Raw genomic sequence first — 144,179 nt, forward strand, 5'->3', positions numbered from 1 at the left:
ATCTTCTTGCAGTCCATGGGACTCTCAAGAGTCTCCTCCAGCGCCATAATTCAAAAGCACCAATTCTTCGGCGATCAGCCTTCTTTATGGTCCAGCTCTCACTTCCATACATCACAGCATGGCTGTTTAAAGTGTTATAAAAATGCCTTGAAGGTATGACGAGGATGTGGCTGTGCTTCAACGTTGATGAAGGGACAGCATCTACCTCTGAGGGCAGTGGGCTGGCCTAGGTGGTGCAAGGCAAGCTGAATGGAACACACAGCCCTGTCGGTCGCCTCCCTATCAGCACCCGCAACCTGAGGTGCCTGCCTCTGTCTGCCTAATGACAGGGCCAACCCCAGGAATCGGGCTGCCCATTCCACCACTGCCTGGGCAATTTGGGCAGGGCTTTAGAGGAAAAGACTCAGCCCTGGGAGGCATCGTGGCATCAGCTCTGTCCAGGATGTGTCCACTGCTGCTGCTGCTGCTGCTCACTTGCACACTGCCGACAAAACAGGCGGTTTTGCTAGACCCTTAGGCGATGTTATAGGGCAGCTCCGAGTCAAGGTGAAAATGCCATTCCTGTTTCTTTCATTAACCCTCCCAGGCCTGTCATTAAATATGGCAGGCTTAGCATTTTTCTCTTCAAATGAAAGCGCATCGCTTATTCCCAGGAGACTGGAAGGCTGGTTTTTCCCTTTCCTCGTTCTCCTTCCCCCTCACCCCCGCTTCTTTCTTTGCCGTCTCCTAAGTTGATGAACAAGACAAGGTCAGCAATTTTCAGCTTATTGACAGAACTCTATTTATCTTTAGAAGTATTAAAATGGTATTTCAAGAGTGCCCAGAGCGGAAAAGTAGACTAAACTACAATATATATCACACACAAGCCTGCCTTATCAGAAGAGCTCTTTGACTGGGAGGCAGGAGTGCTGTATGTGGGCGTCATAGAAACAAAGAATTGGAAGGGACCCTAAGGATCATCTAGTCCAACCCCCTGTAATGCAGAAATATGTAGCTGTTCCATATGGGGGTCGAACCTGCAACCTTGGCATTATCAGCACCATGCTCTAACCAACTGAGCTAAACTGGGTGTTGGGGTGTGCATGTTTTTGGAACATAAGTCAGATACTGTTCCATCTAGATCATGGTGTATTGTCTACACCAGGCTTCCTCAACCTCGGCCCTCCAGATGTTTTTGGCCTACAACTCCCATGATCCCTAGCTAGCAGGACCAGTGGTCAGGGATGATGGGAATTGTAGTCTCAAAACATCTGGAGGGCTGAGATTGAGGAAGCCTGGTCTACACAGTGGCTCTCCAAGACTTCAGGCAAGGAGTCCTCCCAGACCTACCAGGAGATTCTGGGGGATTGAACCAGGGACTTTCTGTATGCAAAGCAGTTGCATACAACTATGAGCTATGAGTTGCATGAGCTATGACCCTCCCGCCATTTTGCATGATTAGAGAAGATTCTCATAAGGGCGTTTATTCAGTGCAACAGGCAGAACTCTTAAGAGTGTTTCCATGGGTGATTTTATTATGGATTCAGCACTGCTTAGGCATGACAATTTATTTTAAGCATCCACATGACATCAGCCTCACTGAAATGCCATCCTATAGTCCTCCCCCCATTTGAATCCAGATTTGCCATTTCTATTGTTAGAAATTGTTAGCCACTTTGAGACTCCTTTGGGTAGTGAAAAGCGGGATATCAAATCCAAGCTCTTCTTCTCTTCTTCTTCTTGTTTTAATCCACTTATTTGATTTTCTATCGAAACCGTAACTCCAGATCCGAGCCCTATCTCAGAAGTACGGCCGAGACTAGAGTCAGCTCCCTTCCGTCATACACAGGGAAGGGAGAATCGTCCATTTTTGGTTTCTCTTCATTTCTCATCCTTCCAGTCTTAAACTCAGATCTCTATGCTTCCACATCAGTTTGAGATCTTTGACTTAAAAAAAAAAATCCAATGAAAATTCATCAGCACTTTAGTGTGAATTTCTCCTTATACGGAGGCATTTGCATGTCATTTTGCTGAACATAATACACATTTGGGCAATTATCCCAAATAGAATAAATTTGTGTGTGTTACATTCACTAACATATGCATTCTGTGCACAGCTTTCCCTGGTATATCCAGGGTGTTTTTTTTTACACTTTGCCTGGCTGGAGAGCTGCATTGCAAAATTCAGAAAAGTACAAATTTCAAAGGAAAGCTGTGTTTCAGTTCATGCATTGTTTTGGCAGGTGCAAATGGGGGGTAGGTTCACCTTTAAAAGTGACCTGAATATGCACTTTCTCTCCCATCAGTACTCATGCATTTTTTAAATGTTGAAATCAGGTTCTCAACTCCATACTTCACACATAAATGTGTGGTATATTGGATAGAGTGTCAGGCTGGGACTTAGAATAGAATCATAGAACCATAGAGTTGGAAGAGACCACAAGGGCCATCCAGTCCAACCCCCTGCCAAGCAGGAAACACCATCAAAGCATTCCTGACAGATGGCTGTCAAGCCTCCGCTTAAAGACCTCCAAAGAAGGAGACTCCACCACACTCCTTGGCAGCAAATCCCACCGTCCAACAGCTCTTACTGTCAGGAAGTTCTTCCTAATGTTTAGGTGGAATCTTCTTTCTTGTAGTTTGAATCCATTGCCCCGTGTCCGCTTCTCTGGAGCAGCAGAAAACAACCTTTCTCCCTCCTCTATATGACATCCTTTGATATATTTGAACATGGCTATCATATCACCCCTTAACCTTCTCTTCTCCAGGCTAAACATACCCAGCTCCCTAAGCCGTTCCTCATAAGGCATCGTTTCCAGGCCTTTGACCATTTTGGTTGCCCTCCTCTGGACACGTTCCAGTTTGTCAGTATCCTTCTTGAACTGTGGTGCCCAGAACTGGACACAGTATTCCAGGTGAGCTCTGACCAGAGCGGAATACAGTGGTACTATTACTTCCCTTGATCTATATGCAATACTCAGGACTTGGGAGACCCGAGTTCAAATCCCCACTTGGCCATGAAGCTCCCTGGTGGACCTTGGGCCAGCCACTGTCTCTCAACCTAATCTACCTCACAGGGTTGTTGTGAAAATAAAATGAGGAGGGGGGAACCATGTACAGTACATTGAGCTCCTTGGAGAAACAGGTGGGACGTAAATGCAATAGATATGTAATAAATTTGGGGCGTGCGTGCGCGCGCGCACACACACACACACAGGACAACCTTTAGCACAAATAGTCTGGCCCTCAGATTCACTTTTTCTTCTGTAAGACAGGCAGTAACAGTGAAGCAGCTCATCAGGTAGTTGGAGCGTATAATAAAGGGTTATGCAAATGATCGATAATGAGGAAAAAACATTCGGATTTAGAGTTCTTCCCCTCAGCCAAATTCTGGAAGGAGATTGCAGGTACTTAAAGTGCATCAAACTGTAATTTTGTTCTATAAAAAGAAGTTCTTACAATAAAGTACCTGGTAATAACCCTTCTCGAGTTTTCTGGTGCTGCTGTGGGTTATGGAGGCACAAATGCGCACACACAGAGCAGCATGCACAATATTGTTATAACCTTTTCTCGGCAGACGTGATCTGACATCAATTTACCATCCTCTTGACATCTTAAAGTTGTTTCTTTATAAGACTCGCATCCGTGTCAGTTTGTTTCCAGTTGATATTGTGAGGCTGTCTCCCTGCATTTGTTCTGACAATTTATTTTCAGGTTGACATAATGCCCATCTCTACAGACCTGAGCTGGCATCCGTCATAAGCCGGTTGATTCAAATCATAAGCGATGCGAGCCCATAAACTATATTAAGGCGCAAGGTTTGCTCGGTTACTGCCGTTCCTACGGTGGCATCCCGAGCCATTTGGCTTCTTATTGTATTATTCAAGCCTCCGTCTCCCCATTTCCGCCCCCGTCCCTTCCCTCCTCCTGGAACACAACCGCTCTTGCAAATAGCAGCCATTTCGCTCCAAAGCATTCCAGGAGAATTAACTGGGCATGCAGATGCAAAACTGATCCCATCAATATGGAGTACAAACTCATCATATGGTTGGAAGAAACAACCATACAGACAGCAGAAAAATTAAGGTGGCAATCCTAAGCACAAATGCTAGAGCGAAGAGGAACTTCCTTCCGAATAACACGTGCCACGCAAATGTAGTGGCATTATATCATTTATTGATTCCGTTTTGAAATCTTAATCCTTCCTTCAAGGACATTGGAGCAGGATAGTTCTCTCGCCTGCTCCCTATTTGGCAACAGCACTCTGGGTAGGTTAGGGTGAGAAATGTGGCTGACCCAAAGGGAAGGGCCGTAGCTCAGTGGTAGAGGATCTGCCTTGCATGTAGGAGGTCCCTAGTTTGATCCCTGACACCCCCAGGTTGTCTGCAAGTCAGTGTAGGGTGGGGAATCTTTTTAGCCTAAAGGGCCGCATTACCATCTGTGCAAACTTCCAAGGGCCACATGCCGGGGGGGGGAGCACCAGAGGCAAAAGAGAGGGGAGCAATAAAGGCACAGCTTGGATTCCAAGTTACAAGAAAGAACTTTCCAACTAAACATCAGGAAGAGCCATTTGACAGTGGAACAGGCTCCCACAGAAGTGATGGACTCTCCTTCCTTGGAGGTTTTTAAGCAGAGGTTGGATGGTTCTACAACAAAAAGAAAGTAGCTTAATTTTTCTACTCAATACACTTCATCCTTCAGGTTTAAGCACTGAATTAGATTATAGTTGCTTTCTTTAGTTAAATATTGGACAAACCGTTAACCAACATAAATATGTGTGTTGTAACAATTCTCTGTCTATAGTACGCTACTGAGCAATGTTCCTTTAAGAGTGAATGAACACGAATTATCTGCACCTGTCGCCTTAGCTAGTGTTGCCCCCTTATATAGTACTCAGACTTGCAGGTTTACCACAACTGAGAATCTATCACAAATAAGATCCATGTAGCTGTTATATACAGTAAAGGTATGTACATTTATTATATCCTTATGTTTCTTTGGAATTTGTGCAGCTAATATATTACAAAGTGTCTATGTTTATATGATTTAGAACCACGCACAGCTGATGAAGCCCCTTGGGGCAAAACAGGGGAATATCCAGGAATCCTTGTCTTGTCTACTTGTGCCAGCATCTACCAGTGCCAGTTTCTCACGTCTACCAACCTTATTATCTTCATTAGACACTTACAAGACTATTTCATGGTACGCTTGTAAGGGATACGTCAGATAGAAAAATAAGATGAAGAAATTAGAAATGAATGTACTACGGGACTGAAAAAATAGGAATTGCATTTTGTACATACTGGACTTGGTGGTTAACTGAATAAGCTACATTTTAATGTGTTATGTCACGATGTTGATTTTGACGTTATGAGAAGCTGTATCTAATTTTGAGAAGTAGTTTCTAGTAAATAACTTTACAATTTCTGTAAAGTTCTGGCGGTTCCCTCGCTGCGAGAAGCCAAGTTACAGGGAGCCAGGCAGAGGGCCTTCTCGGTAGTGGCACCCGTCCTATGGAACACCCTCCCACCAGATGTCAAAGAGAACAACAACTACCAGACTTTTAGAAGACATCTGAAGGCAGTCCTGTTTAGGGAAGCTTTTAGTGTCTGATTGATTATTGTGTTTTAATATTTTGTTGGAAACCGCCCAGAGGGAAACCCAGCCAGATGGGTGGGGTATAAATAAATTATTATTATTATTATTATTATTATTATTATTATTATTATTATTATTAATTATACAGCCTATTACATTTATGTGTATTTTCAAATGGATTTGCTTTATATAGGCATTCTAGTGGTTTTGATTTTAGTTAAGATTCCTGCATTGCAGGGGGTTGGATTAGATGACCCTCAGAGTCCCTTCCAAGTCTAAGATTATATGATTTTATGTTTGTGCTGTAGGCTAGTTTCTTCAGACTCCCATGTCCCTCTCCATCCATGGTCAGGATTCAATGACACTTCCTAGCCAGGCAGAAACACATTTGAGGTACCTTGTATATATAAAAATCTAATAGAGATTTTGCCATGCAAGTTGTTTCGTGACAGAAGGTTTTATTTGTTTGTTTATAAAAATGTTTGCATATGGCTAGTCATTTTAAAAAAATCAAAACAGTTTACAGCAAACATACATACGATCAAAACCATGTTAAAAAAAAACCAGAGAGCAACTATTACAGAGATATATTTTCTTAATTGCTTGCATAAGCTTGACAACTAAGCATACATTTTATTATCACTTCCCTAAGAAATAGGAAAATAAGCCCGTGATAAAGGCACTGTTGCCAAAATGTGTCAGGCATACTGAAAAATAAAATCATTTTTCTCCATAGCATCTTTGAGATATACAGGTATTTATCCTTTTTGTTTGTCAGCAATGATGCTCCCCTTCGATTACAGGGCAGCTTTACAGAGTTGTCTTTCTTGGGAAGGAAATGTACTAGAAACCATGGGCAGTATTCAATTCCTCACATAGCTTCTGAAATTAACCGATTGAAATTAATGGGCCAAACATGGTCATGCTCGTTAATTTCAGTGTGTCTATTCTGAATAAAACTTAGTCGGATCTCACCCCATGAATAAGATAAGCCAAGCAGGCTGGGCTGTATCAATTTTTAGTCCTTACTCAAAGCAGACCCACTGAAATGAATAAACACGACTAACTTAGGTCCATGCATTTCAATGGGTCTACTCTGAATGGGACCTGGTTGTATACAACCCAATGTTATGATGATCCAGGGCTCTGAATTCCCATTATCAGGGGAAGAGGCTGAGGAGGGGATACAGAAGACACCCTAGACCGGGGGGGCGGGGGCGGGGAGAGATTTGTCCAGCCCTCATCTCTTCAGAGGTTCCAGCACCAAAGGAAGAAGTAGAAGTAGAAGAAGAGTTTGGATTTGATATCCCGCTTTATCACTACCCAAAGGAGTCGCAAAGCATCTAACATTCTTCTTTCCCTTCCTCCCCCACAACAAACACTCTGTGAGGTGAGTGGGGCTGAGAGACTTCAGAGAAGTGTGACTAGCCAAAGGTCACCCAGCAGCTGCATGTGGAGGAGCAGAGACGCGAACCCGGTTCACCAGATTAAGAGTCTACTGCTCTTAACCACTACACCACACAAGAACTCATGATGCCAGTGTCTCTCTGGCTTGAAGAAGTTGCATTGCCTTAACATAACATATGAAAAGCCAGTGGGCCATCTAGTCCGCCATTGTGTTTCTCACAGCGTCCAACCATGTCTTTTGGACAACCCACAATAGCCTTCTCTCTACCTGCAGTTTCCAGCAAGTGGTATTCAGAAATATTTCTGCCTCCACATTTGGTGGAAGGGTAGGATACAAAAAGGGAATCTTTCACAAATGACAAGCATGGTGCATTGGTAGCATATGAAATGGACCTCTGATGATGCTTCCATGTCTTGAGCTGGGGTCAGGAAAAGACACACACCAAGCAACCCCGCAGCTTCTAAAATTAACCAATATAGGCATGTGATTAAAAACTGCAGTAGAGGGATGCATTTGTTTCCAGTGTGGTTTCTGGATTGTATCGGATCTCCCCTTCGTATATTTTATTAAATCTCCAGTGGCCCATTTAAGTCTGGAGGGGTGCTTGGCACTTCGCAAGTCCTCCCAGATTAAATCGAGATTCTCTTCCAGAGGCAGGCATGCTGCTGGACTCCGATTAAGAGAAAATTAAGCTCCTGGGGCCAGTGCAGGCAAGTGGAACCAACAGCATGTCAGTGAGTGCCAGAGATTCCTACATTTCCACCAAGCTCTGCTATATTTTCCTTGCGTCAGGCACTCACACCTGCTGTTCGCCACTGAGCTGGTTGAAGTCCAGGAGAGCTTAAGAGAAAGAGCAATTGCATCAGTTGAGCACAGTCCTGTGTGCAGGGCAAGCCAGGAGCTTAGAGTTTGATCCAGACCATATTTCCTTGGAAGCAAGTCCTTCCAATTTCCATGGGACTTTCACCCGAGAAAAATATGCTTGCTGTTTCCAGCTGGGTGGTATGGCAAGGGACAAGCAAGAAGGCTACCCCCAGGAACCAGAGGCAGCAAACATCTGAATTATCACTTTCTGGGGCACAACCAGAGGAGAGGGCTATCTTTCTTATGCCCTGCTTATGGGCTTCCCAAAGGCTGAGAGGTTTTCTGCAGACAAGGATTTAATGCCGTGTAGCATTCTGTGTACTAGTTGTTGTTTTTAATTACCTGAAGTTCAAGGATTAATGTATCAGGTATGGGGGTCCACAGAAGCAACTTGGGGTGGTATGATGTCAAGTTACGCCTTGTAAATACAGAAAGCTGATGGGTCTTTGTGGTCTTTACAGGACTGAGTCCTGTAAAGGGAGGGAGAAAGGTTGTTTTCTGCTGCTCCAGAGAAGCGGACACGGGGCAATGGATTCAAACTACAAGAAAGAAGATTCCACCTAAACATTAGGAAGAACTTCCTGACAGTAAGAGCTGTTCGACAGTGGAATTTGCTGCCAAGGAGTGTGGTGGAGTCTCCTTCTTTGGAGGACGTTAAGCGGTGGCTTGACAGCCATCTGTCAGGAATGCTTTGATGGTGTTTCCTGCTTGGCAGGGCGTTGGACTGGATGGCCCTTGTGGTCTCTTCCAACTCTAGGATTCTATGATTCTACCACTATATGGTGCTGACGAGAAGCAATTAAAAACAGAAGGGATGTGCCTGTCAGTGATTTTACTGTGTTGTATGGGGTTATAACTTTCAGAACTAGCTTCAGATTGTTTTGATTGTCCAGTTAACAGTAACAGAGCGAGGCATCAAGTCATACGGAGGACAATCCTAGCCAGTGCTATTTTCCTAGAAAAAAAGGGGCCAGAATGAATGCTTCCCTTGTTCTCTTATACAGTGGTACCTCTGGATGCAAACGTGATCCATTCCAGAGCTCCGTTTGCATCATGAGCAGTCCACAACCCACAGTGCAGCTTCTGCGCATGTGCGGGTCACGATTTGGCGCTTCTGCACATGAGTGGGTCACGATTTGGTGCCTCTGCGCATGCGTGTGATGTCATTTGACACGTCTGCGCATGCGTGAACCACCAAACCCGGAAGTAACCCGTTCCAGTACTTCCGGGTTCGGCGCGTTCATAACCCGCAGCAAACGCAACAAGAGGTATGACTGTAATGGCAATGACACCCACCTGAGAAGTGCTGGACTGAGTACTGGTGAGTTCTGGCTGAACTGTTTTGATCCAGAATCACAATTCAAACAGATTGCTGGAGAACAGCAATGCCTATTCCTCTACATGACATATTGTTGTGAACAGGGATTTTCAACTCTGACAAGTATGAAAGATCAGAATATGAAAGATCTTTGTGTTGACGAGACGATGAATCATAGAGTTTTAGAGTTGGAAGGGACCCCCAAGGGTCATCTAGTCCAACCCCTTGCAATGCAGGAAACTCAGCTAAAGCATCCATGACAGATGACCACCCTACCTCTGCTTAAAAATCTCCAAGGAAGGAGAGTCCACAACCTCCCGATCAGAATGTGTTTGTCTCAAATTAGACCTAATATCAACGAAATTACCTAGCAAAAGCAAGCTCACACCTCTCATTGAGTTTGTATACATAGTTAAGGTGAAAGATTTATATGATCTGAAGAGAAACCAGAAGCCATGTGTGTCACTAGTTCACGGACAGACATGGCAGAAGGAGATTCAACATTGCAAACACCAGGCTTACATACTGTCAGGGAGGATTCGGAGGGGCAATGGACAGAGGAGGTGGAAGAGGGGATCAGGGATGCTGTGGAGCCCTTCAACCACCCAGAGACAGAGGAAACGAAGAGAGGGCAAAGATTAGCCATGTGGAGGAAGGGCTCAGGGATGCTGCAGAGCCCTTCAACCGCCCAGAGGCTCTGGGGAAGGGAGCTCAGACTCTGGAAGGGAGGGGGCTTTCAAATCAGCACAGACAAGGAGGGAAATGAAACATAAGGATCAAAGATGTCTTACGCAATTCCCACACCTACTTTGTTCGCGCAGGAATTGTAGGAAGCCACTCCCCGAATCTGACTCAAAGGGTTCGGATACATAATTCTGAACTGTAGCTGTTCTTGTATATATGTAAGACTGTAAAAACCACTCTGATTGTGCCGGAGTGTTACTGGGAAGGGGAAACACCATCTTTACACATACATAAAGTACCTATGAAGCCTCGTAGTTAATTATATTTTGGGAATGACCCATGTTCTTACGAAGCTGCATTGCTTGTACTTTCTGGATGTCCCATGGTCACATTATAAAGTAGTTGTGTTTTGTGTTATAAATCAAGCACAGCTAAGAGTTCTTTCTTTTTGTTTTCCAATGTATTTCTTATCAATAATAATAATGAAAATTATTCCGAAAATGTGGCCCAGAGAAAAAAGTTTGAGAACCACTGCAGTAGAAGGGCACACAGTTGCACTTTGTCGATTGAGCAACAATAATGTAGGACTCCAAACCAAAATCTTAAAAAACTCTGAAGTTGAATTTCACACCTTTTGCACGCCTTTTCTCTCTGGACACTCAACAAACACAAGCCAGACAATCCATCTTCACTCATTGTCAAATGTAGCCATATCTTCACCCTGAACAAAGTGCTAAAGAATCGTTCCATTGTGCATGTTGTAAATGGGGAGGGGAAACTGCTGTAAGGGTGGCCATTTTAATAGCAGGGAACAGTTTGGTGCAGTCAAATAGTTCAGCAAGGCTCACGTTGAATATGTCACGCAATGATGGGTGTATTTCTTTGCTATGTCTTTTTGCCCACAAATCATACCAAGTACAGATTCATCCCTGAAGTTTTAGAATGGGTAAAGTTCCTGAATGGAATTGACAATGGCCTGGAAGTCTTCTTCTTCAGTGTGGTGCATCTTAGATAGATGTAGCTACAGCAAACTGTAAGCAGGTGGGTTTTCATGACCGAAATGAGTCCTCGGCGAGATAATAAATGAACCCAGGTCTTTGGTTTCCTGTGTGAGTGGGGTGGGTGAGTGTTTTTGATCAGGTTAGCCATATTGATTTGTATGCTGTTGGTAGATTTTTGTCATTGTCTTGTTGGGCTGTGTGTGTGATGAAGGGGAACCATACCGGGGTGAAGGTGTCTTCTTCCGTTTGTCCCCGTGTCAGTTTCAGGTTACTGGTTAGTTTTTCTAGTAGGGCTGTTTCCCATACTACTTGGTATCATTGATCCATGCTTACTCTTTTTTGTTTATATTATCATTGTATTTCTAGGTAGGGCGTGAAGTTTGGAGCTTTCAGGGTTAAATAAGCTCAACAGTATGCCCCTCCCACAGGGAAGAGAGTGTGCCACAACATCCAGGGTATCTGCTGTATGCAATGTCTTTGTGATTTATGTGATGCACCATTTATTTCTCTGTTCAGTCTTACTTTCACTTTTGACTGAACCGGAGCGGAGATGTCGTCCGAGTCTCCGGGAGAGTGTCTGTGATTTATATGCTTGTAATTGAAGCTTGCTTACTTTGAAACAACCCAGACATTGTGGTAGTTTATTTGCCGGCAAGAAAGGCACACATACTGTTGCGCAAGAAGAAGAAGTAAGAAGTTTGAAAAAAATCTGCAAAAGCAGTGGAGAAGCAGGAAAACACAGAGGAAGCGTAGCTGGACACCACTCCAAGTGCTAAACTGGTTTTGAGGCATTTTCCAGTTAAAACCAAAACCCCAACATAGGGCATTTCTTCAGCCAGAACCTGCTGGAAATCAGTTCTGGCACCTCTCAGGTGGGTGCCATTGCCTTTATAAGAGAACAAGGGAGGTGTTCATGGTGAGTTCTGGCACAACTTTTTTTTCTAGAAAAAAATGGCACTATTTCTAGGGTTCCCAAAGATTGAAACATTTTCAGAAACATCATCACCATTAAGTCATCTAAATTGCCTGCTGACCCAAGAAGACTCTCCTCCAGAAAAGTGCTGACTCTCAATAGCAGTAGTTTCAGAGATCACCCTGTGTCTCTTGTCAACTAGATGGATGTGCACATGCTAAAATGAGTATATGTGTTTAGTTTGGGGGGGGGACCTTGCCCTCCTCTCATGGACACTCATGGTATTAGGCACTCTAGGGGTGGGACTTGTTCCGGGCTGTTGCTATTGGATTCAAATTAAAAGAAATGAGGTTCTGACTAAACATCAGAGAGAACTTCATGAAAGTAAGAGCTGGTTAATTGTGGAATTGAGTAGCTAAGAAGGTGGTGACCCCTCCTTCATCGAGGTTTTGTAAAGAGTAGTTGGAAGGCCAATTGTCAGAGATTCTTTAGTGGTGATTCCTGCGTCACAGGTGTTTGGACAAAATGACCCTTGAGGTCCCTTCCAACTCTACAATTCTATGGTTCAAATTTGGGCTGGGACTCAGTCACATGCTGGCAAATTCCGACTTCACAGTTAAAGTTGATTTGGTTTTCATGTGCAACAAACCTGCTGCTTCCCTCCCCTCCAAAAAATATGGACCTTTTGCAATAAGGAAAGTGTGGAATAGCAATTGCTTGGTGCAGTATCGTCTAACCTCCCCTCCAGCAAATCAAAATAAATGCTCAGTAAAGAGCCAACATCATCTAACCTCTCTGCAAACAGATCAGGATGAGTGCTTAATAAACAGGTTGTCTGGAATCAAGCCTCGTCTGTGTATTGCATTACCATCTTCTTACAAAAGAGTTTATTATACATCATGTCATGTATGGTATAAATGCCAAGGGCTGCTATTTTGCTTGAATAATGGCGAACCCTACTTTTAACTATTTGTCAAGATTATTGTAAATCCTAACGATGACAGCTGCAGAAATGCAACTCCTGATCCATTTGGGCACCCGGGGAAATAAAAATGTACATCACTAGACCGGGGTAGGGAAGGAAGCCACTAATAACTCATAAAATGCTTGATATATATTTTCCTGGCCCTGCCAATATTATGGGAAATTAATTTCTACTCACAATGCAGATCAGATATAAAAAAGATGGAAGGGAAATAAATTAATTTGGCTGACTGTACTCTGTAGTCTAATCTCAACATTAATCTCTTTTGTAACAGGGAGTGCTAGAAATGGACTTGGGTTTCAAAATTAATGTTATGGAGAAGAGAAGTTTTGTGGGGTCGACATTATCCTCCCACTCCAAAATGAAATGCATTTTAAGACCAGTGGGAATTGAGGCCCTAATTTTAAAATCACAACACTGGTGTTCTATCAACACACCACTCAAGTCAAGGTGCTGGTAATCACCTGTAAAGCCTTAAATCAGGGATTACCAACCTTTTTTGGGCCACTGGGAACATTAGGAATTTTGAGAAAGTGCAGAGGAGTGGCGTAACACAAAATGGCTGCTACATCTGGAACAGACATGACCACAAAATGACACCACAAAATGAGAGCCAGTTTGGTGTGAGAGCCAGTTTGGTGTAGTGGTTAAGAGCAGCAGACTCGTAATCTGGGGAACCGGGTTCGTGTCTGCACTCCTCCACATGCAGCTGCTGGGTGACCTTGGGCTAGTCACACTTCTCTGAAGTCTCTCAGCCCCACTCACCTCACAGAGTGTTTGTTGTGGGGGAGGAAGGGAAAGGAGAATGTTAGCCGCTTTGAGACTCCTTCGGGTAGTGAAAAGCGGGATATCAAATCCAAACTCTTCTTCCTCTTCTTCTCCCCCTCTCCCACATCTTCTACCCAATTAATGGTGAAAAGGGCACTTTCATCAGTCACTACTGCACTTGATCATGAAAAGAAGTTCTTTGCACCTCTTGTACCTCTCCTCTGTTCAGAAAAGAAGGAGAGTGTCTGATCCTGGCATCCAATGGAATGTGGATATTTTTACAGAGGAGAGGTATTCGGTGCAGGAGAGGTTGAGCCATTGCAAATTGGAACTGAGCGGGGGAAACAAGTCCCTTTTACACTGTGGATTTTTGAATGGCTGTTTACTGAGACCTTTTGCTGACACCATAGGAAGAGTTGGCAAGCATACTGACACTCACAGATGCTTCATTGATTAAAAGGTAAAGGTACCCCTGACCGTAAGGTCCAGTCGCGGACGACTCTGGGGTTGTGGCGCTCATCTCGCCCTATAAGCTGAGGGAGCCGGTGTTTGTCTGCAGACAGCTTCCGGGTCATGTGGCCAGCATGACTAAGCCACTTCTGGAAGACCAGAGCAGTGCACGGAAATACCGTTTACCTTCCCGTCGGAGCGGTACCAATTTATCTACTTGCACTTTTTTGGCATGCTTTCGAACTGCTAGGTTGGCAGGAGCTGGGACCAAGCAATGGGAGCTCATGCCGTCACGGGGATTCGAACTGCTGACCTTCCGATCGGCAAGTCCAAGAGGCTCAGTGGTTTAGACCACAGTGCCACCTGTTGTGCTTCCTCCTCCCCCTCCTCCCACCTCCTCCTCTCATCTTCCTCTGAGCTGTGATTTTCCTCAAATCCCTGTTGTAATTCTGAACCGTCTTCTTCTTCTTTGGAAGGGTCAGGCTGGGTAGGAGGTTTCCACCATTTCTCATGTGCCCAGTCCCTGGCATCAAGCCGTGGACCCACTGCTTTTGAAAAAAAAATTGGTATCTCTATGGCAGTTTTTGTTATGTGAACGGTGCCACGGACCATCAATTGGGAACCACCAATCTAGAGGCAAAGCCCATTGTGAGAAGTTCAGTGTTTGCCATGGAGGGGAGTACAACACAGAGGAGGACATAGACATCTGTGTCCAGCTAGTGACCAGGCAAAACATCAACTTTGATTTGGAAATCGTTATCATTGGGTTGCCATACATCAGGGAAATTCCTGACATGTCCAGGTTTTCGGGTGTAAAAATTGCGTCGGGGGGGGGATGCGATGGAAAAAGCAGCGTAAACCGTTCCAAAATCACTATTTTGGAGGGAGGTTTGAAAGACAATTATCCTTCAAAATTCATGTTTCTCTGACATTTGCAATGGAGTTCTGCAACAGAATAGTGTCTTCAAAAATGCACACATTTAAGGGAGAATGTGTATTATAAATGCATATACTGATTTGTTGTTGTTTAGTCGTTTAGTCGTGTCCGACTCTTCGTGACCCCATGGACCAGAGCATGTCAGGCACTCCTGTCTTCCACTGCCTCCCGCAGTTTGGTCAGACTCATGTTGGTAGCTTCGAGAACACTGTCCAACCATCTCGTCCTCTGTTGTCCCCTTCTCCTTGTGCCCTTAATCTTTCCCAACATCAGGGTCTTTTCCAGGTGGCCAAAGTATTGGAGCCTCAGCTTCAGGATCTGTCCTTCCAGTGAGCACTCAGGGCTGATTTCCTTATAGCATACCAAAAGGCATGATATGGGGGTGGGGGGAGTGGAATGTGTAAATTAGTCAAAACTGCATTTGAAAATGTGTATTTTAGGAGAGATCCACATGCTTACAAATTTTCACACCGAAAAGTATTTTTTTAAAGAAAATGATGAGAAAATGGAAAACTGATTTGAAGACTTGAAACAAAATGAGAAACCAAAATTGACAGGTTCACCACCCCTGTCTTCTCTATCTGCTTCCAAAAATGCAAGGGGGTGAATTTGGGACTTCTTGGTTACAAATAACATGCCCTACCCCTGGGCTAAGGCCACTCTTTGGTCCAAGAATCTTTTCCCCCTTTGATTTTCAAATTAATTGGAGAAGTCACCCCTTTGTCCCTTTCAAAGGGTATCATCCTGTGCGCTGCAATGGAGGGTGTGGTGGGGTGGGGAACAGTTTTGTACTGTAAACGGAAAATCCCAGGTGTGGAACTGCCCAGGCACCTGGGGGATAAGCCCACTGGTTTCTGCGGAGTTAAATAAAAGAAGTCCAGCCACTGGAGCAAGGACAAGACAGGGTTCATTGCGCAATAGGTTACAGTTAAACTGCACACACCCAGAGCAGCATTACAAGAACTTTTAAAAACTCCTATCATATCCCAGAATACAGTTTGGAAACATCATCACTACGTCACAAAAGGGAAGGGTTATACATGATTAACATATAGGAAAAACAAGATTAGCATATGGGGGAAACAGAGCAATATCAGGGAGATAGCCCTGAGGAAATGTGAATTGGTGTTAAGTATTGGCAAGGATACCTTGAGCACTTATCTGGGAGAGAACAATGGGATTCCAGCTGAGGGATATTAGCCCAGTGGCTTCCTGAAGCACCCAGAGATTACCTGCTGAGGCATTTCCCTGTGCACGTGGTCTCTCACCTACTGGATCATGGCGGAGAGATGGGTTCCCTTAAGGGCATCACTCCATACCCCAATGAGTTTGCTCGGGAGGAGACTTTGCTTGGGTGACCCCCCCCCCATAATTTCCATAACAGTACTGTTGTATGCTGGGCAGTCCTACGGCAGATCTTAAAACAGCAGCCTCTGGTGCAGGAGGGAAAAAAATGCTTTGTTTGTGTGATTCCATTGGCTGATGAAAAAATAAACAAGGTTTGAAAGAATGCATCTCACTCAACCACTTCGTTCAGGCCGGAGTTAAGAGATCATCAGTATCTTTTATTATTGCTATTATTGTTATCGTTATCGCACGCCGGGCAATTTTTCCCCTTTCCGTTTGACAAAATAAAGCAATAATGCCTCCCCTATTATTGACTCAAGAGTATCCGCGGCTGACGGAGGGGATTCGTTATCGTGAAGAATTCCTCCGGAGCACAGCTGTTAAGGACCCAGTCTTAAATTATGAAAGCAATTCTCCCCAGCAAAATTCGTAAGTCACAAATATGCAGCCAATGCAAAATGAAATGGAGGCGGAGAAGCTGCAGGGGAGGAAGGGAAAGAAAGGGGGGGACCACACACAAGATTTTAATGGGCTTTTTTGTGTGGCAGGGCGGGGGGGGGAGAGAGAAAGAATCACAGATAGTTGCTGCTAATAGGCAGTGGGAGACTCTTTGCTTTCTGTTTGCCAGCTTCTTTGGTGATTTCTGTTGAAAAAGCAAAGGGAAGAGGGGAAGGAAGAGAAATGGGGAAGAATGAATGGTAATCTGGAACATGGCAGAGAAGGGGGATAATTTCTTGTGCAAGGGCTGTACTCTTTTTTTGGGACAACACGCCAGGAGTGGGGCCAATGGGAAAAGTGGGCAGCGCAATAGTCACGCCCTAAATGGGTTGCCATTTTTTGAAGAGAGAGAGAAAAGGACACTATGACGACTCTCATTTTAAATACCCCTACTATATGTAGGCTATAGAAGCTGTGATATATTGCTGGGGGGGGGGCAGGAGAAGAGGAGAGGAGAGCAAGTCTTCAACCACCAATTATGTCTATGTCTCATCCAGAAAGTATAGCCAGAGAAGTTTGGGCAAATTAAAAAATAAAAATAAAAATCCACCCCCGATAAAGAAATTCTACCCCCGATAAAGAGGATGTGTCCTGGAAAAAGAGGACACTTGACCACCCTATGATACCACTTTGATAATAGCTATGGCTTCCCCTAAATGTGAGTAAGTGTGAACTTTCTCTGTGGTTTATTATTGTAGATTATCTTCTGAGGCCCTTCTTTGTGTGCCTCTTCCCCTAGAGGTCCGGAGGGTGGCAATATGAGAACAGGCCTTTTCCACAGTGGCTCCCTATCTGTAGAATGCTCTCCCCAGAGAGGTTCGCCTGGCGCCTTCATTATACACTCTTAGGTGCCAGGCAAAAATGAGAGCCAGTGTGGTGTAGTGGTTAAGAGCGGTGGACTCGTAATCTGGGGAAGCGGGTTCGCGTCTCCGCTCCTCCACATGCAGCTGCTGGGTGACCTTGGGCCAGTCACACTTCTCTGAAGTCTCTCAGCCCCACTCACCTCACAGAGTGTTTGTTGTGGGTGAGGAAGGGAAAGGAGAATGTTAGGCGCTTTGAGACTCTTTCGGGTAGTGATAAAGCGGGATATCAAATCCAAACTCTTCTTCCTCATTAACCAGGCCTTTGGCTGAAAGACCTCCAATACCCTTTCAAGATGTGTTGGGGATGGGGATGGGGGGAGGTTCATTGGGTTGTGCTGGTCTTTACTTTTATTATGTATTTTGTTTTTCTATATTGTGATATTATGTTCTAAGTGCCTCGAGACCTGCGGGTATAGGGCGGTATACAAATTATTATTATTATTATTATTATTATTATTATTGAGTAAAGGTTGGCTGCTGGAGAGCATGTTCCACAGCATACAATTCACACAGGGTGGTAGTCAAGATAGGATGGTTGGGTTTCACTGGGGCCCTAAAGGGGTGGAAATATTCCATAGAATGCACTGCCCATTTCAGGGAGCAGCTGACAGTGGTGAGCAACCTCTGTTTAAAGGAATTGACCGTTGCCGTTGATTTCTCATTGAGGAACTCCTTGGAAGTTTCCAAGAACTCAGAGGGTCCTTTAGAACACAACTGAACAGCCACTCACACAGAGACTGGAGTTCTGTTTCGGAGAGCCAGTGTGGTGTAGTGGTTAAGAGCGGTGGACTTGTAATCTGGAGAACCGGGTTCGCGTCCCCGCTCCTCCACATGCAGCTGCTGGGTGACCTTGGGCTAGTCACACTTCTCTGAAGTCTCTCAGCCCCACTCACCTCACAGAGTGTTTGTTGTGGGGGAGGAAGGGAAAGGAGAATGTTAGCCGCTTTGAGACTCCTTCGGGTAGTGAAAAGCGGGATATCAAATCCAAACTCGTCTTCTTCTTCTTCCTCTTCTTTCTTTCTTTCTTTCTTTCTTTCTTTCTTTCTTTCTTTCTTTCTTTCTCTTCTTCTTCTTCTTCTGCTTCTTCTTCTTCTTCTTCTTCTTCTTCTTCTTCTTCTTCTTCTTCTTCTTCTTCTTCTTCTTCTTCTGCTTCTTCTGCTTCTGCTTCTTCTTCTTCTTCTTCTGCTTCTTCTTCTTCTGCTTCTTCTTCTTCTTCTTCTGCTTCTTCTTCTTCTGCTTCTTCTTCTTCTTCTTCTTCTTCTTCTTCTTCTTCTTCTTCTTCTTCTTCTTCTTCTTCTTCCTCTTGTTGTTTTTGTCAAGAACTGTCTTGTTTTCTGCTTCTGTGTAATCTGGCCATACGGGGTTGGGAATTTTCTTTTTCTGAAATCTTCTCAATTTCTCTTTGGTAAATGGAGAACAAGAGTCATTCCCTCTCTTCCAGAAGTGTTTTTGACGCTGACAAAGATGTCCAAATACCACTCTAATGGAGGTGACGCAGGAGTCAGAACTTAGGCAGTAATTGGCGTTGCTTGCCTGACTTGCTTGGGGGGGAGGACAAAAAAACAACAACAGCAGCACAGTATTAATCTTGGCACTTTCCGCTGGAAGCGGAGGTGGGAAGGAAAAAAGAAAGAGTTTACCGGAAGGAAGAAGACAAGTCCAAAACACAAATCCAAAATTGCACATCGGGTTGAGGTGATGGGTGGCCTTTGATTGTTGTTTGTGACAATGTTTGTCCTGACAGGAGCTCTGGGGTTGGATCAGCAAACCTGTATTCTGTGCACCTGCTGAGTCAAGTGGAGATTCAGCTAACTGAGCTATCATGAAACACAGGAAGCATTCTTATACTGAGTCAGACCCCTGGTTCAGATAACTCAGTCTTGTTGGGAAAATGCCCTGGGGGTGCCTACAAGCCCCTGAAACTCTGAGCGTCCTCCGGTACGTGCAACTCTGGAAAAGGCATTTCCCCTCTTCTCCAGTGCACTCAGCGACATATACCAGCTGGTATATGCACACTAATCTTCTGGCAGTACACAGCAAGAAGAGCGAGACATCATACAGTAGATCTAATCTACTATTTATTTACACACTATGTACAGACAAAGGCATAATGGCGTCCGTTCTCTCCAGCTCTGAGAAAACAAACAGAAAGAAATAAAAGCAAAAGTACAGTATATAGTACCCGCAGTGGAAGAGATAAGACATTCTTGCTTTCCCAGACTTGTCCCAAGCAGGCATGTGATTTACAACAATCTCATCTGCAGCATCGGAGAAGTGAAATTGCTAACCAGTCTATGCCAGGGAATGGGGAATCTCCAACCCATGAGCATCATTAGGGGGTCCTAATTTGGCCCATGACATTGTTTTTCTCAAACCAAGCCCCGCTTCCCCACATCTTCAATTGTCTCTGGCATCCGGTACGTGGCAGGTAAATACATGGCCGCAGAGAGGAGATTGAAGCGTGTCTCTGATTGTTAAGTGGGGGTTCCTCTCAGTGCCAAACAGCTGATCGGTGCTGAAAGGGAGCCTCACTGGGATTGGCTACAGTGGGGAACTCCCCGTCAGAAACTCCTTGATGGGGCTTTAGTGCTGATCAGCTGATAGGCACTGGACCATTTACTTTGCAGCCCACTTCCAAGAGGTTTGAATAAGAACAGCTTGCAAATTGACACAGACCCTCCAAGTGTCCCTATTTTCCAGGGGCAGTCCCAGATTTACAGAAGCCGTCCCTGTTTCTGCTTTGATCCCGAAATGTCCTGGTTTTCCTTAGGATGTCCCTATTTTCATTGGATAAATGTTGGAGCGTACGGAGTTATGCGACCCCCGAGTCATATGAAAGTAGTCCTGTATGGGGAAGGGTTTTTAAAAAAATGTTTAATGTTTTGTTATGTGACTGGTGCAACCCAGTCAGATGGGTGGGGTATAAATAGTAAAATGATGACGATGGAATAGGATATCCCTATTTCTGTTGGAGAAATGTTGGAGGATATGGGGTGGTTCTTAGTACCCAATTCTTAAGAGTGGTTTAGCAGTTGATCGCTCTTCTCAGGGATCTCTGGTAGGCAAGCAAGCCCCTGATAAGAAGCAATGACTCCCCGGCAGTTTTATGTACGTTTATTTACAAAAAGACAGATTCAGAGCATGGCTTCCCACCTGCTCACATTTACGATAGTTGGTCAGTCTGAATTTTCGCCCCTCCCACAACAGGATGGATGCCAAACTCCTGCCTTTCCCCTCTTGCCCTTCTGTTGCCATCTGATCTTATCCAGATGCCTAGAACGGGGACTGAGAGGGATGGCCTGCCTCCTCCCCACTTCTACTCGACACAGACTCATACCTCTGCTTATCTGATGATTGCCTAGCAATGCTCTAGTTGTCTCCCAACTCTTCCTCTTCTTGAGAGCTAACAGAGTCTTCCCCGGAAAGGAGGGTTGAACTGCCCTTTCTCGGCTCTGTCAGCCAGCTCTCATCTGCAGAGTCAGTCCCTCGTTCACTTTGTTCGATTTCTGAGTCTAACTCAGGGGTCAGCAAATTTTTTCAGCAGGGGGCTGGTCCACTGTCCCTCAGACCTTGTAGGGGGGCGGACTATATTTTGAAGGGGGAAAAAATGAACGAATTCCTATGCCCCACAAATAACCCAGAGATGCATTTTAAATAAAAACACACATTCTACTCATGTAAAAACACGCTGATTCCCGGACTGTCCGCGGGCCGGATTTAGAAGGCGATTGGGCCGCATCCGGCCCCCAGGCCTTAGTTTGGGGACCCCTGGTCTAACTCTTCCCCTGCACTCTGGGGGGCCACATTCCTGACACTCTGGGAACTGGGAACTCTGTGAGGGGGGTGAGAGGGGTCTCTTATCACCTCTTATCACCATTAGCAAACTACACTTCCCAGGATTCTTTGGAGGAAGCTATTACTGTTCAAAGTGGTATGATATGGCTTTATATGTATAATGCACCTGGAGCCTTATTTCATCACTCTTCCTTACCTTTTCTCGTTTCAGGTGGCAAAAGAATCTCTGAGTTCTGTGCAACGGTTTTCCCAGAAGCCGCCGCTATTGACTCTGCTGAAGGACGCAACCTTCAGACATTGGGCTTGTCTACGTGCGGATAAAATGCCGCAAAAGCTCTGGCTGTGTATCCAACTAAAATAAACAGAAATTAGGGATGCTGAAAGCCTTATTAAGTCCCTGTAATGCTCCTGGGCTCTCGAGCCAGAAGAAGGCAAACAGTATTGAGGGGCCACGGAGGATGCAGTCATCTGTGAGGCTGATGCCAGCAACAGTGGGTAAAACGAGGGAAACCTGGGCCAAAAGAGAAAGTGGAGGGAAGAGAAATGCAGCTAATTCAGCAGCCACATCTGTGTAGTCTCCTGACTGCCACTTGGCTTCTTGCAGAAGTGGCAGGAGCCAGCTGGGTCTAGCGTAGAGGGAAAATGACAGGTACTGTGTTGTTTCCCATCCCTCCATCCCATAAAGAGCTTGGAGTAGGAGCTGATCCCAGGGGGACTGCCCACAGATACTGCTTTAGGCAATATGAAAGGACCAATCATTTCTCCTGGGGCTTGCTGTGCTGCTCATCACTGTTGCCAGTATGTAGTGGTCTAGGTGTTGGACTCAGGCTTTGGAGATGGGGGCTCAAACCTCAACTCGGCAATGAAACTCATTGAGTGACCTTGGGCCAGTTATTGTGTCTCGTCCTATGTGGTGGATTTCTACAATAAACACACCATTGTGATGTTGGAGACGACGTCACTTCACCACTTCGAACAATAATAGCTCTTATTATTAATAATATTGCTTTTATTATTACTCCACCCATCTGGCAGGGTTTCCCCCGCCACTTTTGGGAGCCCACAAAGGTGGAGTCCACATGTTTACGAGTTATGAGTTATGCCTTAGCTTCACACATGTATAGAAATTAAGTCATGTTCTCAGAGGGAAGGCAAGATCACAGTTGGCTGCCTAATTCTGCGAGAACAGGAAGAACAGGGCCCCTACTCTCTATCAGACTAGCTTAAGGCTGGGATTTTCCTGCACAGACATTCCTAATACAGTCTGAGTAAGCAGATTCTCCTAATAATATCCTTTCACAGCTTCTCATTTACAGTTCTTACATATTTTCTCATGTAGGCTATCAAAGCATATACAGGTGTTCCTGCTACTTAAATGAGGGTTACATTCCACACACACCCCACATCCTCTCTGCTACTCTCTCTTTGTCACGGTCCAGGCTGGCAGCAAAGAACGTCAGGACCAGAGGCAAGTGGATAGGGCAGAGAGTCCGAGGAGCTGGAGTCCGGGGGCTGGGAAGCACGCGGTACATGTCTCAGTCTGAGGGTCGAGGCACAAAGTCGCAGTCCAAGAGGCAAGGTACATAGTCACGGTCCAAGGGTCAAGGCACAAGGTCACAACCAACGAACAAGGAGGCAAGCAGCAAGGCAGGGAGTGCGTTGCTGTGGCAAAGAGCTGAGGGGAAAAGCTGACCTTATATCCCTGCTGGCTCCTGCCACCAGGTGCAGTGAGTTACTAAGCAGCCTCACCTGTGCAGCCACAGTGAGTTATCAAGCAGCCTCACCTGTGCAGCCGTGCTCTGCCTCCCTAGAACAAGCCGAATAGGCCCTAGTCCTGCCAAGCCCTGCTGGTCCCAGGGCCTGGCTCTAGCACACACTCCTGACACTCTTCAATCTATACCAAAAAATACTGTATCCAGAAATATCCACAACTCGAACTGTGGCAGGAGGCTGGTGGGTGTGCAGGAAAGTGGCGGCAGCTGTTGTGCTGCCCCGCGAGTCAGCTGTTAGGCAGGGAGGCTGAGCAGCCTAAACAAAACCCCTCTGTGCCTCAAGTCTCTTCTCTGCCCTCAATGCTGTCCTCTTCAGGCTCCGAAGAGGGCCTCCTTGCAAGCCACGAGGACTCTTCTGGAGCCACACATATACGCGACTGTGCGAAAGTCAATCACACGTAAGCAGGGGGGGGGGGCTTCTGTACTAAGGTTGATGTGAGGGTACCACAACTATCTTGAGATGGAACCTGGTGCATGGATATCCCACAGGTGCCAATCCAAACTTTGAGGCAGAACTGTTGGCCAGAGACACAGGCTGAGTCAGTGCCCAGATAAGGCACATCTCTGGCTGTTAGTCATTGTGTGTGTGTGTGTGTGTGTGTGTGTGTTTAAATGGGGCATTTTAATTGCATTCCCACGATTAACATCTGATTTAATTCTCATCTACCTTCCTCCTGTCCAAAATGGCCGTGGTATTTCCAGCCAAAATTGGGCGAGAGCAAAACATGGAATAAATCTGAAGGTTTTTTTTTTCCTTCCCTAAGGTGAAAAATCTGAATGATTTTGAGGAAAACCAAAGAACGGCAAGCCAACTCTGGGGATTGTATGTTTACATGCCTCTTTAGGTTGTCACTGGAATTCTCCCATGTGCAAATTGCATAGCTTATTTGGTGGTTCCTCCTTGGCTGAAATGTCTGAGGAATTTTGATGTGAGCAAAGTAAGAAGTTCAACGAGACTAGAAAATAATTCTCAGAGGGGGCTTCACTCCTATGAATCTGGATTCCCAAGCCCTGAGAGATGTTAATTCAGAACAACAAACTCCATTGAGGCAGCCTATGAACTGAAGGGCCAAAGAGGGGCTTCCGGCTGCGGACGCCATTATGGGTGGTCGTGGGATGCTTCGGCTGCGAAGCACCCAGTTCATTCCGGGGGTTAGGAGCCCTGCAGCCGCATAGCGGGGCTCCGGTTGGGGAGCGGGAAGAGCGTCCCGCTCCCTGGGCTCCCCGGCTGTGCCCGTTGTGGCTCCGAACCCTTCCCCCGCACCCCCTGTAAAGGGGGAGTGGGGGTGAAGGGACGACGGAGCCGGGCTATAGGGGACATGCCCCAACCGGGATGGAATTGCGGCGGCTAAGCCTGTGATGAGCGTCTAAGTTCTACCTGTCATTAAGGAGCTGATAAGAACCCAGAGGCTGTGAGTAATTGATTGACTCTTTGTTTTCCTGGAATGCTCTGGGGGAAAGAAGAAAGGCAGCCCGCCTCCCTCCCTTCGGCTGGCGAAAGAAATTAACTCTTTAAGTGACTGCTGCCACAACAATCAATAGAAAGTATTTGGAATTTGAAAACTGAGTCTGTTGAGATCTCCCTTCGGGGGTTAACTGGGGGAAAAATATCTCCGCTTGAAGTCTTGGTCTTTATACTCCTGCTTCGGAGAAATGGCGGCGACTTGGTGTGTCGTAGGAAAAATTTGAAACAAAGGAAGGAAGAGACAGGAACTGAAATCTGACACTCACCCTCTCTCTTAAAATGCTGGACTTCGCGCTCACACTGGCATCGAACTCATATTTAAAGGATGAGGAAAAGCTCACTATTTTGCAGATGGAACTGCTTGATCGGAAACTACAAGTCTTGAGTGGAATTATTCATAAAAAAGATCTACTTTCCACAGAGGAGGCTTTTCAAAAGTTCTACACAATGGAATCATGCCTTGGCAAAGAGCTGGGAGGGGCGTTTGAAAGATGGTCTGAGATGGCTGGGCAAATCCGGGAAAAGCAACTGGAAATGGGAAAATTTACAATATCCAGACCCCGAGGTGGCAGCTCGGGGGCAAGGGACATGGAATCAGAATTTTTACAAGAAGAAGAAGCAAAAGAAACGGAGGAGCCCAGAATGCAGATGAGAAACGCCCTGAGGCTCGATGCGGGGTTTGCTGTGGATGCAGCCTGGATCTGTGGACACTTGGAGGAAGACAATGGGAGATTTGGCGCTGGAGAAAGACAGGAAAAGACAATGGACAGAGGGGGAGTGGGTTGAAGAATTAAATGTATAATCTAAATGGTCTGCCATGGTATCCGAAGTCGGAGTGTGAAGTCTGTTAATGATAAGTTTATTTTAAATAAGTAAGGAGATATTGAATTTTAAGTTAAAAGCAGCATGATAAAGGACAGAAGAAATAAGTTTAGCTATAAGAATATTTGGTTACGATTTAAGGTATAATGCAAAGATTGAGATAAGTATGTTTTCTTTTTCTTTTTTTAAGTAAAGTTAAATTTTTTACAGAGAAAAGTTGTTAAGGAAATAGTATATTGAATCAAAACCGAAGGTGAAAAGGCGGGGGAAGTCAAGTGTCAAGATTCAGAACTAGAAATTTTTTTTCTTTGTAAGGTTACAAATAAGAAGAAGAATCCTGACTTTATGTGTATTTGTATTTGTTTTTGTATTTGTAGGTGTGGGGTTGGGTTTGTGTTATATTATGAAAATGTTAATAAATTCTGTTTAAAAAAAAAAAAAAGAACTGAAGGGCCAAAGAGAAACATTTTCCATTCCCTTTGATTTCAGTGAGATTTACAAAGGGCCTCGTTGGATCAGACCTAAGGCTTATCGACTCCAGCATCCTCTTTCCCACAGTGGCCAATTAGATACTTAGGGCAACTGTGAAAGCAGAACATGAGGGAAATAACTGAGGTCCGGCATACCTTAGGGAGAATCTTAACCTGTACACCTCAAATCCATCACTGGGATCAACAGCGGGAGTATTATTAGTGGTTCCCTGTGGGTGAGAAGCACAGCTCATGTCAATGAAAAGTTGTCTCTTTGGTGGGGCCAACTCCATGGAACATCCTCCCTCAAGAAGTTAGACAGGCAACATCCCTCCTGAGTCTCAGATGCCTGGCCAAAACTTTTGTTTCAGGAGACCTTTGTACCCTGAATGCTTCTTCTCTGTTCCCCCCCCCCTGCCCTTTGTTTTCCTTTTTTCTTTTTCTTTTGAGATTTTTAAATTCTTGAGGTTTTAAATTTTGTACACTACACTGTTGTAAGTTGCTTTGAGACCTACATAGTGAAAATATCTCTCTCTCTCTCTCTCTCTCTCTCTCTCTCTCTCTCTCTCTCTCTCTCTCTCTGTGTGTGTGTGTGTGTGTGTAAATAAATAGACCTCTCAGTCTGTTGTTCAGAGGGATGCAGAGTTTAAAACACCATCTCTTGCAACATTTACGTGGAAAATTTGGGACTAGGCTGTGTAGCCTTATTTCAATATACGCAGGCAGTAGTAACAAACTGGATTTCCCTCTTTCCCTTCTTCATTAAAATAATAACACAACAGACTGTAGTTACAGGTAGATAGCCGTGTTGGTCTGCCATAGTCAAAACAAAATTAAAAATTAAAAAAATTCTTCCAGTAGCACCTTAGAGACCAACTAAGTTTGTTCTTGGTATGAGCTTTCGTGTGCATGCATACTTCTTCGTTTACTTACATAAAGTATTCCACTTGATTCCAGCAGTAACAGTAACAAAAACAAGGCAGGCAAATTCTACTTCCAGATTACAAAATACATAGGTAAGGTAAAGGGGACCCCTGACCATTAGGTCCAGTCGTGTCCGACTCTGGGGTTGTGGCGCTCATCTCACGTTACTGGCCAAGGGAGCTGGCATACAGCTTCCGGGTCATGTGGCCAGCATGATTAAGCCACTTCTGGCAAACCAGAGCAGTGCACGGAAACACCGTTTACCTTCCCGCCGGAGTGGTACCTATTTATCTACTTGCACCTTGATCATAAGGCCAAATATTACATACTATTTTATTTTTATTTTTGGAATAATTTTTATTGGTTTTACAAAATAACCCCCCCCCCCGTTTTTTATGCTTTGTTGTAAACACCAAAAAAAGAAAAGAAAAGAAAAACCATACATCTACAAAATAAATCTCACAATTAACACAATTAAATTTTAAAATAAAACGAGGTTCTTCCAAATCTTAGAACTCCCCTACTCCCCTCTGTGGGTCCTTTAAATACCTTAATCATCCCAATTGTAGTCCTTCAATATATCCAAAGTCTTTGTAACATTGCAAGAGTTATTTGAAGCCTGTCCGAGAGTTCAAGTGATTACAGTGTTCTGTTAAATACAGTGGTGCCCCGCTAGACGAAAATAATTCGTTCTGCGAATATTTTCGTCTAGCGGTTTTTTCATCTAGTGAAGCAGCAATGCAAACCACGGTTTTCGCTAGACGAAAAAAAAAATTGTCTTGTGAGGCAGCCCCATAGACAGATTCGTCTTGCGGGGAAGCCTTCCCCTAGACGAATGCCTTCGTCTAGCGAGTTTTTCGTCTAGCGAGGCATTCGTCTAGCGGGGCACCACTGTACAGCTGATCGCCGAAGAATTGATGCTTTTGAATTATGGTGCTGGAGGAGACTCTTGAGAGTCCGATGGACTGCAAGAAGATCAAACCTATCCATTCTGAAGGAAATCAGCCCTGAGTGCTCACTGGAAGGACAGGTCCTGAAGCTGAGGCTCCAGTACTTTGGCCACCTCATGAGAAGAGAAGACTCCCTGGAAAAGACCCTGATGTTGGGAAAGATGGAGGGCATAAGGAGAAGGGGACGACAGAGGACAAGATGGTTGGACAGTGTTCTCAAAGCTACCAACATGAGTCTGACCAAACTGCGGGAAGCAGTGGGAGACGGGAGTTCCTGGAGTGCTCTGGTCCATGGGGTCACGAAGAGTCGGACACAACTAAACGACTAAACAACAATATTTGCCCCATTCTCTATTGAAGTTTCGGGGGGGCATACTACTTTATCTTAATCTGCTTGGTGGCAGAGTCTTCAAAAGGGAAATAGTTGGGTGGCACATGTATAATATTTGATACATACTTTCCTTGCATTCTTGACTGAATTCCTTGCAATGGACTAGATGCTGGCTCTGTAACAGAAAAATAAAATTAGAAGAAGAAGAAGAAGAAGAAGAGTTTGGATTTGATATCCCGCTTTTCACTACCCGAAGGAGTCTCAAAGCGGCTAACATTCTCCTTTCCCTTCCTCCCCCACAACAAACACTCTGTGGGGTGAGTGGGGCTGAGAGACTTCAGAGAAGTGTGACTAGCCCAAGGTCACCCAGCAGCTGCATGTGGAGGAGCGGAGACGCGAACCCGGTTCACCAGATTACGAGTCTATCGCTCTTAACCACCACACCACACTGGCTCTATAATAAAAGTCGAAAGCTGTTTGAAAGCAACAGCACCACACAATGATTTTTTTTAAAGGTTACAGGTAGGTAGCCGTGTTGGTCTGCCATAGTCAAAACAGAATAAAATAAAAAAATTCCTTGGTCTCTAAGGTGCTACTGGAAGGAATTTTTTTTTAATTATTATTTTTAAAGGCGTTAGCGAAGACTATGAGAGAACAATCAGAATTGGGCTTAATTGTCTTCTGCCAACCTGTTGCTGAAGCTGCCTAAGCACAATTCGGCTGGGTAATCCTTGTGCAGCCTGTGGAGCAGCAAGGTAGCTTGCCAAAGCGCTCTCGAGCAAAGGGGGTCTGGGGTCATTTGTATATCTTCCCAATTATAGAAGGGATGTTAAACCCAGATAACGCACGTAATAAAGTTAGGTGGGGGTGGGGTGGATTTTGCCGGAATCATAATTAGGTGCAAAGACATTACATGGGGTTAATGGCTTAGAGTTATATTTAGCTTGCGGGGTAATAAATTGACCATCCTTAACTGGATCTCTCCCTCTCTCTTTTAAAAAGCTTAATTGGAAATTTTCTTCTCCAGCAATTAAGACTGAAACCTTTCACTGTCCCCCTGAGCTAAGTGCTTAAAACTGAGACTACACAAGGCAGCACATTTTGTGATACTATGCTCCCATCCAACAGCAACCAAAAAAAACCCCTAAAAGGTAAAGGACCCCTGACAGTTAAGTCCAGTCACAGACAACTCTGGGGTTGCAGTGCTCATCTCAATTTACAGGCTGAGGGAGCCGGCATTTGTCCACATCCAGTTTTTCCGGGTCATGTTTCCAGCATGACTAAGCCATTTATGGCGCAATGGAACACCAAAACCAGAGCAGTGCACGGAAACACCGTTTACCTTCCCGCCGGAGCGATACCTATTTATCTACTTGCACTTTTTTTTGGCATGCTTTCGAACTGCTAGGTGGGCTGGAGCTGGGACCGAGCAATGGGAGCTCACCCCGTTGCGGGGATTCGAACTGCCGACCTTCTGATCGGCAAGCCCATGAGACTCAGTGGTTTAGATAATGCCAGTATTTCTGTGCATCAGTGTAGGCAACAACCCGGGGCCGTATCCTGACGGCAGAACACTTGCTTTGCACAGAAAAGGTCTCACGTTCTGCCCTCGAGGTTCAGTATTGCCAGACGGAAGGAAGAAGCAGCTAGTGGAAGGCTGTACTGCCGGCAAACCTTGAGTAAAAAGAGGCAGCCTCGGTTTTGGAGCAGACCAAAGGCCCATCATCAGTTCCCGCATCCTGTTCCCACAATGGCCAACCAGATGCCAAGAGGAAAACCACAAGTAGAACCTGAACACAATGGCTTGTCTCATTGGTGTAGTCAGAGCGCTACATAGGTCTGGGTCAATACAACTGAGATTAAGACTTACCTGTGGCAATAATACTTAGAATATACTGGGCCCCATTATGTTTGTTTAAAAAAGGGCTATCTAAGGTGTCTAACTGTTGGAGATGCAATAGGGATAATGCTTCTCTAAAACATATGTTTTTTCATTGTCCTATATTGAAAGATTTTTGGCAGAAGGTAACGGAAACCATCAACAGAATTGTACGGAACAATCTTACCTTTACAGAGCAAAGTACCCTCCTGATTTATATACCCGGCACATGGAACCTTGCAAAAGGACAATTCGAGTGGACTCTCTGTTCCCCTACCATTGCAAAAAGACTGATACTGATGAATTGGAAAAATAAAAATGTGGCTCCCTTCTACAATGGGATTGAAGACTTGTACAAACTCTCAACGTATGAACAACTTGCATATAAACGCAGACTTGCCATGGACAAATGCAATGATATTTGGAATCCATTCCTACAAATACTGTAATAGGTTAAGATATATACTTGTAAAGTAAGGTATATAGTTTTGGGTTTCTCCCCCCCCCCCTTTATTTTCCCTTCTACGCGAGTACTCTTTCTCTTTCTCTTTCTCTTTCTCTTTCTCTTTCTCTTTCTCTTTCTTTTATTTGTGTCTCACAATGTTTAGTGCACATATAATTATGTACTTTTTGAACTTTCAGTAAATATATTTTAATAATAATAATAATAATAATAATAATAATAATAATAATAATAATTTTTATTTAAAAAGACTTGCCTGTGGATAGGGGGAAATTTCAGTATTTGTGCACTGGGTTTTTTTTTTAATATATATTTTGGATACCCAGGTGCGGATGTTCTCCACCCTTCTTTTGTATGTTGCCTCTCTTTTTAGGATCTGCAATTTAGTATGTATCACTTATTTTAAGAATTGCATTTATATAATCATTCTGACCTTTCTTTTGTAAAGGAAGGATATTAATAAACAATACTTCCTCTCCTGCCACCCTGAACATTCCCACAATTCCTACATGGCAGGGGATTGGACTTCATGGTTGCTGAGGTTCCTTGCAACCCTACAATTCCCCGATTCCATGGCACAGTGTGTGGAGGTTTCTGTGTTTTCCCTGCTCAGTTACCTGGAGAGAACAAGGTGAAGAGAGAGCAACAGCTAAAGAAGAAGAAGAAGAAGAGTTTGGATTTGATATCCCGCTTTTCACTACCCGAAGGAGTCTCAAAGCGGCTAACATTCTCCTTTCCCTTCCTCCCCCACAACAAACACTCTGTGAGGTGAGTGGGGCTGAGAGACTTCAAAGAAGTGCGACTAGCCCAAGGTCACCCAGCAGCTGCCTGTGGAGGAGCGGGGAAGCGAACCCGGTTCACCAGATTACGAGTCTACCGCTCTTAACAACTACACCACACTGGCTCAGGGGGTACATCACACTGGCAGCAGGGGTAGTAAGATAGGTAGCTCCAGGGATTGGCACAGTGCCACTCAGTGGGGCATGATCCTCAGCAGATACCTGCTGATGCCGACCGTTTTTTTCCTGGTCCAGCAGGTTTGTGCGTAGGGCTTCCATACATAATGACCGTTCCCCACATCAAATGGGTGCGCATTTTGCGTGGTCGTGTGCAGCCCCCTTAGATCCCAGAGCAGCACCTGGCAGTTCGAACTGGCACCACCTTCCTGGGAAAGATACCTGTGGTCTCCGCCTACCCCAGTCAGCCGCCAATTCCGTCTGGGGAGGTGTTGCCAGGGGGGATTGGCCAGGTGGGAGGAGGGACCACACATTACACAATAGAGGGTGTAGCTTACCTGAGAAGCAGCAGTCGGCTCCAGAGCTTCTCCCACCCTCCACTCCCTCAATTAACGCTTACTTTGCAGGTTAACCTCTTTTCCACAGGCACACAGGCGCTGCTATGTCAAGGCCGCTGTTGAAGGGCCGGAAAGGAATTTCCCCTGCATTGGCAGGTTTCGCCTTTTCTGTAGCAATTCGTCACAACTTTGGCGGTTGCAGAACTTGGCCGGAATCCTTTAGTCATCTTCCTAAATGGGGGGGGGGGTGTGGAGCAGTGACTCCACACCCCCATTGCGACGGCGATAACAGGGTTCCCATTAAAGGGGCTTGGGGGGAGGCATTGGCCAAACGCTTAGAGGTTGTCATTGCCCTCCCCCCTCCAGTGGCGGCGAACTGGGGGGGGGGGCTCTCTGCTTGAACATATGTTCTCCAGACTTAGCCCAATCCCCACACATGCTGGATAACCCTGAAGTTACCCAGACCCCCGACTGGGGGGCTGGGAAGGATAAACGTCAAATGCCTGAGCCAAGGTCTTCCTACATCTGAAACTTAATAAGTTGTGGCCAATTTTAACTCCGTAGCATGTCGTCTTGTGTCATTATTCCGCTCAGGGGCTGCCTAGGACAAGAGAAATACATGCCTGTTACACAGGTATTCAAAAAGCAACCTGTCATCACTCCAACTTTTATTTTATTGGAAATATATATATATATATATATATATATAGAGAGAGAGAGAGAGAGAGAGAGAGAGTGTCTTCAGCTTCGGAGTCTTAAAGAACTTTTCTTGAAACTGTGGAAGTTTCTTTGTTCCACAAGGAAAAAAGAACCCCCTGCCACAACCAACAAACAATCCGAGGTCCCCCTGGACCGTTTTTGAGCTGAGAATTTTATTTATTAATTTCCATCTACATTCTTCCCCCCTCCCCAAATCATCCTCACCCTCCCATCAGCCATCAAAATGCTTTTTAGACATGACAGGCCTGCTTTTCTCTACCCCAAGCCTATCAATCTCCATTTTAGACGATGTTACTTGGGGGGAAAGAAAAAAAGATTTATGCTTCTTCTCCAACGATATTTCAAAGGGGAATTACTAAATCATAACCACTCTTGTCTCCCTGCGTACTGACAGGCTTGCGGCTTCTCAGTTAAATCAAGTAAATGGGTTTCTTCTTCTACTTTTTTATTTTATTTCTTAGATTAAAGGGACTGCTTTGAATCTTCCTTAGTTTAATGTGGGGCAGAAGGCCCACTTTGCTGAACCATTGATTTGACCAAGAGTCGCATGACACATTAGGAACTGGGGAAATTAAAATTGGATTTCTTGGCTCCCCTCTCTTGAGCTGAGCTGTTTTGGTGTCAGGAGGATTGTTAATATTTCACTTGTAATGTGACTTTCATGCTGTTAGTATTACGGGAGAGGGGGAGAGATCTAGGAATGGGATTCATCCTGAATTTGGGTTGGTGTTGGTGTTGATGGTGGGGACAGGTCAGTGATTAATATCAAGCCTCAGTTGAAATCATACTTCATTCAGCACATGTTGATCTCTCTCTCTCTCTCTCTCTCTCTCTCTCTCTCTCTCTCTCTCTCTCTCTCTCTCGGTGGGTAACTGGAACATTTATTTATAGAATGAAAAATTCTCCCCCAATGGCCAACCCTCCGTCATTCTCTTATGTCCAGAATACCAATGCAAGCACTAAACGAGTGTTTCCTATTTGTTTGACACTCCTAAGTAACCAAACATCACACTAACTTCTCCTTGGCTGCACTTGAACATATGAAGGTGACTTTTGCAGAGTCATATCCAAGGGGCCAGTACCAGTGGTTGCCATAAGCAGGCACTTGCCAAGGTCTGCATCCCAACGAGGGCCCCACAGTTGGTTGCTGATGGATTTCAATTATGTGGATATCCTTCCTGCTTGCTGTTGCTGTCTTTTCACCTGACTTTATCTGGACAAGTGAGTGGAGTAGAGAAGGATCAGTAACCTGGACATACGTCACCTCATCTCCTTTCTCTGGGAGGTGCTGTTGCTTGGGATCAGATAGAGAGAGGGGGGATTCATGGTGTTTACTCAGAGGTTTAAAGCCCAAAGCAGCTTGGGTCCCAGTACATTTCCAAGTACAATTCAAAGTGTTGGCGCTGACCTTTAAAGCCCTAAACGGCCTTGGCCCAGCACACCTAAAGGAACATCTCCACTCCCCCATTGCTCAGCCCGGTCCACACTGAGGTCCAGCTCCGAGGGCCTTCTGGCGGTTCCCTCACTGTGAGAAGTGAGTTTACAGGGAACCAGGCAGGGCCTTCTCGGTAGTGGTGCCCTCCCTGTGGAACACCCTCCCATCAGATGTCAAGCAAATAAGCAAATATCTGACTTTTAGAAGACATCTGAAGGCAGCCCTGTTTAGGGAAGTTTTTAATGTTTGATGTACTTATTGTGTTTTTAATATTCTATGTGGAGTGGCTGGGGAATAAATTATTATTATTATTATTATTATTATTATTATTATTATTATTATGCAATATGAGGTACACCACAAACTTGAAATGTGGAGGTCTGAACATGAGTTCAGGAAAAATGAGAAGCCGAGAGACACTGAACTTGACCGGTGCTCCCATTCTTGGCCTCGGTATGCCAGTGGCCCAGTGCGTTGTGAAGGGCAGGCCGTTGATTTGGCCTTTGCACCATATCAAGAAATGGGTGGTTTAGAAGTGGCTGTGCCATGGTCAGACAAACTGTGAGTGAGATTTGGACTAATGATTGCTCTCTCTCTCCCCCCTCCCCAAATTCAGGGGTAGTAGGGGATCCATTAAGGTGGTCTGCCCCAACAGACTTACCAAGTCCAGTTCATTCCTGAATGGCCTGGGAAAATTTATGGGCAAAATGACTGGTCCCATAGTGGAATTTGGCGTTGTGTCCAAATTTGATACGAATTGGTCAAGCGGTTACGGAGCAAGGCCTTCGCCAACAAATATCCAGCTTGAACATTATATATATATATATATATATATATATATATATATATATATAGAGAGAGAGAGAGAGAGAGAGAGAGAGAGAGAGAGAGAGAGAATTGTTAATACAATTTTATGAAATGGTAAAACGGCATACAAAAAAATTAAAAATGGTTTGTGCGTGACCTTTTTAAATATTTCAATGGAATATACCTCATTTTCGTCATTAATAGGCAAAAGTTCATCCATTTGTGCTACAGGAAATAATTTTTGAGAAAAAAAATGAAAATTGAAAAAGTCATCACCCTACTGGTGACCCTACTGGAAGCCCTAGTGAAAAGATACCTTCTATCGCAGTGGTGGCCAAATTTGGCCCTCCAGCTGTTTTGGGACAATTCCCATCAGCCCTGGCTACTGGTCCTGTTAGCTAGGGATGATGGGAGTTGTAGTCCAAAAACTTCTGGAGGGCCAAGTTTGGCCACCACTGTTCTATGGGGTGGCTCTGGAGTCAGCTTTGCTGGCGGAAGGTAGAGGAGGCGGAAGGACTTCACCTGCAGCTGACCAGCCTTCAAAGAGGAGAAGGCACTGATGAGAACCAGGTGGTTTCAGCCTTCTTAAACAGAGCTCTCAGCAGCAATCAGATGCTGGAAACAATGCCTGTAGTTTGTGACCCTTGGCGTTTCCTGCTCTCCATCTGGACCCTTGGCTCTGTGACCATCTGGATTCCCTGACCTTTGGACTATATGTGGATCCTGCTCTCGGGTAAGAGTTCCTTGGAGAGCCCTAGCCCCTGCTTGCTTGGCAACGAGACTCAGAGCTACAACACCTTGAAACAAACCCATGGAAAGCAGGAGGCAATTTTGGTAATCCAGCCTTCCATGAGCAGCCCTTTGTACCTCCCAGAAATATTCTCTAGAGGGTTGAGGAAGCAACCCGGAGTAGTGTGGGAGGTGATTTGGGGTAGGGGACACTGATCAAAATCTCCACCCCACCCCCCATTCAAAGAATGGCAAGTCCAGATCCAACCTGCTAACTGCCCCCACTTTCTCCCCAAAGGAAGTTGCAGTAAAATGTAAACACCACTTTGGGTTTTGCAACACGTTCTGATAGAGGGAATTGTTTTTGTTGAATGCGGACAGTGGTTGTGCGTTAATACGTCTTTTAATTTTTATAAACACTGCAACACACTCACGTAAACACACGCAATCTACCTGACATTTCGGGGAAAGGTTGGAGGGGAGCAACATTCCAGCATCCTTAACTTGGTGCTCAGCTGACAGAGAGCTGATATTTAAAAATTAATTGAGCTGAATATATTCCCTCTGTTTGTTTCAATAAGAGAGCGTTTTTCAGTTTGTGATGGTAATCACTTCCCTTATGTTTAGCTCTCTTTGTTGACTGAGATTTTGGAGTGGGGCGTGTGTTGGGGGGGGGATTTAATTTGCTGAGATTTAAGACATTCAAAACTTCACTAAAGGTGGCCATTAGGATAAAGTCTATTATATTCCATGCAATGAATTCCATTCTGATAAGGCCACCGCATGCAGCCTTCATGAAAAAGCTGTGTAAAATGAGTGTTGGGACTAGATAACATAGTTTAAACAAATCCTGATTGCTTTAGAAAACTGGCCAGCCAGAAAAGGTTGTAATAGGGTTTGCTTGTTTTTCTAACTAAGGGGTGTCTGAATTTGGTGATGGGTACTGAGATTTCATTTTATTATGTGCCAGCCAGCAAGACTTAATGGGTGGGATTCTGCAAACGTAGCTTGATACTGTGGAACCTTGGTTCTCAAACTTAATCCACTCCAGAAGTCTGTTCGACTCTTGAAACCGTTCAAAAACCAAAGCACAGCTTCCGATTGGCTGCTGGAGCTTTCTGCACTCAAGCAGAAGCTGCGTCGGACGTTCGGCTTCTGAAAAACGTTCGAAAACCAGAACCCGGGTTTTTGACATTTGGGAGCCAATTTGTTTGACAACTAAGCATTTCGAGAACCAAGGTTCCACTGTACATATTTCTGGTACCCTCCTTGAGTCAAGCCATTGGTTCATCTAGCCCAGGCCTGTGCACTTTGATTGACTCTTCCTCCTCACCAGCTATACAAAATATTTTTGATAGGAGAAGGGGAGTAGCTCAAAATACCAATAAACACCAATTAGTAGAAACATATCTGTATAAGGGGATTCTATGAATCTCGAGACGTCCCCCTATTTTCTCCATGAAGTCTTATTTTAACAATCTGCAACTGCAACTGCAACTGCAACTGATGTACTCCAATTTTTATATCAAATCATATTTGCCATAATATTCTTTACACTACAAATGGGTCAAAATCCTGCTTGTTTCGATCTGCTTACAGTGGTCTCCTGGGTAACTTTTTTAAAAAAATCCATTCTTTTATAAAGTTTTTGTCTTCTTGGTTTCTAAGTTTTCCAGTCAGCTTTGCCATCTCAGCATAGCCCATCAGCTTGGTTTACCATTGTGATGGCCTGAGATTCGGACTTGGATGCTGAACCTGAGAGATTCCAGCCTGCACAGGATTCCCTGCCTCCAGAACCAGCAGAGCCAGGGCTAGAGCATGAGCATGAAGGGAAGGGAAGGGTCCTCCCCTGTGCTGGATCCTCAGGTGCAGGCATCTGCTGAGTCTGCTCTGGCTCCTGATGGGATGGAGGACCCATTGCCTGCAGGTGCTCCACTCCCAGCCCTGTCAGGAGAAGCTGAGGTTGCCTCTGGGTCAGGTAACCCTCCAGCCTCTCCTGAGCTGCAGAGGCTCAGAGCAGAGAGGCGAAGGGAACTAAGTTCCTGCAGGAGGAGTGCTCACCTCCAGGCCAGAAGGAGAGGCGAGTGACAGAGGATTGGGGCCGCCCTATGCCTCGGGGCAGATAAAAGCCGGCCAGCCCCAGCCCCAGGTTGCAGGAGCAACATCGTTGGTGACCAGTACCTGCCGGTGTTCCTGCTTGAAACCTGTCCTGCTTTCCTGCCTGAGCCCCTGACCCACCCTGGTTCCCTGCTTGCCTACCTGTTCCTGACTTTGCCTGCCTCCCTGCCCTGCACCCAGCTTTGGATACTACGGACTGCCTTCACGTTGCACCTCTGACCATGGACCAGACATGGACCTCGCCTCTCAGGTGACTCACTGGACCAGCACAACCATTCTTCTCTGGAAGGGACTTTATCTTCTTTCCAGCTTTGGACTAATAACATCTGGATGGCTGTTGTTCCATACATAAAGTATTTTCTGCTCCTTTGGTATGTCAGTACCTGTACTTCCTAATAGAAAACCCCCCACAGGTATTAGGAATTTCTATTAGTGCCTGTGGGTTGTTGTTGTTGTTGTAGTAGTAGTTTTTAAACAAAACAGGTCTGACAGGGCTCTCAGCTTGCAACTAAGAGACCCCCCCCAATTACCATCAAATGTGCTGCTGAGCACTTTGGTTTTTATGGGGAAGGGCTGTAGGTCAGTAGTAGACCATATGCTTTGTGTGCAGAAGGTTCCAGGTTCAATCTCTGACCTCTCCAGGCTGGGCCGAGAAAGCCTCTGTGTCTGAAACCCAGCGTCGTGTTGGAGGGTATGTAGGTCACCTTGGGCCCAGTCACTGCCTCTTAGTCTCACCTATCTCAGAGCAGCGGCAGATTCTGGGCAGAGTGACTGCTACACACACACACACACACACAGGCTGCAGGGGCCAAGGGGGCACCTTCCCCCCTTCTTCCCAAAGCCTAGTAAGTGTGGGATTTGGGAAGGTGGTGTGAGAGCTCTGACAGGGTCCTGGAGTCCTCTTCCCTCCTTCCCAAAGCTTAGTTACAACTTGTGCAGCTTTGGGAAGGAGGTGGTGAGGAAGGACCCTGCCAGAGTCTTGTGCTTCCTTCCCAAAGCCTAGCACCTGTCAGGGACCGTGCTGAGGAGGGCTGCACTGAGAAGGAATGGTGGAAGCCACCCCCTCCCCATGATCCTGATTCTGAATCTTTCCAGGAGCAGGAGGACAGTATAGATTTGGAAAAGTGGTTTGCAGAGGGACATAGTTCAGAAGACAAAAGCTGGGAAATACTGCGTGGGGAACAGCTAGGAGAAGAAACACTGGAAGAGAGAGGGCTAACAGATTCAAAGTCTCTGGATAGTTTCCACCCCCTTCCCCCAAAGTCTCAGAGAGCTCAGAAAGTGTCAGAACAGAAAGCACAGAGGGTACAAGCTCAGGTTACAAAATGTAGGAGTTATGTGGATTAATAGGGACTTAGTGGGGAGTGAGAGTGCAAAATATGGTCTGAAGCTCAACATCAAAAAAACTAAGATCATGACCACTGGTCCCAACACCTCCTGGCAAATAGAAGGGGAAGAAATGGAGGCATCGAGAGATTTTACTTTCTTGGGCTCCATGATCACTGCAGATGGTGACAGCAGTCACGAAATTAGAAGACGCCTGCTTCTTGGGAGGAAAGCAATGACAAACCTAGACAGCATCTTATAAAGCAGAGACATCACCTTGCTGACAAAGGTCCGTATAGTTAAAGCTATGGTTTTCCCAGTAGTAATGTATGGAAGTGAGAGCTGGACCATAAAGAAGGCTGATCGCCAAAGAATTGATGCTTTTGAATTATGGTGCTGGAAGAGACTCTTGAGAGTCTCTTGGACTGCAAGAAGATCAAACTTATCCATCCTTAAAGAAATCAGCCCTGAGTGCTCACTGGAAGGGCAGATCCTGAAGTTGAGGCTCCAGTACTTTGGCCACCTCATGAGAAGAGAAGACTCCCTGGAAAAGACCCTGATGTTGGGGAAGATGGAGGGCACAAGGAGAAGGGGATGGCAGAGGATGAGATGGTTGGGCAGTGTTCTTGAAGCGACTGGCATGAGTTTGGCCAAACTGTGGGAGGCAGTGGAGGATAGGGGTGCCTGGCGTGCTCTGGTCCATGGGGTTACGAAGAGTCGGACACGACTGAACGACTGAACAACAACAGTGGGGAGTGACCTTAATTGGGAGCACTGCAATTCTGGTTTGATGCTTTCTTTGGTCCTCTCTGTGTTTATTAAAGAAACTAACTGGTAAGAATCCCCTTTCATTTGATCTGCTCATTTACAGCCACGGGGGAGGAAGCTGATTCCCTGAAGCCTGACTTTGCCTCCCTTACCTAGCTTTGGGAAGGCAGCTTTGAGCTGGGGGTGGCATCAACTTTTGGCTTTGCACAGGGTTACCATAGGTCTGCCTCTGCTCACAGGGTCATCACGGGGATTAAATGAGGGGGGAACCACCTTGAACTCCTTGGGGAAAAGGTGGCACATAAATGCAACAAGTATGTGTACAGCAAAACACATGAACGGCCCTTGTGATACATCCAAGGAATCCATGCATATATTCAGCCCCAGTGCAGCATTTTACCCATGCATCCAGTTAAACTTAAGTAATTTCCCCCCCTCCCCCCCAAAAAAAACACAATTCTGCTTTGGAATTGCATCAGGATCGGCTCGAGTTGAGGAGGAGCAGGAGAATGGATTCAGGTGGCATCCTCCCAAGCCCACCAACTTAGTGCATTATCATTCATGCTCCTTTTGCATTTCGTTTTTAATTTCCGATGGCCTAATGAACGAGGAGGCAATCACTCCATCCGACTAATCACAAAGCATGCATACGACTCCGCTCAAAGAACCTGGTGAGTCTGCTAAGCCGAGCCGCACAAAGAAGTGTGCTGTGCAAAGAACTGCATGAGTAATATGTCTTGAGGGGCCGGCACAGTTAACTGCACAGTAAGTAAGGTCAAATTATGTGTGAAGCAAAGACATTTAGCATAAAAACAATATTAATAATTCAGCGGGCGAGCAGGAGTGTGGAATGATAAGATACAGAGATGGAATAATGCAGCCAGCAAACAAGGGGGACGACAGGAGCTGGGGTGAGGGCACGGGGCAGAAATGCCAATTGAGACTCCTCTGATCATGGGGCCATGCAGCGCTGGGCTTGCAGTAGCTTGCAATGCCACCATTCCATTCTGCTAATGGTTATCTCCAACTAAAGGGAAGCAGGAGTCCAAACTTGATCTCACCTGCTGATACTGCAGCAAAGAAGAACAGAGTTTGGATTTGATACCCCACTTTATCACTACCCGAAGGAGTCTCAAAGCGGCTAACATTCTCCTTCCCCTTCCTCCCCCACAACAAACACTCTGTGAGGTGAGTGGGGCTGAGAGACTTCAAAAGAAGTGCGACTAGCCCAAGGTCACCCAGCAGCTACATGTGGAGGAGCGGGGATGCGAACCCGGTTCACCAGATTATGAGACTCACGCTGTTAACTACTACACCACACTGGCACTCTGTGGGTAGTCTCTCCGTTGGACACTAGCTTCAAAAGCAGTGCTTTTGAGGCAGCCCCCTCCGAATCATGATAGTAATAATAATGGAATAAACATTTTGCTTTTGGTGTGGGTGGTTGTGGCTGTTTCGATCCAGTCCAGTGACTTTTCATTCTCCTGCTTCTGTTTCTTCCACACTGTAGGAGTCAGGGTGTCTAGCAGGTGTCCGGACTCCTAAGGATGGAGATGTCTTTTGCCCCCTCCATGATGAGGGTGCAGAGGAGGCCAAACGCAAAACCGAGCATGCCGCAGTTCAGTGGTTGGTTCCTTCTGAGCACAAGAGAGGAAGCCAAGCTGGGCTGGGCTTGGCCTCCTTCCAACTATGCGATGCCACACACGCATGACATCATGCACACACCACGTGCAACGGGCCCCCTCAATCTTGGGCGCAGGACAGAACCTCTGGTCCACAGCCTCCTGGGGGAGTCTGTTCCACTGTTGAACAGCTCTTACTGTCAGAAAGTTCTTCCTGAAGTTTAGTCTGAATCTCCTCTCTCGTAACTTGGATCCATTGGTTCAATTCCTACCCTCCAGATCAGGAGAATGGACTCCCCTTCCTTGAAGGTTTTCAAACAGAGGTTGGGTGGCCATCTGTCATGGATGCTTTCCGCAGGGCCTGCAAGACGGAGCTGTTCCACATGGCCTTTGGGTTGGTTTCAGTTTAACCCTGATGTTTCATTCTTTTGGTGTGATTGGTGGGCTACTTAAAAGTGAGGCTGCAGTCTAAATTAAATTTTAAATTGTATTTTAATCTGTATTTTAATGAATTGTTTTATGTTTTTGTTGTGATTTTATTGGTGTTAGCCTCCCTGAGCCCGGTTTTGCGGGGAAGGGCAAGGTATAAATAAATTATTATTATTATTATTATTATTATTATTATTATTATTATTATTATTTAATTTAGTTGAGATTCCTGCATCACAAGGGGTTGGATTTGATGGCCCTTGGAGTCCCTTCCAACTCTACAATTTTGACTCATGGGGGAGAATATCGTGCTGTGGCTCCTGTCTGTGGCAGCACTGTGTAAGTTTTCCAGATGGAAGAAGTCAACTCTGCTGTGGGGGAGAGCTGGACTTGTGACTCCTGACATTGCCTTTGGTTCCTGGCTGTGCTGCAATGACACCCCCCCCCCCCTTGACAATAAGCATAGCTTGCAGTATGGGCTCAGCTGCACTTGGAACAAAGTGTGAAGGTTGCTGTGCCAGTTTCTTCTGAGCCAAAATATTGGAGGGATTTTGAGAGAACCAAAGAACAGAGGCAATAACAACAGAAATCGACATCCGCTTTTCAGCTGGACTTGCAAAATGTCTGGAGGGAGTTCTGCAATCCCTAGTTGCATACAGTATGGCACGACTTATGCTCATGTTTTCGTGCGTGAAAGGCCTTCTGTGCTAGACTGGTTTGCTTTTCGCCCACATTTCTGCAAGTTAAGGGCAACGCAACTGCAGCCTCTTTCCAGTTAACACCAGCTTCTCCTTATAACACAGGGCAATCAAATTCACAATACTTGAATAATATATCCAGGACCTATTAATATTGGAAAATAGCCTTGTGGCCCTGAGTGTGGGTGGACCAAAGCCTACCAAGAGGGGTAATATGTGCTGTTTCATAGAGGCCTGGTCCCATCTGTTACTACTCTTATATTACAATTATAATGATTGTCAGGAGGCAGCTGAGGCTGTTGCTTCTGGCCTTTGTGTTGTCCTGTTTTGCCCTGGCCAGATTGAATACGTGCAAGCCACATGTGGAATGCAGTGCTGGGTGGGGGCTTGGGGATGCATGCCATGGACTGGCTGTGTCCGGACAATGCAGATGGAGGGTTAAGGATCCCAAGGAAGGGTCCAGCAGGATATGCCATGAGGGGGGGGGGAATCTGCCATCGATGATTTTGGGGGGCGGGCTTCCTCAGCTTGTATTCTTGCCTCATCCATCCCCATGATGGGAGCTGCAAGCTCCACCCCTTTCTCTGCCCCCCCTTGCTATCCAGGCTTTCCTGGCTTGGCAGAGTCACTCCCTGACATGTCTGCATTCATGCTGTCAGATAGTAGCTCTCTCTTTCCAGAGAGAGACCACCTCCCTTGTCACCCTGGTCTAGGAGGAGTCTACTGACAAGGGGACACAGGGCATTTTGATGACAACAATGCTATCTGCAAGCTGCAAGAAGTTTGCATGCCTGAGGAACACGCATCCCATAATAGACATTTGTCCAGAAGCACCCTAAGAAGTTCAGCCAAAAGCTTCATGGAAAAGGTGGGTTTTGTGGTGGGATATGGATTTTGAAGGATGTTCTAGGGTGGACCATGCATAAGAAAGGAAGAGTGGATAGTGGGTGGAGACATTCAAGTGATCAGGAGAACTTTGGATGGCTGAGAATGGTAGAGCAGAAGTGAAGGCCACAGGAATATATGCCCAGGATAGTAGGCCAGAGATGTTCTAACACAGGTGTAGTGAGCTTTTGGCTTTTCCAGGTGTCATTGGACTGCGACTCCCATCAACCCAGCAAGCATGGCCAATGGCCAGGGATGATGGGAGTCGTAGTTCAGCAACAACTAGCAGGCCAGATGCTCTTCATACCTGATCTCAAGTATTTGGAAGAGGCAACTGTTTATCCACCTAACTCTTTGTATATTGCTGTGGCTGTGTTCATCTGGTTTAGCAAGTGAGCTAATCACTGCTTCTTCAAAGCTGCTGTTAAGGGGATTATCTCAATTATCAGAGTTTTTTAGCAAGCAGGTTTGTGAGGGCAGCAGGAATGATAATGGGATTAGTGGTTACCTTAGCAGTGCCCTATATATGTTATATATAATATATGTTGTGTGTGTGTGTGTGTGTGTGTGTGTGTGTGTATGTATTAGCTTCCTTGATGAGCATGGAAGAAAATGACATTCAAGAATATGCGCTGAGATGTCTCCTGGTGATTAAAACACAGCAGAGGGATTTTTTTTCCACTATGCCACTCTTATTTATTTATTTATTTAAAAAACCCAAGTCAAGGTGTATGAACACACACCTCGTATTGTATACAATTCTGGCCCACCCATAAGGCAGGGTGAAGCAGCTGCCTCACCCCATCCACTGCCAGATAAGAGAGGTGTCAGTTGTGGCAGAACAGGACAGGTTCCCCATCCCATAATAATGCTGAAGACAGTCCCACTGGGGCTTAATCTTTATAGGGGTGTTTATGATCACAGCTACAGTGTTGCAATTCTAGCATTTTAATGTAGCTAAGTCACTCCTTTGCAACATGCATATATTAAATTAAGACACTGGGGAGTGCTAAGTCTCCATTTCTTTTTTTGCTTTCAATTTTGCTAAATGCCTCCCCTCCTTCCCTAGCTGTCATGGGCCAGGAGTCAGCTTCACTCGCTGAACAGCAGCCTGAAGGGGGAGAAGGACTCCACCTGCAGATGATCAGCCTTCAGGGACAGAAGAGGACACTGATGAGAACCAGCTGTTTAACTTCTTAAACAGAGCTCTCAGCAGTAGTCAGATGCTGGAAACAATGCTTGTGGTTCCTGGTCCTAACTTGTTGCTCTCCATCTGGCCCATTTGCTCAGTGATCATCTGGATTCCCTGACTTCGGATGCTCTTACTGTCAGGAAGTTCTTCCTAACGTTTAGGTGGAATCTTCTTTCTTGTAGTTTGAATCCATTGCCCCGTGTCCGCTTCTCTGGAGCAGCAGAAAACAACCTTTCTCCCTCCTCTATATGACATCATTTTATATATTTGAACATGGCTATCATATCACCCCTTAACCTTCTCTTCTCCAGGCTAAACATACCCAGCTCCCTAAGCCGTTCCTCATAAGGCATTGTTTCCAGGCCTTTGACCCATTTTGGTTGCCCTCTTCTGGACACGTTCCAGCTTGTCAGTATCCTTCTTGAACTATGGCACTAGTCCAGAGAAAAGTGTTGAGATGCTGCTGTTTACGTTCTCGGTTTGGCATTAGCAATATATGTCGGAAGAGTCATAGCAAACAACAAAGGCATATTTGAAATTTGAAGAGAAGGGGGCAGTTATAAACATGCCCTCCTAGTTTAAAAGCACCGTATCCCATTCTGAATTTGGCTCAAACTCCTCAGAAGTTAGAGGCAATTCAGAATATTACCAGGACTCCCTGTTTGCTACCTTTCCCACCTTCCTTCCTTTCCTACACACATCTACCTGCAAGAGGGGAAGAGGAAGATTCTTGACAAGTCTTGAGCATTGCTCTGTTACATTAACACAGCAGTGTCTTGGGGACCTGAGGGAATGTAGCATAGGTTTATCCCATATGAATAAAGGTAGAGATGGGAATCTCCAGCCCATGGACTAAATCCAGTCCAAAAGACCCCAGCACCCTCTACAGGCTGATTTCCCGAGAATCCAGGTAAACAACAGACTCCTCAAGTGTCCTGATTTAATCGGGACACCCCAAATTTACAGAAGGTCCCCTGGCTCCTGAACTCAATTCGGGATGACCCGATTTTCACAGATGCCGCTCCAGGCCATGCTGCGTCTACTGACTTGGCGAAGGCAGGGCCCATCTTCCCAGGGCCGCTTTAGGGCTTGCGGCATCTGGAGACACAACATCACATAAGCAGGAGGCTGAAGATGGGGAGGGGAAGAGCAGGTGGGCGAGGAAGGGTTCGGCGGCAGGGAGAGGGCAAACAACAGAAATGAGGGATCATGGGGAGGACCCCCGGATTTTTCTCACAAAACATTGTAGGGTATGAAACAATATACTGCTTTGCAGAATTCAGGGACATAATGGAGGTCCCATTACAAGTCCTCTCCATTGTACAAGATGCATGTCCATTGCAACCTCAATATGAGTTCTTATTTCGGGGTGGGTTGGGGTTCGTGCTTGGTTTTTATGGCACTCCTGCAATATCGTGTGGTCTGTGACAGGAAAGAGCTTCATAATGGACTCAGAATTAAAATGATGGTTTTCCTTTGGTGTGGGGATGAATAATTTTACCTAATCCTATTCTGAAGTGCAGGAGGAAGTTCACCCACCACTGCAGGTATTTGGAAGACATGTCAGACATATTCTTGCATGATTAATAGCCCGAGATTTCCAAGATTTCCCCACTTGACCTTCACCCGTCTGTTCATATTTAATGCTAAGATATCAGGTGTTTCCCAATTAACCTTCTAACCAGAGACTTTGCTAAATATGCTAGATAACAAGAGTGGTTCTTGCAAAGATCTTGGAACTCATTCAGTCTGTCGCCTGCACAACAATGCTATAAATGCTATAGCTATGCCATCCGTTTAGCCAAATTGTTGATAAGAATCCAATGTCTTTGTTCAGACCAGGTTTCTCCATGGTTTTAAGTTTGGTGATTAGTTGCAATTCAGCCACTTCTTATCTCATTATACATGATAAAGCTATCGTTGAGAGCCAGTGTGGTGTAGTGGTTAAGAGCGGTAGACTCGTTATCTGGGGAACCGGGTTCGTGTCTCCACTCCTCCACATGCAGCTGGTGGGTGACACACTTCTCTGAAGTCTCTCAGCCCCACTCACCTCACAGAGTGTTTGTTGTGGGGGAGGAAGGGGAAGGAGAATGTTAGCCGCTTTGAGACTCCTTCGGGTAGTGAAAAGCGGGATATCAAATCCAAACTCTTCTTCTTCTTCTTCTTCTATCTTTAGCCAATTCACCCCTTGCCTTTCCCAGTAAGACCCTATAAAAATTGCAGTCCTTAACAGTCATCAACAGGTTTTCCACACCTATCAGCTGATCACCCATTCCCACCACCCTTCTGAGTAATACCCCTCCCAACTCCCTCACTATATTTAAGGGTCTGGTGACTTCCGTTTCAGTGTATCTGAAGAAGTGTGCATGCACACGAAAGCTCATACCAAGAACAAACTTAGTTGGTCTCTAAGGTGCTACTGGAAGGAATTTTTTTATTTTATTTTGTTTTGACTATGGCAGACCAACACGGCTACCTACCTGTAACTGGTCCTATACTATTTCTTCCCCTTATCTAGTGCAATGCTATGCATGTCTGCTCAGAACCACAGGTTCAATTGGTCTTACTCCCAAGTAAGCAGATATAGAAATGCAGCTTTATTCTCTGGTGCTCATCACTGGTCTTACCTCCTATATTCCTGGGTTTATTTTTGAGCAACAGTTGCATCTGCCCAAAACAACAAAGCCGCTTGAAAGAAGGTGACAACCTTTCATATGCAATTGAATGAAATCCGCAGTCATCCAACTGGAGAAAACCAGCAGCCGGCATTGACAAGCATTCATTGTGTCTGCCTTTCAAACAATCAAGAGGACAATAAGGGTTGAGCAATCAGTCAATCAAGAAGACAATTGGAGAAAACCAGTGTCTGGAAAACTCAACATGAGTATTGAAAGGTGGGTTTTGTGTGTGTGAATATGGAGTGGTGAGAAATGCAAATGTTGGATCCGAAACCAAATATTTGAGTGGGCGACTCTTAACCAAATTCTGCAGTGAAGAGACAGTTTGTCCCTGCCCCAACGTCTCTGAATAGTAAGAAGCAAGAAGTTTCAGAAGTGACCTATTTGAAGAAAGCAGTGATTTATAGTGGATTTAAAATACCTATTTATAAAAGTAAAGTCAGGTTGCTGAGTGCCAATCTGACTTTTGGGGGAAAGGATTCCCTGGAAACAAGGTAGAATTTTCCTGTATGCCTTGGACTCCTAGATATTTAGAAATTCAACCTTTGGAAATTATGGGTGGTATTTTAACTGCTTTGGTTCAGCTGTATTTTTGCATTATCTTGTTAGCTGTCAAGGGTTTATATCAGAGGTACCCAAACTAAGGCCCGGGGGCCAGATGTGGCCCAATCGCCTTCTAAATCCGGCCCACGGACGGTCCGGGAATCAGCGTGTTTTTACATGAATAGAATGTCTTTTTATTTAAAATGCATCTCTGGGTTATTTGTGGGGCCTGCCTGGTGTTTTTACATGAGTAGAATGTCTGCTTTTATTTAAAATGCATCTCTGGGTTATTTGTGGCGCATAGGAATTCATTCATATATATATATTTTTCAAAATATAGTCCGGCCCACCACAAGGTCTGAGGGACAGTGGACCTGGCCCCCTGCTGAAAAAGTTTGCTGACCCCTAGTTTATATCCATGAATGGCACCTTAGAAATGTCTTAAGAGGTGGATAGATAGTGGGGGCACACCTGGAATAGAGACCAGGGAAGGACATCATCTCTGTGCGTATCCATTGTCTCATCTGCCTTGGTACCCAATTCTGCTAAGGAAGAGCAATGCTTCATTGTTCTTTCCCATTTCCATTTTCTCCCCTTTGACTTTAGGGGCAGGTTTGAATATATTTCGGGGGGTTTCAACATGATACGAGATGGTAGCAATTTAGAGAGAGAATCTCTTACGTCTGTTGGTTTCCAGGCTGCGGGCGGAGTATCAAATTAATCCTGACTTGGGGAGAATATGGGACAGGAATTCCCCCCCCCCCTTGACGTTCTGCTTTCTCTCCATTCAGCCTAGTAAATAGTTTTCAGCGGATGCATTTGCATGGAAGTGGCTGGGTCTGATAAATCAGCTAGGCTGGAGTCAGATTTGCTCCCCTCTCCTGCCCTCCCTCCTTGTCTTTCTATTTCCCTCCACCCAGTACATTAATATTGATTACTTGAAAGTAATTCCATCTCTGAGTGTGAAGGGTTACACCTCATTGGCTCCAACAAACCTTTAATCTCTGTTAGGATAGCGTGTGGTAAATTAAGTGTGTGCATAGACATCAAAGAGATTTGGCAATGTGGCATTTGTGGGCATACTTGCAAGAACATTGGGGGGGGGAACGACCTCCTGAATCAGGCCATTGGCTCATCTGGTCCAGTATCCTGTTCTCATCACAGTGACCAACTAGATGCCTATTTTTATTTTATTATTACATTTTATTAAGAGAATTTCATTTATAAAAAGAGTGAGGGGAAAATGAAAGAAGAAGAAAGTGATAAAGAAAAGAAAAAAAGACTGTTACATTACCATGCAGTAATATACAGATGTGTTGTTGTTGTTGTTCAGTCATTCAGTCGTGTCCGACTCTTCGTGACCCCATGGACCAGAGCACACCAGGCACGCCTATCCTTCACTGCCTCTCGCAGTTTGGCCAAACTCATGTTAGTAGCTTCGAGAACACTGTCCAACCATCTCATCCTCTGTCGTCCCCTTCTCCTTGTGCTTATCCTAATACTGTACACATATAATTGTCAATAACCTAATGTATTCTGTGTAAACTCATTCCAAATATCACTGTGTTTATCCAAAGAAGGTTTGGGTCTATAAGCTGGCAATGTATGAACAGACAATGTTGTCATGTTGCCAAGCCATTGATTAAGGCGAAACGTATCTCTATTCTTCCAATTCATCAGTATCGGTGTCAGTTTCTTGGCCACCTTTAGAGCACATTGAATTTATTTTCATTGTCCTGTTGTCAGTATCCATACAATGGGTATGCAGCTCAAGAGCATATTCACCTCTGAAAATCTCTTCCCCCCCTCCCTGCAGTTTCTATGGTTTGCCAATGTGCTCAAGGACCCAATGTAAGAAATCTATATTTTAGTGTTGTGACACCTACACTTCGGAAACCCCTGCCTACTGACATCAGGCAAGTTCCCTCACTTTATTCTTTTGATACCTGCTTAAAAAAAAAATCCTTTTAGACAAATCTACCATAGACACTGGTGGTGCTGTGGGTTAAACCACAGAGCCTAGGGCTTGTTGATCAGAGGGTTGGCGGTTCGAATCCCCGTGATGGGGTGAGCTCCCATTGCTCGGTCCCAGCTCCTGCCCACCTAGCAGTTCGAAAGCATGTCAAAAATGCAAGTAGATAAATAGGTACCACTCTGGCGGGAAGGTAAACCGTGTTTCTATGTGCTGCTCTGGTTCGCCAGAAGCAGCTTAGTCATGCTGGCCACATGACCTGGAAGCTATACGCCGGCTCCCTCGGCCAGTAAAGCGAGATGAGCACCGCAACCCCAGAGTCGTCCGCGACTGGACCTAACGGTCAGGGGTCCCTTTACCTTTTTTACCCATATAACTAGAATGCTGATGCATATTAAGTTTATTGCTGGTTTTCATTTTTTTTAAAAAAATCTTCATACTTTTTCCTAATTTTGTTTTACTCTTTTCGTAAACCACTTTGAGTTTTTTTCACACTCAAGCGGTATATAGTTTCAATGAAATAAATGCATTGCTCAATTTTAAAAGGCTGGTGATACCTGCCATATAATGTAAATGCCTTCACAATCGATAAAGGGCAATAACCTCATAAGACAGATTTATTTAAAACCTCACCAGGCACAGCTGTATTGGAAACAAAACATCCATTTCCCAAAATCCCTTGGGTATTGGAAGTGGGCAGCCAGGTTGAACCTCTGCATTGTTTGGGAGGGATGATAGTTTTTAAGTGGAATTAAAGAAATGGGAATTCACTCTGTTCCTCTATGTTACAGCTGCCTTGTATTTTTTTTAAGGCAGAATCCCTTCTGAATCATGCCACTTAGGTGAAGCCTCTTTCATCAGCCATGATGGACAATACAATTGTCCCGACAACACACACACACACTCTCTCTCTCCCTCCCCCCCTCTCCCCCCCCCTCGGTTATTGTTTGACTCCAGTTAAAAAAAGAGAGATTGCTTTGCAAATATGGAAATGGGTTAAGTAGGTCTTTGGAAAAATGTTGCTGAAGGCAGTGGCATAGCAAGGTGGGGGCGTTGAGAGTGGCACGCCCCCTGTCCCAGTCTGGAGGGGGGGTGACACTCGGCGCCCCCCCCCACGACTCCCAAGCTTCCGCCCGGCACCACTTCCATGCGGCAACTCTCTTCTTGCGCCCGGCAGCCTGGATGGACTGCGCTCCGTACCGCGCATGCGTTGTGACGTACACACACTACGGAGCAGAACCCCACCCCCGGGGGGTGCCCCCGCATTTGCCGCTCCGGGCGGCAAAGTGGCTCCGTATGCCACTGGCTGAAGGTCAGGTCTTTCAGTGGGGAAGCAGCTGTGAGAGAAAAGCAAGGGAGTCACCTGGCAATTTTAGCCTCTTTGGGTATTGTAGGAAACAGCTGAAAAACCTGACCCGAGCAGATTTGAATGTCATTATGTTAGGACTTCTGGCCATTTGCAGCTTTCTTTAAAAGAATGGTGTAAAGGGATCTGAAAAAAATCCAGTAGTACATGGGTTATTTTGGTGTGTGTGTGTGTGTGTGTGTGTTATTTGTATGCCATGCCCAAGGCAGCTTACTGCATGAAAAAATACAAACATAACAAAAAGTAGTCGCAAAAATAAATAAAACGCCAAAAGTACACAACCAAATCAAACAATTTCCACATAAATCGTACTAAGATCTGAATTAAAGATAAAAAGCTTAATATTAATAACGGCAACAGCCTCTGCCTGCACCCAACAATGCCCTCTAAACAATTCCCCAACCCAAGGTCTGTTCAGCAGTCTCAGCTTTTGTAGCTGGAGTCAGTCCGGGCCAGGTGGAAAAACGCCTGCGAGGCAGAGAGCAGTTCTCACAGCCAAGATGGTCTCTGGCCTCTTCAACAGCCTCAGTTTTTGAGGCTGGAGTCAGTCAGGGCCCCCACACTCCCAGGCCAAGTAGAAGAAGGCCTGGAAAGCAGGGAGCAGGCCTTCCATGACTCACAAACAAGATGGTTTCCACAGATTAAAATTTGGGCTCAGCAGAACCCTATTTCTCCTCTCCCTTACTCAGTCCACATGTTCAGCACCTGCGTCTGGTAAATGGGAGGGATAGGGATATGGATGATGGGAACTGGAGTCCTGGGGAGTGACAGGTTCCTCACCCCTGCTGTTCTCCATCCATCCATGCTTGTATGTTGGACCCATGCAAGAAATTGCTGAAGCAGAGCATGCACAATGATGCGAGCGAGCCATTCATTTACCTGCTGGCCAATAGCGCGTTCAGCAGAGTCGAATAAGTATTGGTGGCATATAAGGAAGGCCTGGCAATTAATCTCTATTTAACATTAACATATGCTCATTGACCCTGATACTGATTAAATTAAACATGCTTCTTCTGGCACCTACTTTCCAAATGAAATATTCAGTATTCCAGCCTTGCTACATCTTATTTATTTAAATAGCTGATTAATTAAGTGGTTTTTCCTAAAGATGAAAGAATGGGGGCGGGGTGATGGATAATAAGCATGGTGAGACCCGTTGTGTACGAAGAAGGCCATTTTTTAAAATTATTTTTTGCATAGACTGTAAAATCAAAGTTGAAATTAAATCCGGATCTGTAGGCTGCTACACACACATGCGTGTATAGACACACACCCACACACCCCTCATAACTCTCAGAAACTGACAAGGGCATGATTAATAACTCTGACCTTTTAATGCAGCAGGACTTATTCGTCTAGTCTTTCTGCAGTTCCCTCCTGTCGGGAAAGTGAGACTGAGGAGGAGGAAACTGACTGAGGTTGACGGGGCAGTGCCCCGTTTGCCCCAATAGATCAGCCTTTTGTTTTTATCTCATATTTTTATGCTGTGAAGCACTCTGAGATCTATGGATGGAGGGCAGTATACAAATCCAACAAATTATAATAGCTCCGTTGGTTAGGATGTGATGCTGTTAACACCGAGGTTGCAGGTTCAATCCCCATGAGGGACAGCTGCATATCCCTGCATTGCAGAGAGGTTGGACTGTAGTCACCAGATGATCCCTGGGGTCCCTTCCAACTCCATGATTCTATGGTAAAAGTAACCTGACTTCTCCTGTTAGCAGGAGCATCCTACTCTCGCGTCGGACCCTGGCAGAGACACATGTCCGACTGTCCAGCACTGTCAGCACCCAGGAAGCCTCATACTGAGTAAGGTAAAGGTAAAGGGACCCCTGACCATTGAGTCCAGTTGTGAACAACTCTGGGGTTGCGGTGCTCATCTCGCTTTATTGGCCAAGGGAGCCGGCGTACAGTTTCCGTGTCATGTGGCCAGCATGCCAAAGCCGCTTCTGGCGAACCAGATCAGCGCACGGAAACGCCGTTTACCTTCTCGCCGGAGCGGTACTTATTTATCTGCTTGCACTTTGACATGCTTTTGAACTGCTAGGTTGGCAGGAGCAGGGACTGAACTATGGCAGCTCACCCCGTCACGGGGATTCGAACCGCCAACCTTCTGATCAGCAAGCCCTAGGCTATGTGGTTTAACCCACAGCACCACCCGCATCCTCATACTGAGTAGGAGAGAAGTTTTCCTGAAGGTAACTAGACTACCAGCAGGCTTATGAAGACTGTCACACCAGTAGCTTCCCAACAAAAACTGAATGCTCATCTGGACATCCTCCACTTCCTGGTTTATTAGAGGAACCCTGATCCTTCATATGACCGTGCTTCCTCTAATTATTAGGATTCTGATATAGGATGCTTTGTGTTCCCAGGCAAGGGGTGCACTGGTGAGACTGAATATTGGCTCAGGCTGATTGCCACCTCCTCCTTCAATATCTAGTGGTGGTTCTGGAGCTCCAGAACCGAGAACGTCATCCAGCTGGGCACATAAGTCCTCCTGGTTCTCTGGCTGAGAAGATGTCATGGAGTACCCCCATCTCCTCCTGGACCTGTTTGGTGCTGGGGCCCATAGTGGAGTCCTATTCATAAGGAGGTCTTGCCCAGTTCCAACTCAGGGTCCTGACAACTACCAGCATTAGGCTGGTTGCCACATTGCAAAAGGAATAATCAAGATGCGTCTATTAATCTGGGCGAATGAAAGCAACATGGTAAGATTCTTGTGGGGGGAGGGAATGAATGGGAGGACAGCTGAGGGTTAGGGTCACATTGCAACATTTGCTCCTGCAAGTCATCAGGAGACTCATAATTTAATGATGTGTTGACTTGCATTGCAAAGAAACCAGTAATTGGAGTTCTAATTAAGGAAGAAAGTGGGATGAGGCACAAAAGGTTTTCACTGACCAATGCTGGGGTGAAATGAGCTGCTACAGTTAGATGTTTATGCATCCGTGGTGCAGACTTAGTTGACCATGGGGCTGAGGGGCAGGGTGGAGATGGTGTTTGTGCATTTGCAATGCTACTGTTTTGGGTTTTGCAAACTGGATATATTTAGACGTGTACAGAGAACTGGATGGTAAGGCTATATTCTATTTCTTTTATATTAAAATTTTATTAAAGTTCAGTTTTAACATTATCACAAACAACATATATCCATATCATTCATATTACATTCCCTCCTCCCTTCTCCCCGGGCTTCCCCCAACTCCCACTTCTGGTCCCCCCCCCCTTATTCAGCACTGCTATATCTAATAATTTTAATATACCATTTTCTTATTACCAATATATCATGCTACTAATATTGTCAATGTTTATTTAAATCCTGCCATCAAGTCGCTGGTCGTCTTCTGTTTCTGCAGATAGTCTATAAATTCCCATTCTCTTTCAAAGTCACTGTTGTCCTTCTCCCGTAGTCTGTTTGTCGATTTTGCCATTTCTGCATAATTCATCAGTTTTTCTTGCCATTGTTCTTTTGTTGCTTTTCTCCAGTCTTCCAATTTTGTGATGTTAACATTCTCGCTGCAGTTGTAGCATACATAAATAAAGTCCTCTTTTCGTTTGGAATATCTTGCCCTAGAATGCCTAGCAAAAATGCTTCTGGTCTTTTTTTACAAACGTATTTTTAAACATTTTCTTCAGTTCATTATATATCATTTCCCAATATTCCCTCATCTTTTTACAGTCCCACCACATATGGGCTATATTCTGTTTGAAGTGTCAGAGAAAGTATGTCTCTGAATTCCCTCTGCTGGGAATCACAGGTGGGAAAGTGTTGTTCCCCTCAGATAGGCTTGCTAGAGTAGCTGAACCTTGGCCCAATCCAACAGAGCTCTTCTTATGAAGTCATGGGAGAAGAACTAATGCAGTGAAAATAAGAGTTGGTGGATACGTAGCTTTTGGGTGGGAAAACCGGCATTTTCAAGTCTGGTTTTAAAATTCTTTCTGCATATCTAGCTTGGGCTTAATTGTGTGAGAATCTAAATCCAATGATTGATGGGGTCCTAAGGTGATGTGGGTTTTTATTTCCTTCCTTCATTTCTAATTACTGGTTTGGATGCAATCCAAACGAGGTGAGTGATGAGATAAATAATCCCATTTATTCTGAAAACATGAAATAGCTTTCATTACACCGTGTGTGTTTCTTTTGCTTCTGTTTGATGTTGCAGGTATTGTAAACTCTTGTTCTGGTACTGTACTCATAATTAAAGCAACAATGGGCATTTCCATTAAAAAAAACCTACAGAATTGTGGAAACAGAAATTATATCTTGCTGGGCTGAAATTCTGTGCACGCTGCATCAGTATGGGAACAAATATTTCCCTGAAGTTGAATGCAGATTACATTAGAAAAAGAAAAGGCATATGCATCCAGATATTAAAAACGGGTTCCTGCAGATGTATCTCCAGTTACAAGCAAGAAGGGACCTGCTGTATGCTGGGCAAAGGACTGTATATAGTTATTTGGTAGTGCTTGAATTACTCCACCGAGTTGCGCCGAATTTCTTAATCGAAACGTATGGTGCATATGTACAGTTAAACCAAAGGGGGTCACTCAGTTGGAGTGTTGTTGGAAAAGGGCAAACCAAAATGATCCAGAGAGCCTCAGGTTCACCCACCATGTGTTGAGATTCATTCCCCCTGTGCAGTCATGGGATTGGTGTCTATCTCGTGAATGTGTTTTGATTCCACAGGAATGGGAATGATGAAGACAGGATGTTTGTCTTACTGTGTTCCCTGAAGTGGGACTGTTGTCCTTTGTTCTTTCTCTTTGCTGCCTGATGCTAGAGAGAGAGGGAGCCATGTTTCAGAGCTCCGTGTATATATGTAAATAAAGTAGATGAGCCAAAATGCTGAGTTGCTGAGTTGTTACTCAACTGCACAAACCTCTGCGGATCCCTAAGTGTGCTGATGTCTTCTGGCATCAGTCGCTGTGATGTTTGGGCTGAGGAATGCCTATGAGGCTCCCGAATGATCGCCCAGGAGGGAGGGAACATGCCAGTCGGGCATATGTCTCTGCCAAGGTCCTACTTGTGTGTAGGACAACCCTGACACCGTGGGCATTTTTTGAATGCTTTTGCACCCTGGCTGTCTTTCCTTCCTGCCTAATGCCCAGCCCCCTGACAGCCACAGTTTGTGCTAGCGCATCTGAGACCCTCTAAGTATGTCCGTTTTGTTTTGGCCCTCAGATATATCCAATGCACAGCCTTAAAATATATATTCATTAATGTTTCCATTCTCCCTGTCACCTACTACTCTCAAACTAATAAGAGCAATTTCATTACATATTCAAGGAGGAGGATGGGGGAAGGGAAGAAAGAAGGAGGAAGCCAAGCTTTTGTGTGGAGTTAATAATTCCCACTGATTAATCAAAGGTAATTACATTATGAGAAGTTATGTCTTCGCATATCCCGAACCATAAAATGAAATTCTCATTAAAATTATATTACATTCATTACCTGTGTATACCCAGATTCCCCGAGATATACATTATATAAGAATCTCCACTCCAATATTGTTCAGAAAAACTCATTACTATGATTCAAGACAAGATCTTGTTTGGAGGAACCACGGAGATTAGTGTAGGTGAAGCCCCCTCAATGTTCTGCTTTGAATATAATTTCGCAAAGGCCACAAAGTTCCTTCATCTACAAGTCAACACGCTACAGATTTCTGTCCAGGATTCCCCCCCCCCCCTCAAAAGACTATTATACTTTCACTCACCAAGGAACAGAAGAAGCTGTCCATGCAGCTCAATATTGCCTACACTAGCTGGCAGCAACATTTTAGGCCGGGGTCTCTCTCAGTCCTACCTGGAGATGCCAGGGTTTGAACCCGGGATCTTCTCCATGTGAAGCAGAACCTGAGACAGAGCCTTTCTTCTTCACCAATTTATTGTATTGCTTTTATACAGCACACCTCTATAGGTGCAACATTTCAGGAGCCGAGCAAGAACTAAATGGTATATATTTCATTTTATGGAGAATGTCAAAAAAATGTGTTTGTAGGTGTTTTCTGTTATTCTTCAGAAGGAGGGTATAATTCTTTTATGAATCTGTGACATTTAAGTGTGTGGTGTTGATATCCACAGGTAAATATTGGCAATGCCATCTGGATTTGTGAATGCCTGGAAACCAGCAAAATTTCCTACTTTTTGAATGCTGCACTGGAAAATGCTGACAATCATGAGTACCGGTACTTTTTTTCTGGGAGGATGCAGGGGTACGCATACTGGTAGACATTTTGTGAATCTTTGTACTTTTGTCCATTTACTGTATTTATTTCCCCCGATTCGAACTATAAAATGGTGATTTTCTTGAGTCAAAATGAGTACCCCATAACATTTTTTAAAAGAAAATAAACACTGAGTAGGTGGCATATTCAGTTGTCCATCTCATTGAGTTGTCTCTTTGGACTTGTGTTCTTGGTCCCATGCACAGTGTCTACTTGAGGAGGCCGTTTTCCTGAAAATTGGTTCTCGAAGGTCCCTTAACCTTTTGGAACTGACTCCTGGGGAGCATTGAGGAGGGAGAGGGAACCAGCTGGTATCACAACCTCAACCATTAGTGGGTGTGTCCTATTGAAGCAACAGCACAAGGAGGACCATTTTGGCAAATTCACAGTAACATGGGGTTATCAAAAGCTGTCTCATGCAAAATCAAACCCATGGTCCACCTATCAACACTGACAGGTGGCAGCTCTTCAGGGACTTAAGCAGGGACCTTTGCCCGCCCTGCCTGGAAGCAATGGGGGTTTGCACCTGAAGAAGAGGAAAGAGTTTGGATTTGATATCCCGCTTTATCACTACCGAAAAGGAGTCTTAAAGCGGCTAACATTCTCCTTTCCCTTCCTCCTCCCAAAAAAACACTGTGTGAGGTGAGTGGGGCTGAGAAACTTCAGAGAAGTGTGACTAGCCCAAGGTCACCCAGCAGCTGCATGTGGAGGAGCGGAGACGCGAACCCGGTTCCCCAGATTACGAGTCTACCACTCTTAACCACTACACCACACTGGCTCTCCCTGGATAATTCTGGAGACCTTTAGTTGATCTGCCCCATCCCTCTCTGCCTGCCACTGCTGCCCCACTTTTGGGCAGCTCCCCCTGAAGTTGTTGCTGTAAAGAGCAGAGCATAACTCCACACACACACACACACGTGTACCCTGAACAGAACTGTGTAGGTACGTCCCCTTTAAAATGTAAATGGCGCCCCTAAAAAAAGAAAAGAGTAGCTTGACATTAAGGAAAGATAGATCTCGCAAGATGTTAATGGTTACAATGAAGTTCTAGAAATATCATGCTTGCTTGCTAAAGCCATTATGTTTTTGTCAGAAATTAGCAAAAGAACATTCTGATCTGACATTCTCCTTTTATGCCCCAAAGTCTTTGCTGCTAGACACTTGTAACTTTATAAATGATAGCTTATAATTATCCGGTGTGTACCTGTTGGTTTCTTTAGAATATAATTGCCAGGTTAGCACTTTACATTCTCCTTTCTCACTGGATCATTTCACTAATAAAGTCTCAAAGTGTTTTTTTGTGGAGAAGATTGCAAGCACCAGGCTCATCATTATTATCTGGATGACATCTTCTGCAAATACATCTACAGGGGCAGATAAAATTGTTGGGGCGATGTGGAGGGTGGCAAATCTGCTTCCTAGAATGCCACTTAGCTCTTCAGACTTCAAATAATCTCCCTGGGATTTTGTTGTTGTTGTTCTGTTATTATTTTTCTTAAATTGTACGGGGGATTCAAATTTCCTTTGCAACTGCTTTATTCTCCAGGAAGGAGAAAGGAGAAGTCAATTTTGAGATGACGTAGCTGAAAGACGGCGGGCGAACGAATGTATGGAGCAGATGAGTGTAGCTTGAGAAATCTCAAGAGGACCCACTAATTATACTTCACACAGAATTGTTAAGATTATTGTCCTCCACCATCTCAGCTAAAGAACCATGCCACAAAATGATTGACGGAAGAGGACCCATTTCTCTGCACCGCAGAGACACAAACAGGCTCCAGAGTTGCTGCTCAAATGCAGAATTAAAGCAGACTCCCTTGGCAGAATTGGGAGGGCACAAATTTGTGTTGGAACAGACTACAGACCACCCACAGCCCGCATCTAGTCTGCATTTGGATTTAGAATTGGAGGCTTCCAGGCACCTGTGTGTAAGATTGCACTATACATTATAGGGAAGTAGTTTGCAAACTGGGTAGGTGGGTACATTATGACTCTTTTATCAATTTGGTAATTGCAGTCAATCTTCCATTTGCCAGGAGCTGAAGAGGACACCAGAAATCTACAGCCCTATGCACCCACTGTTGCTCTGTAGAGGGAGCCAACGGGACATTTCTTGATGCAGTGAAGTACCAGACCCACAGGGTCTCAAGGGTAAAAAAAAACACCCCAGTATGAAATCCATTGCATTACAGCACCACTAAGTTGTCGTTTTTCCTCCTTTCTTTGGTGGTGGTGGCGGCAGCCTCAGTGCCAGGCTATTTTACACCCTAGGTCAGGCTAACTACTTGCATCCCCTCCCCAAATAAAATTGCTAACTTCATTCCCCCCCCCCAAAAAAAATGGGTGGCTTGTAAAAAAAAATGAAAAGCATGAAACTTGAAACTTCTAAATTTATTTTAAATTGCAAGAATGAGTAATACAACCATCTTTGATTGTCTTTCTCAAATACAAAATGATTCAGCGCACAAATCATTTTGAATAACCTTGTGAATTGAGATGTTAAAATGTAAGTCTCTTAGAAGTTTCAGTGCCATGTACATCAAAATCACACTTTGCGTGCTTTTTCCTTTGCAGATTTTGTCACCAGTTCCCTTCAGGTTGAGTGCCGTTGCTTGGACATGTTCAATTGATTGTCCAACTAGCCTCTTTTCATAAAATCATATAACTGTAGAGTTGGAAGGGACCCCAAGTGTCATCTAGTCCAACCTCCTGCAATTCAGGAATCTCAGCTAAGGCATCCCTGACAGATGGCCACCCAACCTCTGCTTGAAAACCTCCAAGGAAGGAGAGTCCACCACCTCCCAAGGGACACAGTGCTACTGTCAAGCAGCTTTTACTGTCAGTTATTCCTCATGTTTAGTCAGAATCTCTTTTCTCATAACTTTAATCCATGGGTTCAGTTTCTACCCTCCAGAGCAGGAGAAAACAATCTTGTTCCATCCTCCATGTGACAGCCCTTCAGATGTTTGAACATATTACATAAGCAAAATTGTTGAGCGTATGTCATTTTTAAAATAAGTTTGAGCTTTGAGAAAATGCATTAAAAATATTCTTACATGCCACCCCAATCTCTGAGAGATTCCAGGGGTTCCAGGCTCTTGCCCAGGGTCTGGCTTCCTTGGAATGAGTCACAGCAGAGACTGTGTTAATTTTTTATGATATATGGTTTATTTACAGATGTATATACTACCTGAGTCTGCAGTGGAGGGGCTCACAGCATTAACAGCTCAGAAAAACTTGCTTCTCCCATAGTCAACAAACACACATGGCTCTCACTCTTTGGCTTCAGCCTGCTTGTAGCCCAGCTCAGAGACATGCAGTATTCTGGCTATTGTTCTTCTCGCTACCAACTAGGTGATGGAGGATCTTTGGCACAGAGCGGCTTCCTTTTCTCACTTCCTCTTCTGGTGATCACTCATATGTGAGTAAGATTGGCTTCATAAAAACGGTTTTAACAGTGAATCCATAAGTGACTGTGGAGGCCAATTCTGGATCCCACAATTCTGGATCCCTCAATTCTGGATCCACAGTAGGGACATTGGTTTCCAGGCGGGAGTTGATCACGGTGAGGGTTTGCCAAGCATGCCTTCCTCTTAGCACATTTCTCCCTTTCGCCCTGAGTTCGAGAGTCTTCAAAGCCCATGACACCTTTGGTAAAGGCTGTTCTCCAATCAGAGCGCTCGCAGGCCAGTGTTTCCCAGTTGTTGGTGTTTATGCTACATTTTTAAAAGATTTGCCTTGATAAACCTTTTTCGTTGACCACCAGCATTAGCTTCCTTTGTTACACTAATGGCCATATTTAGGCCCATTACCAAGATGCTGGCCTGGCTCCTCAATTAGATTTTAACCCTTGCTGGATCAAACGGATTAGAAGGGACTTGGGCATCATACAACCCAGCCCAGCCCCCAAACTCACAACAATATTAAAAGTAAAATATCAGAAATTTATAAGTTATAACAAAAAAACTAATCTGTATGAAACGCTGCCCCTCAAAAGTCAGTATTGCACCGCTCTGAGGTTCTGTGCCCTGGGTAGTGATAATAAAATGTTACTCATACTTATAAAAAGTTGCCTCCCTGTTGGCAGCCGGAGCTGGGCCTTGGCAGCAGAAGTTCTTTGAGGTGTTTCCTGGCAGAATGAGACTGAGATAAAGCCTCTGGGAATTTTGTGTTTGTTGTTTGGGCTGAACTTGTACAACCAATAAAGAGAGGTTTCCAGTCTCCTCGGTTGTTAATCTCAGAGCTTGGCACAAACATCTAGCATTTTTACTGTGCACAAATTCTCTTTCTTCTCTAAAGTCATGTTCGACTTGCTTGAGGTTACTTTTTACGTGCCCCTGGAGTGTGAGACGGGAGAGGCCTAATGAGTGTGAAGCAATGTGAAACCTTTTTTATTGCTGTGTGTGAAGGCTTACAGACTGACGTGCTGTGGCCAGGGATACAGGACCTGTGGCCCTGCAGGCATTGATGGGTTCCAGTTCCCATCAGCTCCAGCTCCCAGCATGGCCAGTGGTCAAGGCTGATGGAAGCCATAGTCCAACAACATCTTATGGGCCTCAGGTCTCCCCACTCCTGTGCTTCAGGCAACATGAAGAAGTAAAGTATGGGTACCGGTGAGCCACCAGGGATCCTGGTGGTGTTTGCCTCTGAAATCTCAAATGCAACAAATCTGCTGATAGAACTCCAGGCTGGGCTGTGTCACTTACATGTTCTACTTAGAAGTCATGTGGCTGCCAATTAAATACATGGTGAGGTGACCCAGGGAACCAATGAAGTTTACGACTATGTGATGTGCAGATGAAAACTAGCAAAGATTGGGGAAGGGCCAGACTTCATTGCAGAGGTACCAGCTTGCAAGGGAGATTGTGTGTGTGTGTGTGTGTGTGTGCGTGTGTGTGCGTGCGTGTGCTAATGACGTATGTGTGATGTCATGCACAGCGTCGGGATGTTGGGAATTGTAGAGTTGGAAGGGACCCTGTGGTTCATCTGGTCCAGCCCCCTGCAATGCAGGAATATGTAGCTGTCCCAAAAAGGGATTGAACCTGCAACCTTGGTGTTATCAGCACCATGCTCTAACAAACTGAGCTATCCAGTATGGCTCCTCTCCGGCACTTGGCCTCTTCCTCCTCCTCCTCCTCCTCCTCCTGCTGCTGCTGCTGCCACTGGCCAGGGGCCGCTTCTCTTGTCTTTCTCTTATACAGCAGAAGCAGGAGGAGCTGTTGGCCACTGAAGCCATGCTGCTCTCAACTCTGTGCTTGCCCTTCTCTGCCCCCTGATTTTATTTTACTTTTTGCCAGTTAATTTTCATTGCTTTTCGAAAATGTTAACCAATTTAACACCGCGTTAATTCAGGCTGAATGCAAATTTAAAAATGACTTCCCACCCCACTCCGCCATCTTGATGTTTCAATTTCCACCCTTACTAGCTGCTCAATATTACTTACCTTTTCCAAATGACATTTCAAAAACTTAAAATATTTTAGCATTTTATCTTTGATTTGTTCGATTTTCTTCATCTTCATTTCCCATTTGCTGCTCATTTTCGATTCCTGCTAGACTTAACTATAGCATATTCCCTAATGTCCCTGGTTTGGTTTTTTTAACATTGGTGGGGCCTGCCCCCTCCCCCCAAAAAAATATTTGAGGGGGCCAAAAGAGCTGGGCCCCAAGGATTTGGTCCCTATTCCTCAGTGATCAAGCTTCTGATTTGCACCCAGAACTTCCTTGTTGCCTGCTATCTTAGATCATTTTAATGGGAGATGCCACTGATGAAACCTATGGCCTTCTGCAAGCAGAACATGCACCCAGCCACAGAATCATGCATTCTCCTAAACTAACAGACCACTTGGGTCCTAGGGTTTTTAACCAACACTGACAGAGTTTCCAGCTGGCAACTAAAAGATTTCCCTGCTCCCAATAACTTCAAATGTGCTGCTGAATCATGAGGTGGGAGCCCTGTAGTTTGCATGGGGAAGAGGCCATAGCTTAGTGGTAGAGTATCTTCTTCATGTACAGAAGGTCCCAGGTTCAACCCCCAGCATGCCCTCGTAGGACTGGGGAAGATTCCCTGTCTGAAACCATGGAGAGCGACGAAGATAGACCAATGGTTTGACTCAGTAGAAGACAGCTTCCTATGTCCCTGTGTTCCAGTTGACTTTAAAAGGAACTTAGATTGCTAGAGGATATATCTATCAGTGGCTCTTAGTCACAATGACTAAATGAATTTTCCAGATTCAGAGGCAGTATTGACACTGGAATGGTTGACTATCGGGGAGAAATAGAGTAAGAGCGCTCTGCCACTTTGTCTCATTTTAGAGGTTCTCAGATGTTTCTGAGAACATTTGACCATTGTGGTAAGAGGGACACAGGTGGCGCTGTGGTCTAAACCACTGAGCCTAGGGCTTGGCAATCGGAAGGTCGGAGGTTCGAATCCCCACCATGGGGCAAGCTCCTGTTGCTCGGTCCCAGCTCTTGCTAACCTAGCAGTTCAAAAGCACATCAAAGTGCAAGTAGATAAATAGATACCGCTCTGGTGGGAAGGTAAATGGTGTTTCTGTGCACTGCTCTGGTTTCATCAGACACAGCTGTCATGCTGGCCACATGACCTGGAAAAATTGTCTGCAGACAAGCGCCTGCTCCCTCAGCCAGTAAAGCGAGATGAGCACCACAACCCCAGAGTCGTTTGCGACTGGAGTTAACTGTCAGGGGTCCTTTACCTTTTCACCAGCTGTTTCTGAGAACATTTGGCCATTGTGGTAAGCGATACAGTGGCGCCCTTAATATGTTCCAGAAGTCCATTCGACTCCCGAAACCATTTGAAAACCAAGGCGCGGCTTCCGATTGGCTGTAGGAGCTTCCTGCACTCAAGCAGAAGCCACGTTGGACGTTCGGCTTCCAAAAAATGTTCAGAAACCGGAACACTTACTTCTGGGTTTGGGGCGTTCGGTTGCCAATTTTCTTTGTCAACTAAGCCGTTCGAGAACCAAGGTATGGCTGTATGTTGGACAAGATGGTTCTCTGGTCTGATCCAGAAGGTTCTTCTCAAGTATTCGTGTACATTCCTGATGGCTGCATATAACCATGAGTGGACTAACAGGTATGCACACACACCACACCCTGCATGATTTTATCTAAGTTCCCTTTACTCTCACAGGTCATGAAAAGGCTGCCTGTGTCTGACCTTGCAGGTTTGGGGGCAGAATCAGTGCAAAGGCAATTTTGGCTGAGAGGTGTTGAGCGTCAACGTATGCATTTCTGTTGTTTGTTTATTTAAAATTTATAGACCATTGCTCTGCTCTATCAGAGCTTCCAATACACTTCACAGTTCAAACAAAAAACAAATGTGGTATTAAAATCAGTTCTACAATCAAAGCCATGAATACTAAAGAGTTGGGAATTAGATGAACTTCTGTTTATTGTTCTGATCTCCTAAATGAGTTATTGTTGCATATTGTGTCTTGCTACATTTTAATAAGTGCTTGGTGGTTCAAGTGTTTATATGAACCTTTTACTTAATTTCTTGAGTGGAGTTGTAAATTGACTTAAGGAAAGCCAGGATATCAGCACAGAAAAGCAAAGTAGCAACAAAGTTATAGTCATCAGCTGATAAATATTCTGGTTGAACATATCCTTGTTTTGGACTGAACAACCTTTTGGTTGTAAATTCAGCCATTTGGCCAGCATTTGTTTCAGCAAAAGCTAAAATGCTGGTATGACTAGCTGGACCTAATACTGAGTTTTTCCTCTTCCACTTAGGAAACTTCTGCTTGGAGGACCTAACTAAGCCAAGTGGTTTAGGATCCAGGGATCATGTCAGGCGGACGCTTGCAAAGAGCAAAGGGAGTACTCTCACAGGTGATCTTGAAAAGTTTGGTCATCCATTTTTGCTAGAATGTGTTTAAAAATAGGAATGGCCTGATGGATTGATCTGACATCACTGCCTCATCCATCAATTGTTTGTTGACTTAGAAGGAAAGGCAGCAGCGACTGTCATTTATCATTGGAGAGGATCTTTGGCCATAATGAAGGTCAAAGAATAGGAAAATGTGTTTATATGGATCCCTATAAATGGGTTTTGAATTGTTAAGTCCTTGGACTTTGCTTGGAACTCAGAGTAATACACCTGCCCTTTACAGCCTAGGACTTATTTTCCCATCTGTCCTGTCTAGCTCCCTTCATTGTCTCACAGCTATTTGCTTATTAACTAAAATATTTTCTTAAACACTTGATATCATTTGCGCTTCGGGTGGAATGCAACAGTAAAAAGCAAATGTCTTCAAACACCCACAACCATCCAGTTTCCTTGTCTCAAAGTGGCCAGCCAGATGGAAGCTTCTTCCATTCGAACCTTGTCTGAGCTCTGGCCCATTCCTGTATCCTTGGCTATTCCTCAGTCTTGACTTTTGTGGGATGTAAACACAGAGCAGTCAAAACATACCATTGCTAGAGTGGACATGAAGGGTATCTCAGTACTCCAGCCAAAGCTTCCTGTTTACCTGGACTGAGATAACTTCCTGTGTAACTAGAGGTGGGTGTGGTCTCACCTGTATACAAAACTCATGACACCAGACACCATCTCTCTCTCTCTCTCTCTCTCTCTCTCTCTCTCTCTCTCTCTCTCTCTGGGATTCGTCTCTTCAAGGAAGAATGCCTTAGGACAGGATGCTCTCATGGCTTCCAGCCAAGAGAGGCCTGGTGAAGCCTGCTCCCTCATGGAGATAGCTTCACACATGTACCGGTAAATACATTTATCTAAGCTGGCCTGCCTTCTGAGACTGTACTGTAACTCAGGATGAAAACTATGAGTAAACTCTTTTTATACTTTTAAAGAGCACTGTGTTGTGTCTTTACTTTTAAGAGGGAAGAAGGGGAATATACCAGGAATATATATGTTATTCTGAAGCTTTAGCAAGCCTGTGCAACCGTTTCTGCTGTGCTTTAGAAAGGGAATGCAACTCTGCTAAGTTTGGAGCTTGTTAACACAAGCTGGGATAGGATATCTTAATCAATATCAAGAATCCTCATCCACATTCCTAAGCATTCCCACAACTTTGTCCTCTTCACTTATGATTTGATGCATGCCTTCTGGCTTCTGGCTTGACTCAGACTGCAGAACCTGGCAGGGGCTCATCTAGCAACCCCTCAGCACAACTGCTGAATTCTACCCTTACCCATACTCCTAGACACACAGTAGACCAAGGATAGGATTTTTTTCCCAACTGAGGGCCACATTCCCTCCTTGGCAACCTTCTGGAGGCCACATACCAGGGATGAGTGCAGCCAAAAGCAAAGCATGGGTAGAACCAGGAATGTGATTCTTATCTTGTACAGTAGGCAACATTCCAGCCATGCAAATGTCAAACGTTTCTATGAACACACAGCTACCTTTCCACCCTCTGTTGTGGCAAGCAAGAGGCATTAGTAAGGTTTAAGAACACATTCCAGTGTGGCACAAACACTGAAGATGGTGTAGAGCAGGGACAATGAGGGGTGTGGCCCAGGAGAGTCCCAAGAGCCAGGAAGAGAGGTCTGGAGGGCTACATGAGCCCCTGGACCAGAATTTCTCCACCCCTACAGAATACAGAGTAGAAACAGATGTCCTACAGCCTCACTAAGATTTTGGGAGAAGGTCACATCCTATCCCGGACTCAGGAGAGTCTTCTGTTATAGGAACCCTACACCACAGTCGGGAAAACACAGCAAAACAGAGGCTCATGTGCACTAACTGGGAAGCTGTAGATTTAGCGGGTGGGTCACATTTTTAACCTCCAAAATAATGTCTTGCAGCACTAGGGAGAATAAAGATCTTGATACATCCTGATTAATGGGTGATAAATGATTTAGAATCCACTGAAAATGTAGCGGCAGGCGATCTTGAAGTCTCTAGAGAGGATTATCTAACAAAGATATTTCATTTATCACTTCCCCCTCCCATTCCATACAGGACTGAGAATGAATTCTTTGTATAAAGTAAAGCAGCCAAGTTGTTCTTCACTGGGATCTGCTGGACTGAGCATCAGTGAGCATCTCTGGTCAAGTGCTTAAAGATTTCCTTTAACTCCCAGTTTGTTTCCCAGTGAAATTCAAAGAATCTGGGGTCAGGGTATCTGAAGGAGTATCTTGTGGACTTTCCAGTCCACTGAAATTGTCACCAGAAGTCTAATTCTGGGTGCAACCAGCTTCCCAGGTAAGATTGGGGGGGGGTCAACAGAAACAGCATCTTTTCTGTGTACTGCACCTCAATTGTGGAGCATACATTTAGATCCTGCTTTTCAACTAGAGCCCTCAAAATGGCCAAGAACATTTAAAAAACACAACAGATACATCAACCACATGTTCACAAATGTTACTTCCCATAGGGCAGATTATATCCACTGGCGTGAGATGGCAAGGAGGGCAGTCTGCTGAGAGGACCATGCAATCCTAAACATATTTACTCAGGAGTAAGCCCCACTAAATCCAATGGGTGTTATTGCCAAGTTGACATGCATAGGAATGCACTCTTAGCTTTTGCCAGATCTTCTCCATCATGTACTTCACTCTGATTAGTTTAATTGGGTTTAATCGTTTATTTTGACTGCTTTCTGGAACTGCTGGTTAAACCACTTAGAACTACCTATGGTGGAAAGGCAGGGCAGAAAGGTTTTATGTTGTGGTTACCAGATTTTGTTCAATGAATCCAGGGATACATTCATTCATTCATTCATTGAAGCTGAGTAGCAACAGGGAGTCAGTCGTGGGGATGGTGAGGCAAAAGACCCTGGGCCCAAGCACACATGCATATTGTATAAAGGTGCAAAGCCCTTCTTTCTCACCCTGTGAAACATAAATGTGCAGAGTTTTTATTTTAAAAAAAACTGGGCAATGGCCACCCGCCTGCAACTCCCTCGCCTCCACTGATCAGTCAAAACAAAGAGAGAAGGGGGCAGGAGATCTGTACTGCCGGATGTCCCTGGTTCCCCTTCAGCAGTGGCAGTGGCAGTGGTAGTCAGCAGCCCAAAGCCAGCCTGGAAGTGCAGTTGGCTCTGGCTGGCTTCGGGAGCTGCCTGCGAGTTTGCCTCCCCGAAGTCCGCATATGATGTGTCTTGTGTGCAACACATCACATGGGGACTTCCAGCGAGGAAAAATGGCAGGTGCCATGGCAGCGTGCAGCTCCTGAAGCCAGCCAGAGCAAACTGCACTACAAGGCTGGCTCCGGGCTGCTGAGGCTGCCGCTGCCATGTTTCCTAGGGACAGATTTGCAAATCTGGGGACTGTCCCCGGGAAGCTGGGACGTCTGGTAACCCTATTTTATGTTCCATTGACTGTGGTTAGAGCATGGTGCTGAAAACACCAAGGTCGCAGGTTCGATCCCCATACAGGACAGCTGCATATTCCTGCACTGAAGGACTAGATGATCCTCTGGGTCTCTTCCTGCTCTGCATTTCTATGATTCTAAAGGGTACCACTGCCCATGACGAAGGATGTTGTTGTTGTTTTTTCTATCTGTTTTCTGTTTGTTTGTTTGTTTGTGTGTTTGTTTGTTTGTTTGTTTGTTTGGTTTTTTTTTTTGAAACATCAGAAGCTTCCTTATCTCAGAACAGACTCAAGTTCAATATTGTCTATAAGCACAGCATTGGTGGTTTGGAGAAGTTGTCTTTAGCCTGTATCAGTAGTAGGTGTATAGCAGTCTAGGAAACAAACAAACCTGGGGTGCTCTGGGTGTTGTTTAATCATATTTCCCATAATCTCTAGCCACTGCCTATGCTCACTGGGGCTGGTTGGAGTTGAATCCAGCTACTTCTGGAGGGCCCCCAGTTCTCCACTAATGGTCTAAAACACTAGCAACAGCTCCCCATGAGGATCTTACCCTGTCCTGCCTGGCTATGCCAAGGATTGAACCTGGGACTGTCACCGTATGAACCATGTGCTTCACCACTAAGTTATGCCCAAGATGCTTATAATGCCATTTTTGTGATTTCCATGTTGATGAAAATTTCTGTGTTGCCAGAGTGTCAGAAGCAAACAATAAAACCTTTTGTGATGCAATTGTCTTTTGAATTCAGTCTTTATGAAAAATTCACAAGGAGTTTGTGTTTTGTATGTTTGGTGATGAATCTCGTTTGCAGATCAAGGAAGTTTTTTTGCGGGGGGGGGGGGGGTTGGAAGGCAGACAAGATCTTTCTGAAGTGACTATGGATTTGTCCTGTCTGTTCTTGTACTGCAATATTTTTTTAAAAAGAAACACCGTTCCCCGCCCATTTTTATTCAGGTTCTCATTTATGATGAAATATTATTTCATTTTTAATTTCCTAAATATAATATCACACACACACACACACACACACATCTCTAATCTCTAATGTCATACACAGGAATATTAGGGGGGGGAAACAAATGTTATGAGCAAAATGAATGCTTTCTTGAGGATTGCCTGTAATATATTATTTAGCTTGATATCTCCCACGATGGCAGAGGGAATATCACGGTACACTTAATTCCTGAAGACAATTTATACATTAAAAATAAATTGCAAAAACCCCAGTGGGTTCCAGCATGTTGACACTTTTTAAATTAAGGACAGTAATGGGAATGACTGCTACCTCTTTAAATGAGAAAAGAGCAATCATTAGCAAGGACTCATTTTGATAGTGCAAGGGGAAGAAACGTCTTTGTAAAAAGTACCCGCTGCAATAAAATAAAATAAAATAAAAATTCACCTGTCAAATTGCACCACTGCTCTTTTGTCTTTGTAGTGTGGAGTCTTGATGCTGACAGATTTCTCAATTCTTTCTCCTTTTGCTAAAAAATAAAATGCATTGCTACGTCTTCTTTTGAGACATAATCAGCACGCCTGCTTCCGCATCCTCATAGCTTGATCAGTGGTTATAATAACTGATATAATAACATATCAGAAGCTTACCTGGGCAAGATCAGTGGGCTGCCCACCTGTGCCAAAATTATTTGGGAAGAAGTCGTTAAAGTGGTATCATTGCACTTCAGTCGTATGGCATGAAATTTGGCTGAAGAAAAGCTGCACAGGATAGATCAGGATAACAGGTGGGGGGACACGTGAGCCACCTCCCTCAACCCCTATCTCCGCTACTCCTCAGCTGAATTTGACCTGGAGAAAAATGCCTTGCAAATCACTCAGAGGACAGTGGCCCCTCTCCCCCTGGAGTGCTGTGAATTAGTCGAGTTGCATGAGATGAGGACCTCTCAGTAGCTGTCACCATCAGCATACCCCGAGGCCTTGTATGCAAACAGAGTTCAGCCGGAGCTCTGCTGGGAGAGACACAGGTGGGACTCCTCTCTCAATTCTTCCTTTTTCCTGGCTTGGAGGCAGTGGAGGCAGAGAAAGGGAAGGATGCTTTGCATCAGGAACGCATAACCTTGTCCCAGCTTGCCCTCCACGAAGTTCTCTGAGGGCCAGACACCCGCAGTGCACAAAGAAGAGTGAGACAAAACCTCTCTGCTTGGTCCAGCACTGCAACAGGGAGGGAAATCTCTCCTCTCTACTCATCAGATGCTTGATCTGATGAGCAAGAAAGGGACCATATGTATCCTAATTTGGGCAGGTGAAGAATGAGTCCATTGAAAAGGCAACAGCTAGATTTTGTAATCTCCACAAACATCAACACCTCACCCATTGCTATTGCACATGGGCTGTTGGCGAAATTTATTTGTCTCAGGCACAAATAATGGTTGGGGGTTCAGAACTGGTCTACTGACTAGAGGTTCTCCACCTCTCCTTTTCAATCTTGCCTCACTTCCTCTAGGCTGTTTGAAAACTTTCCTTGGGAAAAAAACGTTTCTGCTAAGGTAAAGACCCTGCCTCACAGCCACCAGCTTCCTCCTCTGCTCCTCAAACCAGCAGGTCTGCTGTACAATGGCTAGCCTTGATGAAGAGGTGCTCGTGGAGACGGTAGCTGTGGTGAGTTGCTTGAGGTGGAAGAAGAGAGGACCGGTAGGGTTCAGTCAGGCTCAGGATTCTTAAAAACAAGGGCAGACAGAGACAGGTCTTTCAGGACCCTGGACAGAGCTCGGAGATCAGGCAACATGTTCCATTCTCAACTGAACACAGGAAGCTGCCTCATGCCACCTTAAACAGTTAGTCCAACTAGCTTGATGTTGTAAATATTAGCTGGCAGCAGTTCTGCAGAGTTTCAGGCAGAGAGTCTTTCCCAGCCCAGCCAGGAGATGCTGGGAATTGAACCTGAGAATATCTGCACACTTCTACAGCTGAACAACACCCCTTCCCCTAAAATACTGTCGTTGGTATCCATCTGTCTCAAGAGGAAATGGAATGTGTCTCTGTGGGTGAAGACAAACCGCAATGTTGGAAGCACCGTAGTGACTTCACCTGGGCAGTGTGTATGGAAGTCGTGGGCTGCCCAGATGAAAATAGCCCCTCTTGGCCTCACTGATGTGGTCCGAAGGAAAGCAGAACAATACGTTTGGCACCAGCTTGGCTACAGGAGTTGCTGGAAGGAGCCGTACAAGGCACCATCCAACTGTCTTGGATTTGTGTAGGCCGCTTCCTCCTCACCCTTTTATTCTCCTGAAGATGTCCTGCAAGGCAGCAGAGGCTTAGGATCAGAGTTTCCTTTTCCTAGATGGGCTACCTCCCCAGGCCGATGAGCCCCATCTGCCCCTCTCTTCCCTCTACAGCAGGCATAGGTAACCTCGGCTCTCCAGATGTTTTGGGCCTACAACTCCCATCATCCCTGACCACTGGTCCTGTTAGCAAGGGATGATGGGAGTTGTAGTCCCAAAACATCTGGAGGGCCGAGGTTGCCTATGCCTGCTCTACTGCATGAGCAGAAACCACCTTCACTGTTGGGCTCCCTGTTGGTCTCATCCATTCATTCTGCCAGAGCCCGTCTTCATATGCAGGGTCAGTCCCTAACTCAGAGGGTTTGAGACCCATTGGGTACCTTCACCTGGTTTAGCTGACCGACAAAGCCATTCCCAGGGTCTGTTTGCTGTCACATGTTGACTGCTTCTAGGACCCACAGGTGAGATCTGAGTGGAGGGTGGGGGCTAAAGGTGAACAAACGGCCCCAGACGGAGCACGGCACGCCCCCACCATACCTAATACCATATATATATATATATATATATATATATATATATATATATATATATATAGTTGTTGTTCAGTCATTCAGTTTTGTCCGACTCTTCGTGACCCCATGGACCAGAGCACGCCAGGCACCCCTATCCTCCATTGCCTCCCGCAGTTTGGCCAAACTCATGTTGGTCGCTTCGAGAACACTGTCCAACCATCTCATCCTCTGACATCCCCTTCTCCTTGTGCCCTCCATCTTTCCCAACATCAGGGTCTTTTCTAGGGAGTCTTCTCTTCTCATGAGGTGGCCAAAGTACTGGAGCCTCAATTTCAGGATCTGCCCTTCCAGTGAGCACTCAGGGCTGATTTCTTTAAGGATGGATATGTTTGATCTTTTTGCAGTCCATGGGACTCTCAAGAGTCTCCTCCAGCACCAGAATTCAAAAGCATCAATTCTTCGGCGATCAGCCTTCTTGATGGTCCAGCTCTCACTTCCATACATCACTACTGGGAAAACCATAGCTTTAACAATACGGACCTTTGTCGGCAAGGTGATGTCTCTGCTTCTTAAGATGCTGTCTAGGTTTGTCATTGCTTTCCTCCCAAGAAGCAGGTGTCTTTTAATTTTGTGACTGCTGTCACCATTTGCAGTGATCATGGAGCCCAAGAAAGTAAAATCTCCCACTGCCTCCATTTCTTCCCCTTCTATTTGCCAGGAGGTGATGGGACCAGTGGTGTGTGTGTGTGTGTGTGCGTGCGTGCATGCGTGTGTGTGTGTGTTGGTGTGTGTGTAAGCTTTCATTCATAAGACAAGTATGACAATCCCTGCGCTACAAAAACTAGGGAGACCAATAAATCCCAGCACCACCTTCGTTGTGACTGCTGTGCAGTTTCCCCTGCCTTGCATTTCCACAGCTTTGGCCCAGATCCTAGCATGACTGAGACCATGTGAACTTACAGCCTCCCCTTCCCTCACCTGTGTTCAAGTAATTCAAGGCCTGTAGTCAGAGACCAATAAATTCTCAGCCAATGAAGTGCAGCTGAGTCAGAGCTTTTGCTGCCACACTGAAATCCCCACATCCCTGATGCAAAACGAAGGCACGGGAAAACGTTTCTTGGAAGTATTTGGAAACTTTCAGGGGTCCCCCCCCCCACCTTCTGGGCCCTGAGAATGCTTTTAAGTAATCAGGTTTCTATGTGGAAAAATCCATTGGGGCTTTTATTTGTCAAATTGCATGTACAATATATATCCCAGTGGGATCCAAGCTTGAATTCCCTCGCAAGTTAGCTTTCAAGTTATTAAGCGGGGAAATCTTGTGTTTTCTATGTAGCTTTGTGTAATTCAATCTCGGTCTTGGTACGACCCCCCCCCTTTTTTTCCTTCTACACAAGCACCCCAGGTCACTTAGCTTAGCTTTGTCCGGAGACATTTCTTTGTGGGGTCATTTTCTAAACCTACTGTAATTCCGGCCCTTTGCTACATGGAGGGAAAGTTGATCCATCATTTCTTCCTCCTTCCTCTCCCCCCCCCCCAATTTCCTCCTGTCGCTAAGCTAGTGGATATCATTGTCCTCTGGAATATATTATCCACGAATTAACCTCAGCTCCCTTAAGTTAACGGCTCCGACGCTGCATGCTGCCTCCGTGATTGTCAGACAGGCAGAAAGACCCGAAAATCCCAATACCCCATCATCTTTTTAGTTCATCTCCATCACCCTTCATCAACTGCTGTGCCACATATCACAATTCTTCCCTCCACCCCAGAGTGCAGGGCAGGTTTTGCTTCATCTTGGTCGCACATTGATTTAGCACTAGCAAGAAATAATACTTAACACACTGGGTTGCTGAGTGAGTCATAACTGCACCTGATTGACTGAATAACTTTTGGGTGGACTCCTGCAGGGCTTCTCTCTGCAAGGAAATAGAATCCTTCCCCACATCCCAAAGTATTTTCAAGCTGCCAGAACAACCATTGTATATTTTAGAGTTGTGCCAAAAAAATTGTTTCAGAATTCTGGGCTTCCAAATGGATAGATTTGGGGGGTGGCTCCAGGTATTTTGCAAGAGGAAGGGGACTCAAGAAAGATGCTTTCATTATAAGGAGTTGGGGAGATAATGGCCCAGCTTGCATTTTAATGCAGATTTACCGTTCCCGGACTACAATGTACAAGCCAAAACATTGCTATCCTTCAAATTCTGCAGTGTAGTTCTCCAACCTGAAATGCAGATACAACAACAACAAAAAAGTACTTTGGGGTAAAGAGTGCCATTGATTCCTATGGTGTATAAATTAATTTAATAAATAAATAAATAAATAACTTATAGTGTAAGGTAAAGGTAAAGGGACCCCTGACCATTAGGTCCAGTCGTGTCCTACTCTGGGGTTGCGGCGCTCATCTCGCGTTACTGGCCGAGGGAGCCGGCGTACAGCTTCCGGATCATGTGGCCAGCATGACAAAGCCGCTTCTGGCAAACCAGAGCAGCGCACGGAAATGCCGTTTATCTTCCCGCTGGAGCGGTACCTATTTATCTACTTGCACTTTCAAACGTGCTTTCAAACTGTTAGGTGGGCAGGAGCTGGGACCAAGCAATGGGAGCTCACCCCGTTGTGGGGATTCGACCCCCGACCTTCTGATCAGCAAGCCCTAGGCTCTGTGGTTTAACCCACAGCGCCACCCGCATCCCCATAACTTATAGTGTACATTTTAGTACATATTAGTGATATTTTTTACTAACTTATAGTGTACATATTAATAAAAATATCACCCAACATGCATAATGCTAAGGGGGAAATGCTTGTGGAAATGTGTATATTAGGCAAAGGTTGAGGCACAATTAGGAGAGATATGCACACAGGTGCATGTGAATTTGTATTTGGAGTTGCTTTTAAAAATAATAATCACAAACTGGAGTAGTAATGAGGTGGACTGAGTTTAAGACTGGAAAATGAGAAACTGATAAAAGTTTCTCAAAATAACCTGTGTGAATATTTGGAACTGGCTAAAATGACAGCGGTAATGAGGCAACAATCAAACCAAAAACTTTAAAAAAGGAGTGGGAAAGTGGGAAAGAATATATGATCAAACATTGTTCCCAAATCAAATCCTTGACTAAATTTCACCAAGTAAAAATTCAGGTAGATAAGTTATTTATTGTGTGTAAATGAGATAACAAAGGTAATCAACACAACTAAAAATAGAATAGAATAGAAGTAATGCAATGGGGTGGTGCGATGTCACGGGTGAAGAAATGCGGATATTATTTGGATTAGTTTTACACTTAACATAAGTTAAAGTATAGATTAGAATATGTAATTGTATAATGAAAGAAAAACAAATAAAAAGCATCGCGAGGGGGGGAGGTTTCTCAACTGCTTAGATTGCCGGAACTGGCACTTTAACGGGTGCCTCATTATACCCACATTACGTCGGTAAGAACTCAATTGTTTAGTGTGGCAGTCCTGACACTTTGGAACTCCCTGCCTATTGATATCAGGCAGGTGCCTTCATGGTCAAGTTGAGCTCATTCCCAGCATCCTATGAATTGTTGGAATTGGCTTGCCAGATCAGGTCAAAGAAGCACCACTCAGTCCGTCCTCTGTCACATCTGTAGTTGTGGCCAGCCAGATGCTCCTTGGAATGTGGCTGGCAAGCCATGTTGTGGGTATCTGATTGTTCCCTGAGCATGGCAGCCCAGGGGTCTGCTGTTGTGAACGCCACATCGCTCTTTTACGCTGCGACAGTCTCTTCCATTCCCTAGGCTTGCTGCCGTTTGGCCTTTGGCAGCACACACTGAAAGAGCCATTTGGGAGCTCCTTGCCTGAGTTGCTTTGCAGTCCGCCAGATTCACACCCGCCTACCTAAAGGGCGCTGGCAATCTGTTTGGGCCTGGTTTTGGGGGAAGTGTGCGAAGAGCATTTGCTAAAAGAGCCTCAGAGAACAATCTGAGTCTGTAGTAACTGGGCTGCAAGCGTTGCTGAGAGGGTGGCCACGTTTTGGGGTGCTGAGATTCCTCTAGAAATGCTGCAGCTTGCCGTGTGCTTACTTCTGCACCCCTAAGATCCCACTTACACATTCATTTACAAACATGTCATCTAATAACAAGATCAAACCTATCCATTCTCAAGAAGATCAAACCTATCCATTCTCAAGGAAATCGGCCCTGAGTGCTCACTGGAAGGACAGATCCTGAAGTTGAGGCTCCAGTACTTTGGCCACCTCATGAGAAGAGAAGACTCCCTGGAAAAGACCCTGATGTTGGGAAAGATGGAGGGCACAAGGAGAAGGGGACGACAGAGGATGAGATGGTTGGACAGTGTTCTCGAAGCGACTAACATGAGTTCGGCCAAACTGCGAGAGGCAGTGAAGGATAGGCGTGCCTGGCGTGCTCTGGTCCATAGGGTCACGAAGAGTCGGACACGACTGAACGACTGAACAACAACAACAACATCTAATAACATGCCTATCCTCCAAGGAGTTTAAGGTGGCAAACACAGCTCTCCTCCTCACCAATTTACCTTCACGACAACCCTGTGAGGTAGGTTAGGCTGAGAGGCAGTGAGTGACCCAATATCACTCAATGGACCCCATGGCGAAGTGGAGATTTGAACCCTGGTCTCCCAGGCTTTAGTCCAAAATGCTAACCACCAAGCCACATCATACCCTCCAACATTTCTCAGATGAAATAGGGACGTCCTATTCTACAACAACAAATTTTATTATTTATACCCCACCCATCTGACTGGGTTGCCCCAGCCACCCTGGGAAGCTTCGAGCATATATATAGAAATATAATAAAACATTAAAGATTTTTTTTAAGAAAAAACTTCCCTATACGGGGCTGCCTCAGATGTCTTCTAAAGGTTGTATCGTTACTTATCTCCTTGGCTCGGGGGTTGCATAACGCCGTACCTTCCACCATTTCTCCGATGAAAATAGGGACGTCCTAAGGAAAAGCAGGCCATTCCAGGATCAAATCATAACGTAGGATGGCTTCTGCAAATCTGGGACTGTCCCTAGAAAATAGGGATACTTGGAGGGTCTGCCACATTGGCTTCAAAGAACACACACACACACACACACACACACACACACATATTACTGGGGCATTTTACCTATTACTTGGTAAGAAAGCCCAATAGGGGACCCCCCCCCCACAGGTGCCATTTTTTCCTGGAGCCTCAAACTTGGCTCTGAACTTGGCAGTCATTGTGCTGCTTCTAAACATGTTTCCGAAGCAGAAGATCCTTGTGGCCTTGCTATGAGAGGAAACAGAGGAGTGTTGGAGTAGGCTACAGGCAAATTCTCTTCCGCCACCCTCCTAAGATTTCTGAATGGAAAAATGTGAATGTCGAGGATCTGAACAAGGATTCCAGGATGATAATTGGGAATGGCTGCTAAGGAGAGCTCTGAGCACATCACCAGACTGCAGCTTAAATTGGTTTCACTCTTGTTTCTGCCTCTGAAGGACCTTGAGAGTTATTGTTCTGGGCTGCGGAGAAACCTGGGGAGAAGTTTTTATCATACCGCAACCCCCAGGATGAATTGGGGGAGTGGGCAGACACGACAGTTGAAGTGGTATGTTGGGTGTAAGTTGGGCTTCCTTACTTGTGGGGAATTGGAGTTGGCAGAATACTTTCCTCCTGGTTGGGAGGCATGTCTGACTCTGTTCCAGGAGGAAACAGAGAAACGTCCCCTCGCAGAGCCAGGAAATGGATATTGACAGTAGGCTAGTCTATTCATAGCTTATTCCAAGGTGGGGAACTTTGGGCCTATGAATGCAGCCCTCTAGACTTCTCTGTGTGGCCCTCAACACTCTTTCCCTGCCATGCCCCCACCTCAGGCCATGCCCCTCCCTGACCGTATCTTGACACTTTCCCAGAGAGCTTTTGACTGACTGGAATATGGAGCGTCTCCACCCCCATTGCTCAGCCTGGACACGAAGGTCCTCCTCCGAGGGCCTTCTGGCGGTTCCCTCACTGCGAGAAGCGAAGTTACAGTGAACCAGCCCAAGGGCCTTCTTGGGAGTAGCGCCCTCCCATCTGATGAGATAAAGGAGATAAAGAATGACACACCTGAAGGCAGTCCTGTATCGGGAGGTTTTTAATGCTTGATGTTTTTATTATGTTTTTAGATATGCTGTAAGTAGCCCAGAGTGGCTGGGGAAACTCAGTCAGATGTGTAGGGTAAAAGTAAAGGGACCCCTGACCATTAGGTCCAGTCGTGTCCGACTCTGGGGTTGCGGCACTCATCTCGCATTACTGGCCAAGGGAGCTGGCGTACAGCTTCCGGGTCATGTGGCCAGCATGACTAAGCTGCTTCTGGCAAACCAGAGCAGCGCACGGAAGCACCGTTTACCTTTCTGCCGGAGCGGTACCTATTTATCTACTTGCACTTTGACGTGCTTTCGAACTGCTAGGTGGGCAAGAGCTGGGACCAAGCAACGGGAGCTCACCCCATCGCGGGGATTTGAACCGCCGACCTTCTGATCAGTAAGCACTAGGCTCTGTGGTTTAACCCACAGCGCCACCCACGTCCCATGTGCAGGGTATAGATAATAAAATTACTACTACTACTACTACTACTACTACTATGATTCTGTAATAAAGTTTCTTGCTGGCCTGAATAAGAGTCAATGTTGTGCAGTGGCTAGAGTGAACCTGGGTGAGGAGCCTGCCTCAGGCTGCAGGATACACAGGGGCGGCAAATCTGGCCTCCAAGGAACGCATCACCTGCTGCTGCTGCTGCTGCGGTGACAACGGCTGTGGCACACACCTTGGAGGCTGGATCTGCTGCTTCCTCAGTATCCCTCCCCCAACGCCGCTTCTACAGTGGCCTGTTGATGAATAGGATGCTCTACTAGGGAGGACATGGTGGGGGACTGTCCTCTGGGTTCTCCTGGTCCCTGCACCCACATGACATGACTCAGAGCAGGTAATCAAATAGAAAGGTTGCAAGGACTCAGGCCAGGGTGAAAATAAACAATGATTTCTTCTATTTTTGTTGTTTAAAGTAAGTTTGATTACCTGTATTCCCCAAGGACTTTTTTATGACTCAGAGCAGGGGCATCGCAAGGGGGTGCGGCCTGCCCGGGGTGTCATGCCTGGGGGGGGGGGACAAAAAAACCCTGGGTGGATCGGCGTGGCGGTGCTCGCACCCCCGGCAGGAAGTTTTTCATGATTGGCGTGATTGTCGTTGTGAAAATCCGCCTGCTGATTGTGGAAATACGCCTGGCGATCAGCCTGGCACCCCCCAGCAGGCGTCGTTCGCACCACCGGCGGGCAGTTTTATGTCATCGGCGGTTGGATTTCTGCGGTCGCCGGGTGTATCTGTTTCACGGCCAACCCTCCCTAAAGAAAAGCTCAACAACTCTGGGCAACGTTCCCAAAAATTGCAATGTGGGGGGCAGGGTGACAAAAAAATTTTGCCCCGGGTAACACCTGACCTTGCTATGCCTCTGACTCAGAGTGGGTTCCTTTCCTCCCTGCACAATGGCCTTTTATTCCCACTTCAACCATCGGGTAAGGTTGATTTGATTCCCCACTTTGTTTCTTCCCTCACCCCTTCTTCCCTGGCAGGGAGGGAGAGCACCGTTTTGTGGCTGGTCTCAGGTGCCAAAATGTCTTGGGCCGGCCCTTCCTGAGACCTTCTACTGCCTTGCCACTCAGCTACGGATTTTGTTTGAATGCCCCTGCAGTGAAAAATGAAGAGCATCCGCTTCCGAAGGAGAAGCCAGGTAGCCACAATTGCTATGGGTAGCTTTAAAAATATGGAAATGGATGCAACACACAGTATGTTCCACGGAAGTTGCTACTTCACGACATCAACTTGGATATACATCGCCAGCAAAGAAGAACTGGGGTGGCGGTGGAGGGCGGGGGGGAGAAGAGAAACGAGTGGAAATGTCAGCCATGACCCAAATAAGCTGTGTTTTGCTGAGATGAAAATGAAATATGAATGCAAAGTGGGACCTCCATGTTCATAGCCCTGAGCTCTGCAGAGCCACAAATGGAGGTCGTCACTTTGAATTTCCAAATCAAAGTTGCTCCTTAAAGAGAGCAAAGGAATAATAGGAGCTGGAAAAGTTGCTTCTCTCTTTATGGGGCCTGTCTGCGAGCGAAATGCTTGGGAACGAGGCAGTAAACACCGTACAGCAAAGTTGGAGAGGGAAAGTGGGTGATGAGACGGAGTCTGCATAGCTTTGCGGGTGGGGGGGGGAGGAGAGCGACTTTCCTTTCCAACTCTCTTCCTCTGTGTCTGGTGTCTGCTTATTCTAGGAACGAGAACACATCCCAAAGGAAGAAGGAGGAGACCGTACACAATCAGGGATATGGCATGTCCTTTTTGTACCATGCATTATTATGATTCAGTATCTAGGATTGGGGTGTTTACAAGAGCCTCGCTGTCAGGGACTGGGCAGAGGAGGAATGGGGGAGACCGCCTCCCCAGCCTGGCCCTTCCAGAGAAGAAGAAGGCAGTTCAGGGGGTTTGAGGGAGATCATAGCTCAGAGGAAGATGAGGGGAGAAATTGAGAAATAATGGGAAAGTAGGAGGAGGCAGAGCCGGAGCAGCTGGCTGACACGTTATCCCTAGAAAGCATTCCAGACCCACCATCTCCCAGAACCTGGCGAGCCTTAAAAGTATGAGAGCAAAATGCTCAGAAGCAAAGGGCCCTCAGTTTCACCCATAGAAGGGATGGCGAATGAGGAAGTGGGAGAGAAGTGGGAGTGAATGAGGAAGGGATGGTGAATGAGGAAGTGGGAGTGGAGATTTACTTGGGACAACGCTGTTATTCCAAGAGGCTGCATTCCCAAGCTTCTCTCTGTGAATATTGAATAAAAGCAGATGGCAAGGACTTTTCCTTGTCTTATCCGTTCCTGGCAACCTGCCGTGGGGGTTGGTTCCCCTGCCGCCTGACACCTGCTAAGGATAAATGGGTTCTACCAATTCTGCGTCACTGCTGCTCTGTCATTCTGAAATCACTTGTATCCCACCCTGATAGACATCCAGCAAGGCTAGCAGATACCGAATTGCTGAGAATGAGTATGTGCACATACTCCAGGTTTTAGATTGTAAGCTCTTTGGGGCAGGCATCTTCCTCCTTGTAAAGGGCTATGATCACTGGTGGCAGTATAACAAATAATCTTAGAATCATAGAGTTGGAAGGCACACCAAGGGGGTCCAACTCCCGGCAATGCAACCTGATACATTCCAAAAACATTTAAAAAAACAACAACCCATGAGTGCAATTGCACTCCTGTAGGAGGAAATAAATAAATAAATAAATCCCACATTTTTGGTACTGTTTGGAAACCAAACCCAATGGATCACAGTCCCATAACTTCTGGCAACCTGTCTCCCACCTTGGCCACCCATGAGAAGGCCGCAGCACAAGCAGAATACATTAGTGCAATAGCTATCTCTGGGCATTGTTTTGAAGGAACTGGCACTCAGAGGCATGTGGCTTCTGATACGGGGGGCAGTGCATAGCCACTGTAGCTGGCAACCATCGATGGCCACAACCTTCATTGATCTCCTTCACTGGCCATCAGCACATTCTTGTGGCCATGAGTTCCACAAATTAACTTTGCACTGCATGGCGATGTGCTTTTTGTTTTGTCATCTTCTAGCATTCGGGTTAATCCCAGACACCCCCAGTTTCTATCCACTCCCATCCATAGCTTGACGCATCTCTTATCATGTGCACCTTTGCTTGTTTTAGCCACCCCACAGGATAGGAAACCCCCCACACATTGTATATTTTCCTCTTAGGGGAATTGCTCCAGCACTCTGATTATTTGGGCTGCCTTTTTCTAAACCCTTTCTACCTTTACAAGATTCTCCCCACATTATTCTAAAAGCGAGCACACTATTAATTTGTGTAAAGGAATTCCAATATTGGCTGTGCTACTTTTGAACACTCTCCTAATGGTCCTTAACAATGACCCCACACCCCCTATCCCGTTTTCTGCAACCAAAGCATTGTAGGTCACAATATTCACTGAACTATCCAGAGAACCCTGAGATTTCTTTTGTTGTAGTAAGTCATCCTCAGTAGTTGAGACCCACCCCACCCCTATCAGCGTATATGTGGTTTGGAATTTTTGCCCCAGCGTCCATCATATCACACTTACTTAAACTGATTCGCCCATTCCCCCGGTTGCTCACTGCAGAGACTTGAGATGGTTTTATGTTTTATTCCCCCCCCCACACACACACACCTTCCTGCAGGAACTCAATTGCAATCTTATAGACTGGCTTTCTTAACGGAAGTGGTCTGCAGAGGGCACTTGTACTCCTGCCGTAAGAAAAATACCAAAACATTAAAATACTGCGAGTTGGCATTCCTTAATTACTGAGACAAGGGGTTTTAATTTTAATTTTTTTCATCATCCATCAATTGCACTTTTGTAAGTCTCTGCTTTTTAAGTCCAGCAAGTTTTTGATTTTGTTTTTTTGGAAGGGGTTCAAATCTATAGCTACACAAGGCATATGTTCTAGATATACAGCTCTGGAAGAAACACAGATTTTGATGTGCATTGGTCCCAGTATGGCAGGTATTCCTGGTAAAGCGTGAATCACCATGACTGGGGGAGGAATCTGGCAAAGGTGCATCCTATAAGCAACGATGGGTCAGGAAAAACAACACTGCTTCTGTTCCCCAGTCTCCATGTGTTCCATAGAGATCACATGTGTTCATTTACACACGTGTATAGCCTCCTTTTGTGAGCTGGTACTCTGTGCGATACAAGGTACCACATTGTGCCTCAGTTGGCTGAGCCCTGACTGAGTCCAGCTACAAAAACTGCTGTTCATGCTGAAGGGGTCAGAGACCATATGACCTGTGAGCCCTGTGAGATCATCAGGGGGTTTGGGCTGGGTGTTCATCAGTATGTGGATGATACCCAGCTCTACCTCTCTTTTAAATCAGAACCAGTGAAGGTCCTGTGTGAGTGCCTGGAGGCGGTTGGAGGATGGATGGTGGCTAACAGATTGAGGTGTTGAATCCTGACAAGACAGAAGTACTGTTTTGGGGGGGAGGGGGCAGGTGTGGAGGACTCCCTGGTCCTGAATGGGGTAACTGTGGCCCTGAAGAACCAGGTGAGCAGGCTGGGAGTCATTTTGGACTCACAGCTGTCCATGGGGGCACAGGTCAATTCTGTGTCCAGGGCAGCTGTCTACCAGCTCCATCTGGTACGCAGGCTGACACCCTACCTGCCCGCAGACTGTCTTGCCGGAGTGGTACATGCTCTAGTTATCTCCTGCTTGGACTACTGCAACACACTCTACATGGGATGACTTTTGAAGGTGACCCAGAAACTGCAACTAATCCAGATAGCGGCAGCTAGACTATTGACTGGAAGGGAGCGGCTGCCGAGACCGTAGAACACTGGTCCTGAAAGACCTACATTGACTCCCAGTATGTTTCCGAGCACAATTCAGAGTGTTGGTGTTGACCTTTAAAGCCTTAAACGGCCTCGGCGCAGTATACCTGAAGGAGCGTCTCCACCCTCATCGTTCAGCCCAGGCACTGAGGTCCAGCTCTGAGGGTCTTCTGGCTTTTCCCTCACTGTGAGAAGTGAGGTTACAGGGAACCAGGCAGAGGGCCTTCTTGGCAGTGGTGCCTTCCCTGTGGAACGCCCTCCCATCAGATGTCAAGGAAATAAACAACTATCTGACCTTTAGAAAACATCTGAAGGCAGCCCTGTTTAGGGAACTTTTTAATGTTTGATATTTTATTGTGTTTTTAATATTCTGTTTGTGAACCACCCAGAGTGGCTGGGGTATAAGTAATAAATTATTATTATTAAGAACCTGCTGCTCAGGCTATCGGGCTCTTCAGGAGCTTCTGTCGAATTTTGAAGATCCTGAACTTTTGCTGTTATTCCACTGTGTTTTTTTAGACAGTTCTTAGACAGTTCTTTCCTGATGTTTTCATGGGGGCACCAGAAGCACACATGTGAGGAAAGTGGGGGGGTGTGGGGGGGAAACATGATGTTGTCTGATGACACTCATTGTTTTGTCACATCACTCCCACTGGAGTGACTGTAACTTAGCGAGGCATGCCGGTAAATTCGTCAAAAACTCCGCAATTGTGCAACACAGCAGGTGTTGTAGGCATTATCGTCGGGAAAACGAACACAATATTCACCAAATCTGAAGACTTGAGGGACTCTGAAAGAATTTATTGAGCTGGTACACTGCATCCAGACACCTGACTCATGAACATGTTGGCTGGGACTAACAAGAGTTGGAGCATCTAGAGCAGGCATCCCCAAACTCGGTCCTCCAGCTGTTTTGGGACTACAATTCCCATAATCTCTGACCACTGGTCCTGTTAGCTAGGGATGATGGGAGCTGTAGTCCCAAAACTTCTGGAGGGCCGAGTTTGGCGATGCCTGATCTAGAGGGCCACAGGGTTAAGCTAAAGGATGAGTTGCGATCAAATCATAGAATTTACCGAAAAACTGAGTTACACTGAGGGGGGGAAAGATAGGTCTCAGGATTTGTACTGACGAGGTGCTTATGGTTTGGTGAGGCAGAGGAGGAGGTGAGAAGGAGCAAAGGGAATATCTGCTGCTACAAGACATCCTTATCTCTCTGCTCCCTCTGGACTGGAGTCATGCCATTGAGGGCATTTCTTTTCTTTGGCCTTTGATTTCTGCTGCCGTCATATTTTTCCCTGCTGTGCTTTGACGGCATACCGCTGCTGGCACAGTTGAGTTCATGCTGGGATGAGATTCCTTAAAGTTGGTAGCAGGTAGCTCTGTGAAGGCTGACTTACCCCTGGAGGGAAGCAAGGTGAGGGGTTTTTTTTTCCTCTCCTCTTCTTCTTCTCTCCTATCCCTTTGGAATCGTCTAGCTTGGGAGTGCTGCTCTTGACCACATCAAAACCTTTGATTTCTTTAAATTAATAGCAGACGAGACAAGACAAGCTTCAAAGCCTGGCCCTGAGGTTATCTATATACAGTGGTACCTCGGGTTACATACTTAATTGGTTCTGGGTCGTTGTACGTAACCTGAAAAATTGCGCAAACCAAAAAAAACCCCGCAAAAACAGGTCTGCGCATGTGCGAATTGCGCATGCTTTGGGTTGCGCTTCTGGGTTAGTGGAGTTTGTAACCCGAAAAGTACGCAACCTGAAGTGTACGTAACCTGAGGTACGACTGTATTCAAATGGAGAAGCCAGGTGTTTTTTTCCAGAGGATGGGATGTTAAGGCATTTCAAGAAACTCACATAACCAGGGCTGGACACCTTCTGAAAGGCTATGGCAAAATTGAAGTACAACAACCGTGTATTGTGACCTGTGCGATGCTTTGCGTCACCACACTCGGCGCCGAGATTAGGCATCAATGAGCACCTACACGTAGGAGATGCACTGAGGATTAAATCTGTAGATTAAAATTTAGACCTTGTATCCCACATGTGTGTGGGAAATACAAAAAGCAAATGAGCTCTGAAGCCTTTTTAAAAGAACAAAACACTTATACATTTTGCAGCTCACTAAAGCTTAGGAATAAAGAAGCACACCTTTTTAATCCCCTTTATTTGTGGTCTGCTGACCTCCCCCTCGTCACTCCCATTGCAGAAAATCATAGAATCATAGAATCATAGAGTTGGAAGAGACCACAAGGGCCATCCAGTCCAACCCCCTGCCAAGCAGGAAACACCATCAAAGCATTCCTGACAGATGGTTGTCAAGCCTCTGCTTAAAGACCTCCGAAGAAGGAGACTCCACCACACTCCTTGGTAATGAACCACACATTTTTAGTAAGCTAAACAAAAAAGGTTTACTTACAATTCCATGCAGGCAGCAAATATAATACAGGTAAGAAAACGTCTCAGGCACAAAATGAAAAAGTTGGCTTCAAAATAGACTGCAGGTGTCTTGATCCCCTAGACACATGCCTGATCAGTTTGAAAGCATGGTGGAAGGTTATGCCTTGCCTAACCTGAATTTTTCTCTGCAATTACCACCTATCTGAGAAGGTTGCCCCAGCCACCTTCAGCAGCTCCCAACAGAATATTAAAAACACAATAAAACATCAAATATTAAAAAGCTCCCGATACAGGGCTACCTTCAGATGTCTTCTAAAAGTCTGTTAGTTGTTTGTTTCCTTGACATCTGATGAGGGAACGGCCAGAAAGCCCTCGGCGCTGGACCTCAGTGTCTGAGCTGAACAATGGGGATGGAGACACTCCTTTAGGTATACAGGACCAAGGCCATTTAGGGCTTTAAAGGTCAGCACCAACACTTTGAATTGTGCTTGGAAACGTACTGGGAGCCAATGTAGGTCTTTCAGGCCCGGTGTTATATGGTCTTGGTGGCCACTCCCAGTCACCAGTCTAGCTGCCACATTCTGGGTTAGTTGTGGTTTCCAAGCCACCTTGATTTTTGTATTCTGTTATTGCTTCTTGCTTGCCTGGATGGGAGGACAGAGAGGGGAGTATAGAAAACCAGCCTACTGTAGAAAGATAGAAACAATGCATTCATTGCTCCACCCACTTTTCCTTCTGGCTCCACCCACCGCTGGCCTTTGATCCCAGGAAGGTTACCCAAAGGGAAAGCATTCCCTGTGCTGAAAAAAAATGCCCCCGTTGGGCATTTTCAAATGCAATCTGTAATTTAAGACATGTGATGATCAGCATGGAGGAATTTCATCTCTAATGAGAACTACTGATGGTGTTTGTTTGTTTGTTTTCTCCCTTGCTAGTCCTTGGGAACTATCAATAAGTCTCTCTTTGGGGTTAATGGGACATCGGTGTGTGCTTTTGCCCATTCCTGTTGCCAGGAAACCAGGCCATTAAAGACTCAGGAGGAGTTTGGGTGATGCACTGAATAGGGAAGGCACATCTCAGAGTGAAGCCTTGCTTATTTACAGGTACGGCTTCCTGTGCTTTAAATCATATTGACATGCAGGTAACATTTTTTAAAAAAGATTTCTATAAATTAGCCCCGATATGACACCTGCTGACTTCTGCCCCCATTCTGAGCCCAGGCAACAGAACAAAAATACGAGTTAATATATTAGCCTATCTGCAGACAGCCAAACAGATCAAGAATGAGCCGTTTTCTGGATTAAAAGGGAGGGGGTGCATTTAAATTGGGCAGAATCTCTGATCTTGGATCCAGCAGGTCCTGCCTAGGTCAGAATGAGAGGATAGTTTGCAGAATTATTATTGCTATTTCATTAATGGGTCGCCTCCTGTGAAACCTCTCATAGAGATTTCGCAATACAATAGAAATGTATCTAAAACAATCACATGTAGAAAAACTTGAGCATGGTTGTCCATGTATTGGTCACCTCACAGCTGAACCGCTGCAGTGTATTCTGTGCATGGCTACCCTTGAAGTTGGTCAGGAGTCTCTGTCATGATTATTCCATATTGGGGGCTTTTTTGTTTAAAATATATCTGCTACTTGTGTTTTTAACTCTTTATCGGCTGCTTTAATTGTACATTCCCCTTAATGGATCACTGCCTTGTCATGGCGAAGGGGCTTGAATAGCTCCAAGAAGCTATGAGCTATGCCCTGCAGGGCCACCCAAGATGGACAGGTCATAGCCGAGAGTTTAGACTAAATGTGATCCACCTGGAGAAGGAACTGGCAAACCACCCCAGTATTTTGCCAAGAAAACTCCATGGACATAAAAAAGGCACTCCATGCCAATCACTCCTGTCTTCCACTGCCTCCCACAGTTTGGTCAAACTCATGTTAGTAGCTTCGAGAACACCATCCAACCATCTCATCTTCTGTCGTCCCCTCCTCCTTGTGCCCTCAATTTTCCCCAGCATCAGGGTCTTTTCCACGGAGTCTTCTCTTCTCATGAGGTGGCCAAAGTACTGGAGCCTCAACTTCAGGATCTGTCCTTCTAGTGAGCACTCAGGGCTGATTTCTTTGAGAATGGATAGGTTTGATCTTCTTGAAGTCCATGGGACTCTCAAGAGTCTCCTCCAGCACCATACCAGTAATTCAAAAGCATCAGTTCTTCGGCAATCAGCCTTCTTGATGGTCGAGCTCTCACTTCCATACATCACTACTGGGAAAACCATAGCTTTAACTATACAGACCTTTGTCAGGAAGGTGATGTCTCTGCTTTTTAAGATGCTGTCTAGGTTTGTCATTGCTTTTCTTCTAAGAAGCAGGCGTCTTTTAATTTTGTGACTGCTGTCACCATCTGCAGTGATCATGGAACCCAAGAAAGTAAAATCTCTCACTGCCTCCATTTCTTCCCCTGCTATTTGCCAGGAGGTGATGAGACCAGTGGCCATGATCTTAGTTTTTTTTATGTTGAGCTTCAGACCATTCTTTGTGCTCTCCTCTTTCACCCTCATTAAGAGGTTCTTTAATTCCTCCTCAATTTCTGCCATCAAGGTAGTATCATCAGCATATCTGAGGTTGTTGATATTTCTTCTGGCAATCTTAATTCCGTCTTGGGATTCATCCAGTCCAGCCTTTCACATGATGAAATCTGCATCCTTTACCTTTGCCTTTTCCTCTGGTATTGGCCGTGGTGTGGTTCTGGTTTCACAAGTGGGGAAGGGAGCTGCTGGGCGCATGCCCAGCTTGCAGGCTTCCCATGGGCATCTGGTTGGCCACTGTGAGAACAGGACCCTGGACTATTTTATATATTTATTTACTGCATTCATATCCCACATTTCTCACGAAGGAGCTCGACATGGTGTACGTGGTTCCCCACCTCCTCATTTAATCTCCACAACAACCCTGCAAGGTAGATTAGGTGGTGATTGGGCCAAAGTGAAACCCACTGTATTTCACATAGGTTTCCCACCTGTCCTGAATAATACAGGACTGTCCCGTATTTCAATGTAAAATGCTATGTCCTGTATTCATACAGTTTTGTCCTGTATTTCATTCAGGTCTTCTCTCTCTCTCTCTCTCTCTCTCTCTCTCTCTCTCTCTCTCTCTCAAGTTAAGGATCATCTCTGAAATATACTCGGAGTCGTGTGGATTTCATGCTCCTTATTCAGCTCATAGTAGCTAGGAACGGAAGTTCTCCCAAAACGTCTGCTTTATATACATTATTTACACAATGGGCCCCACATGATTGGCTGATTCCGGGATACCCCTGTATGCCAATCAGGTTGCGGATTCACTTCCACCTGGAGCTGGATTGGGTGGCTCCTGCGGACCAATCAGGCTGCTGCATTCTGGATCCTATTGTTCTAGGACCAAACAGACTGCTGCATTTTGGATCCTATTCAACGCAGTACACAACAGTCTCCAACTGCATGTGTTTACACTCTGGGTAGCCAAGCACAGACAGATTTACAAATTCATGTGTATGTGTGTGTGTGTATGTATTTGTATGTGACAAATTCCAGAGGGGCCATCCTGTTGGGCTGCAATAGATTGAAATGCATTGCTCTGAAGTCACTTCAGCACCATTATTTTTTTAATCGTCACCCCCAACTTTCCTTCCCCTCCCTGTCTGCATTTGGCCAGAACATAGGTGGCAACCCTAGCTTCACAGCAGAGTGGGGATTTGAACCCTGGTCTCCCAGTTTTACGTCTAACCACTACATCACGCTGACTCTAGATGCCTGTTATCATCAGATGCCCTCACCATCATTCCCAATCCTCCCCCCTTCTAAAATTTGTCTCATCCCTTGTCCCCCAGAGGTGTGTTTTCCTGGTTCCTTTAAGAGCTGCAATACCACACAAGTATCACCTTGGGGGAGAGGGGGGGTACTTCATAAATATTGAGAGCCAGTTTAATCTGCAGCCTTTACACATGAAGCCATGAATCAGACTTGACTTTTTTTTTCTTCTTCTTTATCCTATCGACCACAAAAATAAACAGACCTTCTGTCTCTAGCACAAGATGTCTTCTTTTCAACCCAGCCATGGGTTTGGAAATACGAGACAAAAGTGGAGTGCGCAAAAAGGAAAAGGTGCTGGAATGAATTGGTATGGGCCTGCAAGATCTTCTTTGTATTCATATTTTCACATGATTCGGTCCTTTTGTAAAGTGCCTGAAAGGCTTGACGCCTCGTTGCCTCTACTGAATTCAGGAAGACTCTCTATGCAGACAATAGATTATTGTGTGTGTGTGTGTGTGTGTGTTAAACCAACATGGAAAGAGACAATTACCTTCCAGGCAAATCTAAACAGACAAAATGTGCCTTTCTAGGAAAATGGACACAATAAGTTCCATTAAACTTTAAGGGCAGGGGAAGTTAGAAATATGTTAGGAACTGCATAAAATAGTCTCAGCTGTTTCCCCAACACATCAGTTGTTTGTTGCTTGGTTTTTCATTCTACAACATTGAGGCTGCAATCCTACACCCAGTTTCCTCTGTGCAAACCCCCTTGGACTTTCAGAGACCCTCCAAGTGTCCCTATTTTCCAGGGACATTCCTAATTTAGAGAAGGCACCCTGGTTTCTGATTTGATCCCATAATGTCCCGCTTTTCCTTAGGTTGTCCCTATTTCCATTGGAGAAATGTTGGGAGTGTATGGAGTTATCCAATCCCCGAGTCAACTGAAGGCAATCCTATACAGGGAAGTATTTCAAATGTGTAATGTTTTATTATTTTTTTATATATGTTGGAAGCTGCCCAGAGTGGCTGGGGCAACCCAATGAGATGTGTGGGGTATAAATAGTAAAAATTAACATTATGGAATGGGACGTCCCTATTTCCATTGGAGAAATGTTGGAGGGTACGCTTTCAAAAGGTATATAGCAGAGGCAGGGAACCTGTGGCCAGGCAGATGTTGTTGGACTCCAACTCCCATCAGCCTCAGCAAGCAAGGCTGATGGCCAGGGATGATGGGAGTTGTAGTCCTGCAACACCCAGAGTGTCAGTTGGAGATTGGGATGGCATGAAACACTGGGTCCAATCCCTGGCATCTCCAGGTTGGTCTAGGAGCATCCCTTATATGAAACCCTCAAGGCAGTAGCCAGGACTACTAATGTAATCCTGTGAAGTTTGATGGCCTTTCTTCTTCTTCTTCTTCTTCTTCTTCTTCTTCTTCTTCTTCTTCTTCTTCTTCTTCTTCTTCTTCTTCTTCTTCTTCTCCTCCTCCTCCTCCTCCTCCTCCTCCTCCTCCTCCTCTTTCTCTTTCTCTTTCTCTTTCTCTTTCTCTTTCTCTTTCTCTTTCTCTTTCTCTTTCTCTTTCTCCTTCTCCTTCTCCATATGTCACCCATCTGACTGGGTTACCCCAGCCATGATGGGTGGCCTCCAACAAATTAAACACATTAAGCACAGTAAAACATGAAGCATTGAAATCTTCCCTGTACTTGGTATCCGGCAGCTTCCTACATTCCATCTTCACCCCACTTCAAATGTATATTATTATTGTATGCAGTAGGCTGAGTTATGTAACAGACCTCTCTCTATCTCTGGCAAACCCACCCATGAGGCTAGATGAGATGATCACCTTGGATGGCAGGAACAGCAGATCTGGCCTCCAAGGAATGGCTGTGGTGGTCGCAACAGCTGCAGTGTCCTCCTTGGAGGCTAGATCTTCCACCTCCTTGGCAGCCGTCTCCCATGCCGCTGCTAAAGTGGCCTCTAAGAGGATAGGAGGTGCTGCTGCTCCCCTCCCACCCCTAGGGGGGAAAGGGTGGGGCTGCCCCCTGGGGTCTCCTGAGCTCTGCACCCACCAGGCATTATTCAGAATGCGCCCTTTTCCTTTACATAATGATTGTTGATTTCTACTTTAACCATTGGTTTAGGATGATTTGATTCCCCGCTTGGTTCCTGATGTAGATTTTCACTTGCCTCTTCTTCCTTCTTCCTCTTCTTCCTTGGTGTGGGAGGGCATTTTGTGGTTCCCCTCGGTTGCCCAAATGTCTTGGGCCAGTCCGTCTCTGTCTGTCAGTCTGTCTGTCTGTCTGTCTCCCCTAATGCCATTCTAAATCACTGTTGCACATTTCACAAGCTACTGGCTATATTACACAACAACTTCTGCATCTCACGGCTGCTCCACACACACTAACAAATCTGCAGGAGGGGGGGAATCACAAGTTCTTTGATGGGGGGTGGAATACTTATCTGCAAAAGCAAATATCGGAAGCGGTGTGTGTGTGTGTGTGTGTCTGTGTCTGTGTCTGTGTGTGTGTGTGTCTGTGTGTGGAACTGGCTGATAATCCCGACACCCCTAATTATTAGCAACCGCTGACATGCAGATCGTCGAGTGCCATCTCCTTCCAGACAATGCAAAGCAGAATGTGTGGAAAAGTTTACCTACATATATGAGACGAGGTAAATGAGCTCCTGCAGATGGAACCGACTCTTGCAAGTCTATATTTGTCCTTGTCTACCAAGACAGGGCAGATAAAGTAGCTTTTTACTAGATCAACAAATACCATAACAGACATTAAAGGTCAAAATGGATAAATATCAAGCTAAACGTATCCCATTCTTAGCTGAAGGCAAGTGGAGAGGATGGTGCTGTTTTTTTTCTATGACGACCCATATTTTGACGTGCCGCGGCTGCTGTTGCAAACCCATCACAGGGAGGCTGCAGGAATCCTGTATATCGAAGCCTTATCCCCCAAACTATTAATAAGGCAGCACAAGGAGGATCCCATCAGCGTTTTTTAACCATTCTTCATTCTTTTATACCTGAGGCCAACTGAATTAAGCTTCTATTGATTTCCCCGTTAGATACAATCTGATCCATTTTTACCGCATCGACCGGGGAATGAAATCGCACGAGGGGGATGCGCGATGTTTGGAGACATTTCTAACAAATAGATTGGGCTTTCGGATTTTGTTTATTTAAATTTTATGAGCATTGATTTGACCGTTCCTGTTTCTGAAAGTAGGTTGTTTTTATGACACGAAGCAAGAGTGGACAGCACGCAGGTGATTTCCTTGTGGTCTGATAATGACAATATGCCATTGTTTCCATAGTCACCATGGCGTACCTTTCATAGAGGAAGTAAACATGTGTCTGAGCTACCCCAGTTCAGACTGCAGGAAGGGCTCACATGACATGACTGAATGCTCATGCTCAGTGCTTTTTTTTTTCTTTTCTAAAAAAAATGTTTAGGGGTACTCTCATTTTGACTCAAGAAAATTACCATTTTGTAGTTCAAATCGGGGGAAATAAATACAGTAAATGGACAATAATAATAATAATAATAATAATAATAATATATTTATACCCCGCCCACCTGGCTGGGCTTCCCCAGCCACTCTGGGGGGCTCCCAACAAAATATTAAAATACAATAATCTATTAAACATTAAAAGCTTCCCTAAACAGGGCTGCCATCAGATGTCTTCTAAAAGTCTGGTAGTTGTTTTTCTCTTTGACATCTGGTGGGAGGGCGTTCCACAGGGCGGGTGCCACTACTGAGAAGGCCCTCTGCCTGGTTCCCTGTAACTTGGCTTCTCGCAGCGAGGGAACCGCCAGAAGGCCCTCAGCACTGGACCTCAGTGTCCGGGCAGAACAATGGGGGTGGAGACGCTCCTTCAGAGAACATGCATTACCTCAGATGTCGTCCTTTCAAAAACCATGAATTTACCAACACCGCAGCATTCAAATAATCTCAGTAGTAGTTTCAAGAATGATGTAAAATCTAAGAATGGATTAAAGATTATTAAATTATAATAAAACTTGTTATCTAATGGCAGTGAACAAATAATGAGAATTTGAAGAAAGGAATAGATGGGAAGTCTGGTCGATAGAAAAAGACCATCTTTATTTTAAGGTTTAGAGATTACTAGTTGATGTATCAATTTTTTTCCCTTGCTGTCTTGTGGTGATGGATATTTGTTTTCTTTTTCTGTGTGGTGTGTTAAAATGAATAACAATAACAATAATAATTTTAAAAAAACAGAATTTGCCAACACCACACATCCACATTCCACACTGCTTCACACATTAAACGCTCACTTCCGCCTGAGACTCAGAAAACACCGTGACAGGAAATGAGGCCGCCATTGGGGCTGGCAACAGAGCTGATGATTCACAGTGCTAGAGAAAAAACTAAAAAAAAAAATCAAAAAAATTAGTTTCTTCTCCCATTAGATTCACAAAATGTTTAGGGGTATGCGTACCCCTGCGTACCTCCGCCCCCAGAAAAAAGCACTGCTCGTGCTTATAAAAATCCCTTCACAGAGAATCCTAGCATCATTGCAAAGTGTTCTGGTCCCATTTTCCTTGACAAACTAGATTTCTATGTGTGGGGATTTTTGTTTTCAAAGGAGCCGTCAATCATGTGAGGCATTTATCTGTAGAATTAAATAGAACCGGGGACTTCCGGCGAGGCAAGATGGCGATCGCCACGAAGCCGCGGAGCTCCTGAGGGCGACCAGCGCCAGCGGAGCTCCCCCGGCTGGCTTCAGCATCGCCAAAATCGCCACTGTCACTGCCGCCGACGCGCGACTGCCGACGGCTGCCCGGGGAGGTCGCCGGAACACCGGGCGGGTCGGCGAGACCGGGGATACCCGGCCGGACAGGGCCCAGGACTCCGAGGCCTAGCGGCCTGTGAGCGGTTCGGGGCAGCCCGCCCCGCGGAGCGCCGGCGCCCCAGAGGCCGAGAGGGGACGCCGCGCTGCCGCTGCCGCTGTTGCGAGCGCAGCCCCGGGGACCAGCGGCCGTCGAGCTCCAGGCCCCGAGGCCTAGCGGCCAACACCAGCTTGCCCCGCGGAGCGCTGACGCTCCGGGGGCCGAAGAACGCCCCGCCGCTGCCGCTGCTGCGAGCGGAGCGCCGGGGACCAGCGGCCGTCGAGCCCCAGGCCCCGAGGCCTAGCGGCCAACACCAGCTTGCCCCGCGGAGCGCCGACGCTCCGGGGGCCGAAGAACGCCCCGCCGCCACCGCTGTTGCGAGCGGAGCCCCGGGGACCAGCGGCCGTCGAGCCCCAGGCCCCGAGGCCTAGCGGTCAACACCAGCTTGCCCCGCGGAGCGCTGACGCTCCGGGGGCCGAAGAACGCCCCGTCGCTACCGCTGTTGCGAGCGGAGCCCCGGGGACCAGCGGCCGTCGAGCTCCAGGCCCCGAGGCCTAGCGGCCCACATCAGCTTGCCCCGCGGAGCGCGACGCTCCGGGGGCCGAAGAACGCCCCGCTGCTGCCGCCCTTCCCCCCTCCTGTCCCCATCGCCGTGCACCAGGACCCTACCTGCCCCCCATCGTCGTGCACCAGCTAGGCCCCGAGGCCTAGCGGCTCGAGAGGCCAAGCGGCTCCAGGGGACCTGCCTCGCAGAGCGCCGGTGCTCCGGAGGCCGAAGAGGGACGCCCCGATCCCACCGGCACTTCCACAGCAGCTGCAGCCGCCCCCCCCCCAGGAGAGAGGTAGAAGGGAGAGGACGCTCCCTATCCTCATCGCCCCCAAAACAGGAGAAAGAAGAGGGACCCCTGGGGTGGGAGAAGCACCAGCCCCCCACCGCCATCGTCGCCTCGTGCCCTGGGAAGGCATCGGATTTTTTTCTTTTTTTTTTAATACATATATTTGGGGAGGTTTCCCCTCTCTCCCCCTCTTATCTTTACATTTTTTTGTTATTATTTTTTCTATATTAGCCTTGTCTTTCTCTCCCTCTCCCCACCCCATTTTTTTAGAATACCCTTGAGGAGGGGGGGGAGAGAGGGGGGAGGAAGAGAGGGAGGACCCCCCTCTTTTTCTTTTTTCCTCTTTCCTTTTTTGTATATAGAGAGGAGGGGAGGGGGAAGGGAGAGAGGGGTTTCCTATTCCCCTTCCTCCTTCTGTTTTCATCCTAGCTTTTGTTTGCTTTTTAAACCACTACTTTTTGTCTGTCCTTGTTGTTTTTTATTATTATTACTACTATATTTTATTTTATTTTCCCCCTCATCCTCCCCATTCATTTTTGCTCTCACTGTTTACCCATCTGCCCCTTCAGCCCCCCCCCCGCATCCCTTTCTTCAGTGTCCCTGCTCACCCTCTCTTCTTAAACTAGCTCTCCCCCCCCCCCCGCGTCTTGTCTCTCTCTCCTCTCCTTCCCCCTCTATTCCTCAGCCCCCCTTTTCCCCCTCCCTCCCTCCCCCCCCTTTAAGTCTTGGGGGGGAGGAGAAAGAGAGGGGGGAAAGGGGGAATAAGCTCAAACTGAACTAAAAACACACACACAAAAAAACACCCCACCCCCAACTTACGTTCTTCCACCCCACCTTTCCACTCCCATCCATTTGCTTTCTATCCCCACCTCTTCCTCTCTCTCTGTCCCTTTGTGTCCCTCTCTCTCCCCCTCTTTAAACCAAATCCCCCCTTCTTACCCCACTTGCCACCTATCTTAGGGGGGGAGCCCTCTCGCTCACCCACCACACGCCCTTAAAACAAAACCTCCCCCATGTAGTGGCCACAATCCTCCCCCCCCCCCGCATCTCTGCCCACTGAACCCTCCCCAGAGTGAATTGTCTGTCTGCTAACCCACCTGTTCTTCTTCCCCTTTGCCCCCCCCACTCTGACAATACTGCTGAGGCGACTACGGAAACCCCAGAGAAGCTCTTAAAACATAACCAAGAAGTGATATAAATGGCCGCCTAAACCAAACGCTCTGAAAAAGCCACCAATCAACAACGCCTGATCAGCTCAACAACCCAAGAACACCCAGGAATCGCCAGTACTACAACCCCTAACTGCAGCACACCATATTCAAAGAAGACGCTGAGCAGACACCAAACCAAAACCATCAGGGAGACCAAAATGGCACCAACCAGGGAGATGGCTAACGACATTCAGACCACAACATCCCTCCAAGATGACAACCACCCAATAACAAGACAGGATCTGAGAGAAATGGAGGCTAGATTAGCAAGAGAACTGAAGAAAGAATTGAAAGATGCAATGGCTCCCATGCAGATATTAATTGAAGCCCTAACCTCCAAAGTAGAAGCTCTAGAGAAAAAGTCCCAAATGCAAGAGAGAACAATAGAACAACACCAAGAAGAGAACACACGCATGACGGAGAAATTGAGTAAACTGGAAGCAGAAAACACAGAACTGAAACTCAAACTAGCAGACCTCGAAGACCGAAGTAGACGCTGCAACCTCCGTTTTCGCAATTTCCCCGAAAATGCAGAGGAGAAAAGCACAGCAGATCTAATTGTAAGCTGGCTGAAAGAGAAAATCCCAGGCTTGACACTCGAGACAGATGACCTCGAGAGGGCCCACAGAGCCCTAAGAGCTAAACCGAAACCCAACACCCCCCCAAGAGACATCATAGTGTGCTTTGCTCGCTACAAAAAGAAGGAAGAGATATGGAACAAACTCAGAAGCACAACTGGCCTCCTATACAAAAACAACAACATATCAGTCTTTCAGGATTTATCCCAAGACACCCTAAATCGGAGGAAAAGCCTACGCCCATGCACCCAGCGTCTCCAGCAAGCAAAGATCAACTACCGATGGGGCTTCCCCTTCCGCCTCATTGTGACAACAGAGACAACGCAGCACATGGCTACCAACATACCCGAAGCTCAGCAACTACTAGAGGACCTCGGAATCGACCTTCCACCGGAATGGCAACAGGAGGACCCACCAAGCGAAAACCGAAACCAAAACGCCGAAATAACAGCAGACAAATGGACGACAGTGCAGAAGAAAAAGACAAGAAAGAAGCAGCAAAACAACGCGTATAGGTACAACCAAATACCAGCACGCATAGAACCATCCCACCGAAGACTCAGCACAAGAATCCAGTCCAAATTCAACCAAACCAACACATCACAGAGGAATGACCCTACAACAAGAGCCACAACTGAATGAAAAAACCGGAAAATACCCCAAACTTCAGGACTGGTGAATATCCCCCTCCCTTCCCCCCCCCTCGATCCATAAAAATTGCCAATACCATCAACATCCCCCCAATACCACACTTCCACAGCAACCCCCACCCCAACACCAGTCCAGACCCCAACCACATTCCCCCTCACCCAACAACCCACACCATCATCACCCCCCTCACTCCACACCAAGGCAAAACAATCCCTCCAACCCAAACACAACGCACAATCAGGCTTCAACTTGATACCTAACCAACACAAAGGTGGCACCAGAGCACACCAACACACACACCCTTACCCTAACACACCAGCAATGTTGTTATTTACACTGACAACATTGCTTCTGAACCTTACTTACAACACTTACAACATTGGCGTCAAAAAGACGCCCTACACCATCTCGCTGGACACCCCCTGTCGCAGAAGACAAGGGGGACGGCCTGTCCCTGAACACGGCCCTCCACACCAGCTGAGACCCAGGACCAACCGGCTAACCGCCAAAAGGTCCACAATACCCCAAACAAACACCTATGGGACCACACATAGGAAACCCTATACAACCTACCCCCCACTCTCCAACCTAAACCCAACTCCAACCCCACCAACCCCCTATCCACCACAACCTGGGTCAGCGCAACCCTGTTGGTTCAATAAACAACACAAAATGAGAGACATAGGACAACCCAGACGGGTTGGCAAAGAAGCGCCCTACACAAGAGGGAAACAAGATGGCTAACTTAAAAGCAATTACACTAAATGTGAGAGGGTTGGGAAACCCCATAAAAAGAAAACGCATCACCTCATACATAAATAACATGAAACCACACATCACCTTCTTACAAGAAATACACAACCCACCCAGAGGGAGCAAAATCCTGAATGACCCCCGCTTCAGTCAACAATGGATAGCAAATGGCTCAGGAAAAGCCCGAGGGGTAGCTGTGATAATAAGTAGAGACCTGAACTTCAAAGCCACAACAGTCCTTAAGGACAAAAAAGGCAGATTTGTCTTCATAAAAGGAACCTTAGATGGTAAACATAAACTGACGATTGGCTCTATATATGCCCCAAATCTGAAACAACTGGAATTTCTCCAAAACACATTAAACAAATTCCTCTCCTTCTCTGAAGGGGAAGCAATCTTGGGAGGTGACCTCAACATAAATCTAAAAGGCATATCCCTGAAAAACATACACCCTACAACTTCAGGGGCAACCTCCCTCAAAAAATCCCCCCCAACAACCAGGGACTCTTACAAACTACTGAGAATGCTAAAAAACAAGGGTCTCTATGACATCTGGGGTGAGCTAAACCCAGGAGACACCAGTCACACATTCCAATCTGGACGGCATGGCACAATATCCAGACTAGACAGCATCCTACTTACGCAAGGCCTAATCCCCCTAGTGCAATCAATGAACATAGGTAACATTAAAATCACAGATCACGCCCCAGTAGAAGTCACGGTAAAAATAGGAGAAGAAACACAAACCACCCCAACATGGTCCTTCAGTCCCACCCTAACTACAAACCAACAAATTAGAGAGAACCTCACAAAAACTCTCCAAAACTACTTCAAGGAAAATGATGTAGACAACATAGAAACCCCCCTCCTATGGGACGCAATGAAAGCGGTTACCAGAGGAGTATGCATAAAAGAGAAAGCACTCCTTAAAAAACAAACCTCCTCAAAAATTAACAATTTAGAACAGGACATCACAGTACTCTCATCACGCTACAAACAAACAGGATCTAAAAAACTCCTTCAACTTATAGAACAAAAAAGAAAAGAAATAGACTCCCTAGAAATCAACAAAACAATGATAAACATTTTATATTCTAAGCAGTGCTTCTATGAATATGGAGGGAAAAACTCCAGACTATTGGCAAATAGATGTAGGAAAAAAGCACTCAAAGCAAGAATACACTGCATCACTAAAAAAGATGGCAGCACTACATTCTCCCCCAAAGAAATAACATCAGAATTTGCAGAATTCTACTCCAACCTATACACCTCCCGCAACCCACCCGAGAAGAAAATCAGAGAATTCCTAACAGAAATGAACATACCTACCCTAACTAGCGAGGAACGGGAACTCATGGACAGCCCTATCACCCCAGAGGAAATAGACACAATCCTCAAAAACTTAAAATCACACAAAGCCCCAGGCCCAGATGGCTTCACAGCAGAATTCTATAAGAAATTCAGAGAACCCCTGATTCCCTACATGACACGCCTGTTTAATGACATCATAAAAGGAGGGCCCATCCCTAAAACCTGGACCCTCTCCAAAATAGTCTCCATCCCAAAACCACTAAAGGACAGCCTCAAAGTAGAATCTTACCGCCCAATCTCATTAATAAACCAAGACTACAAAATATTCACATCAATCTTGGCCAACCGCCTCAAAAAATTCCTATCCAAACTAATAGCCCCAGACCAAACTGGCTTCGTCCCTGGTCGCAACATTACAGACCCCATCAGGAAACTACTAAACCTAATTGAATACAGCAAGGCAACCAAACTCCCACTGACAATCATGTCCCTAGATATTCTCAAAGCATTTGATTGCTTAGAATGGGAATACCTATCAGCAGTACTAACCAGCATGAAATTTGGCCCCAACTTCCTACAAGTCATCAAACAAATATACTCCCAAGCCTCAGCAAAATGCAGAATTAACAACATGGACTCAAAGACCATAACAATCCAAAGAGGCACAAAACAAGGATGCCCACTGTCCCCCTTCCTATTTATCCTGGCGCTGGAACCCCTAGCAATTCGAATCCGAGCAGCCACAAACATCAAAGGGGTGGAAATAAAAGGCAAAACATATAAACTGGGACTTTTTGCAGATGACCTAATGGTCACGACACCGGACCCCTTAAATACAGCACCCTCCCTAATCGGAGAACTCAACACATTTGCAACGGTGTCTGGCCTACAAGTAAATTTTGCAAAATCAGAAGCCATGTGCTTCAACACCCCCCCTCACATCCAAAGAGAACTCACCAAAACCACCAAGATAAAACTTTGCCACACCAAGTTCAGATATCTCGGGGTGCAAATAACCAAAAACCTCAACAAACTATACCTTCACAACTACAAACCCCTATGGCAACAAATAAACAAAGACTTAAAGAGATGGAACAACATGAACTCCACTCTCTCAGACAAAATAGCCATGATCAAAATGATCACCCTTCCAAAACTAACCTACCTGTTCCAAACCCTCCCAATCTGGATTCCCCCAACCCAACTCCGCAAATGGCAGAGAAAACTACACTCTTTTATCTTCTCACACAAAAAACCAAGAATAAGCACCAAATACCTACACCTCCCCACCTCAGAAGGAGGATGGGGAATCCCCAACATAGAAGCATATTACAATGCCAACCAACTACGACACATAATCCCATATATACTAGAAGATGAGACAAAACAATGGATACATCTAGAAAAGGACACAATTGAAAATATCTGCACCACAGCATACCCACTCCTCCCAAACAAACTAAGAAAAATCCCCACAACACTTAACAGGTACACCCAAACCATGTTCAAAGCATGGAAAACAGAAATAGGCAAACTATCCCCAACCCCATCCCCACTAATTCCCCTGGCATATCACCCACTATTCCACCAAGCAGCACAAAACCTCCAAACAAAAACCTGGCAATCCAAAGGCCTGCATCGTCTAATAGACTTTTACGTAAATAACAAACCCTTATCAACACAAGAAATACAGGACAAATTAGAAGACACCCAAATGACATGGCTAGCACAACACCAATTACATGCCCTCTTAAACAACCCAACAGTGAAATCAACAGCAACTAGACCCCTGACAACCTTTGAAAACCTCATCCTAATGACAGAGGGACACGGCAAAGGAATAGCATCCGCAATATACAAAATACTACTAAAAAATCCCACAACCCCCCTAGACACAATCAAAAGACAATGGGAGGACGACATAAGATACGAAATCAACCCCACCCAATGGACCAGAATGTGGTCTAAACCCCCCTTTAAATCCATATCAACAAAAAGAAGGGAACTCACCCTAAAACTAACCTACAGGTGGTATCTAACGCCGAGAAAATTAGCACAAATACGCCCAGGAACCTCACCAAAATGCTGGAGAGGATGCACCTCCACGGGCACATACTTCCATATGTGGTGGGAGTGCCCCAAAATCCAAACATTCTGGACAACAATCATGCGAGAAATAAGCAAAATAACCAAACAAGTGCTAGAAACCACCCCAGAACTGGCTTTACTAAACATCTTCCAAGACAATAATGCCCACTTACAACACAAGGAACTCATAATCCACCTACTCTCAGCAGCCAGAAACATCATAACCAGACACTGGAAAGACCTGTCAGGAGCAAGCATGGACCAATGGTACCAAGTAGTATGGGAAACAGCCCTACTAGAAAAGTTAACCAGCAACCTAAAACTAGCACGGGGACAAACGGAAGAAGATACCTTCACACCCATATGGTCCCCCTTCATCATACACACAGCTCAACAAGATAATGACAAAAACCTACCGGCAGCATACAAATCAATATGGCTAAACTGATCCAAAACGCCCACCCACCCCACTCACACAGAAAACCAAAGATCACCACAGCCAACCACAAAGGAACAAGCACACCCTACGACCTCTCACCGCCAAGGAAACACAAGCGAACAACAGAGAACCAACACAAACGATGCTGACACCAAATCCTACATATACTAAGGAAGGAAAAAAAAAAAAGAAGAAGGAACATCGCCCCCCCACCCCACCTTCCCCCCCTCATCCCACCCACCTCCTCCCCCTTCTTCTGCCTAATGTCTCAACAACCAAAATTGATCTGTAAAAATGTTACATGGAAAAATGCGAGAGACACTGTACACTTGTAAACCTAGAAAATCTCTAATAAAAAAAAAAAGAATTAAATAGAACCCAAAACTCAGATGAGAGCCACATTTAACAGCCCTGCAGAGAATCCCAGGAATTGTAGTTTTCTTTCCCCCCCAGAGCGCTGAGTGTTGTTTTGTTTTGTTTTGATTTATTACAGTTCTCTGGCTCTTTTCATTCAAATGCATCCCAAAGCGACTTAAAAACAAAAAGGAAACAGTAACAAAATAAACACGATGGAACATAGCAGAACATCCCAAATAAAGCATAAAACATATAGAATAATTAACAAATCATCAGTGAAACAATTACATTCCGCAAAGCACTGTTAACAAAGCAACAACTGAAAAATTAAGCAAAAGTCATATTATATGATTAACAAATCAATACAGGATTTTAACCCATAAAACAATATTAACAACATTAACAAAATAGCAACCCAAAAATTAACCATGCCCTGTTAAGTTCATACACACACACTCTGCACCCCCGTGACTCATAATCTTTTATTTCATTCAGTTGATTAAAATACACATCCAGCAACTCCTGTCTGAAGGTTTCTTGGGCAGCACAGGCAAAAACAACCACCCCCTGATGGCAAGCAGAGACTCTCTCCCCTCACTGTTCTTCCCATGGAAATAGCTCCATTATGAAGGCTCCTAGGAAACCCCTCCCAGAACCACAATTCCCAGCACCCCCAGCAAAGCATATCATAAATATTTGTCACTGTTCAAGTGGTTCAAGTGGTGTAAGAATGCTTTAAATGCTTGGTGTGGGTGTGCCCACGGAGGGCAGGATCTGGGCAAAGGCTGCAATTGTAACCATGTCAACTCAGAATTTTGTGGTTGTTGTTCAGTCATTCAGTCATGTCCGACTCTTCATGACCCCATGGACCAGAGCACGCCAGGCACTCCTGTCTTTCACTGCCTCCCGCAGTTTGGCCAAACTCATGCTACTTGCTTTGAGAACACTGTACAGCCATCTCATCCTCTGTCGTCCCCTTCTCCTTGTGCCCTCCATCTTTCCCAACATCAGGGTCTTTTCCAGGGACTCTTCTCTTCTCATGAGGTGGCCAAAGTACTGGAGTCTCAGCTTCAGGATCTGTTCTTCCAGTGAGCACTCAGGCCTGATTTCTTTAAGGATGGATAAGTTTGATCTTTTTGCAGTCCATGGGACTCCCAAGTGTCTCCTCCAGCACCATAATTCAAAAGCATCAATTCTTCGGCAATCAGTCTTCTTTACGGTCCAGCTCTCACTTCCATACATTACTGCTGGGAAAACCATAGCTTTAACTATACAGACCTTTGTTGGCAAGGTGATGTCTCTGCTTTTTAATATGCTGTCTAGGTTTGTCATTGCTTTTCTCCCAAGAAGCAGGCGTCTTTTAATTTCGTGACTGCTGTCACCATCTGCAGTGATCATGGAGCCCAAGAAAGTAAAATCTCTCACTGCCTCCATTTCTTCCCCTTCTATTTGCCAGGAGGTGATGGGACCAGTGGCCATGATCTTAGTTTTTTGATGTTTAGAACTCAGAATTAAGCCCCACTGAATTCTGTAGGGCTTAAAGGTAAAGGTAAAAGACGCCTGACAGTTAAGTCCAGTCGCAGAATGACTCTGGGGTTGCGGCGCTCGTCTCGCTTTACAGGCCGAGGGATCGGCAAGCCCAAGAGGCTCAGTGGTTTAGACTGCAGCACCAGGCAAATGGGGTTAGGAGTGGAGCCAAAGTGAGCCCTCGTTGAAATTAAGTGTACTCATATGTCATGATGCAGTTTCCATTTCATTTAAAGCTCAGCTTGTAAGCCCACCGTTCTTGTCATCATCAAAATACTGTGGGTGTCAAAGTTCTCTCCACCTCCACAAAAATTGCCTTTGTTGTTTCTTATGAAGCGCCCAAGATGGTCAGAGACAGTATGAATTCTTGGTGCTACTTGTTCCTGATTGAAAGGAACCCCCGATTCCTGAAGCCATTGCTGAGGGTTTTGTCAACTAAGTAAAATGTACATGCATAAGCAAGTTAACAAAATACCTGAGGCAGAAGCTGCAACTCCCTTCCCCTCCCTACAGTAGCACATCCTAAGCATCTTTCTCCATGCATATCCATGCCCAGGCATTCAAAGCAACAATACCCTTAACATGGCTGTGTGCGGATGTTAAGATCAGTAGGAAAGGATATATTGAATAAGTATTATCCTTTCACTCACGCTAGTGAGTGATGTAGCAGAGCAAATTCCCCTCAATATAGCTGGAAGCTAGTTTGCAGATTCGTTTGGATCTCTTAGTTAATATTATTTCCTGGTGTCCCCTTTAATCCCCCTTAAAAGAATAAAGACACAAGTGTCTTTCTGCGTAAAGTAGCATAAAGTTTGCTCACCTTTCAGTTCACGATTTGATCCCTGAAATGCAGGCTTTCCTTAGTAGTTACACAATAAACTGTGAGTTCATCTCATTTGGCGATTGAACTCATGCGCTGCTGGCTGAGAGCCAGCAGGCAGCAAAATTACATTTAGACAACAAGATAGCTGCAGGAGGGCAGCATGGCAGCAAGAGATCAGCAAGCAAGAGCAGTAAGTGAAGCAAGAAATCAAGACCAAGAAAATGGCTGTGTGACTCAGTTCTTTTATGGAGTCAGCCAGAGCCATGCCCAGTGGAGCAGGAAGTTACACAGACTGGATGTCCCCCTGCCTGTGCCCACTCTAGGGAAACAAGGAATGTTGCATTTGACTGCACCAGTGGATTACATCCCACAGGCTGATCCCCAGCCAACGATTTTCTGTGAAGCAAATGGCTTCCTCTTTCCTCAGAGATTTCTTCTAGAATTCTGGGGGAAGGGGCTGAAACCTAAGGCATGTGTGTGTGTGTGTGTGTCTGTACGTTTAAAAGACATCCATAACCTCTCCCCAAATGATTAAATAAGGACTGTGATAGACCAGAGAACAGGTAACATAATAAATGGACCACCCTGCACCCAACAGAGGCTATTTAATCGTACAGTTTACAGATAGGAGGGGACTGAAATGAGCTGGATTCCAGCAGTTTGCTCCCTGCCATCACAGGGGGCGATACTTGATTTGCAATCGCTTTGCCCTGGGAAGAGGATTACTAGAGTCGCTTGCCAGCTGATTCTGTGCTGTGCATCCTGCCTTGAAAACCGCATTGTTGTTTCTGAGACCTTACTAAACTTTTAAATATGGATGGGCACAGTTCATTCATACGTGTCTGCGAAGGAAATCAAAACTGTGGTTCAGCCTCGCAGTCGCCAGGAAACAAAGGTCAGTGATGTTGCGCCTCATCGCTGGGATGCTCAATCTCCCTGGCGTTTGCCATCTCTGTTCTTGCTCTGTTTAATAAAGCGAGTTTTAAGTGACTCCCCCCCCCACACACACACTCTTCTTATAGCCAGATAACCTTTCTTGGCTACTAAAATTTTGATATCGCATATTTATTATGGGAAGCAATAACTCACAACGCTATCGCTCGCTGATACATTCCTTTGGCACACTCAGATGCCTCTTATACTATGGAGGCTAAACTTACCGAATGCAAACACAAGGGCCATTTCATTCAACTGCGGCAGACTCAAGCAGAGGAAAGGTGATTTCCCCCACAATGAAAACTAGGGATAGGTAACTGGTGACCCCTGGGGGCTTGATTTCTCTCCCCGCTTCCCACAGTGTCTTCCCATCTAGCCTTCAAAACCAAACCCAGATTTCTTATGCACCTTAGGCTGCATTCACACAACTGTTCATTCCATCTTCCTGACGTTCCCCTAGCTGTTAATTTCCACAGTATATTGGAGCTTTCCCCAAGGCATAAAAGCAGGGGCCAGGATCTCATATTCAGGGACTACATCCAGTTTGTATTGAACATTTGCAAGCTGAAATCCTGCTTCCCAGGTATGTCCATTCAGCTTATACCAACACAACCTCTGTATAGTTCTAGAGTCCTCCCCTTATGTTCTTCATCCACTCTTTCTCTCATTTGTCTGGGTCATGCAAAGGAATTAGCAGTTGACATGTACAGGGACAGAATTGCGACACATCTTCTCTTGCTATTCATATGGAGAGGGAAGTGAATTGCAAAGCTCTTTGCTTGCATGGAAACATCTTTTAATTAATTTCCTCTCCTTTGAACTGCCCACATTAGGCTGCTTGGAAACTCACTTGTTCACAAACGCACTTAGGGGGGCAATCCTATGGCAAGATCCACCAGGATGAGCAGTTAAGTAGGCAGGAGATCTCCAGCTCTGGCAAGAGCTTTCCAGCTCAGCTGGTGTTACATCTCCCAACCCCACCTTAGCTGAAGACATGCCAGCGTAACTTGCTCATCCCAGCTCAGTCTGGGCTAAGCCGGCTGAGCGGCGAATGGTGCAAATCTTCCAAAATGGGTATTCTGGGCACAGGAGCAGGCAAGGAGGACTTAAGCTGGATCCATTCTCTGGTAGTTGCATCAGAGGTGGGTTTGGGCAGAAGGACCCCCCCCCCCAACTGGGTGCCAAGCCGAGGGGGAGGGGTGCCACATGGTGCTGCAAATACAATGTAGTGCATGCACAGAACAGAAGGCAAGAAGCAGGGGGTACAAATTTTTGGCCTTGCACAGGGCACCACTGAAGTTGAAAGGATGAAAGTCTGCCCCTGTTTGCATGACCAGGAAAAAAATGTTAGTGTGAGTCAAACTGTATTTTAAAGGCTTGTTTTGCGTGTTTAGACCTTTTTACCTTTCCCCAAATTAAATTCACACAGGAGACAGATATTTGGTTTGGTTTTGGCAGAATTTAGGCCACAACTTTATTGATTACAATCAAGTGAGTGGTTGCATCGGTTCTGGTTCGACTATCTCCCTGCACCCATGCAGGCAGCCCTGTCCCAGAGCCACGTTCGTAGGACAGACAAGGATGAACACCAGGGACAGCTGATGGAAGGAGCACCAAACAGCCAACCTCATGTCCCCTGGACTCGGGAGCCGGCAGAACCCCCTTTGGGGAACGCCAAACCAGTGAGTCCCTGGATTCCTTTACTGGAATATCCTACATTTGCATAGGCGTGGCCACATCACGTGCCACGCCTATCACCTGAACCAGAGCCTATCCGCAACTTACAAGTTGTGACTATTTGCTACGCGGCAGGCGAAACCCAAATGGCACCAACCAATCAGCCAAGTGGGGGAAATTCCTGCCGTGCCCCTGCCCCAACGACAGACGACACACAACGGCATAGCAAGGTCAACGCAAGCCCTAAATATAGGGTGAGGTGGGTGGGTGTTCCGATGCGAAAGTCCCAAAGAGGAAACTCAGTAGCCTTGCATGGGCTTATATAGGTCCCGCGTTGCTGCTCTTTCTCAGCTCCCCATTGGTCAGATTGCACCCCAGCAACACGGGACCCACCTATCAGGGGTTGTGGCTGATCCAAGATTACCCACCCAAAACACCGGGTCAGGTGGCCAGGTCGCACCACAACACGTGCTCTCATTTATGGAGGACACGCTTTCCCACTGACAGACTTAGAATGGCTTGGCAAGCAGTGCCCTTGCTCCTACACACTCTCCAACATTTCTCTGACGAAAATAGGGATGTCCTGTTCCAAAATAATGCTGGCTGGCAATAGCGTATTTATTACTGCACTGGTTGCAAAATTTGCCTTGGCTGCAAGTAAGATGAGAGCTAGGCACCTAGACAAGAATTATAAGGGGGAGTGTGAGAGGTGGAGTGCTTAACTTATCCAGGTGTGATTTTTGTATGTTTGCTTTGCTGCTGTTGTTCAGTTTTAAATCAATTATTTGTATTTTACGCATTGTGACCAATTGTGACGGCTTATAGCTTTTAGCAATAAAGATTTCATTCATTCATTCATAATAATAATAATTTTATTTTCTTTATAATCCACCCAACATATGTGGCTTCCAACATATATAAAAACAAAACAAAACATTAAATATTTTTTTAACAAAAAAAACCCCTTCCCAGTGTGGTGTAGTGGTTAAGAGCGGTAGACTCGTAATCTGGTGAACTGGGTTCGCGTCTCCGCTCCTCCACATGCAGCTGCTGGGTGACCTTGGGCTAGTCACACTTCTTTGAAGTCTCTCAGCCCCACTCACCTCACAGAGTGTTTGTTGTGGGGGAGGAAGGGAAAGGAGAATGTTAGCCGCTTTGAGACTCCTTCGGGTAGTGATAAAGTGGGATATCTAATCCAAACTCTTCTTCTTCTTTCTCCCTATACAGGGCTGCCTTCAGATGTCTTCTAAAGGTTGTATTGTTACTTATCTCCTTGGCTCAGGGACCGCAGAACTCCAACCCTCCAATGAAAATAGGGAGCCTAGAGCTTGCCAATCAGAAGGTTGGTGGTTCAAATCCCTGCAACAGGGTGTGCTCCCGTTGTTCGGTCCCAGCTCCTGCCAACCTAGCAGTTCGAAAGCACGTCAGAGTGCAAGTAGCTAAATAGGTACCACTGCGGTGGGAAGGTAAATGGCGTTTCTGTGCGCTGCTCTGGTTCGCCAGAAGCGGCTTAGTCATTCTGGCCACATGACCCAGAAGCTGTACGCCGGCTCCCTCAGCCAATAAAGCGAGATGAGCGCCGCAACCCCAGAGTCGTCCGCGACTGGACCTAATGGTCAGGGGTCCCTTTACCTTTACCTTTATCATACCCTCCAACATTTCTCCAATGAAAATAGGAATGTCCTAAGGAAAAGTGGGACATTCCGGGCTCAAATCAGAAACTGGGACGGTTTTTGTAAATCCTGGACTGTCCCTGGAAAATAGGGGCACCTGAAGAATTTGCTTGGATTTTGCATAACTTTGTGCTGTCTTAATTTATGCCAGCTTGCCTTAAACCAGATTTTTAAGTATAGGATTGCTCCCATCTTTGTTTATTTTCTAAGTGACTATATAGCAAATCGGAGGAAGAACTAACCTGAAGCTTTTGACGTGATGTGTTAGTTTTGTGTGTGCGGAGAGCTTTAGCATTTACGCAAGTGAAACAAGCCGTCTAATTGCTAAGGCTCTGCCATTGCCTGTCAAATGGCCTAAGAAAGCAACAGAATTGTTCGGACGCCGACATAAATGCCCTTCTGGCCACAGCTATTCTGCATCTGCCGTCAATAAAAGATTCAGGAGAAGTGAAGGACTTTAAAGCTGGGGAAAGCAACGGCCAGACTGATCCGTAATGGAATTCGATTCACTGCCACAGAAGGGCCATTACTAGTGTCTTATTGTAGCATTGATGGCTTTGGGGTAACCACCGTGTGTGCACAGCCCCAGAGGAGAGCAAGTTTTTCCTCCTTGATGAAAAGGACATTCCAGCTAAGGAGTGAAAGGGCAGCCATAGCAAGTGGTTCTTTTTATTGCCAGCAGATCAATATGTCATAGTCAGTCACATTTCAAAAAAACAGGGATCAGGAAAACACCGAGGCTGCAACAAGGAACAGAGGAACCCGCCTTATCTACTGAGTCTGAGCATCGGCCCAACTAGTTCAGTATTGTCTACACTGACTGGCAGCAGTACTCCGGGGTTTCAGGCAAACAGGAGATTGTGGAGAATGAACCAGCTGGATGGCTCAGCTGGTTAGACCGTGGTGCTGATCATGCCAAGGTTGCAGGTTCGATCCCCATGTGAGACAGCTGCATATTCCTGCATTGCAGCAGGTTGGACTAGATGGTGCTCAGGGTCCCTTCCAACTCTACAATTCTATGAGTCTGTGATTCTAACCTATGGTGTGGAAAGCAGATGCTTCATCACTGAGCTTTGGAACATTGAAATAGGAGAGACAGGTAGTTATTTTACTGAGACACAATTCTCTTCCCCGCCCCGCCCCTCTTTGTGTGTGGGTGGCACTGGAGTCTAAACCATTGAGCCTCTTGGGCTTGCCGATCAGAAGGTTGGCAGTCGGAATCTGAGTGATGGGGTGAGCTGCCGTTGCTCTGTCCCAGCTCCTGCCAACCTAGCCGTTCAAAAGCACACCAGTGCAAGTAGATAAATAGGTACCGCTGCGGCGGGAAGGTAAATGGTGTTTCCATGCACTCTGGTTTCCGTCACAGTGTGCCATTGCATCAGAAGCAGTTTAGTCATGCTGTCCACATGACCTGGAAAGCCATCTGGGGACAAACGCCAGCTCCCTCGGCCTGAAAATGAGATGAGCGCTGCACCTCATAGTCACCTTTGACTGGACTTAACTGTCCAGGGGTCCTTTACCTTTTACATTTTGTGTGTACATGCAATTGCCAAAAATTGACAAGGTGTCCAAATAAGGTTTTTCATCACATGTGTTGGACTAGAATTACTGGCCATTATGGGTTTTTTTTTCCAAACCCCCAATTGATGCTTTTCAAGGCACTGCAAAATCGGAAGAGAGGTACAGTGGTACTTCTGGTTACGCACTTAATTCGTTCCGGAGGTCCATTCTTAACCTGAAATCGTTCTTAACCTGAAGCACCACGTTAGCTAATGGGGCCTCCTGCTGCCGCCATGCCACCGCTGCCTGATTCCTGTTCTCATCCTGAAGCAAAGTTCTTAACCCGAGGTACTATTTCTGGGTTAGCAGAGTCTGTAACCTGAAACGTCTGTAACCTGAAGTGTCTGTAATCCGAGGTACCACTGTATTTGCCGCAGAGAATCATCAATCAGCAGGAGGGTTACTTAACCTTTCCCTCACTTGTTACCTTACTCGTGCAACTCCCTCCACCCCAACAATCTATTTTCACCAGGTCAGAGGTGGGGAAACTACGACACTCGCTCCCACAGGAGGCAGTGACAGCCACCAGTGGCAGACCTTGGAGTCTCAAATTTCAGCGGCACCCTGTGTGACACTGAAATTTGGGGGCCCCACACCCCCTCTTGCCTTCCATTCTATGTCTCTGTTGGTCACCCTCCCCTAAATCTGCCTCTGCATCCATTCACTTTCATGGATTTAAAAGAGGATTCGACCAATTCATGGAACATAAGGCCATCAGTCGCTGCCAGGCATGATGGCTATGCATTGCCTTCATGGCAGGAAGCAGCAATACTCCTGAATCCCAGTTGCCAGAAGCTGCAAAAGGGGAGAAGGTTCTTGTGCTCAGGTCCTGTGTGCGGTTTGTTCAGAGACATCTGTCTGGCCACCTTTGAGAACGGGATGCTGAGAACTAGATGAGCCATTGCCTTGACCTCGCAGCCTCTTCCTATGTGCTTATATGTGCTTTTTAATGCGCACCTCCCACACTGCTGTAGAGGAAACCTTCACAGAATGTTATTCCAAGGGATGAGCAGCAAGGAGAGAGAAACCCGTTTGCTATGTTGGTACATCCACTTCAGATTGGAATGGATTGATTGCTCTGATCACTCATTACATTGACAGAGAGGTGATCAATACATCCCCCTGCCCCAGAAATCGCTCCCAAATTTCATTCCCTATAGTATGTCTGATGTGAGCTTTCCTTGCCGTTTGACGCTTGCAAAGTGTTTTGCTGCAAGTGATCAGATTGGACCTGAAATGTTTACTATTTGCAAGCTAATTTCAGTTCCCTCACAGAGCATACGCCGGGGGTAAGCTTGATTAAAATAGACAATTGACTTTTTGATTTATGCTGTACTTTGAGGGGCAACGTAACGGCCCCCGACGGATAATTAGATGAAGCATGCAGAGCTCGGCGTGCAGGAGGGAAGGAGTCCTCCTGGCCAGTCTGCCACCTAACATTATGGAGCTGAGCAGAGTATGAAGGGAACTGTCACCAAGCATGGCTTTGAAGTCAAAAGGCACAGAGGTAACGTGCCCAGTCTCCGGGTGCTAGAATATGACCTTGAGACATCTCCTGTAAATGCCAAGCAATCTGGCTATATCCACCAACTTATATGGCTTGCTATATTCTCTGCATTGTAAAATGCAGCTCTTGAAATATTGCTCATGGACTGCAATGCCTCTATTAAAAGAAAGGGGGGGAAAATCCATCAGCAAGGGGGGGAAGTGGCACTACACACACACACACACACACACACACACACACACCAATAATTTCCAAGGCTTATGCACAGGGCTGAGTGTGTTCAGCAGTATCAGAGCACTTCAACCTCATATTTCCATGCCAAAAGTTTTGCTAAGGAGACCCATTACATAAATTAAGTATATCTTTTATGATGGATCCAGTTTATAAGGCGGATTGCACTTTTAATATGCAACACGCAGGTGAGAAATTGGAAGGCTTGGTATATTGTATCCTGGAGAACCGGTGTGGTGCAGTGGTTAAGAGTGGTAGACTCATAATCTGGGGAACCGGGTTCGCGTCTCCGCTCCTCCACATGCAGCTGCTGGGTGACCTTGGGCTAGTCACACTTCTCTGAAGTCTCTCAGCCCCACTCACCTCACAGAGTGTTTGTTGTGGGGGAGGAAGGGAAAGGAGAATGTTAGCCGCTTTGAGACTCCTTCAGGTAGTGATAAAGCGGGATATCTAATCCAAACTCTTCTTCCTCTTCTTCTTCTTCTTCTTCTTCTTCTTCTTCTTCTTCTTCTTCTTCTGGCAGGGGAAATAGAGACAATTCTCCATCTCCATTCACACAAGCAAGAGGCATTTTCACCATTGAATGGCACATTCCAGCCAGGGAAAAAACCTAGGGGATGGATTGATGAAGGGAGCAACCTGGGGAGAAGGTGCCAGAGGCCAGATAAAAGCACCAGGAGAGCGACTTCCGGCGGTGACGACATCGCGGAGCGGTCGTGGGTTGCCTCGGCTGCGAGGCGACCCAGTCCGTCCCGGGGGTTGGAGCCCCGCTACCGCAAAGCGGGGCTCCGATGGGGTGCGGGAAGAGCGTCCCGCACCCTGGGCTCCCCGGCTATGCCCACTATGGCTCCGAACCCTTCCCTCGCTCCCCCTGTAAAGGGGGAGTGGGGGTGAAGGGAAAACGGAGCCGGGCTTCAGGGGACATGCCCCAACCGGGACGCGAAGCGGCGGTTGCCCCCGCGATGAGCGTTAACGTTCTACCTGTCAAAGTTGGAGTTTAAGAATCCCGGTGTCGTGAGTATTGGATTGGATCTGTTTTTGTGCTTTGTTGACGACCTGGGGGACATTTGGAAAGGGAGCCTGCCTTTTTCCCCTCGGGAGATAGAAAATAACCAGCTTAAGAGACTGCTGTTACAGCGATGGCTACAAAGTATTTAAAATTTGACAAGTGAGACTTTGGATTTCCCTTTGGGGATTAAACAGGAGGACAGTATCTCTTTTTAAAATTTTCGATTCTTGCGCCCTGGATTCAGGGAAAATGGCCGTGAAAGACTTGGACTGAATGGAAAGTTACTGGCAAGATGGAGAAGTCTGAGAACCGAAACTGCAATTTGACACCTATGCCCGCTTCTGCCATGCTCGGCTTTGTTTTTGACTTGGTTATGAACTGTGAAAGGACCCATGAAGAAAGGATTATTTTATTGAGACTGGAACTGCTCAACCGAAAATTGGAAATATTGAACTGTCATATGTCAAAAAAGCTATATCCCACAGAGGAGACTGTACAGGAAATGGCTGTATTGGAGGAGAGCCTTGGCACAGAACTGAAGGGGCTGATTGAACAACAGGATGAAAGGGTATGGCTACTCCGGAGTAATGGATCGTCTTTTGGGGGTGGCAGACCCAGGACGGAGAAAATTGTTATATCTAACTCCCAAGGTGAGAGCTTGGGAGCGAAGGTGAGAACTTTATGTTTATGTCTACAAATAAAAGAAGAATGTGATGATGAACCGGAGAGGCTGGGAGAAAAGGTGCGCACCCTGATGTTCTATGCAAGGACTATTTTGGATTTAGTCTGGATCTGTGGTTATGTAAAGAAAAAGGATACTTCGAGGAGCAGCTCTGGAGCAAGACGACCAAAGAAAATGGACAGAAGGGGGATAGGGTGAACGATATTAAGGTATAAAGGCAAAGAATGTATTATGGTAACCTGAAACCGGTGTGTCAAGACTTTAAGCTTTTAGAGAAAGAAAAGAGGTATTTTAAATTTTTGTTATTAACAGCAGTTATAGTGAATGAAGATATTTGTTATGATGCATATTGAAAATAAGGGGATAAGAACTAGAATCTTGTGTGGAATTAATATGAAGTTATAACATGTTTTGATTTATGTTAAGTTAAGAATGGGAAAATATTGTTTATTACGAAACAGGATTTGTTAAAAAGAAGCTTTTGAATTTTAATTTTTAGATATCTGGATTTTTTAAGATTATGATGGTATAAGATGTTATTAAAGTAATATTTGGGATTGGAACCGAAGGTGAAAAGGCAGGGGAAGTCTGTACCAAGATTCGACCAAGAATTTTTTTTTTACAGCATAAGAAGAAGAATTATTGGTATTTGTGTATTTGTTTACTTCTAGTTGGGGGTGGGTTAATGTGGGTGTTATATTTGTATGTTGTTTGTTGTAAAACCAATAAATTCTTATAAATAAAAAAAAAAGCACCAGGAGAGCAACATCCAGTCCCCACCCCTCGACTACAGTCACTATCAAAGAAAGAGGTGGGAACTTATATCCCACAAAAACTGGCCTATGTAGCAAAACCAGACATCCTAACTTCTTTGACCTGGTGCTCCTTTGTGATTTGAGTAAGACGCTCAACTTCCTTGGCTCAAGGTAGAGAGCTGCCAGATACCACCTGCTTAACGTAGCTCCTGGCACCATTTCCACAGTGTCTATAAGCTCTCCTGGCTTTTAACCAGCTCACCGGGATAACAGCAGGTGCAATTGCCTGATGCCATGAATCTGCAGTAGAGCCAGGTTGAAAATTCAAGTATCCCTGGCTCTCGTTGCTGCGTTTTGATTCCAGATGTCTGTCTGGGGTGGCCCCAGGAGCTCTATTTTCTCTTAATCAGAATCTAGCAACAGTCCTGGCTTGGGGGGGGGGAGAAAAAACGCACAGAACCATATATATCCACCATTTGGATTCAATTTGGGAGAAACTCCCAACTACTAAGTGCCTCTCCAGACATAATGAGCCACTAGAGGCTGAAAAATTGGAGTGGAGATTTAGCACACGCAGAAGTTTTCTGGGAGAGTTTTGAGCCATTAGGTCTCTCTTGCAGACCGGCTCATATCAAGATCAGGGGGACGTTTAGCGGCTGTGCGGTGTATTCTGATCCCTGCCTAGTTAGAAAGAGAAAGGCAAAAAATACTGAATAGACTAGCTGTGGAGGGGGAGGCAGGATTCCTGTACTTTTCATGGAGGAAAGGGCTACCAGCCATGGTGTCTATGTTCTGCCTCCACAGTTGGAAGCAGCAATGCTTCTGAATTCCAGCTGCTGGAAACCACAGGAGGGAAGCGTGTTCAAATCCTACTTGCGGGTTTCCCAATGGCATCTGGTTGGCCACTGTGAGAACAGGATGCTGGACTAGATAGCCCATTGGCCTGATCCAGTAGGTTCTTCTTATGCTGTTATTCTGAGTGAACCCACATCTTCCCATGTGAACCTTCCTACTTATTAAGTCAGGGGTTACAAACATGGCACTATGCCCACCAGAACTGCCCCTGGCTTCTGAAAAGGTCTTGGCATAAATCCCCTTAACAATCCACAATGCACGAGAAACTGTTTGCTCTTCCTGATCAGTTCCTGACACAACATCCCCTACATTGAACACACACACCCTTAAGCATGTCCGCATTTCACTGGGTGCCAGGATTGGGTGCCCACCCTCGCTTTCTGTTCTGAACAGAGGACAGGTGCCAAGAGCTGTTGCCTGATGTAGTTGCCTTTCCTCCCTCTGAAAGGTGTGTCCGCTGGCCCCAAAAGACTGGTGGTCCCTATTTTGACATCATTATTGGAGACTATTTTCTTTTTCCTTTTTTCAAATATATTTATTAAATTTTATAAAAACAACAAACAATACAAACAAACCAATACAAAACAAAACAACCATAGAAAACCAAAACAGAACTACAATAAAAACAAAAAAACTTATACTTTCCCTAACATCTATCCTTTACATTGTGTCCTGACTTCCTCCCGTCTCCGCTTCCTGCGTTCCTTGTGAATCATCTTTAGTAATTTCTTACCATCTTAAAATATCTTACTTTACTATAAAAAATCATTAATCTTATCTAATATCTTAACTCATACCTTCTCAATTCCTACGCTCATAACCAAACTAAATCTACAGTCTAACTTTTCTTCCAAATTATATCAATTTTCAATCATGCAATAGTTTTTTTAAAATATAATTTAAATTTCTTCCACTCTTCTTCCACCGCGTCGTCCCTCCGGTCACGAAGTTTCCCGGTCATCTCAGCATTATTGGAGACTATTTTCTAGGAGTCCTAACCATTTCCATGTTAAACTGAGCAAGAGCCATTAGTGTGATGCAGTTGCCAAGAAAGGCTAATATAATCTTAGGCTACCTTAACAGAAGCATAACATCTAAATTGCAAGAAGTAAGAGTTCTGCTGTATTGTGAGTTTTAGAACACTGATATTCCAAGGTTCTAAAGCAGAATCCATAACTACAGAAAGCTCTTTGCTTCAGACATTCACTTCCCAAGAACTGGAAGGTGAGAGGAATGGCAGCAGAGGGGCCGGAGCCAGCACACTCACACTCACTGTCCAGCTTGGATTTGAATTGAAGAGGACTTCATTCTTTGCATGTGGTCACCCACTACATTTCAGTCAAGTCATATAACTTTCTCCATTACTATAAACTGCTGGTCTATGACCATATAGCTTTCTATGAGTAAAGTTCCAGGTAAATGTTTAACTCAGTGGTGGAAAACCTACAACCTGTAGGCCTAATCAGGCCCACTAGTCCTCCTCATTCGGCCCATGAGGCCATTTTCACCAAGCCATATCCACCCACTGCCCCCCTGAGTGATATATACAGTTCATCGGCAATGCCTTCAAAGCATGTCTTCAGCTGAGCCACATCTTTACCTGTCCCACACTTGATGGCATTTAGAACAAGTGGATATGGCTTGGCCAAACTGCCCATCAACCTGCTCGTTAACACTGGGGAATCACAGCCAATGATCCCAAAGGAACGGGGCTTGGCACACAGTGCACGTCACCTGATCAGAGGGGTTTGCATAGGGCACTTCACCTGCCCACACAATTTGACGTAAAACTGTGCAGGGTAGTGTCACATTCTGGGATGATTCCAACACCTACAGGGAAAGCAGCAAGGCTGCAGGACCATGTTGTTGTTGTTTAATCGTTTAGTCGTGTCCGACTCTTCGTGACCCCATGGACCAGGGCACACCAGGCACTCCTGTCTTCCACTGCCTCCCACAGTTTGGTCAGACTCATGTTGGTAGCTTGGAGAACACTGTCCAACCATCTTGTCCTCTGTCATCCCATTCTCATTGTGCCCTCCATCTTTCCCAACATCAGGGTCTTTTCCAGGGAGTCTTCTCTTCTCATAAGGTGGCCAAAGTATTGGAGCCTCAGCTTCAGGATGTGTCCTTCCAGTTAGCACTCAGGGCTGATTTCCTTCAGAGTGGATAGGTTTCATCTTCTTGCAGTCCATGGGACTCTCAAGAGTCTCCTCCAGCACCATAATTCAAGAGCGTCAATTCTTCGGCGATGAGCTCTCACTGCAGGACCATGGACAGCTCCAAATGAGCAACTTGCTCTGACAAAGCTTGGGTGTGGACTGAGGTCTTTTATGCATCTGTCTCTCGACCAGCTCCTTCAGGCTCCATCCATTTGATAGAACCTCAAAGCCTTAAAATGCCAGCCCCCTGGACTGAAGATGGGCACTCCTCCTGCGTTCCATAGCCTCCCTCCTGGTGCACTCCTGGACTGATGACGTGTGGTGGGAGACATCTGGTTATTTAGGTGCAGGAAAGAGTGTCCATGGCAGTCCAGGCTCTATCCCCAGAGGCCCTTGAAGTTATGGGAGGTTCTTATGGTAGCTCTTCTCCAACTGACTCATGTGCAGTGGTCACCCTATCTTCTGCAGTCGGCTCCAAGCTCTGATCCAGACATGACGCACATCTGGTACCGCAGCAGTCACTGACTCTATGTCCAAATCACAGCTGGATAGAGGGGCAAAGGAAAGTGGGTCACGTGCCATCACTGTGGCATCAGGTGATTAGCAAATAGACAGCCTGTCAAACTTGACTCACATGTCAAACCAGGCTCATGGTCGTGAGGAGGGAAGGGAAGGTTCAAGGCCACAATGCCAATCTAGTTCCCTGCCCATATTTTAAGTGAAGGGGAATAAGGTGGAGACATCCCTTCTCACCAACTTTTATCTCCTCAGAGCAATTTTACAGAGAAAACAATTTTTTTGGAAAAAAATTATGTCTTTCTGCAAAGTCTTACATAACAATCAACTGATTATATGAATAACCATATTTTTCAGACACTTTCATGCAATTATGAATAAATCAATTAATGAGCTCAGCTGTGCATCCACATTTACATGTCGATCACTTACCTGATTATGTCAAATTCTTAGCTGGAGAAGATTTAATAATGGGAATCATCGGAAATTTTGACAAAGGGCAGGGCCTGTTGGTTTTTATATAATAGTAATGTTTTCTATTAGATTTGCCCCAGCTTTTCACTAAGGAGGGTCCCTTTTTATCCTAGCAAAGGGTGAGATGTGGCAACTCTCTCAGGGTAATCCAGTGAGCCTTGTGGCTAAGCAAGTCTTTGGATCTAGGCATTTTTAGAAGATCTCTGTTCCCCTCATGGAACTACAGTTTCCAGAGTGGTATAACCACCATTCCCTCTTCCTGGGGAGATTTGGAAATTCTTAGTGGGGAGAACCATGACTGTGGTAAGATACTGCTTTAAATGAATAGTGCCAATGAGGTTTTAGTTGTTGTGTTAGGAAGCTGCCAAGATGCCATCTGGCCCAGACACTGGAGAGACCTATTCGGAAGAAGAACCTGTAACTCATGGAGAATCACATCTCACCAAAAGACCTGGAGGAACCCAAAGTAGCCCCAAGGAAGGCTGAAGTGCCCCATCTCAGGCATGCTTCATCTGGGGCCCCCATGAACCCTTTAAACCCCATCCTGAGACCTGCCTTGATATGTTATTGTGCCCCAAGATGGAAACCAGAAGAGGGCCCAACAAAAATCCCGGAGTTGCCAGATGAGTGCCTGTTTGGCTGTCAGGCAGCACTCTCACAATGAATCTACTGAATACAGGTTGACTGGTTCTGATTGTGACTAGTATTACAGGGAGACTAACAGCAGGTGGAGCAGTAGGCAATGACAGACAGAGCCAAGTAATTCTAGATTTGCTCACATCTTCCTCCCTGCTGAATACTACAAGGGCAACGCTGAAAGTTGGATGTAACTAAGAAGAAAGGCAGGCGGAGGTGATGGGCAGCACCCTAGTCAACCTGCTGCACCAACCTCCACTGGCCTACTTCAGAAGAGGTAGAAGACCAAGTTGCAAGGAACGACCCAAAAGAGGACCAGATAGAGGAGGCTCTGGCAGCACCTATATAGAGACTCATCCGAACCTTTGCTGAGCTAACAGCTCCCTTCTGAGCTCACTAGCCTCCAAGTTCTTCCTGGTTCTATTTGCCCTTCAGTCTCCACTCCAGATCCTGATCACAGACCAGGCGGTCGGAGAATGAAGAAGAAGAAGAAGAAGAAGAAGAAGAAGAAGAAGAAGAAGAAGAAGAAGAAGAGTTTGGATTTGGTATCCCGCTTTTCACTACCCGAAGGAGTCTCAAAGCGGCTAACATTCTCCTTTCCCTTCCTCCCCCACAACAAACACTCTGTGAGGTGAGTGGGGCTGAGAGACTTCAGAGAAGTGTGACTAGCCCCCAAGGTCACCCAGCAGCTGCATGTGGAGGAGTGGAGACGCAAACCCGGTTCCCCAGATTACGAGTCTACCGCTCTTAACCACTACACCACACTGGCTGAATGAGCAGGTATGCTCCTATTTTACAATGGCCCTGCTCCTGGGCTCATTACAGTAGCTACTGGGCTAGAAGAATGACCTATATCACAGCTTTTTATCTTCCTAAAACATAGGTCACTTCTAGAATGGCAGTATTTTGCGGGAGGGGTATTTAAGCATGGACTGGAAACCGAGGTTTGCTCAATTAAAGTGGAATAATGTACTCTGTTGTTCAGGAGTAACAAGGCCACCTTTTTTAAAAAAACACACAAAAAAAACACATTTTGCTGTTAGGAAAGCGATGGAGGAAATGCACTGAAGTGTGGACAAATGATTAATGAGAAGACATCTAAGCGCCATGCATGCAAATCAGGATGCGTGTTGATTGTCATATAACCTGCCTGCAAGCAAAACAAAGACCAGACATAGTCTACCCTCTGCAGAAACTTTGTGCAAAGAAATTTGGATGAATGCTCAATAAGTAGGTTTTCTGAAAGAGATCATGAGATAGATCATATGAGAGAGAAAGAGAGAGCACTGTTGACTGTACTGTTGTAAAGTTCCTACTACACTGTTTTGTAAATAAAATAGGATGATAATGTCTGGCGCAAACCATTTCTGGACTAAATCAGACATTATTTCAGATGAGATTTGGATCAGCGCTATGGATGCATGATTTTTTGGGGGGAGGGGGGGTTAAACCTTGTTCCACTGCCAGTCCAAGTCACTCCCCACCCCTGCCCTGCAATGCATTTAGCAAAAAAGAGAGAAGATAATTCACAAACTTCTAACTTCTCCTCTGGTTTGGTCCCTGTACAAACAAGGATGTGCCCCTTTTGCCAAATGAAACAAATTGTTCAGATGTTTGGGCTACATTTGAAAAGCAATTGTTTAATTTTGGATTTATTTCATGGGGTGTTTGTTTTCTCTCTCTCTCCCTCCCTCTCTCTCTCCTGGCTGAGAGTGCCATCATTGCAGCCAGGCTGTTCTAAAGGACGCTGAGGATTTGACAACAAGGACATTTAAATGTCAATTCATTACTGCATGCAAATAGTCGAGGCTTGTGATCCACTTCCCTAAATTAATCTGAATTGGTTAAATGCAATCCAATAGCCAGAAGACAGTTTACTGACTGCAAATTGATAATTGCAAAACCAAGAGATCGACGGTGTGCCTGACGGTGTGTTCATTCCTGGGGGGAAGCAAAAGGGGAAGAGGCTCTGCCATTTGTTTAATGAACTGCTAACATGCCCTTGCAAGGGATGCTTTGGCAATACAGGGGAATCTGTGTGTTTAATCTTGCAGACAAATTATATGAGCTGCTGCTGCAACAGGGATCTGAATGGAGCACAATGACCATTACTCTGGAATGCTGAACTGGCCTAATTCTCAGTCATACCATATATCTAGCTCAGCATTGCCAACACCAGTCTACCCGAACCTGGTGCCTTCCGGTTGTTATGGACTATAACTCCCATCTTTCCTAACCAGTGGCTGTGCTGACTGAGGCTGATGGGAGTTGCAGTCCAAAATGTCTGGAGGGTATCAGATTGGGGGAAGATGCTTTAAGGTTTCCAACCTTGCCATCAGGGACTGCCTGGATGGAGCGGAGCAATGGGAGGCACCCATCAGAGAACCCCCAAGGGAAACCCCAGAGGAGGAAGGCTCAGAGCCAGGGGATTGGTGGTGGGACACTGAGATGTCAGAAGGAGAAGACTGGGAGGAGGTGCCGGAAGCCGAAGGGGAAGCAAGGTTTAGAGAGCAGGAAGCACTTGTGACAGGGAGCAGTTCAGCTTCTGAGGCTGAAGCAGAGGAGGGGCCTCAAGAGGCTGCTGAAGAATCCAGGGAGGGTCCCTAACCCCACTGGTCTCCAGTGACCAGGGGCGTAGGAAGGCTCCTCGGTACCCGGGGCAGCGACCGGAGGCACCCCTGGGGGCGGGGCATCATGGTGTCACAACGTCACTGTGGCTCCAGCCCCGGCAGTGGGAAAAAAGTCCTTTAAAAAAAGCAAAGCGAAGGCAAGCAGCCTGCTTGCCTTGCCTTTTCTTTTTTTAAAAGGGCTTCTCTCCCCGCTGCCGGGCGGAGCTGCCCGCAGGGGCGAGGGGGCCAGTGAAGATGGGGGGGGGTGTCACCCTTGTGACACTCCTCCTCCTTGCTAGCCGCCCAGGCAGTGGGGAGAAAAGTCCTTTTAAAAAAGCAAAACAAAGGCAAGCACCCTGCTTGCCTTGGCTTTTCTTTTTTTTTAAGGGGTTTTCTCCCCGCTGCCGGGTGGAGCCGCCCACAGGCATGAGGGGCAGGGTGAGCCAGCGAGGATGGGGTGTCACCCTTGTGACAAACGTGACACCCCTCCACCTCGCTGGCCGCCCGGGCAGCTCTGCCCCGGCAACGGGGAGGAAAAAAAGAAAAGCAGGCACCAGCAGCTGGCTAAGCCAGCAAGCGTGGCGCCGCCGATCGCGGGGGGTGGTGCCCCCTACCCCAAATGTCACCCCCCACCCCAGAGCGCTGCCGGGGGAGGCACGTCCCCCAGCCCCCCTCGCTACGTCCCTGCCAGTGACACACAGGATTGTGAGAAGAGCAGAACAGAAGCCAGAAATGCACAGACGCAGTATGAGACTGATTGGGAAATATCTGGGAGAGGAGGAGCCTTAGAAAGGCAGGAACCTTCAGTCCTGGCAACTGCCCCACAGGGCCAAGACCTACTGAGAAGTGTTGCTGAGACCACTAGGCTGAGCTGTATGTTTGCTTCCTTTTCCTTAACTTCACTGACAAGGGAGATCTGCTTCCTTTATTGCCAACCTCCATCTGACTCCAGCCCTGACATTTACCTGCAGATGTTGGAATCAGAACTTGAAACTTTTGTGTGCAAAGCAGATGCTCTACCTTCGAGCTATAATCGTTACCCTTAGCATCTCCAGCTCTGTATGATCTGCACTGATCGGCAGTGGACTTCCAGTGTTTTAGACATTGGTCTTTGCCACATCTACCTGGAGATTATGTCGATTGAACCTGAGGCCTTTTGCATGCATAGCAAATGCTCCGCCGTTGAGATTTTCCACTGCTTTCTGCTTTCCCCTTCAACCGACATGGAGAGATACAGAATCATAGAATCATAGAGTTGGAAGAGACCACAAGGGCCATCCAGTCCAACCCCCTGCCAAGCAGGAAACGCCATCAAAGCATTCCTGACAGATGGCTGTCAAGCCTCTGCTTAAAGACCTCCAAATACATTATTCAATTCAAGATACATTCTTCAGCTTTACTTCTGAAGATTCGGAGAGCTCAAAACCCTTGTCCTCGCTCTCAATCCACTTCGTTTTCTCGTCCTCCGCTCGCTTCACTGTCCCCCCTGATAAAAATCCAGCCTCAGCCTGAAGTCATGATGTGCCTTGAAAATCAAGACATTGGAACGTGCACCTTTGCCATAGATGATGTGCTCCTCATTGCCTCTCCAGACATCGCAGGGGGTTGGGGGGCTGACAGGATAGATATCAAATCAAATTGCTTCTCTTAAGTTTCGTCCTTGGCTTCATCCTCCCCAAGTGCAAAGGTAGCAAGTGCTGGAAGAGCAAATATCAGAGAGAAAGCTTGAAGGGAGCCTTTATTTATGGGGATTAAACTGCCATCACATCATTCTCTCTCCCCCCCTCCCCCCTCTCTTTTGCAGCCTGTACTTTAAAGAGCAAGATGTCCTATTTTGGTAATCCCCTTAATTTTGAACAACACACGCACATTATCTCTCCTCCCACCGCCCTTTCTCGTCGCCTTAACAAATTATGCCTCTCTGTCCTACTAGAAAGGCCAAACACCACATAACAACCACTGTTCACAATCCCCATTTAAATGGAAATATTATATATATATATATACACACACACACACACACACACACAGACGCAGACACACACACAGAGACACAGAGAGAGAGAGTTTCTTTTCTTTGAACAGGTACCAGAATGATAATTTCAAATGAACCTAGGAATAGACGATCAACATGAACAAAGCCCTTGCATCTTCAGTAGGAAAGAATATATAGAAGGCTTTTAAACAAAAACATGCTCAAAGGAGAAATTTAAAGGGAGCAAAGGCACCAGAACAAGCTCTGTTTCCCCGCGTTTCCTGCTGAGACATGCCATGCACTTTTGTACTCTTAATTATAATAATAGCTTTCTACTGATTTGGCTTCCTTCCACTGCAAAGTTTAAATCAGGGATGGGGGAACCTGGCAATCTCCAGGTGTTGTTGGACTCCAGTTCCCATGAGTCTCTTCCAGCATGGCCAATGGTAATCAACATCTAGAGCAGGGGTGAGGAACACTTTCATCTCCAGCTAGTGCGGGAAACCTTTGGTCCTCCAGGTGTTGCTGAACTAGAACTCCCAACAGTCCCAGCAAGCGTGACCAGTGGCCCAGACCAAAGGCTCCCCACACCTCATTGAGAGTGTCAGCATGGCATAGTGCTTAGAGATACTAGGGGTGAGGACATTTGGGATCAAATCTGCATTCAGCTGTGAAACTGAGAGGCCTTGGGCCAGTCACCATTTCTCAGCCTTACATACATGTGAAGAAGAGTTTGGATTTGATATCCCGCTTTTCACTACCTGAAGGAGTCTCAAAGCGGCTAACATTCTCCTTTCCCTTCCTCCCCCACAACAAACACTCTGTGAGGTGAGTGGGGCTGAGAGACTTCAGAGAAGTGTGACTAGCCCAAGGTCACCCAGCAGCTGCATGTGGAGGAGCGGAGACACGAACCCGGTCCCCCAGATTACGAGTCTACCGCTCTTAACCACTACACCACACTGGCTCACATGTGAGGATGAAAGCAGAGGGAGGAAAAAACCAGGTGCACAATCTTGAGCTGCTTGAAGGAACGGCGGGATGAAATTGTATCAGATAATGCTAGTCCAGTATTTCCTACTTGATAGGCAGTGAGTCTCCTGGATTGCATGAGCCATTTCGAAAAAGCATCTGTACAAGCCGATCTCCCCCTTGATATTCTGAAAACAAAGGGTGCTTTCTCCGATCTGGAGTGAGCTTGTTTGCAAGCTGCTGATTTTGCAGGATACAGGGCTCCTCTGCTTAACCCCCCCCCCCCCGGTGGAATTTGCAGGCGTATATAATAACTCGTTCTTAATTTCCCATGTGTTCGAGTAGTCCTTTCAAGTTTTGCTCAAAGCTGATTCATCAAACCGAAAGAAGCACAAGAACCTTTCTTCTCGAGTGCACAACAGGATCAGGCCTCTCTTATATTTGCACGCTTCTCGGCCCTCTCCTTGCCCCCTTTCTATGAAAAGGGAAATCCAAGTCATGCTTCCAAACACCAGTGTAGCAGCTTCACAAGGACATCATTCACCCAGGGCTGGCCCATGATATTTTGCTGCCCATGGAGGAGAGAGGAGATGATATCCCTGTCTCCCCACTTGACATATAGAAGCCGGGTGAAGTGGTGGCTGAATGTGACTCCAGCACTGATGGTGGGATAGGGTCCTCCACTACATCTGAAACAACAAACCCCAGGTCAGGCTGTGTGGCAAGCACAGCTCTGTCCTCTGAGGGCAGCAACAGCCAAGGAGATGGGTCCAGCTGATGAAGGGGCATGGGTGTCTCCCTATACTGCAGTGATGAGTTTCCCTCCCCCCCCATCTCCCAGAACCAGGAGAGGCGTGAAAAGGGTACACAAGAAGTTAGCTCCATGCAGGCGCAGTCTCTGATTGCTTGAGAAAAGCCCTGGAGAGTAAGCCCCAAATGGCCTCGGTCCTGTATACCTGAAGGAGTGTCTCCACCCCCATCGTTCAACACGGACACTGAGATCCAGAACCGAGGGACCTCTGGTGGTTCCCTCATTGCAAGAAGTGAGGTAACAGGGAACCAGACAGAGGCCCTTCTCAGTAGTGGCACCTGCCCTGTGGAACGCCCTCCCATCAGATGTCAAGGAAATAAGCAGCTATCCTATTTTTAAAAGACATCTGAAGGCAGCCCTGTTTAGGGAGGTTTTTAATATCTAATGCTGTGTTGTTTTTAACACTCAATTGGGAGCCGCCCAGAGTGGCTGGGGAAACTCAGACAGATGGGCGGGGTATTAATAATAATAATAATAATAATAATAATAATAATAATAATAAGGCAGCTGTGGGGAGGCGGTAACCTCCAGTCTCAGCAATTGCTTCATGGGGGAGTAAGACCTGCCAGAGTTGAGTTCCTGTGCTCATTAGGCCTGACACTCCTGTGCGGTTCCTGTTTTTGCTAATAAAGAGTTAACTCCACTTGCTCAGTGAGATTTACTGTTGGTTTGCTCCAGTCACCCCACCTATCAGTGACATGTGACCTCCTAGGAGATTGCCCACAAGGGAGTGAAGCTTTGGGTCTGTAGAAGCATGGAGGGGGGGAGTGAGGAATCATGGGATTCTCTGCACTGCTGGAGTGCGGGGGGAGCACACCGCCCCCGGCAGCGCAATCCTACATTTAATTTATTTTAAGTAAATTTTGCTTAGACAAGTGGATTCGCTCTGCCCTGAGACTTGCATTAGTTCATCAGCGGTAGAAAATAGTGCTGAGGATTTAATCTGGATCTATTGACTGTAAGGGAATTTACAACGCTGCCGGCTTTGTGCACTTGTTATGGAGGCCCAAGCTATCAATCATCTTTTGGAGCTCTTGCCAACAAGGTGAAGTGCCCAGATGTCTTATTTTAGCAACTTCATTGTGCTTTTTCTGAACAAAAGAGCAGCCTTCTTCCGTGTTCTTGTTACGATAGGTGCCCTTTTTGATTACAGTGATGGAAACTGGTGCAATAACCTGGGCCCCTCTCCCCAAGCTCCTTCAGTTCTGATGTCCAATTCCCAAGAGAACCGGGCGTATCATTTTCTTGACTGCAAGCTGATGATTAAGGAGAGACGGAGCTCCGTCAATGAATCTTGTTAACGGCTTTGTGAATGGAGCGCAACCATTCATCAGCTCCTAATACCTTGTGGGCTGGCAAGTGAGGTGGGGGGAACAGGAGTGAGCAAGACACCTCCCCCCCGCCACTGCTGTCCCCCTCTCTGTTTTCTGATTCCATTCATTGTCATTCTTGCAAATGCCATTCATGCCATTAGGCGTTCATTTAAAGAAAAATCACATTTGTTTCACATTATTCATTTGCTTTGTTTCATTGCTCACAATGAGGATTTGGAATAATCCGGCTTGCCCAAGCCCAGAGCCTCAGCTTACTACACCCACACCCTGGCATTTGCAACTAATACATTTATGACTAGATACATTAAATAGATAGAAGAAGAAGAGTTTGTATTTGATATCCCGCTTTATCACTACCCGAAGGAGTCCCAAAGCGGCTAACATTCTCCTTTCCCTTTCTCCCCCACAACAAACACTCTGTGAGGTGAGTGGGGCTGAGAGACTTCAGAGAAGTGGGACTAGCCCAAGGTCACCCAGCAGCTGCATGTGGAGGAGCGGAGACGCGAACCCAGTTCACCAGATTATGAGTCTACCGCTCTTATCCACTACACCACATAGACAGACAGACAGACAGACAGACAGACAGACAGACAGACAGATGATGATGATAGATAGATAGATAGATAGATAGATAGATAGATAGATAGAGGATAGTAGATGAATAGATAGATATAGATAGATAGATAGATAGATAGATAGATAGATAGATAGATAGATAGATAGATAGATAGATGAGAGAAGACTCCCTAGAAAAGACCCTGATGTTGGGAAAGATGGAGGGCACAAGGAGAAGAGGACAACAGAGGATGAGATGGTTGGACAGAGTTCTCGAAGCGACTAGCATGAGTTTGGCCAAACTGCAGGAGGCAGTGAAAGATAAGCGTGCCTGGCGTGCTCTGGTCCATGGGGTCACAAAGAGTCGGACATGACTGAACGACTGAACAACAACAACAGATAGATGATATAGATCTCAGCCTGAAAGCGAGATGAGCGCCACAACCCTATAGTCACCTTTGACTGAACTGGAGCATCCAAGGCTCCTTTACCTTTTTACCTAGATAGATAGATGGATGGATAGATAGATAGATAGATAGATAGGGAATCATGAGTGCTAGAAACTTGCAGATTTTTCTTTTTAGGAGGGATTTTGGGAATCTAGAATTCCAGGCAAATATTCATAGGTGAGAAATCTCTGAAGGACACCTGTCCCTTTTCATAGTTTGCTGATATCTGCAAACATGGACTTCTTTATTAACCTAGGGAGTTTAGATATTTTTCCCTTTTCTCAGGCAGAGCTGAGAAAGAACAAAGTGTCCCACTGAGATCCTAGAGACTCATCTGCTGAGTGTGCATATTCTTGCACATCAGTGGGCCTGTGCAAGGGCTGCGATTTTCAGTCGCCTCCACTAAACCTTTACTTTGCCTGTTGACACCCCACCCACCTCCCACCATGCATTTTTGTTATCCCACGCCCTTTGTGAAAGAAAGAAAGAAAGAAAGAAAGAAAGAAAGAGCGGGCAGGGGGATTGGGACCTTGTCATGCATCATCACAGGTGATGCCTGATTCTTTTATTTTCACCTGGCATCTTCCTTTGTTACGTTAGCAAGGCTCCATTCTCCCTAGCAACATCTCAAGGGCATTGTTTTATTTGAGTACAGGGGATACACCATCTCCTGGCTCCATCACTTGTGGCAGAGTGGCTGATCAAACCAAGTGTTCTAAAACTGCATTGCTTCAATATGGTTCATTGCATCCAGGTTATAATTTGGAGCAAAAAAATAAATAAATTAGAGAGATGAAGGAAGAATGTCCTTGTTCCTCTCCTGATCCCTGCAACAGAATTCACAATATCGAAGATCTAGGGTTGCTACTTTGTTTTTAAGAAAAGTTTCTAGACCTTATGTCATTTGCTTGAAAATGCTTGAATGGCGGCTGGGAAAATTTTGGAAGGAGGGAGATTGGCGAGGGGGGGGGGAATCAATAGTTGCCGTGTGGGGTTTCACATTCCTAAGCCTCTCCCTGCTTCACTCTCACCCACCCTGACAAGCAAAATAAATTATGTAAAATAAGCAAATATTGGCAGTGGTGCTCAATTTGCATAATGTATTCTGGCCACAGATGTTTGTCTTTATGGTGACACAGAATCTCCATTGTCTTTTGGTTTATCGACCTATTTGTTAGCACGGAAAACTCACCGCCCTGACATGTGTGGCAGATTCACAGCCTAAATGTGTTTCTTAGGGCTGTGCCAAATGTTCCCCAGATTTCTAGTTCTGTGCTCAAAACAGTGGTTTTGGGTGGAGTAAAAATGTTTCCTCTTTTTCATTTAATACTAAGGTTGCCTGATAGAAATGTTTGGATAAATAAAATAAACACCTGCGTCTCTCCCCGCAAGTTGGAGTCTTATACCTGGTCAGACTGAGGCTGCAGGCACACTACGTTGTGCGTCCCAGTTTCCAAAGAACCCTGGGAACTTCAGTTTCTTAATGGTGCTGGGAACTATTGCTCTTTGAAGGTAAATGACAGTTCCTGTGATTCTTTTGGGAGGAGAGAGAAGCCAAAGAATGGCCATTGGTCAGGGATAATGGGAGGTTTTCTTTTGTTTGTGAAAAGGAAAATGAATAAATTTGAGACGTTTGGGCCCGAAGATTGGGGGGAAATTGCTTAACAGAAAGTAGAACAGTTGGATGTCATCCCAGAGTGAATGATTTGAACAATTTATTTTATGTAACTGACAGACGGAAAATTGGAAGTCTTTATTTTTCTTTCTTATTTCCTCCTTTCCTTTTTTAGATTCTTTCCTTCTTTTTTTCATTTTATTTATACTTTTCAGATATATACATTTCACTAACTTTACAATCATTTTGACATTTCAAAACTTGACTTCCTTCCCCCTCTTTCTGCGGTTCCTTAAATTTATTTTTAATATCTTCTGCATATCCAAACTAACTTAACTTGCTCATTTATTTATCTTCTATATATATATATATATATATATATATATATATATATATATATATATATATACTCTTATATAGCTGCAGGTCATTACAATAATCCTGCCAATGTTTTTATCTGTTTATAATTTATCTGTAAATACTCAATAAACCATTTCCGTTCTTTCATAAAAAGTTTGTTATTTGATTTCTTATTTTTCCGGTAAGTTTCCCCATTTCTGCATATTCCATAAGTTTTCGTATCCATTCTTCCTTTGCTTAAACTTCTGCTTCTTTCCATTTTGGGGCGAGTAACATTCTTGCCACTGTAGCTGCATGCATGAATAAATTCCTCTACAATTTAGGTAGTTCTATCCCTATAATTTCCAGAAGAAAGCTTTTGGGCTTTTTTTTGCAGATGTTATTTTAAACATCCTTTTCATTTCATTATATATCATTTCCCAGTAAGCTTTAACCTTACTACAAAACCACCACATATGATAAAAAGAACCTTCTTTCTCTTGACATTTCCAACACTTGTTTGATTTAGTTTTATACATTTTTGCCAGTTTACTCAGTGTTAGATACCATCGATGTATCATTTTCATATCATTTTCTCTTAAACCATAGCATGCTGTAAATTTTATATCCCTATTCCACAATTGTTCCATGTCTTATTATTTCCATCTTTTTATCTACTTTCTCTTCTTTCCCTTTCCTTTGGTGTTCTCTGCTCTGAGCCATTATTGTGGTCCAAGGACACACACATGGAGGTGAGGATGGTTGGTGAAGGACTGTGTGAGAGACAGGGAAGGGAAGATCTTGCCAGGTGAAAGACTGGGAAAAGAAAGTGAAGCTCCCTGGTGAGGGCTGGGAGAGTCCACCACTTTCTGTGTAAGGCAAGGGTTAAGACAGGGGTAGTCAACCTTCTCGGTAGTGGCACCCGCCCTGTGGAACGCCCTCCCACCAGATGTCAAAGAGAAAAACAACTACCAGACTTTTTAGAAGACATCTGAAGGCAGCCCTGTTTAGGGAAGCTTTTAATGTTTGACAGACTATTATAATTTTAATATTTTATTGGAAGCCGCCCAGAGTGGCTGGGGAAACCCAGCCAGATGGGTGGGGTATAAATAATAAATTATTATTATTATCATCATCATCATCATCACCTACCGCCCACTAATGCATCTTTCTTGATGGTAAAATTTCCTGACCGCCCACCAGTGCTCAGTGGAAGGAGGATTCAGCTTGTGCCGTAGAACCCCCTACCGCCCACCTAGAATCCTGAAACGCCCACTAGTGGGCGGTAGGGACCAGGTTGACAACCCCTGCATTAAGATCTACCTTCGAGTGAGGGCTCTGTGTTTTCTTTACTCTTTCTCCCTTTTTGTTTCTATTTAGATTAGTTTCTTCTATCTTGAGAGCGGAGACATCACCTTGCTGACAAAGGTCCATATAGTTAAAGCTATGGTTTTCCCAGTAGTGATGTATGGAAGTGAGAGCTGGACCATAAAGAAGGCTGATCGCCGAAGATTGATGCTTTTGAATTATGGTGCTGGAGGAGACTCTTGAGAGTCCCATGGACTGCAAGAAGATCAAACAAACCTATCCATTCTGAATGAAATCAGCCCTGAGTGCTCACTGGAAGGACACATCCTGAAGCTGAGGCTCCAGTACTTTGGCCACCTCATGGGAAGATAAGACTCCCTGGAAAAGACCCTGATGTTGGGAAAGATTGAGGGCACAAGGAGAAGGGGACGACACAGGATGAGATGGTTGGACAGTGTTCTCGAAGCTACCAACACGAGTCTGACCAAACTGGGGGAGGCAGTGGAAGACAGGAGTGCCTGGTGTGCTCTGGTCCATGGGGTCATGCAGAGTCGGACACGACTAAGCGACTAAACAACAATTATGAAAAGGTTTAATAAAATCTAATTTTAGAAGAAGAAGAAGAAGAAGAAGAAGAAGAAGAAGAAGAAGAAGAAGTGCAATAGTTCTAGTCCAGTCACATAAGGAAGGTCACACCTTGCCCATTCGTGACTTAGTCATAAGCATGGTAATTTGTGACTCCTCACTGCATTCTGCAAAGCAGGAAATGTAGCCAATTTGGGAATGCGGAAAAATATAAACAACTTCATCCTCCTTTTTTAATATATATATAAACCCTAGCAATAACCCTCCTGCTGATAGCACAGCCTCCCATTTCCCCCTAGATAATCTGTATTTAATTCTGCACTTCACCTCTTTCCTGACCTTTGGATATATTCCTCATGACTACCAATCAAAGCACTCCATAAATTAGAAATTCTCTTAGATCTTGCTGGAGCCTTAATCATTTTACATTTCCAAAATATTCAGCCGAGGCTCTTGCAGTTAGCTGATTTACCAAAATCACATGAAGATAATGTTTGCATACTTAAAGTGGAGAAATCAGCAGAAATGACAAGCTGAATTATCCTGTGTGTCCCCCCCCCCCCTTGCAGTTGAAAATACATGAATATTTCATTTGAAAAGATGCACCTCATCATACACCCCTTTCCCCCCACTTGCAAAGTTTAAGAAAAGCTGAGCTAATTATGCTGTATATTCTACAGTTAAGGAGTAACTGTGACTGAGTTTAGGAAAGAGTTTATATTCAGAAGCTGTAAGGAGTGAGATAATGAGAAATATGATAATGATAATTAAATCCTCAATGCACAGCTTTCCTACTTTGGAGCAATCACATTATTTTTAATAGCATTACTTTAGTGAAGCACGAGGGGAACATATTCTTGAAGGCCACTCGGTTCTTTAGACAGTGACCCAGGGAGGCAGAAGAGAAATTAGCAGTGGATGAATCCCATTCCATTCATCCAGAATCTGTAGTAATCTGTAGGGTTGGCCAAATGTTCATGACATGGAGCAACACAGGTGTAACAAGGTATTTTAAGTGTGTTTTATAGATACTTGAAACTCAGAATGGAAGGTTCGTCAGACCCAAAAATGAGCTATCCTGGAATAAATTTGAGGAAGAGATGTCCAAGTGCATACCCTCCAAGTGTCCCTATTTTCCAGGGACAGTCCCGGACTTACAAAAGCCATCCTGCCTTCTGATTTGACCCCAGAATGTCCCTATTTCTACTGCCAACCCTGCCGCCACTGAGCTCGGGGAGGAGGAGAAGCTGGCATTTCTGCTGAGTGGCACAGGTAGTGGCAACTGCCAGGGAGCAGCCCGTTGCCTCTCCATGGCCTCTCCATGGCCGCCGCCACTAATCTCTTTCCTTGGGCAGCTCATAGCAGCTGCTGGACAGCAGGCAAGGAGGAGGAGAGGCTGCCACCGCCCATGGGTGGAGCTTCATGCTCCGGCACCGGGGGGGTGGTGAGCAGGCGGGGTGGGGCTGGCACACATCCTGGGAGTGTGGCATGCTGCCCGCAGGGGCGTGGCATGCGTCCTGGGGAGTGGAGCACCACCTGCAGGGTCGTGTTGCCCAGCGCTGCCGGGGTGCAGCCGCGATGGCACCCCACCAGGATTGTGCTGCCAGGGGCAGTACACTCCCCTCCGCCAGTGCCACCACCGAGGCACAGACTCATGCCAATTCAATTCAATAACCTTTATTAGGCATGTTACAGGTGGGTAGCCGTGTTGGTCTGCCATAGTCGAAACAAAATAGAAAATTCTTTCCAGTAGCACCTTAGAGACCAACTGAGTTTGTTCTTGGTATGAGCTTCCGTGTGCATGCACACGAAAGCTCATACCAAGAACAAACTCAGTTGGTCTCTAAGGTGCTACTGGAAAGAATTTTCTATTTTTTTTCTTTATTAGGCATAACAGACCAGACAATTTCAGAGCAGACATTGTATATAAAATATTTAAGCTATAAACTCAACAAAATAAGGTTTGTATTAATTAAATGTTGAACACTAAAATTCACTACTAATCCATAAGAAATAACTTCAAACTTCTCATAACAAACCTAAGTTAAAACATCAATTGGTATAATTGATATAACAATATATCAATTCCGCATTACTATTTAATTAAGATCCCCTAATCCTTTTTTGTGATGGCTTAATCTTTCTGCATGGACTGAGCATAGAAATTCGGCCACTATTGAAGTGATTTTATCATTACTATCCGATAATAGTATTTGAATAGTTGGAAACATAGAGGTAGGCCTGTCCATTTGTAAAGCGTTTAATAGTTGACTTCTAGCATTAGTGCCAAAATTACAAGAGAAGAAGATATGGTCCAGTGTATCAAGTTCATTCGTACTGCATTTACAGAAATGTTCAGATTCTGGGAGAGCTAAGAAACTTTCTCTTACCATCATGGAGGGAAACATGTTAAATCTAACTAACATAAACAATCTACAGGATTCGTGGTTCTTAAGATTTGTAATATATCCCTTTTGGACTCATGTGATACACCAGGGCTGCCCTGGGCAGGAAGAGAGGGGGAGCAGAGATCAAGGAGTCTTTATTTTTTAAAAAAGAAATGCTTTGTGCGTCTGCATCCAAACTTGCCCTTTTTTCTAAAATTTATTTATTGGTATGTGTCTTTTTCTTTTTGTAAACCTATCAAAGAATAACATAAAATAAAAGTGGGATTAAGGGGTTTTCACAAGACAGTGGAGGGTGTGTGCTGTGTCCCGTTAGTGTTGTTGTAGGGGTACTCTCACTTTTTCTGATAGAAAATGCTCTGCAGGACGGGGACAAAGATGGGGGGGGTCAAGGAGGGTCAATTGAGGGAGTGAGAAATGTCCCTATTTTCACCCAAGGAATGTTGGAAGGTATGCAACTGAGAGCTATAGATAAAAACTTGGGGGGGAGAGAATGTTATTGGATTGTTCTTGTTTTTATATTGATTATCTATTTTGTGTTTTTACGTTGTGGTAGATTACTGTAATGTGTTATATGCAGGGCTGCCCTTGAAGATGAACCAGAAGATTCCAGTAGTTCAGAATTGAATTGCTAGGCTGCTTAATCCAGATAGAATCATAGAGTTGGAAGAGACCACAAGGGCCATCCAGTCCAACCCCCTGCCAAGCAGGAAACACCATCAAAGCATTCCTGACAGGTGGCTGTCAAGTCTCCGCTTAAAGACCTCCAAAGAAGGAGACTCCACCACACTCCTTGGCAGCAAATTCCACTGTCAAACAGCTCTTACTGTCAGGAACAGGTAATCAGATGCTGTTGAAAAACAGCTCCCATCATCCCCAACCATTGGCCATTCTGGCTGAGGCTGATGGGAGTTGGCATTCAACAACAGCACTCTGCTCATTTGCGATTTCCAGCACCTGGAATTAAGTTTCGTTTTCAGGTCAGGAAGGAGAGAGGCAGGTTTTTCACCTGCTCCTATAAAAACCCTACAGACTTTTTACTAAGTTTGGAAACTTGTTCTTCAAGATCCTCACAACTCTTGGGCTTTCTTCACTTGCTACCTGACCATTGGGCACAGATGCTGCCTGAAGAAACCGATACTGGGGTCTCTCACAATGCCACAAAGTCTTCTAAGGTTAAAGGAACCCGTGTCACAAGCTGTGTGGGGCCAGAAGCCTTCTTATCCCTTTCTTACAACTTCATGCTCACTGTGACGATATTTGATGCTAAAACTGTTCTGCTGGCACAAAACCTACATTTGAAGATTGAGCGGCTGCCATTTGTCAAGGTCTCTGTTTCATTGCAAAGTTATGGGAAGGTGACCTGCTAAGGTCTTATCTCCACATTTGTGCTGGCTTAGAGGAGATGTGTTCTTTCTAGTGCTGTGCTGAAAATTTCTCCTGCATTTTCTCCTGCATTGTCATTCTCCATCCATAAATCTCTTTATTATTATGGCCGGTATTCAAAGAGAAACTTTGTCCAAATATCTAAAATAGTACCAAGCAGGACAAAATAGAGAACCGTAATAATAAAATTACTAGTTCGCTGTGTCGTGCTACAGAACACGAGGCCTACAAAACAAATTTAAATGTTTGCTGAAATCAGTGGCCGGTGAGTTTTAAATACAGCAGCAGACTAGCCACCCTTGAGAAGGTGGATGCATTATGATTTGAAAAGAGTGAAAAAGTATAAAATGCATATGGTCATTGTTATGTACTGAGTTGAATAGGATCCAAACTGCAGCAGTCTGATTGGTCCCAGAACAATAGGATTGAGATTGCAGCAGTCTGACTGGTCCCAGAACAATAGGATTGAGATGCAGCAGTCTGATTGGTCCCAGAACAATAGGATTGAGATTGCAGCAGTCTGATTGGTCTGCAGGAGCCACCCAATCCAGCTCCAGGTGGAAGTGAATCCGCACTCTGATTGGCATACAGGAGTATCCCGGAATTAGCCAATCACGTGGGGCCCATTGTGTAAATAGTGTATATAAAGCAAACGTTTTGGGGGAACTCCATTCCTCACTACTATGAGCTGAATAAAGAGCATGAAATTCACACCTGACTCCGAGTATATTTCAGTCATCGTGGGAATTTTTGTAGAAAGCATTTAGTAATAAATCTTATGGATATCATGATAAAAGGAACAGCACATAATCATATAAGTTATTGATTCAGCCTCCTCAGATTCACAAGGTCATTGACGTTGATAAGACGTGGTCTTTTTTTGGGAACCTCAGCTGATGGAAGAACATTTAAACACACTGGAGTAAAAGCTGTACAATGTTTCTGAATAGATGGCACACATTAATCGATTAATGCACGTGATGGTCATGCTCTGCCTCCACTGTTGGAGGTACTAATGCTTCTGAATACCAGTTCATAGCAACCACAGGAAGGGAGAGTGCTCTTGTGCTCGAATCCTGCCTGCAGGTTCCCCATGGCAGTTGGTTAGAGCATGGAGCTGATAATGCCTTCCGACTACAATTCTATGATCTCTGTGATCTAGTTGAGCACTGTGATGGGCCTATACGTTATCCTAGATGGGCCACTGGCCTGATCCAACAGGCATGTTCTTATGTTCTTGTGTTCTTAATGAGAAAAGCAGCTGCGAAAAGCAGCAATGCCATATTGTCCCTGCCAATGTGTTTTCACCGCACTGACCTCGCAGCTACCTTTCCCCACTTTCTTTACCTCTCAGGAAGAAGAAGAAGAAGAAGAAGAAGAAGAAGAAGAAGAAGAAGAAGAAGAAGAGTTTGGATTTGATATCCCGCTTTATCACTACCCGAAGGAGTCTCAAAGCGGCTAACATTCTCCTTTCCCTTCATCCCCCACAACAAACACTCTGTGAGGTGAGTGGGGCTGAGAGACTTCAAAGAAGTGTGACTAGCCCAAGGTCACCCAGCAGCAGCATGTGGAGGAGCGGAGACACAAACCTGGTTCCCCAGATTACGGGACTACAGCTCTTAATCACTACACCACACTGGACTTGATATCCCGCTTTATTACTACCCTAAGGAGTCTCAAAGCGGCTCACAATCTCATTTCCCTTCCTCCTCCACAACAAACACTCTGTGAGGTGAGTGAAGCTGAGAGACTTCAGAGAAGTGTGACTAGCCCAAGGTCACCCAGCAGCTGCATGTGGAGGATCGGGGATGCGCATCCAGTTCACCAGATTACGAGTCCACCATTCTTAACCACTACACCACACTGGCTCTGCAGTGCAACCAACCAGAGGTTAGATGAGCATAGATTGCCCACCACACCATGCATTCCTGCTGTGAACTATGGGGCACCATAATGTTTAGCCTCAAACAAATTGCATCATAAACATTTCTTACACAAAAACAAAATGGCAGCATTGCAGGGGGTTGGACTAGATGACCCTTGATTCAATGTATGTGAAATGTTCCCCTGAAACTGGAGCCCGGGAAATTCCTCTGCCTCTTTGCAACATGCCTTCGTTGCTTCCCCCAACCCCCACCCCACTCTTCTATGCATACAACTCAATATCTCTTGATATAATTAAGACAGAAGAATGAATCACAGACGATCTGGAAGAGCATGTCTCGCACTTCAGGTCGATGCGTAATGCTTTGAAATTTATCCAATTTATTCTCTCGCAGAAAATTAAGTCTCCATCACACCTTTGCTCATGGCAAATGCTCAGGAGCAGACTCCCCAGATCCAAATAACATGCCTGATATTGAGGAAGGTAAATGTGATAGAGATGAATGAGGATAACAGAGACAATGGCATATTGTACTAGGCAGCTTCGGTGGAGATATCGGTATTTATATTCCTAACAAAACATGAACATGAATTTAACTGCTTTAATATTAAAAAAATGTTCAAGCCAGAGGTTTAAATAATGATTTGAAAACAATTTGGAGACGATTCAGCTGCAATTATGCCCTTTGGAGTAGGGATATGGGAGGAATTGAGTTTGTGCAAATCTGATTAGCACTTCCCAAAGGAATACGTGGACCAAAATGGAGCCACCCTTTGGAATTCGCACTTCTCTGAGATGTGTGGAGCAAAATATGTGTATGTAATGGGAAACTAAGCATGACAAACCTCGCATTAGCAAAAATAGCCTGCAAAATGCATTGAATTAGGGGAAATTGCTTTAAAGTGTGTCCATTACGCAGAATCACATACACAAATGTGTTTGTTAGGAGAAATGAGATGCTGATGAATTTTCATAATGAATTGTAAAAGAAAAAAAACTGATGCAGAGATGTGGTGAACTGCAAATTTAGGGCTGGGAAAATGAGACAGTGTAATTGACAGATAGGTCCACCCTTCCTTTCAAGTCACATTTGTTTTCAGTGAGCAAGATTTAAGCATGTGCACACTTTGCTTTCCTCCCCCTGCACATATCCCTATATCTGTTGGGGTTTGCCCCAACCACCCAGAGGAGATTGGGGGTGGTGTGGGGCATGGCTGGCAGGGGGGAGAAAGCGGGGGGGGATCTCCTTGCACTAATCCTTGCACTAGTACAAAAATGCAGCTGAATACCACCCATAAGATACATAAATAGGCATAATACAACTTACTGAAAATGTCTGCTGGAACAGAAAGAATTCCATCGCATGTGAGAGAGCTTGGGAACAAAACAAGAGCATCCCATAAACTTTGGAGAGAGGATCTAAAGTTCACGGCGGGTTACATTCTTAAAGTAAACTATATGGAAATGCTCTATTGATGGTATTTGACACCCAGCAAGTTAGCGAAAATGTATAGAACCAGCTCTAGCGTGTTGCAAATGCAAAGAAATAGAAGGAACTATGTGCCATATGTGGTGGAAATGCAAAAAGATAAAGGGATTTTGGGTTATGATTTACAACGAGCTAAAAGAAATGTTTAAATTAGCCTTCACCAAAAAACCTGAAGCCTTTCTCCTAGGTATTATAGCCGTAGATCAGGGATCCCCAAACTAAGGCCCGGGGGCCGGATGCGGCTCAATCGCTTTCTGAATCCGGCCCGTGGACGGTCAGGGAATCAGCGTGTTTTTACATGAGTAGAACGTGTCCTTTTATTTAAAATGCATATCTGGGTTATTTGTGGGGCATAGGAATTCATTCATATATTTTTTTCAAAATATAGTCCAGCCCCCCACAAGGTCTGAGGGACAGTGGACCGGCCAAAAAAGTTTGCTGACCCCTGGTCAAAGGCATGATTCCATCCATAAAACAGGGACAGGACTCCACTTTATCGAAATGCTCTGAAGTACATGGACAGAAAGTTGAGGGGTTCTGATGTATCTGGCGTAGATATACCGAAAGATTTGAGGGTGTTATTCATGTAAGCAAGAATGCTATTAGCTCAACGCTGAAAAGGAGATAATATATTGACAACAATGGAATGGCAGATGAAATTATTTGAGTACGCTGAGATGGCAGGATTAACAGGGAAAGTTAGGAATCATGACGACCAAAAAATTCACAGAGAATGGGATAAATATAGACAATACCTAAAAGATCACTGTAAACACCTGAAATCTTTGGCAGGCCTTGAATGACTCCTGCAATATGACATAACTTATGGAAATATTGGATAAATATAAACTAGATATTATTCAATATGCAGCTAATGTAGAACTGTAGAGGACCCATGTAGGGGTGAAGGGAAGTCTCAATACTTCATTACATAACTTTATTTCCAACACTTCAATATTTATTGTGTGTACATTTCTGATGGAGAATGATAACTGTGATGTATTTTTAAAAATCAATAAAGATTAACACACACACACACACACACACACACACAAATAGGAGCATCCCAATGTTGGTCAACAGGGTGTTGGGGATTATGAATATATCTCTATTTAAATTATAGTGATAATTTCTAAATTTGCACCAATGCAAATAAATCTACAGCCACCCTACGACCTTTGTGATTGTGGGTGCATACATACGACCGAAAAAGGTTCACTGTTCAGGTTTCCCTGAGCTTGGCTTCATTCACACAGCTGTTTATTCCCCTTTTCCCTGACGTTTCCCTGTTAATTTCCGCATTATGTTTGAACTTTCACACAACATAAAAGCTGCTACTGGAAATCTAGTGGAATGTAACAGAAGTTTAGCACTCGTTTCCCTGTTAATTTGTTCCAGGAATGATTCGTTTGCAACCCCATCCACCGAGAAAACGGCAGGACCAAAGTGACAGGATTTGGGGAAGCATAAAGGTAGAAGAAGAAGAAGAAGAAGAAGAAGAAGAAGAAGAAGAAGAAGAAGAAGAAGAAGAAGAGGAGGAGGAGGAGGAGGAGGAGGAGTAGTTTGGATTTGATATTCCGCTTTTCACTACCCGAAGGAGTCTCAAAGCGGCTAACATTCTCCTTTCCCTTCCTCCCCCACAACAAACACTCTGTGAGGTGAGTGAAGCTGAGAGACTTCAAAGAAGTGTGACTAGCCCAAGGTCATCCAGCAGCTGCATGTGGAGGAGCGGAGACACGAACCCGGTTCCCCAGATTACGAGTCCACCGCTCTTAACCACTACACCACTGACAGTTAAGTCCAGTCGCGAACGACTCTGGGGTTGTGGCACTCATCTCACTTTACATTTGTCCGCAGACAGTTTTTCTGGGTCATGCAGCCAGCATGACTAAGCCGCTTCTGGCGAACCAGAGCAGCACACAGAAACGCCGTTTACCTTTCCACCGGAGCGGTACCTATTTATCTACTTGCACCTTGACATCCTTTCAAACTGCTAGGTTGGCAGGAGAAGGGACCGAGCAACGGGAGCTCACCCCGTCCCAGGGATTCAAACCGCCGACCTTCCGATCGGCAAGCCCTAGGCTCAGTGGTTTACACCACAGCACCACCCGCGTATACCAGCATACAATTCTTTCTTGCTGCTTGAATTATGGGGGGGGGCAGTCAGAAACACATGTGTGTAGAAAGGGTGGGGGAATAGCAACATCGTCCAATGACTTTTTTTTTGTCCATACCACACTCACTGGTGTGAATAAAATAGAGCACAAAATGTCGGTATATTGGTTTATTTAAAAAAAGCACAGTTTCATAACACAACAGGCACTGCAGTGTGAAAGGAACACTAGAAAATGGGCCAGACATACTGGCATTATAATCAGGAGAACTTAACACATTAATCCTCATGTCCGAATGCACTTTTGGGAGGAGAAGAAGGAGGAGGAGGAGGAGGAGGAGTTTGGATTTGATATCCTGCTTTATCACTACCCGAAGGAGTCTCAAAGCGGCTAACATTCTCCTTTCCCTTCCTCCCCCACAACAAACACTCTGTGAGGTGAGTGGGGCTGAGAGACTTCAGAGAAGTGTGACTAGCCCAAGGTCACCCAGCAGCTGCGTGTGTGGAGGAGCGGAGGAGCCAACCCGGTTCACCAGATTACAAGTCCACTGTTCTTAACCACTACACCACACTGGCTCTCCACCTTTGGAGAAGCTATCTATGTGAACTAGCTTGTTCTAAGTTTTTTCTTTTTTTTCACAGTTGGCAAATGTGTGCCTGCTACTCTCTGAAATGTGCTGAGCCTTCTTTTTCTCTCCTTCCACTATCCAAGAAAACCCACTGCTCTTTTATATTTACAACCCATCTAATGGGGTTACTCAAGATGGGTATGGGGGGAGGAAGCATTGGACGTGGAGCTGATAGTTCCCGCAAGCCATCTTTGTCATCATTTGTGAGCTTTACAAACAGCATCACCTTTGCAGCTATCCCTTAATTTATGTTTCGGCTGCCACTAATTGGTGTCTCACTGGGGGATTTTTCTAAACCAGCTGGGTGACCATATGGAGAGGGCCATTTTTATTTTTATTTTATTTTTTTTAAAAAAATGACAAGCCCTGTTGTTTATATACATGGAAAACTAAGTACCTAGGGAAATAAAACATATCTGGCTATATTTTGCAAGTGGATTCAAACCAGATGAAGGGAATGAAGGATTCGGGCAGATTTCATAGGTTGCATTTTCAATACATGGTGTTTAAATAGCCCTCTGTCTTGCTGCTTACGTGAACATGGGATCATTGTGCAGGACAGGAAAACAGAGTAGTGGAACTGGTGATATAAACAGTGATTGATTGATTGATTGATTGATTGATAGCATTTTTGCCCCTCTCTTCAGCCAAACAGGCTCTCAGAGAGGCTTAAGTAGTTTCACAGGGAATACAAGTCTTGCCCTCAGGCTTACAATCTAAAAGATATGGCATAGAAGGAAAGGGGAATGGGGAGGGAAGAGGAGAGAAAGCAAGCTCAGGCTGTTAACATTATGGTTCTGAATACTGACCAGCTGGGATGGAATTAGTTCAGGTAGAATGATGGAATGGCCACCTCTAGGTGATAGCCAAAGCAGTTAATCTCTCTGCAGAGGCAATGAAATAGCCCTGCTTTGCTTTCAATCCTCCACTCTGCAGCTTGGTGGATTGACTACCACAGTGGAGGAGGAAGCCTCCTCGCTGCCCGGGGCGGCAGCATGGAGGCACACAAACCCCGGGGGGGGGTCAAGACGCACGTCAGATGCACTGCGCATGCCCGGAATTTCCAGGCATGCGTAGTACATCCGGACCCAAAAGTCCCATGGACTGCAAGAATATCAAACCTATCCATCCTTAAAGAAATCAGCCCTGAGTGCTCACTGGAAGGACAGATCCTGAAGTTGAGGCTCCAGTACTTTGGCCACCTTGTGAGAAGAGAAGACTCCCTAGAAAAGACCCTGATTTTGGGAAAGATGAAGGGCACAAGGAGAAGGGGACGACAGAGGATGAGATGGTTGGACAGTGTTCTCGAAGCGACTGGCATGAGTTTGGCCAAACTGCGGAAGGCAGTGAAAGATAGGCATGCCTGGCGTGCTCTGGTCTATGGGCTCATGAAGAGTCGGACACGACTGGATGACTGAACAACAACAAAAGTTTCAAACATGCAGTCTGAACTTGCAGCAAGTTCAGACATGTTTTTCCTGGTCAATTTCATGGGATGAAGAGAGTGGGAGAAAGAGCAGAGGGGGTGTAACCTAACAGAGTCTAGGAACACAACTCTGTGGTCTCAACCCCTTCTTGCATTAACTAGCACTCATGCTTGTTATGTTTGACTGCAATTTCACACAACCACCCTGTGAGACAGTGTTGACTGAAAGATAGTGACTGGTCACCCAGTAAGTTTCATGACTGAACAGGGATCTGAACCCCA

The sequence above is a fragment of the Lacerta agilis genome, chromosome 7 (assembly GCF_009819535.1).
Source record: "Lacerta agilis isolate rLacAgi1 chromosome 7, rLacAgi1.pri, whole genome shotgun sequence".
Taxonomy (NCBI): domain Eukaryota; kingdom Metazoa; phylum Chordata; class Lepidosauria; order Squamata; family Lacertidae; genus Lacerta; species Lacerta agilis.